Source organism: Equus asinus, chromosome 22, assembly GCF_041296235.1.
Source record: "Equus asinus isolate D_3611 breed Donkey chromosome 22, EquAss-T2T_v2, whole genome shotgun sequence".
In the NCBI taxonomy this organism is placed as follows: domain Eukaryota; kingdom Metazoa; phylum Chordata; class Mammalia; order Perissodactyla; family Equidae; genus Equus; species Equus asinus.
The window spans coordinates 68,708,680-68,852,858 of record NC_091811.1 but is presented as its reverse complement, the minus strand read 5'-3'; the positions used below and the strand labels follow the sequence as shown (position 1 = coordinate 68,852,858).

General features: G+C 45.3%; 2 protein-coding genes and 1 long non-coding RNA gene across 30 annotated transcripts; 1 reads left to right on the top strand and 2 right to left on the bottom strand.

The window, feature by feature from the left end:
- Positions 1-11,590: 11,590 nt before the first annotated feature.
- On the bottom strand, positions 11,591-53,890 carry RAB3IP (RAB3A interacting protein). Of its 17 annotated transcripts, none has more exons than XR_011497155.1 (12): positions 53,723-53,868; positions 39,508-39,782; positions 38,580-38,838; positions 28,000-28,095; positions 22,264-22,341; positions 20,841-21,044; positions 17,853-17,981; positions 16,514-16,626; positions 15,696-15,962; positions 14,479-14,578; positions 14,323-14,392; positions 11,591-11,949 (listed from the first exon to the last, which is right to left on the bottom strand). XR_011497155.1 is itself a non-coding variant. In XM_070495079.1 (12 exons), exons 2-11 carry the CDS (start codon positions 39,756-39,758, stop codon positions 14,028-14,030), a joined length of 1,374 nt encoding a protein of 457 aa, XP_070351180.1. In that variant the 5' UTR covers positions 39,759-39,787; positions 53,723-53,863; the 3' UTR covers positions 11,591-11,949; positions 14,005-14,027. The 17 variants fall into 17 exon arrangements, 15 of the variants coding, with proteins under 15 accessions (XP_070351180.1, XP_070351182.1, XP_044611741.1 ...); XR_011497156.1 differs by having other exon boundaries at positions 39,508-39,787; positions 53,723-53,863; XM_070495079.1 differs by lacking the exon at positions 15,696-15,962 and adding an exon at positions 14,005-14,101 and having other exon boundaries at positions 39,508-39,787; positions 53,723-53,863.
- A 22,066-nt stretch (positions 53,891-75,956) lies between these two features.
- Positions 75,957-83,756, bottom strand: LOC123279902 (uncharacterized). Its single transcript, XR_011496857.1, has 3 exons — positions 83,619-83,756; positions 78,991-79,188; positions 75,957-76,277 (listed from the first exon to the last, which is right to left on the bottom strand). It is a non-coding gene; the product is annotated as an uncharacterized lncRNA (long non-coding RNA).
- On the top strand, positions 83,647-143,643 carry BEST3 (bestrophin 3). Of its 12 annotated transcripts, XR_011496856.1 has the most exons (12): positions 83,934-84,209; positions 85,708-85,874; positions 89,169-89,263; positions 89,720-89,953; positions 100,985-101,139; positions 102,323-102,400; positions 102,505-102,657; positions 104,954-105,034; positions 107,139-107,290; positions 128,029-131,791; positions 133,160-133,549; positions 135,832-143,643. XR_011496856.1 is itself a non-coding variant. In XM_014858576.3 (10 exons), exons 4-10 carry the CDS (start codon positions 89,791-89,793, stop codon positions 121,820-121,822), a joined length of 1,695 nt encoding a protein of 564 aa, XP_014714062.3. In that variant the 5' UTR covers positions 83,647-84,209; positions 85,779-85,874; positions 89,169-89,263; positions 89,720-89,790; the 3' UTR covers positions 121,823-122,170. The 12 variants fall into 12 exon arrangements, 11 of the variants coding, with proteins under 11 accessions (XP_014714062.3, XP_070350266.1, XP_070350265.1 ...); XM_014858576.3 differs by lacking the exons at positions 128,029-131,791; positions 133,160-133,549; positions 135,832-143,643 and adding an exon at positions 120,910-122,170 and having other exon boundaries at positions 83,647-84,209; positions 85,779-85,874; XM_070494164.1 differs by lacking the exons at positions 128,029-131,791; positions 133,160-133,549; positions 135,832-143,643 and adding an exon at positions 120,910-122,170 and having other exon boundaries at positions 83,930-84,209; positions 102,559-102,657.
- Positions 143,644-144,179: the final 536 nt, after the last annotated feature.

The following is a 144,179-nucleotide window of genomic DNA, read 5'->3' as shown; positions in this document are numbered from 1 at the left end:
ATGGTCTGCAGGATTCTCCTACTCGTTCCTTCACTCCCTCACAGATTTACTCTTGATGATAAAGGAACCCCTCATCCTCCCAGGGACCAGGATGCTAACAATGACTTACTCACGTGTCTGCCCCTCCCCATTCTCTCCCTGACCTCCCCACACCCAGAGGCAACCCTACCCTGAACTTTGGGTTTATCACCTCCTCAGGTTTTTAAAATAGTTCTGTCTTATAATATGCCTAAACAACTGTTCCATTTTCATTTTTGAACTCTGTGAGAAAAGTGTTATGTCATATGCAGTCTTCTGAGAGTTTCGCTTTTTCATGCGATCCACGTTACAAGTTGCTGTGCTGCATGTAGCTGATGTTCATTCACTTTTCCTGCCACGTAATAGTCCATCATGTGAGCATGCAACACTTTATCTTCCTGTAAATAGACATGTGGATTTTCTTCTGGAACATTCTTATGTAAGTATTCTGGGGCACTCTGTGCAAGTACTTTTCAAATTTAAGCCTACAACTGGAATTGCTGGGCCATGAGTATATCAATGTTCAACTTATCACATGAACGGTGTTTCACAGTAGATACCAGTTGGCACTCCCATCAGCGATCTATGAGTAACGCTCTTGAAATTCTCTCCAAAACTTCACTGTGTTGGGCTTCTTAATTTGTGCTTGTTGACTGAATTTAAACACATCAGTGTGGTCTGATTTGCTTTCCTAACCATTAACAGAATGAAAACCACTCAACATGTTTATTGGTCCACGTGTACGTCTGGTTCTGTGGAGGACCTATTTCAGTCTCTTGTTTATTTTTTTGTTAGGGTGTCTATTTTTTATGTTGATCTGTAGAATTTCTGCATATACTCTTGATACTAATCTACTATTGGTTATGAGTTTTCAAATATCTTCTCACAGTTTGTAGTTTGGCTTTAGTATGTCTTTTGATGGAAGTTTTAAAATTTACAATTTATAATATAGCACAACTCACTTCCTTTTAACAGTTAGTTATCTTTCACAGTTTCTTTTGCTTCCAGGTTAAGAAGTCCTTTTTTTTTCAATTATTTTATTGAGGTCATACTGATTTATAGCTCTGTGTAATTTCAGGTATACAGTATTATGTCAGTTTCTGTATAGATTGCTCCGTGCTCACCACCAATAGTCTAATTTTTATCCGTCACCAGACATATGTGCCCCTTTACCCTTTTTCCCACCCACATCCCTCTCCCCTCGGTCACCGCTAATCTGCTCTCTTTGTCCATGTGTTTGTCTGTCTCGCACATATGAGTGAAACCATGCAGTGTTTGTCTTTCTCGGTCTGGCTTATTTTGCTTAACATAATGCCCTCACGTGTCCATCCATGTTGTTGCAAATGGGATGATTTTGTCTTTTCTATGGCTGAGTAGTATTCCATTGAATATAAATATCTCTTCTTCTTTATCCAATCATCAGTCGATGGAAACTTGGGTTGCTTCCACATCTTAGCTATTGCTAATATGCTGCAATGAACATAGGGGTGCATAACCTCTTTGAATTGTTGATTTCATGTTCTTTGGATAAATATCCAGTAGTGGGATGGCTGGATCGTATGGTAGTTCTATTTTTAATTTTTTGAGAAATCTCCATGCTGTTTTCCATAGTGGCTGCACCAGTTTGCATTCCCACCAACAGTGTATGAGGATTCCCTTTTCTCCACAACATCTCCAACATTTGCTATATTTTGTCTTGATGATTACAGCCATTCTAACAATGTAAGGTGATATTTTAGTGTAGTCTTGATTTGCATGTCCTTGATGATTAGTGATGTTGAACATCTTTTCATGTGCCTATTGGCCATCTGTGTATCTTCTTTGGAAAAACATCTGTTCATATCCTCTGCCCATTTTTTTTATCAGGTTGTTTTTTGTTGTTGTTATTGAGTTGTATCAGTTCTTTATATATTTTGGAAATTAATCCCTTGTCAGATACATGACTTGCAAATATTTTCTCCCAGTTGGTGAGTTGTCTTTTCATTTTGTTCATAGTTTCCCTTGCCGTGCAGAAGCTTCTTAGTCTAATGTAGTCCCATTTGCTTATTTTTTGTTTCCCTTGTCTGAGTAGACATGGTATTTGAAAAGGTGCTGCTAAGACCGATGTCAAAGAGTGTATGGTCTATATTTTCGTCTAGGAGTTTTATGGTTTCAGGTCTTACATTCAAGTCTTTAATCCATTTTGAGTTAATTTTTGTGTATTGCGAAAAATAATGGTCTACTTTCATTCTTTTGCACGTGGCTGTCCAGTTTTCCCAACACCATTTATTGAAGAGACTCCATTGTATGTTCTTGGCTCCTCTGTCAAAGATTAGCTGTCCATGGATGTGTGGTTTTATTTCTGGGCCTTCAGTTCTGTTCCACTGATCTGTGTGTCTGTTTTTCTCCCAGTATCATGCTGTTTCGATTACTATAGCTTTGTAGTGTATTTTTAAGTCAGGGATTGTGACGCCTCCGGCTTTGTTCTTTTTTCTCACAATTTCTTTGGCTATTTGGGGTCTTTTGTTGTTCCGTATAAATTTTAGGATCTTTGTTCTACTTCTATGAAGAACATCATTGGGATTCTGATTGGGATTGCAGTGAATCCATAGATTACTTTATGGATTTCAACTATGTTTCTTCTTCCAATCCATGAGCATGGAGTATCCTTCCAATTCTTTATGTCTTCTTCAATTTCTTTCAATAACGTCTTATAGTTTTCATTGTATAGGTCTTTCATCTCCTTGGTTAAATTTATTCCTAGATATTTTATTCTTTTGTTGCAGTTGTAAGTGGGATTGTATTCTTGACTTCTCTGCTAGTTCATTATTAGTGTATAGAAATGCAATTGATTTTTGTAAGTTGATTTTGTACTCTGCAACTTTGCTGTAGTTGTTGATTATTTCTAATAGTTTTTTGGTGGATTCCTTAGGGTTTCCTATATATAGCATCATGTTGTATGCAAACAGCATGAGTTTCACTTCTTCCTTTCCAATTTGGATACCTTTTATTTATTTTATTTCTTTTAAAGATTGGCACCTGAGCTAACTGTTGCCAATCTTTTTTTTGCCCCTGCTTTTTCTCCCCAAATCCCCCCAGTACATAGTTGTATATTTTAGTTGTGGGTCCTTCTAGTTGTGGCATGTGGGACACCGCCTCAGTGTGGCCTGACGAGTGGTGCCATGTCCGCGCCCAGGATCCAAACTGGCAAAACGCTGGGCCACCAAAGCAGAGCAGGCAAACTTAACCACTTGGCCACGGAGCTGGCCCACTAGATACCTTTTATTTCTTTTTCTTGCCTAATTGCACTGGCCAAAACCTCCAGTACTATGTTGAATATGAGTGGCCAGAGTGGGCATCCTTGTCTTGTTCCTGTTCTCAGAGAGATGGCTTTCAGTTTTTCACCAGTAAGTATGATGTTGGCTCTGAGTTAGTCATATATGGCCTTTATTATGCTGAGGCACTTTCCTTCTATACCTATTTTATTCAGAGTTATCATAAATGGATGCTGGATCTTGTCAAATGCTTTCTCTGCATATATGGAGATGATCATGTGGTTTTTGTTACTCATTTTGTTAATGTGCTGTATCACATTGATTTGCAAATGTTGAACCATACCTGCATCCCTGGTATAAACCCCACTTGATCATGGTGTGTGATCCTTTCAATGTATTGCTGTATTCGGTTTGCCAGGATTTTGTTGAGGATTTTTGCATCTATGTTCATCAACGATATCAGCCTGTAATTTTCCTTCTTTGTGTTGTCCTTGACTGGTTGTGGTATCAGGCTGATGTTGACCTCATAGACTGAGTTAGGAAGCATTCTGTCTTCTTCAATTTTTCAGAATAGTTTGAGAAGGACAGGTATTAACTCTTCTTTGAATGTTTGGTAGAATTCTCCAGAGAAGCCATCTGGCATGGATCTTTGTTTTTTCGAAGGTTTTTGATTACTGTTTCTATGCCTTTACTTGTGATCAGTCAGTTCGGATTCTCTATTTCTGATTCAGTTTGGGAGGTTGTATGAGTCCACGAATTTATCCATTTCTTCCAGGTTATCCAATTTGTTGGCATGTAGTCTTTCATAGTATTCTCTTATAATCCTTTGTATTTCTGTAATTTCTCCTCTTTCATTTCTAACTTTGAGACTTTTCTTTTTTTCTTAGTGATTCTTGCTAAGAGTTTGTCAATTTTGTTTATCTTCTCAAAGAACCAGCTCTTAGTTTCTATTCTTTTTTTTTTTTTTTAGTCTCTGTTTCATTTATTTCTGCTCTAGTTTTTACTATTTCCCTCCTTCTGCTGATTTTGGGCTTTGTTTGTCCTCTTTCTAGTTCGGTTAGGTTTAGTTTAAGATTACTTATTTGAGCTCTTTCTTGTTTGTTGAGGTAGGCCTATACTGCTATAAATTTCCCTCTTAGAACCACTTTTGCTGCATCTCATAATAGTTGGCATGTTGTATTTTCATTTTCACTTATCTCCAGGTATTTTTTTAATTTCTCCTTTGATTTCTTCATTGACCCAATAGTTATTCAGTAGCACGTTGTTTAGTCTCCACATATTTGTGACTTTTGCAACTTTTATCTTGTAGTTGATTTCTAGTTTCATAGCATTGTGATCAGAAAAGATGCTTGATATGATCTCAATCTTCTTAAACTTATTGAGACTTGCCTTGTTTCCCAACATACGATCTATCCTTGAGGATGTTCCATGTGCACTTGAGAAGAATATGTATTCTGTTACTTATCTATTAAGTCCATTTGGTCTAGCGTTTAAGTCCACCATTTCCTTGTTGACTTTCTGTCTGGATGATCTATCCATTGGTGTAAGTGGGGCGTGGAGGTCCCCTAGTATTATTGTGTTGCTGTCAATTTCTCCCTTTAGGTCTGTTAATAGTTGCTTTATATTCTTTGCTGCTACTGTGTCAGGTACATACATATTCATACATGTTACATCCTCTGGGTAGAATGTCCTTTTTATCATTATATACTGCCCCTCTTTGTCTCTCATTGTTTTTTATCTTGAAGTCTGTTTTTTCTCATATAAGAATGGCAACATCTGCTTTCTTTTGCTTGCCATTTGCTTGGAGTTATCGTCTTCCATCCCTTTACTCTGAGCTTCTGTTTGTCTTTAGAGCTGTGTTTCCTGGAGGCAGCATACTGTTCCATCTTATTTTTCAATCCATCCAGCCATGCTGTGGTTTGATTGGAGAATTGAATCCATTTATGTTTAGAGTGATTATTGATACATGAGGGCTTAATATTGCCATTTTATCTCATTTTCTGGTTGTTCTATATTTCCATTGTTTCTCTTCCCTTGTATTTCTGACTGCCATTTCAGTTTGACAGTTTTCTATGATGGTTTTCTCAGTTTTCTATTTATGATTTGTGGCTTTGCTCTGATTTTTTTAGTAGTTGCCTTGAGGTTTGTATAAAGGATCTCATAGATGATACACTCTGCTTTCTGATAGGCTCTTATCTCCACTAGTCTAAGCAGATCCCATCACTTTTCTCTTCCCCTTCTGCGTTATTGTTACCACAAATTATTTTTTGGTGTTGAGTTGGAGACTAAACTGCAGTTTTTATAGTTATTTTTTATGCTTTCCTTCCCTTTATCATTTGTTATAATTGTTTGCTAACCTATTCTGATAGCTCCAATTTTCTGATTTTATTGGTTTACTTATCTCCTTGCTCAAAGCTTCGTAAACCTTTGCCTTTTTGTTTCAAGTAGGAGGGCTTCCTGTATCATTTCTTGTAAGGGAGGTCTACTGGTGATGAACTCCCTCAGCTTTTGTTTATCTGGGAAAACTTTTATTTCTCTGTCATATCTGAAGGACAGTTTTTCTGGATAAAGTATTCTTGGCTGAAAGTTTTTTGTCATTCGGGATTTTGAATATATCATTCCATTCTCTCCTAGCCTGTAAGGTTTCTGCTGAGAAATCCACTGAAGGCCTGATAGGAGTTCCTTTGTAGGTTGTTTTCTTCTGCCTTGCTGCCCTTAATATTTTTTCTTTGTCATTGACTTTTGCAGTTTTGCTATTACACGCCTTGGAGAGGGTCTTTTTGCACTGATGTAATTAGGAGTTCTATCGACTTTGTGTACACGTAAGTCCAGTTCCTTCCCCAAGTTTGGGAAATAATCAGCTATTATTTCTTTGAACAAGCTCTCTGCTCTTTTCTGCCTCTGGAGTACCCATAATCCTTATGCTACTTTCCCTATTTGAGTTGGATATTTCTCAAAGAATTCCTTCATTTTTAAAAAATCTTAGTTCTCTCTCCTCCTCCACCTGAAGCATTTCTAGATTCCTGTCCTAATTCACTAATTCTGTCCTCCATAATGTCAGCTCTATTTTTCATGGTTTCTAGATATCTTTTATCTCATTAACTGTGTTCTTCATACCCAGAATTTCTGTACAGTTTTTTTAAGGGCTTCAATCTCTTTTGTGAAGTATTGCATCTGCTCGTTAATTTTATTCCAGAGCTCACTGAACTGTCTGAGTTTTCTTGCAACTCACTGAGTTTCTTTGTGACAGCTATTTTAGGTTCTCTGTCAATTGTTTTCTAAGTTTCTGTGACTTCAGGATTGGTTTCTGGACACCTGTCATTTTCCTTTGCTCTGAAGTGTCACTGTAGTTTTTTGTGGTGTTTGATAAACTGATCCTTTGTTGGCACACATGTGGTAGTATCAGGTCACAGATTCCACCTGCCACTGCTGGTGGGGAGCAGGAGCTTTGTTTCTGATCCTGCCCCCTCTGCTGGAAGGTGTGCAGGTACAGCTGTGTTTGCAGTCTGGCCACAGCTGCTCAGCGGGTCACTCTTGCAGGGGTGGGGTCTCAGTGCTCAGCAGACGAGTTTCGCCAAGGCAGGCCAGCACCGCGCTCACAGGTGGTTTGGCTGAGCCACTGGCTTGGTGGGCAGGGCGCCTTCGCAAGGGCTGAGCTGCCACCACTCACCACTCATTGGGGAGCATTCCAGCAGGCAGGGCTGCCGTGGCATGGTGGGAGCTCTCACAGGCCAGGCTACCACTCCAAACGCGTTCATGTGTGCAGACCGAGCTGCCCCCACCACCTCTTAATCACACCAGCCGCTGTGTGAGGCACCAGGACCCGGCTCACTGCTGCTGGGAGGGGCAGGGGTGTGCTCACCTAGTCCCACTGCCTCCCGGGGATCCAGTCCACCCACCTCCAGGCGCATGGCTGTGTGGATCTCTCAGGCATCCTGTTGTGCTGTGTGAATCTGCTGTCGGTTAGTGAATGTCCGTTTAGTTGTAACTTAGAGGGGAGAGACAAAGGGAACAGCTCACTCCTCCATGATGCTGACGTCACCTCCTCCAAGAACTTTTTTTGTTGCTTTCCAAGAAGACTCGTCCTGAGCTGACATCCACAGCAATCTTCATCTGTCTTTTTTTTGTATGTGGGTCACCACCACAGTATGGCGGGATCTGAACCTGTGAACCTGGGCCACTGAAGCAGAGAGCACTGGACTCAACCACTATGTCAAGGGGCCAGCTCCCCAAGAAGTTCTTAAAGCAGGATCAGAGAAGATACTCACCTATGTTTTTGAAATATATTTCACTTATAACTTCAACCATATTTTCTACAGCAAAAGTTCAAAAGTTTCAGGACATGTAAAACAGTTGTTTTTTTGTGTATGATATGAGGAAGAGATCCAACTTTATATCTTCTTTTCTCTTTTTTTTGTTGGCTCCATTTAATTCCGAGTCCTTTCTATCACTGATCTGCCACACCTTCCCTGTCAGTATGAAATTTGTACATTGTGTGCAGGCCTCTTTGGGGCTCTCGGTTCTATTCCAATGGCCAGTTTGTCTATTTCTGCACTAATGTCACACTCTTAAATACTTTAGCATCATAAAAAGTCCTTCTGGTAGGATAAATTCTCCCTCCTTTCTTCTTCTTAAGTGCCTTGGTCATTCTTCATCCTTTATTCTGCCACATAAACTTCAATCAGTTTGTCAGTTCCACAAGAAACGCTGAGATTTAGTTTGGAGATGCACTAAATCTATGTGGAGAGAAGTGGCATTTTTTTAAATTGTCTTTTTACTCATGAACATGGGATCACTCTAGTCCTCTTCAATGTCTTTCAGTAAAGTTTTACAACCTTCTGCATACAAGTCTGGCACATCTTTGGTTAGATTTATTACTAGGCATTCTAGAACTGTTTTTGCAATTGTTTGGCCTCTTTTTAAAATTCTATTTTCTAATAGTTTGTGGCTGTATGTAAGTATAATTCACAATTATATACTGATCCTATATTTAGCCACCTTACTAAACTCTCCAATTGGGTCTAATACTTTGCTGGAAGGCTTTTTTGGATTTCCTACGTAGATAATCACATCATCTGCAAATAACAACAGTTTTACTTTCTCCTTTCCCATCATCATACCTGTAATTTTCTCATCTGGCTACACTGGCTAACATTTATAGGACAGTTTTGAAAAAAAGGACAGTGATCATCTTCGTCCCATTGTTGATTTTAAAAAGAATGCTTCTGATGTTTCCCTGCTTCAGGGGGTATTTATTACAGGATTTTTAAAGATACTCTTTACCAAGTTGAAAAGTACCCTTCCACTTATAGATTACTAAAAGCTATCATTAATGGCTATCTTTATCAAATGTTTTTCTGCATCTATTGATCAGATGGCTTTTTGCTTTTATTCTGTAAACATGGTGAATGAGACGTACAAATTTGCAACACCACCACTTTTGCATTCCTAGGATGAGCACCACTTGGTCAGCGTGTGAGCGTCAGGTGGTTTTTGCGTATGTGTTCATGACAAAACGGACCTATGGTCTTGCTTTCTTGGACTGTCCCTATCTGGCTTTAGTATCCATGTCATCCAGGGTTTTAAGGTAGGAGACATACCTTATTCTATTCCCTGCAAGAATTTATGCAAGATTAGAATAACCCACTCTTGGGGCTGACCCTGTGGCTGAAAGGTCAAGTTCACGCACTCCACTTCGGCAGGCTGGGGTTCACTGGTTCAGATCCTGGGCATGGACCTAGCACTGCTCATCATGCCATGCTGTGGTGGTGTCCCACGTAGAAGAACTAGAATGACCTACAGCTAGGATACACAATTATGTACCGGCACTTTGGGGAGAAAAAAACAAAAAAGAAAGAGGAAGATTGGCAACAGATGTTACCTCAGGGCCAATCTTCCTCACCAACAGCATACTTAAAAAAAGGGGGGGGACCAACCTGGTGGCGCAGGGGTTAAGCGCCCACGTTCTGCTTCTCGGCAGCCCAGGGTTCACTGGTTTGGATCCCGGCTGCGGACACAGCACTGCCTGGCATGCCATGCTGTGGTAGGCGTCCCACATATAAAGTAGAGGAAGATGGGCATGGATGTTGTCTCAGAGCCAGGCTTCCTCAGCAAAAAAGAGGAGAACTGGCAGTAGTTAGCTCAGGGCTAATCTTCCTCAAAAAGAAAAAAAAGTGCTAAAAAAAGAAAAAAGAATAACCCATTCTTTAAACTTTGGTGAAAACATCTACTTATGCCTGGAGCTTTCTTTGTGGGAGAATTTTTAATTGCTTCCTTTCTTTTAATATTAACAGTACTGTTCAGGCTTCTGATTTCTTCTTAGTCAAAATGTAACATTTTTCTAGGAATTTTTCCCTTTTGTCTGAATTTTCAAATGTACTGGTGTATTATTCATAATACTCATGTATTTACTATCTGCAGAATCTGTAACGACAGACCCTTTTCATTCCCAATACGGCTTACTTGTGTATTTTTTCTCCATGATAAACTTGCCAGAAAATTTTTGTCTGTTTGTTCATCTTTTCAGTCAACCAACAGCTTTGCTGATCCCCTACTGCATCCTTGATTTCTACTTCTATTTCTGCTCTACCTCCTGCCTTTACCTTTATCTTGTTCTTCTGTAACTTCTTTAATTGGGCACTGGGCTCATTTAAGAAATATAAATAAGGATTTAAAGCTATAAAATTTCCCTTGAAGCACTACTTTCTCTGCATCCTTGTAAGTTTTGATATTCATTAGTCAGTCCCTAGCATTTTAAAACTTCTTCAATTTTGTCTTCTTCTTAAGTTTTCTTGAACTCAGTTTTTCACATTACGTAGCACCCATCTCTATCCCTGACAATGGTTTGTCCCAATGTCTGTTTCGTCTGATACTAGCAGAACCACACTGGCTTTCTTCTGGTATTTTTCTGTTATCTTTATTCCTGTCTTCTACTTCAACCTTCCCATGCCCTTATACTTTGTGTATAAATATACATTTTAATCCAACTTGACTATCTTTCCCTGGGGAGCTTCTCTCACCATCTCACTGTTTTATTTCCATATCACACTTCTTATTTCCCTATTTTTTTCCTGTTTCACTTTTAGTCGGTCTCTCTCCATGCCCTCTAACAAGACAAGAACTTCAACGTATCCCGTGCACTCTGGTCTCTTCCCACCCTCCCTGCGTTGATACTGGAAAGAACTTTAGCTCCAGATTGCTGTGGATATACTTTCTGTTCCTTATTTTCTTTAGCCTTCCTTTTCATTTATTCCTTTAAAGTCATCAGCAAATTTTCCCTGAGTATGTAGTCACTCTCCCCAAGTCTCTCGTAACATCTCCTGGATTTCTCTTTTTATTTAAGTAATTCTCCAAAAGCGTTTTTAATTTGCATCTTTGAGTGGGAAATCTTCTGAAGCTTTGAAAGTCGGGGCACATTTTTATTAAGCCCTCAGACTAGACTGACTAACTATCAGGACATAAACTCTAGTTTCAAAGTTCTTTTCATGTTCAATTTCAGATTCTCGGGCTGAGCAAGGTAATGATGGTTTCCACCACAACAAGCCATTCTCAAATACCCGTTTCCTGTGGACTCTCATCCATCCTGGTGACTGAGTCTTCTACCCCTAAGGTTGACCAACCTTTGAGACAGGATTGAAAACCAACCATCTTCAGAAAACCAGCCCTCTCAAACACTGCTGCTGTGAAAATAAATTGGTTCAACTTTCACAGAGGGCAATCTGGCAAAGCAGATCAAATAGTTTAAAACACATACACCTCGCTTGACCCAACGACTCTACTTCCAGGCGTCTACATGAAGGAAACACTTTAACAACGTGCAGAGAAGTATGCATAAAGATACTCACCACAGCATTAGGATATGAAAAAAAAAAATCGTAAAACCACCTAATCTCCAAACACAATTAGCTAAATTATGTTAACATCCCATAGTCAAAACCTTGAGGTGACTAAGATGTGTAAAAAATATTTAAGGGGAAAAAAAAAGTAAAAAAGTCTACTTTTTGTTTCAGAAATATGCATATGTAGGTAGAAAACACCTGAGAGCTGAAAGGCTATTATTCTTCACAAGTGTCAACAGTAGCTTTCTCTAGACAGAGAGACTGAAGTGGTTTTTCATTTCTCCTTTTTGCTTTCTGTAAATAATCTTTTTGGAAGCCTAATATATAAAACACATGAAAACACAGCCACTCTAGTGGGGGCCAGGAGCTGACCCTGTCCACTCAGCCTCCTTCCTTGCACTCTTGGGAAGCTATGCAGGTTGGAAACCACAATTCAGTACCCTATTTGCATGTCAGAGCTAGAAGAGAAAGCAAAACACATTCAAACATTCATTTATTTATTTAGTGCTTTTTTTTGCAACTATAAATTACAATCTCTAGCAATTACCTGTAGTTCTTTATAGTGTGTTCAACTAAAGAATAAGCAAACACAGCATAGGTCAATTTAAAAGAAATCACAGTACTTCTTAGTGTAATTTGCGAAAGAGGGAACAAGTCTTGGGCCCACTCCTTGGAAATAAATATCAAGTAACCATAAAAATATCCAGCCATTTTCCAGATATTCAGGGAGGTTCATGCATGGTCCCAGGCAGAGCATCAGAGTTCCTCTTTGAAATATCCCAGCTTTGCCAATGACATCTCTTTTCTCAACTGCATAACTTCCCAAAACATCTGATCAACTATACAAACAAAAAAGAGAGACACATAAATCATAAAATACCATCTTAATCATTTTTAATGTGTTTCACTGAAACTTTAGCTAAAATGCCAAGAGGACATTTCCTGATGACAGACCTACTGCCTCCATCTTCTATCGCTGTTTCACACAAACTTTTTCAAGTATTTGTGAGCAGCCCAGTTTTATGAATAAAGAAGTAATATTCACCAGTTTTGCCAAAACTACAGTCACGCATCACTTAACAACAAGGAAACATTCTGAGAAATGTGTCCTTAAGTGACTTTGTCATTGTGTGAACATCACAGAGTGCACTTACACAGACCTAGACGGTACAGCCCACTACACACCTAGGCTCTATGGTACTCATCTTATGGGACCACCATCGTACATGCGGTCCACTATTGACAGAAACGTCATTAGGAGGTGCATGACTGTATTTGTTAGACACTAGCCCAACAGAAGGTGGATATTTCAGTGTCCTGAGTAAATGGCAACGCTGTTGCCTTCCTAAGTAATCACACTCAATGTTCTGTTATTCAAGAGTTACTATCTAACGTATAGATCTTCTTGCCCTAGTTTGCTACATCTTCACCATTTCACTCTTAATTAACACTAACAGAGAGTAAACAGGAAAAAAAGAAAAAGAAGAGACGATCCAGGAACTCTGTAACATTCTTTGTGAATAATAACAGGGAAAGGTTTTGCATATGGCACAAATTAGAAATGAAAATAAATGTAGACGTCTTCCTCCTCTGACATATGATCAGATTAGACTGATTCAGATCAGTGGTTCTCAACTGGGGGGGATTCTGTCCCCAGGGGTGCATCTGGCAGTGTCTGGATATACTTTTCACTACTGGCATCTACTGAGTAAAGCCCAGGACGCTGCAGAGCACCCCACGAGGCACGAGACAGCCCCCCCAGTGAAGAACTATCCAGCCCAAATGTCAGTAGTACCAAGGCTGACAAACTCTGCTTTAGACTCAGTTGCCCTAAATCCTTTTTGGTACAAGGCACAAATAACACACAGACTTTAAAATTAATAATATTTATTTACCACAAACCCACACAATATGACGTGTTCCAAGTACCATGAAGTGGAAAAGGGACAGAAACCACTTTATCATCATCTCTACACTCACGACAATTTCTTCTTATTTTCATGAAGTAAATTATCTCTTAGTCTTTCCTAGAAAACTTCTTATTTGAACAAGGAGAAAAACGTGCTGGACAATGTAACCTAACATAAATCACCTGTTCTCCACCTAAAATCCTATTACCCACTGACAGGTACACAAAGACTTCAGTTTTACTGAAGTCACAGGTCGAACTGTACAGTTTAAAGACTCCTTTTAGCTACACAGCCTTTTGAAATTCAACATTAATTAGAGTCAAGATTCACCCCATTCTTTAATAGGCATTAAAATCTAATCATACTGGATTCTAAGTAAATATGACCATTCACAACATACCAGAGCTTGAGAAATACTAAATTTTCACCAGCATAACTCATTTTTCTACAGATTTAAGATGCACTGGTTTACATGATTGAAAGATAGTCGGCTTCTACTAGTTTTTAAGTATAAGAATATTTTCAGTGCCTGAAAACACAATCAACAGGAAATTTCCCACAACTTCAAATGGAAAGCGGGCATGGACTTGCCCCAGCCCAGGACTTGCTGTTTCTGGTTTACAACAGTCACGCATCCTTGAGAAACACTGCTCTGGGGTCGTCAGGCCACGTTCACTTCGTGCCTGGTATTTACGACAGTCACTATGAAGCTATCAGTAATCATGAAAGACCACATGAACAATACCAAAACACCTGCGCGAGGCTGGCTCTCCTGTGTCTATCATCTGCACGTTTCTGCTGACTTAGAATACAGTAATCTGAATTTAGATTCAGAATACAGCAATCTTTATTCCTCTCAGAATTATCCTCTTGACTGCTTTATTAATGCACACGTGAAAGTAGAAAATACAGAAAAAAACTGTGTTAGCTCCCCGTGGTTTCTACCAATTAAAATAAATCTGGCCACACCTAGAACTCACTCACTTTTATTTCTTAAGGAGCGAACTTCATGAGCTTTGCTCTCCCCTCACATTTGCCGTCTGGTTTATCACATACCCCTCAACAGTTACACGTGATCCTACTTGAAAATCAAAATTAGAGTAAATGAGGCAAATATAAGGACGAAATAGTGTGTTTTAAGAGACATTTTGTTCCCAAATTCTACACACATTTTATCAGAACTATAAAAAAGATTCAATATAAATGTACCAATAATAAAGTTTATTTGAGCATTACTACCATGCTCTAAATTTTTTACTGAACTTTCACGTAAATATTTTAAATCAAATTAAGAACACTCACCATCCTGCTGTTTCACAAGTCCCTGCTGAATATACCGAATGTACGTAAAAAAGTTACACACAGAAGTGATCTAGGCCAAAAGGAGAAAAGGTCATCAATAGCCCACCATCTCACCTCAGAGCGAGCTTTATCAGAACCCATGGTTAAGGTACTTACCCTGTATCTGCAAAAAGGAGAAATATAATAATAGTTGCTTGAGTCCCCTAACTTAATTCTGTGTTTACAGGACTTACTCAGGCCAGTGAGAGCACATTTTCTGTAAAATAATGATAAAGTTTAGTTGTTTAAAATGAGAAGCATTTTGCCCCCACCTTCTGTACAAACCATATACTCCTTCAGTAAGAAAACAGGTGTTTGAGAACCAGCCACGTCCCGGGTCTGTTCCAGAGGCTGGGCCAGGGGCAACAAGGACAAAGCCCCGCCCTTTGGGCCTGAGTGTCTAGGACAAGCTTAACCACGGCTCCAGGAAGAGCAGCCGCTGTTCTGCGTACACGCCCCTCCTGGAACTAATTTATACCATTTCCCCACTGAACCTGATCATCTCCTAACTTTTCCTTCTTAAGATTTGTCCCATCTCTCCTTTCCTCACCTCCTCTGAACACACTGTTGTTTCCAGCCTTCGGTCACATGCACGCTCTTCATCTATCCAATCTCTACCCACGCTCCAAAAACGCAGACACACCTCCCTCCGCCCGAGAACAGTCCCTGGTCACCACCACTGGACAGAGCTTGTCCGCCAAATTCCCGCAGCACGGTGTCCTTCATTTAGTGCTGACTTCACACCAAGCCCAGGAGAGCTGGGCCAGGGCCAAGCTCCACTGCTCATGACAGGGACCATATCTCCCTTGAATTTTCGCACACAATACGCACCACAAACACCTTGGCTCCTGGTCCCACTCCACACGCACAATATCCTTAAACCTAATCTGCATAATTATTTGACTAAATACTAAATCTATTTTAACTGATATCCTCATTTGTCATCATTTAATGATATGTGCACATGTATAATATGTGTGATATGTAAATGCAGGCACAAATTTAAAATCCTACAATAGAAACTGCCATATGCTATATTTAAAATAAAACATAACATACACAAAGTACGAAAACTGCTAATTTAATGATCAGGATAAAAATACTCAGGCGTTTGTTGAGGAGTAGAATTTAGGAATGTCAATCCCTTCTCCAAATTTAAGGCCACCTGCTACAGGGGTGGCACTGGGGGAGGGTAAAACAGGACCCGAGGCGCGTGGGCATGTGGCTCACAGACACAGGACTAAGTCACCTCCACAAACAGTCACCAAATGCCAGCGCTGTGTTGGCCTGCTGAGAGCGCGATGTGCACAACAGGAAACAGAAGGACCACACACCTCCTGGCAGGCTTTCACACAGACCCGCTGGTTCATCTCCACCAGCCCCTCCTCTTCCGTCTTCAACACGACCCTCACTGTCACTCACTGCCTCCTGGGCTCTCCTGGGCTTTCCAGTCCCCTGCACTGATTTGGTTCTTAACAGCCAACTGAGCAGCTTCCTCAAAATCTTTCCAAGTCACTCTCCAAACAGCCACGCCAAAGGTTTTAGGTACTGTTGGTTTCAGTCTTGACTCCTCCACGGGCTGGATGGAAAGGCGTGTCCTGCTGTGAAACATGGAGTGTACCTCTGCAGGTGTGTAGCTGCCAAACCTCCCTCACTGACGGAAGACAGGACTGCTCACTCACCACAGTGAGAACCCTTCACAACGTCAGGACGAGAGGAGAGGACCAATCGTGCTGGACAGAACTGTGTCTCATTCACTGTCTCCCCACACCGTTTCTGGTGGTAACCCTCAGGGAGAAACCCAGGACACACAGCTGTACAGATGCATGTTACACACAAAAGTTCTGCTTATGACCCACTAAAGCGATTCACGATCAACTGGTGCATCATGACGTCAGGTTAAAAAAAAACACACTTCTACCCCTGGTCCACCTGGATCCCTAACATACATACATGTATATTTTGGTAATTTAAAAGGGGACGCCTTTGGTGCTAATTTGAAATGCTATATCCTACCCTGTCTGAGCTGCACAGATGCTAAATAGAAAACTAGAAATTTAACCACATTTAAAACTAGAAAAACTAAATAATTACAATACACACAATTTTTAAAACTCAGTTTCTTTCACAAGACTTGGTTTTGAAAACTTACTTTGGTCCTCCACATTCGACTGCAGAAGCCTTCACAAACCGGATGGGCTGTAATCCCACTGGCTCAATGCTCAGAGTGTTGTTTTCCACAGCCTCCAGCACAGCCGAAGCCAACTTCAGAAAAATGAAAAGTATTAGACACTATGCTGCAGAAAAATATCAAAATGTATTCTATAGTAAACTGATTTTTAAAATTATTCTTTCCCCAAGTTCCACTAGCTTGGCCTTAGCCAACAAAGAAGACAGAAACCATGTAACCTCAACTAGAGTGCTTTTATAACTCGAAAATCGTCATGAAAGGTGACTCAGTTACAGCTGAGTAACTTTTCTCCTCATCTGGAAGAAGGTGAAAGCACTGATTCCAGTCTCTGTAACCCGCAATTAACATGCACTGTTAACGCCACTAAGAAATAAATATCCTAATGCTTTATTTTGCGAAATGCATGCAATGTTTTCAACACTGGTCATTCACAATACAACAATATATACTAATTATAGCTATATATTTTCTGAACTTACATTTATGTGCACAAGAGTGAGTCTATAAAAGAAGTAACTGAATTATCCAATATTAAATACCCAGACGGAGCTGGAAGCAACTGACAAAGAACAGACGCAAAGGCAAACCCTCAGTCCGGCAGGATGACTGACTCCGAACGCCGGACCGGGCAGAACCGTGGTGAACACACAGGTGCACACCAGGGCTCAGCAACGCCCTAACCCCTCACGAGCAAGCTTATGAGCAAATCCTCCGAAGAGTCAACCAAGACTCCCAGCGTCCAATATCCTAAACGGTGACTGAAGGATATTTGTAGACAAGCCTTCACATGTAAGAACAAATTAAAATTATGACCTTACAAAAACTTTTAGAAAATTTAAGGCACTATGCAAATGCATCTACTTAATTCACTTCATTTTATCCTCTTAACTCTGTGACACAGGCAAGGATGGCATTTTTTCCGGTTTTAAAGATAAAGAAACTCAATATGACTTTTATCAGGTACAGATAAACCCAGCCAACAGCTCAGAGCACAGAGAACTTCCTGGACACTGAACCCTGAGCTGAGAGTCGAGAAACAGGCCCCACCCCAACACACATTTCACACTTCACTCCAACCCCACACACGTGGCTGTGCGAAGGACCCTCCGCTCAAACAAGGAAGGTGCTCAGCAACCAATGCCAAGAACTCACGACGCTCCTGATGCGGAGCGGAGAAAGTGTGAAACGTGACACTTGACAAGGACTTATTCATGTAGGAGATATTAAAATACACAACAGGATTCAGTAAAGTTATACAAACAACTCTGATGCATTCCTACTAAAATTTTTTAAAAATTACCTCACTTTTTGAGAATGTTAAACACGGAAAGATATCCTCCTGATAGATTTTGTCTAAGAAAGGACACGTTCTGTCCATTGTGGGCTCGTCCTTCCAAGATCTGAACTCATTATACAGAGACAAGTCAGCCTGATAAACAAACCAAAAAGACACAAATCACTTTTTAAAAAGCACAAATACTTTATAAAAAATCACTTTATAAGACCAAAATTTAATTTAAACATGACTGAAAAAAAATACTCTGTATTTAAAACAGCAAATTGAACAGTTCTCGATTAGTTTTAATACATGGGAGCAATTTTCTTTTTAAAATCCAAACTCCCGCATGGCTAGCGGGCCCTTTCCAAGCTATCCACTACGTGAGCGATGAGGCTGCCATCACCTCACCCCAAAAACGGAATGTCGGGGCTCCACGCACAGCAATGTGCAACTGCTGTGAACACACAGAGTGACGACAGGTCTACACTGAAAATAATCAAAAAGCAATCTGGATCCAAGTTGATCAAATAAAGGGTTCAAATAAACTGAGCCTGACTAAACTGTGAAACCAAGTTTGGGGTGAAAAATGACACTAATTGTTCTGCTATTACCTGAAGCCCTTTCCAAAAGAATTTCCAAAGTGGTCACTGTACAAGCAGCAAGACTAAAAGCAGCACCCAGACAGCCTCCTAAACTGACCAGCCTAAAAGACGACATTTACTTAGATGTGTGTGGGCACGTGGACATCCAACAACTGCCAGCTGAGCCATCAGCCACAGGCCGGCTCTGCCTTCCTCTTCACTCTTCGAGGGTCCCTCTCCCCATTCCCCTTATAATAGATTTTCCCCAAGTACTCTTCCCTATGAATTCCCTCAGCCCCGCTGAACACCCACCTCAGAACACAAAGCTGCCCCTACACTGGCCGCCCACCCGAGCACTGTCCCTCATTGTCTGCAGCGCTGTGCACTCTCGTCCAGAAGCAGGGGGCGCTGAGCACAGCTGTGGCCTCTGGCTCAGCCCCATCAGACGTCAGGGACCCCAGTTGGAGTGACAAAGGCCGAGTGTACCCAACCTTCCCCACTGACTTTCCTTTAAGGGGTACCACGGCAGTCTCAGTGAGCATCCATACGTCCCCTGGATCAAAGCTGAAGGCAAAAGGATAAAAACAATAGCAGATATGCCATACTTACCTTTTCAAATTCAATTTCTTTGTAAAATTTACCCTTGAATGGTCATTAACCCCAGAGCAGATAAGTGGTGTTCTGAGGCAAGATTCTAGTTCACAGGCAGTAACTTAAACTATTTATTAAGATGTGACTCTGTGCCAGGAACTATGGTCAGCACTTATCACAAACATTTAATCCTCACAGCTGCGCAAGACAGACATTTTTATAGACAAGGAACCCAGGGCGTAGAGAGAGAAAGGAACTTGCCCAAGGCTACAGAGCAAGGAACCAGTAAAAGCTCAACTTCACATCCTGGGGACTGATGGCAGCCTGCACACGCACGGGCGCTTTAAATGCTGCCGATGTCGTGGCCTTGCCCCCATCACATCTTCTATAGAAACACGGACACATTTCATTTCCTCTCAGATCGTTACATCTTTTTCTAAGACTTACACAGGCCAAATTTATGTGTTTCTTTTGTCTAATAAAACTTTTTGACAAGTTTTTCACAAAACATTAGATACAGAATATGTCTGGAAAGCAAAAAGTTATTCTTTTGAAGTTATATGCGCCGCCTACTCATACTTTAAGAAATTTCATAAACTAAAAACAAAACTTTAAAATGTTCCATATGAAAAAGCATTTAAATTTTGTTAGTGTAAACAATAGGAAAAAAGGTACATAATTATACACACAGAGAAACCACAGAAAAATTACAAGTTGTGCCAAGCAATTAAAAATGTTATTTAAATTCAAAAGAAATTAGAATTAAAGTAATGACTAAAAAAAGTTTCTTAAATACTTAACAGGAACTAGTGTGAATTTCAGATTTTGTCACATTCAGATTTGATGAAGTATTGACCTTCTCTCTCACTAGCATGTTTTTATAATAATTAAACAAAATGTAATTCAATTAAAATAGGTAAGAACCTTGGTTATTCAGTTTAATAAACTCCTGGGTTCCATGCAGAAGTTTAACTAAATGAGCACACACAGCTTCTTAAAGGTCAATGATGGACTTGCATTCAACCATGTAAAATACAGCTTTTAGGACAAAACAGGAGGGCCACTCCACCAATTACCGATCAATCTCCTTGGGAATGGGTTCACACCACACGCAATGATTAAACAAAACAATATTTCACAATTATATAATTCTTACTCAAAACAGCTCAAAACAGGTCTACATTATCTCAAGTATCTTTATAACATATCTTTTAAAATGATAAAGCTACCTACCGTTATTCGATTTTTGTTGCTTAAATATCTGAATTAACTCTAAGACTCCCTCAGTGAGACACGATTCCACTTCTCCCAGAATTGAAGTATAAAAGCAAAACACTATTCTTCAGAAAACACCTTATTTTCACAAGTTCTTATATCAACATTTTGTCAGAGCACCCAGCCAGATCACTAAAGCACTAAAGCCACCCACTCTCCTTTACACAACTCACGGCAGCTCGCTCCCTGAACTAGAAACAGCGAGCTTCAGACACTTCCAGGTTCCAGCAGGTCCTCCAAGGCCGGCCGGACAGAGGACGGAACTGAGGGATCCTGACAGCACCAGCCCCGCATAAAACCCCTGTCCTAACACTGCATGATTGGACAGAGGACGGAACTGAGGGATCCTGACAGCACCAGCCCCGCATAAAACCCCTGTCCTAACACTGCATGATTGGACAGAGGACGGAACTGAGGGATCCTGACAGCACCAGCCCCGCATAAAACCCCTGTCCTAACACTGCATGAGTGGTACTGGCAATGCTGCTGGCAAACCCGAGGGGCCTGGGCAAGGAGGACAGAAGGACGGGTGGGCGTGGACAGCGCTGGGCGGGCCCGTTACCTCTCTGCAGTCCTTCACGATGGGCTGCACCACGCTGAGGTCCTGGTGGCCGGAGCTCATGGCACTGCTGGTGCTTTTGTTTCTCACGTGCCCCTTCTTAAACGCTGTCTTTCCTCCGGGCAGAGGCTCCTGCGTCGGGGATGTTGGAGAACTAGACAACACAAGTGTCTTCAACGCAGCTACTTCGGCTTGAAGTACATCAATCTTGAAAAGAAATCAACACTGTTGCACACACCAAACAGGTTTTATGACAGATGCAGCTAAATGTTAGCAACTTGGTCAAAGCACTTTCCTTTCAAAAGTGAAATACAAGTTTAATTTGTACTTCCTGTGGAGTAATAAAAGGAAAGTAAAATCGAGTTTTTTGATGTTTCCCTATGGTTTGGATTCAGCTACTATTCACAAGGTCAATGAACTTTTTTAAATTATCATGTCTAACATTTAATTTATGTGAAGTTTCAAAATCTTCAAAATATAATAGCTTATGAGTAGTTGTAGTTCATCCCTGAACAGTAAAATCTAGTAACATTTCGGCAATTTTTCCCGGGAATTAGGATAAGAAACATTACCAGCTCTAAAATGTGAGTATACAATCCCTGACACACACGTGATCCACTCTGACTCATCCGGCTCCAACACAGACGGACCAAGCGTTCACCGCCCGCTAGGTCTGCGCAGTAGCCTTCCTCGTCTTTAGGTGCGCAGACCTCCCGAGGCAAGCGCGGGCTCACAGCCGGAGCGCACGGTGCTGACCGCGTCCCACAGCAGCTGCGTCTCCGCGGGCTCACAGCCGGAGCGCGCGGTGCTGACCGCGTCCCACAGCAGCTGCGTCTCCGCGGGCTCACAGCCGGAGCGCGCGGTGCTGACCGCGTCCCACAGCAGCTGCGTCTCCGCGGGCTCACAGCCGGAGCGCGCGGTGCTGACCGCGTCCCACAGCAGCTGCGTCTCCGCGGGCTCACAGCCGGAGCGCGCGGTGCTGACCGCGTCCCACAGCAGCTGCGTCTCCGCGGGCTCACAGCCGGAGCGCGCGGTGCTGACCGCGTCCCACAGCAGCTGCGTCTCCGCGGGCTCACAGCCGGAGCGCGCGGTGCTGACCGCGTCCCACAGCAGCTGCGTCTCCGCGGGCTCACAGCCGGAGCGCGCGGTGCTGACCGCGTCCCACAGCAGCTGCGTCTCCGCGGGCTCACAGCCGGAGCGCGCGGTGCTGACCGCGTCCCACAGCAGCTGCGTCTCCGCGGGCTCACAGCCGGAGCGCGCGGTGCTGACCGCGTCCCACAGCAGCTGCGTCTCCGCGGGCTCACAGCCGGAGCGCGCGGTGCTGACCGCGTCCCACAGCAGCTGCGTCTCCGCGGGCTCACAGCCGGAGCGCGCGGTGCTGACCGCGTCCCACAGCAGCAGCCCCGGCCGCCCGCCCACCGCTCACCTTCCCCTGCGCCTCCTGCAGCTGCTTCTCCGCGGCCGCCTGCTTGACGTTCGCTTCTCGCACCATCTTGTGAGCCTCCTGAAAAGCGACAATCACAGATTCTGGAAACAAACCATCAGTATGTGTTTCCAAACCCTTCCAGCAGGCGTCTACACCACCAAGATGCAGCCTGAAAATGAGCGTTCCCCACCAACCCGCGACCGCAGCTGTCATCAGACAGAAACTCCCTTGGGCCCCAGCACCAGGGGCACCGCACTGACCGCCAGTTGGACCCTGCTGCGCCAAGACTGAAGGTGATGAAGGAGGACGTGTGACCCACACGTCACACCCAGCTCCTCTGCAGTCAGGCGTCTGTCATGTGGTCTCACTATATACATTCACCCCATTTGTCACAGCAAAGACACACAGAAGGGACAAGTAAAAACATTATCACATCAATAACGTCGCCATTTACAGGAACGAGAGCCGAGAAGCTTGGAGCTTCCAACAAAACGTCCACAAAATGACACTGTGACACTTTCATGCAGAGCAATCTAAGAAGGCAAATCAGAAGTCACCCTTTAAATAAGGCCCTAATTCTTAGTACTAAAAACATGAAACTCAAGGTATTTAATTCCCTTTTTTCCATACAGTATTTCTTAACGAGCTGACATTGTTTCCATTCTAATAATCAAAAAAAATTTGAATAAGAATTCTGGAAAAAAAAAAAGGTGGGGGATGGCACCATGGCTGAGTGGTTAAGTTCTCACGTTCTGCTTTGGCAGCCCAGGGTTTCGCCGGTTCAGATCCTGGGCGCGGACATGGCACCGCTCATCAGGCCACCTTGAGGCGGCGTCCCACATGCCACAACTAGAAGGACCCACAACTAAAATATACCACTACATACTGGGGGGACTCGGGGAGGAAAAAAAAAGGAAAAAACAAAAGATTGGCAAGGGTTGCTAGCTCAGGTGCCAATCTTCAGGGAAAAAAAAAAAAGAATTCTGGATTTATTCTAAATATAATACCAAGCCTTAGGGTCTTTTAAGGAAGAGAGTGACAGGCTCTTACATTTTAAAAAGATTACTCTGCTGTGTAGAATAACCCTATAAAGGATTAAGGACGGACTGGCACAGGACACACAGAGCTCGAGATAACACCCTGCGATGTAAGAACACATATTTAGAACTCGTGCTTATGGTTTTTGAGATGAAAGGGAAGGACCGAGGGAGGAAACCAGTTCAAAGGCGTGTAACAAAAGGTCTGCCGACCGTGCAGTGGGCGAGTGGAGCGCTTCACGTCGGGTTCACATGGCGCTCCCACGTGTTCATCCGCTTTTTCGGCCCTGTGATCCACCGCAGTTTATGTGTGCCCGTGAACGTGAATTTACAGACCGTGTTAGTCTATATAAGAGCAGCTTTACTATCAACGCTCTCTAATGAGATGAGATTAACCATGAAAATCCTACATGCACAATTATGCTGGTTATCTTGTATCAAAGTCCTTAAGAGCTGCTAAATTTAAAGAGGTAAGCACTTTTCTTTTAAAAATGTTTCAGATTTGCTGAATTTTTCTATGATGATGAGTGGCTGTCAACAGGCCATGACTTGGCAGATATTTTCAAACTAATAAACATATCTAATCTGATCCTTCAGGATAAGTGACACCTTAACTATAAATTCAAAAGTAACTCATGCTGTGAAGAGATTATTTGTTTAAATGTTTGGAAATGGACTCTGCTTTCTTTAATAGTGAACTATGCAACTCGGACCAAACCTCATGGAGAACAATTAGAAAACATTTTTTAAAGTGAAGGTAATTAGAGAGCAAGCGAAATAGTGAAGAATTGGGGGTCCAAGATCAGGAGAAGAAGTAAACCCAGAAAAATTAGCTGGAATTTGGGGTGACTCTTCCCCTGGAGAAGGAAAGGACACAGTGAAAAGGTGTAACATACACGTAATTGGAGCCCTAAGCGGAAAGAAAAGCTGGAATGAGGCAGACACAGTATCTCAGAAGGTCACGAACAGGATTTTGCAAACTGACAAAAGACATCAAGAGATAAGCTGTCATCCCGACGCTGGAAACGGCAGAAGCATCATCTGCACGTGGAGTTGGTGAACTTCCCATAAAGGGCCAGAGAGCAGTGGCCGGCACGTGGCGGCCCAGCTGCTGAGAGCAGACACACACACACAAAGTGTGGGCGCTGAAATCTGAATTTCATGTAGTTTTCCTATGTCACAAAACATTCTTATTTTTTTCCCCCAACTATTTAAAATGCAAAAACCGATCTTAGCTCATAAGGTCATAGAAAAGTGGACACACGCTGGTTTTGCCCTGCAGGCTGCAGTCTGCAGACCTCTGATTGATACAAATATTCATGACCACACTCTTACAAACTTTGAAAACAGAATTTTTTCCTATCTGGTTAGCGGTGATTCAAATGAAGAAGGAATTTTTTTCTCTTTGGTTAAGATAACATTTAAATTTAACATCTTCTGATTAATTTGGAAATACAATTTATTGGTATTAAAGAAGACATAAATTCACCAGAGAATTTTCTGGAAAAATCTTCACATAAATACCAATGGAACTGAGAATTTAGTATAATGATTTAATACAAGGAAAGATATACTTCTTCCATTTGGATCAATATATCTGCATTATGAACATCTAATTTAAAAAATGAAACTTAGATGAGACCTTCATCTGAATCATCAATTGTTAAAATGAGATTTTCAAAAACAAGGTAACATTCCATCACATTCCTCCACTAAGTAAATAAATACACACATACATGATGTTTCAGTAAGAACGAAGTATTTTTGTACTATTACAAAAAATTTTAAGCATTTTTACTATTGTCTCACTTTTTAAAACTTTTGTTCTATAACTTATGCAACGCATCATTAGGTATGTTAGTGTACATGTATAATTTGCAAGGAAGCATACATGCTCTTAGAACCGTGTCTAGCTCATCAAACACGAAGGGGAGAGAGGCCTCCACGATGACTCCTTCTCTGTGGCCTGAGACAAACGAAGCGCCGTTCACGATGGTCACAGTGCTTAAGCCAGGGTCAGGGCCCTGCGTCTGAGCCCCAGCACTGCTCCTTAGCCCTGTATGCCTCGTTCTCCTCACAGATAAAGTGATGATAATTTGCACTTATATGCCTCATAGCATTATGGAGAGAAAACTGGGCATATCAGAAATTTACCAAAACTGGCTGACAAAATGTAAAACACATCTTAAGACTATTCATCTTTTTTTTCCATGTTAAATGTAGCCTACTTATAAAGCGTTCTTTCAACTGATTTCATTTTATATATCTCAAAATCTTAGATACTTGAAGAAAATATGTAAAACTTCAGCATTCTTGTATTTGACTTCTAAGACAACTGTGCTACATACAAAGTATAATCATATTCAAGACTATTCATCATAGATAATAAACCGCTAAATCGAATTTACATGTTAAGTTTATCAAAACTGTGCAAACTAAATTTATTCAGAATAATCTTTAATTCTTAAACCTATACACACATACATATACATAAAACGCAAGCAAAAAAAATGTTTTCATAAGACAATGGTAATTGACATCATGAAGGCACAATCAAGACCACAGAAAAACTTTCAGACCTTTTTTTCAAAATTCACAAATAATTAGTTTAAGTACTACTTTCTTCATTGCTGAAATCATGTTTAATCAACGTAAGTTCTCTCCCAGAAAGCATACATAGTGTCGAGGCTACTGACCATTGTTAGCTCAGGGACCCCAAAACTATGTTTCTTAGATCCACTCTTCCATTATTTCTGGTCCTTCACCAGAAATGCTGTAGAGAGGGAAATGCCCCTTGCTGTTGGTTTCCCTTTCGCCTCACCTAACAGAGCACCCACGTAAGTACAGAGGACGGGGCGAAGCAGGGCTGAGATCCAGGCAGGAGGCAGGAAACAAAACCGACACACAGAGCGCAAACGTGTGCTTTCTCATCTAGCACACATACGTCATTACGAAGCCTTCTCCTAGCCCCACAATATCGGATGAAAAAGTCTTATGTTCCTGAATACCCCTTCTCTGTACAGAAATGTAGTACCACATAGCTCCTTTCCCAGATCTTCATCTTCCCACTCTTCCATCCTTAAATTTATCTTCCTCTCATCTCTGATGACTACCTAACTAAACAAAAAAAAAATCAGTTTTAAAGGAAAATGACCCCCCCAAAACAGGAGAGGATGAAGGGATATGAGCAGAGGGCACAGAGGGCCCAGATGTCTGAAGACACCCACTATGATGTTACTGGTAAGGATAAAACTTGTGGAATATGCACTGAGAGAGTCTGACTACCATTACACTGACTAGGGAGTAATACAAAAAGATGCTATTCAAAGAAAAAGTACAAAGAATATGAGGATTACCACAATGTAAGCAACTACACATACCTAAAGCCAAAATAGATGCTGCATAAATATAAATAATAAAAGATGAAGGAATTTTTCCCCTAAAATCTTATTACATTACAAGTTTTAAGAACAAATTTTTAGGGGAAAAAAGAAAACACTGGTAAGTCACAATGACATTAGTCATTCTAGTAACGCATCAACACTTCTGATAAGGGACGCTGACGGTCACGGTCTTCCCTGGGGGAGGCGCCAAACCAAAGCAGCGCCACCTCTCCCTGATACTTAGGCGTTGTCAGAATGTCACGGAGCATTACTAGCATATTTTGGGCAAAGCAAGTGTGATGGTTAATTTTGTGTCAACTTGACTGAGCCACGGGTGCCCAGACATTTGGTCAAACGTTATTCTGGGTGATTCTGTGAGGGTGTTTCTGAAAGAGACTAACACTTGAATTGGTAAACTGAGTCAAGCAGACTGCCCTCTATAACATGGGAGGGGCCACACCCCATCAGTTAAAGGCCTGAACAGAACACAACGTCGATCCCCATAAGTGAGAATTTTTCCCGCCTTCAGACTTGAAGTGAACACCAGCTCTTCCTGGTGTAGAGCCTGGCAGCCTCAGGACCAGACTGTACCCTCAGCTCTCCTGGTCATCAGGCCTTTGGACGTGGTCTGGAACTACACCATTGACTCTTCTGGGCTTCCAGCTGGCCGACTCACCCTGAAAACTTGGGACTTGCCAGCCTCCATATTCACATGAGCCAACTCTTTATATAACTTTCTCTCCGTATACACGTATCTGTGTGTGTATATACGTATACACACACACTATTGGTTCTGCTTCTTGGAGGACCCTCACTAAAACACCAGGATGCCAAGTGTCCTGCAACGTCAATGGCGCCCTATTGAGAAACACTGCTGGAGTCGGGTGGAAACTGGGGCCTGGTGGCAGGCGGGAGATAAAGAGGTGTGACTTCTAACAAGGAGATGCTCCTACGAACATGCCTCAAACCATCCCTGATCAGATAACTCCATTTTTGTAGTTTGCCATCTTTGCTGTGGGGTCATATAAAGTTACTCTAAAGCAGCCCCTAAACACTTGGTAAAATCAGAATTAAAATTTACCTCCCTTCTTTCCACACATGCATATTTAAACAACCTGGTAGCCCATAGTATTTTTTCCCTTTCACATTATTTTAAGTTGTAGACTCTACATTTCTTAAAGATTTTATTTTTTCTTACAGGACTTATAAATAAGTCTGAAGTTAAACATATTTTTTCCAAGATTCCCTCAAAAAGCAGTTCTATCAATATATAAAAATCAAGACGTTGCTCTTGGCCAAGACATAAAGGGACCCACCTCAAACAGACTAGCTGTGAGCTCCTCCAACTCCTGCCCCAGCTGGTCCCGCACCTTAGAAAGCCTCTCGCACTCTTCATCTTTTAACTTCAGCTCCTAGGAGAAATCGACCATTTTATTTTGGGTTTGAAGTTAGATTCAACAGACTATATAATCCTCACTAGTAAAATTACTACATGTTAATACTGTCCCCTCCAACAATGTTCACGTTGCAAAGCTTTATTTAGCACTTGCTATGTGGAAGACCATCAGGCAAATCTAAAATTACAAATAATTCTAACTCACATATTAAATTTTCACGTTCGTTTCATAAAATATCCCAAGATTAAATATGATTATAGACTACATGTGAAAATAAACAATTAAATGACTTCATTCCTTTTTCCCTTAGCTTTCTCTGAACATATTTATTCCATCAAGCAAGGAATTTCTTCAATTACACTTATTCATTTCAATAAAAGTTCAGTGGGTTTTTTCCACATTTACTTTGAAACTGTTTACTTCTAGAGAACTTTACGTACCAAACTTCAATTAGTGTAAAATTTCCATTAGGGGACCACACCTATTTAACACTGCAGCCAGAGGCAAATGATACATATTTGCATTTAAAATCAAGGAGAATGCTAACAACAAAAACCACATCCTACATTTATACATGACTCCTCAACAGGCCACAAACAGATGTTAAAAAAAATCCTTTTCGGGGCCGGCCCCATGGCTGAGTGGTTAAGTTTCCGCGCTCCGCTTCAGTGGCCCAGGGTTTCACTGGTTCAGATCCTGGGTGCGGACGTGGCACTGCTCATCAGGCCATGCTGAGGCAGCGTCCCACATAGCACAACCAGAGGCACTCACAACTGGAATATACAACTATGTACTGGGGGGCTTTGGGGAGAAGAAGAAGAAGAAAAAAAAAAAGATTGGCAAAAGATGTGAGCTCAGGTGCCAATCACTAAAAGAGAAAAAAAAAAAGTCCTTACTAAGATGTTAAAAATAGGTAATTTTATATGTTGCACTAAATTAATCTTTTAATCTTTTAAACTTAGAGATAAAAAAATCCAAGCTCCCTATGTACTGGTCATAATTACACTAATAAAATAATGGGTTAGTTGTGTTCTAATTCTGGTGGCAGCATAGTTTGTGAACATGCCAACCGTGATGTCAGAAGAACCAACGACTACGTCTTCCACATGACCAGGTCAAAGAACCCCCTACACCTCAGACTACGGGGTCCGTGTCTACATTGCCACCTCCACAGGAAGGGGGCAGCAGAAGGGGAAGGGACTGCAGAGGTACCCTACAAAGCCACAGAACCCCAAAATCATGGCAAACACCCCAAAAAGAGAGGACTCTACCCTTGGAGGAAAGCGGGAGAACGAATCTGAGAACCAGCGAGACGAAGGGAAAGGTCTCTGCGGGCTCCGAGCTGCAGGGAGTGCGGTCCTGAGGGGCCCAGAGTGCTGGGGGCACCGACTCCCAGGAGGCGCAGAGCATCCAGCAAGAGCCCCCTCCAGGACAAGCCCCCAGGGAAAAGCTCTTGGGATCTGGAAAAAGTGCAGGATGGAACAAGAGAGACAGGGAGAGAAGGTTCAGCTATCAGAGGAGGCAGGCGTGGTGAGGTCCCAGAGGAAACATCACAGAAAGTACCGTCAGAAAAAGTAAGTACCTTCTGGCCTAGTGCTGAGCCTGGGAAACTCACAGAGACGCCAGGCTGAAGGAGAAAACCTTCCTGCGCGAGGCTCACCTCTGAGACAGAGGTGGCCACACAGACACACCAGGACAACGGGAGGGAAGCCAGGAGCGTACACCTGAGAAAGCGATGCTGGTCCATCCCACTCCTTCACAGGAGCCTCTTCCTAACAGCCCAGGGAAACCAATTCATTTAAACACAGAAAACAAACAAAAAATATGTGAAGTTCTTGTAACGAAAAACCTAAACAAAGCCAAGCCACCAGAAGGGAAAGAAAACCAGACCGGTATCAAACATCAACAGCATTTTATGCAAAAACGGAGGCACGCTTTCAAGATACTCAAGGGAAAAAAATGTGAGCTGAGGGTTCTCCATCCAGCGAGAGTATCCTACAGTGTGAGACCAGAGACAGTTACAAACTGGAAAACTCTCTAGGAGCACCTCACCACGAGCATGCCTGAGTGAGCGAGGAGAGGAGTTTCAGACAATCAGGGAAAAGCCTGAGAAGCTTTAAGATTAAGGACTAGAGTTTATAATTTAACTGTAGAATTACAGCCAAAAGACGGGAATATCAGAACAATGAGAGGACAGGCCGCAGATGAGAAAAAATATTTGCAAAAGACACACCTGATACGGGACTGTTACCCAAAATGTATAAAGAACTCTTAAAATTCAACAATAAGAAAATGAACCACCTGATTAAAAAACGGGCAAAGGCCTGAACAGACACCTCACCAAAGATGTACGGATGGCAAAGAAGCATATGAAAAGATGCTCCACATCATATGTCATCAGGGATACGCAAAGTAAAACCACAATGAGATACCACCACACACCTGTTAGAATGGCCAAAATCCACAACACTGACAACAGCAAACGCTGATGAGGACGGTGAGCAACAGGAACTCTCACTCACTGCCAGTGGAATGCAAAATGGAACAGCCGCTTTGCAAAACAGTTTGGCAGTTTTTTACAAAACTAAACGTACTCTTACTATGTGATCAGCAATCACACTCCTTGGTACTTGCCCAAAGGAGTTGAAAGCTTACATCTACACAAAAACTCACACACAGATGTTTATATAGTCATAATTGCCAAAATTTGGAAGAAACCAAAATGTTCTTCACTAAGTGAGTGGGTAAATAAACTCTGGTACACCCAGACAATGGAATACACTCAGCGCCAAAAGGAAATGAGCTCTCGTGTCCTGAAAAGATGTGGAGGAAAATAAATGTATATGACTACGTGAAAGCAGGCAACCTGAAAAGGCTTCACACTGTATGAGTCCATCCATGTGACATTCTCAAAAAGGCAAAACTATGCCAGGGGTTAGGGTGGAGGGAGGGATGGACACGCGGAGCACAGAGGGTGTTTAGGCTAGTGAAACGGCTGTGTGGTTCTATAATGGGAGATACATGTCTTTATACATTTGTCTAAACCCAAGGAATACATACCGCCAAGAGTGAACCCTAATGTCAACTCAGGACTTGGAGGATAATGACGTGTCAGTGTGGTTCACTGACTGTAACAAACGTCCCCCTCTGGTGTGGGATGTTGACAGGAGGGGAGACTGTGCGTACAGGAGGACAGAATACATGGGAATTTTCTGTACTTTACTCTCAATTTTGCCATGAACTTAAAACTGCTCTAAAAAATAAAGACCATTTTTTAAAATGAGGATAAAGCTGACAAAACAGTTATGTAAATGTTATAAGCTTTAGGAACATAAACATAACATCCAAAAAAACAAAAACAGAAGATGAAACTAAAATCACAAACTTCTTAAATATTAACTGGGAGCAAAGGGATACACCTGAGGACCACACTCAATTAGTATAAACCTAAACATATTTGACACCACAGACATTGACGTTAAGACAATACTCGTAACTAACATCAAATGATAGGGGAGAAGGAAAGAGTTTTAGCATTGCTTACAGTAAGAACAAAGGCAGTGTCTGAAGAAGGGCTGAGAGAAATATCTTGATCACAGGTAACAACTAGGATGGAAACCAGACCTTCCAAAATACCAAAAGGAAAGAAGGGAGGAGGGGCAAAAGCAAACGGAGCCTGAGTGACAAGGTGTGGATCTTCACAGCACACACCTGAAAGCCATGCAACAGAAACAAGCCCAGATACAGCACATTTATCAATAAACATAAGTGGGCACAACTCACCTATTAAAGGAAAACAACTCCCAGATTGGCTAACAAAACCCACCTCTGTGCTCTATACAACAGACATACCTAAAACAGAGTGAGTCAGACAGGCTGAAAACAGAAGGATGGGCCAAGGCATAAAACAAAATACAAATAAAAAAATAGGAGTCTTAATCTCCATATCATGCTAGGCAGAACACTGGGCAAAAATCACTAAAGACAGCAAAGGAAACTTTATGATGCTCAAGATTACGATGCAAATGAAAACTTTAAAATACTCCCAAATTCAAAACACACAAGTAGACTAAACAAAGGTCTAAACGTAGGCAGGCACTGCAGACTGCCTCAGGATACAAAAACAAGGAAGACATCGTCCTTGAGAAGCTTCGATCTGTCAGAGCAATACCAGTCTCTGAGGAAGGCAGAATTCTCCAACAGCTCCAACCAGCAACCCAGGTGGCATAAACCTCACCTGATCCTAAAGACTCCCCACAACATGCACTGTTTCCCTTTTCCGAGCGACCTCCCTTGATCCAGACTCTAAAGCCAGAGTTTAATTAGTCCGATTCATTCTCGTTTCATGCCCCAGTCTGATCCATGCTCTGAACAAACTGTTTCCCCATAAATGTCTGACTGCTTTCTCTTTACACTTCGAGGGCCAACTCACTTTACCTATTTGAAGTCAAATTTGTATTTCACGTGAATACTTTTTAGAGTTTGTACTTTTCATTATCAGAACCTTTTGTTACAATATAGTTATTCAAAATTCATCCCTTCAACAAACATTAATTTCGTGTTAACAATGCCTCAGGCGTTCATCTAAGTGTTGGAGGCACAGAAAAGGAGAGATGCAGTCTGTGACCCTCACAAGTCATGGCCTCCTGAGGACAGCGGATCTTCCAACAGGCACACAGGCAATCTGATCAGGACTACGGCAATGCTGGGCACAGACCAACAGAGCAGGAATCTGCCTAATGTAGAGCAGGAGGGAATAAATAATCAGGATGGGGAGGGGTGGAAGCCACAAGCACACAATGCCAGAAAGTTAGGCGTATGCCCCGTGCGGAGAAACCTTGGCTAAGAAGATAGGATTTACTTTAAAGGCAAGGGGAAATTATCTCAAAGGCAGTGGGAGGTCCCTGAAGGGTTTTACACAAGGTAGTGACAATCAGATTTACAATTGGAAACAATAACTTGGACAGTGTGGCTAGGTTAAAAAAAGACTGGAGACAGAGAAAATAGTCGATTACTGCAGTATTTTAGGCAAGAGACAGAGATCTGGAGCAGTAGCACTGGACAAAGGAAATCCGAGAGATACTTAACACAGAATCTGAGGACCTAACGATCAAGTGTGTTTCATTAAGATTTTTAAGAGAAACATTTTATACATCAAGAAAGAAAAAACGCTGTCAATGAAACTATGAGATGATGCTTTTTTTTTTCATTTGGAATTTTCATTTTATACTTATAGAAAGAACTGTTTTAAACTGATGGACATCATACATCATTCTGCTTTTTGTATCTTTCTTTTTGTTTCAATGTCATATCAAGTGAGATCCTTTTGAAGATATTTAACCCAGTAATTAAGACCAACAAATACAGCATCCAACTCACATAATTCAACTGAATTAACAACAACAGGAAAAGTTGTGACCAAGTTCACACACAGTAGGCAATGAGAACTGTCATGATCGTTGCCTGGCTAATGGAACTTCTAAAACTCATACTGATTTCAGAGACATTAAAATGGGAAAAAACATACAATTTGGAATCAATGAACCATTACCATGTGTACACATCTTCTCTCCCCAACTACTGAAAAGCTTAAGGGCAGGGTCAAACCTAATTTATTTTTGCCCCTACAGGGCCTAGTACAAAGCTGTGAGCACTTTGGTTACTCAAGAAATATTTGTTTATTAAAGAACACAGTAAATGTTTATAACATCCCTGGGCAGTCAGTGGGGCCGTGCTGAATACGGATTTGGTACAGGTATGTGTTTCTGAGTGATTTCAGTGGCTGCAAGCTATTCCACTGGATTTTATTTTCCAAGTCACTTCATTCTCTTTTAAGGAAGAATAATTAAAAGGTAAAAGTAACACCTTATACCAGTAGGTCTCACATATTAGTGAATACAAGAATTAACAGGAGAGTTTACTGAAAATGCATATTCTCAAACCTCAACACAGTAAGTTTGTTTCAGCAGAATCTGGGGCAGAGTCCAGGAAGCTATATTTTAATAAAGATGCACCAAAACCCAACTTATGCCTCAGAATTCCACCAAAAGCTGTTCTTCAGCAATGGCCCATGGAAGGCCAAGAGGTGAAGAACCACCATCCCGGGCACCCCTGCCCCCAAAACCCATGATCACGGCGACAAGTCCCCGCCCCTCACACAGCTAAGCATCAGCACAAAACTGGCTCACACCAAGGAAACGTGAACAAAGTTACAAGGATCACTTCTAAGTCAGAGCTTTTTAGAAGCAGGAATGCCTCCTCCAAGCTTTCTTCTCCTTTCATCTCACTGATTAGATACAGATAACAATAAAACTCTAAAAGATCACAGAGACCCAAGACCAAAGAAACAGATCCCTGAGTTATTTCATAAAGAACTGCCTTCCAACTATGACCCTCCGCTATAGAGCGTTAAATGAATAAAAAGGAACTCTATTAGGTATGTCACTAAAATTAGGAGTTGCTTACAAGCAGTTAGCATGTCCTTAACTAAGAGATTACTCATGTGTGTCATTCCTACAACAGGGTAACTGCATACTCACGTACATGTTCATTTAATCAGTGAAATGTACTGAGAGCCCATTACATGTTGACAACAGAATCACAAGCAAAAACACATGCAATCCTTATCCTCATGAAGCTCAAAACTACTCGAGCTCTAGGTTTCTGTGTTGGGTTACTGGGATGGGTCAGAAAAAAACAATCAAACAATATAAAGAAATAGAACTTTCACTCCCAATCAAGACAGAGTAATACGAATCATACTTACCACTCCGACTGATACAATTAAAAAACTGGAAAAAATATATGAACAATGATTTTTTAAGACATTGGACATCAGACAACAAGGACAGTGATCCTCCAGAAATGGGAAACAAACAAGGTGAGCCCTATAATTTCCCTAGCTCATCACCTGAAAAGATGAAAGTATTATTAGACAAGGGTTACAAGAGCTATCAAATTGTACTTCATATGTTCAAGAAGCCAGAGGAAAGACTGAACATGTTAGACAAAGCAAGGAAAATATTAAAAAGACCCAGATCAAACTTTCAGAAATGAAAAATATAATGTCTGAGATAAAAAAATAGACTGTATAGGATTAACAGATTAGATATTACAGAAGAAAAGAGTAATGATATTGAAGACATAGCAATAGAAACTATCCACCATAAAACAGAGAGAAAAAAGATTAAAAAACAGGTGACTAGAGCACCAGTGAGCTGTGGGACAACCTGAAGCTGTCTAATGTCCTGAAACAGAAGTCCCAAAGGAGAGGAGAATGAGGTACAAGTTTTTGAAGAACTAATGGCCAAAACCTCCCAAATTCTGTGAAAACTAACAAACTACAAATTCAAGCTCATCAAATCCCACGCACAGGAAACCTGAAAAGAACTACCCCAAGGCACACCGTGCTCAAAATGCTTGTAGGCAGTGATAAAGAAGAATATCACACCACACACAGAGCAACAAGGCAAGGATGACAGCTGACCTCTTGTGGGAAATAACACAAACTAGAAGACACAGGAGTAACATCTTTAAAGTACTAAAAGAAAAAAACTATCAATCTAAAAATCTTCAGCCAATGAAAATGTCTTTTAAAAATACGCATAGTGGTTAAGTTCGCACACTCCACTTTGGCAGCTTGGGGTTCAAGGGTTTGGATCCTGGACATAGACCTACACACTGCTCATCAAGCCATGCTGTTGGCATCCAGATACAAGATAGAGGAAGACTGGCACAGATGTTAGCTCAAGGCCAATCTTCCTCACCAAAAAAAAACCCCCCAAAAAAGAAGCAAAAAATAGACCTTTTCAGATATACAACTAAAAATAATTTATCACAAGTGAACACTCACAACAAAAATGTTAAAGGATAACCTTTGAGTAGAAAGAAAATGATATGAGATAGCAATCTGGATCCAGAAGAAGGAATCAAGAGCACTGGAAATGGTAGCTACATGGGTAAACATAAAGATTCTTTCTTATTATTTAAATTCCTTTAAAAGATAATCAACTGTTTAATGCAAAAATAGTAACAATGTACTGTGGAGTTTAAAACATGAAAGAGTAAAATGTACGACAACCACAGCACAAAGGTGGGAGGGGAAAGACAGAAGCATACTTTTGCAAGGTTCTTGCACTAGATGTGAAGTAGTACCACGTTGTTACAAGGCAGATGCTGATTATTAAAGACATATATGTTATAAACCCTGAAGCAATCACTAACTTAGCACAAGAAAGATATATAGTTAATGAGCCAAAGGAGATAAGATGAAATGAAAACAATACGGAATTAATCCAAAAGGCATAAAAGGAGGAAAAAGAAACAAAAGAGACAAAGAGAAAACAGTAAAATGGCAGATTTAAACCAAACCATATCAATATCACATTAAACGTAAATGGTCTAAACATACCATTTAGAAGGCAGAGATTATTAGAAAGAATAAAAAAGTAAGACCTAACTATATGCTGCCTACAAGAAACCCACTTTAAATAGAAAGACAAAAACAGATTAAAATTAAAAGTAAAAGGATGTTAAAATTTTAATGATCTGGCCTCTCTTAAAACAATAACCAGAATAAGGAAAATGGCTGCTGACAGAATTTTGATTCACAAGTTGCCATAACTCAGGAAACATTTTCATATTCAAGAGTTCTTTCCAAGCTTGCGCTCTAAGTAAGCATTAATGCTATCTTGTACTCTTCATAATAAAATTCACCATACATATGTGTTCGCACATCATTATCATTTCAATTACCTCAACAGTACCTCTAAATACAGCAAATTAAAGATTTCAAAAGAAATTCCCAACTTGAGCTAAGAAATTAGCAATCTGTACTGATCAATAAGTAACCACAATGTACTCTAAAAGGTGGATATATATGCTCAATAGTTTACCTCTATATAAACTGTGATTTCACTCACTACTGTGTATTAAGACAGAGTCTGAGCAGATGGTAGAAGCCAAATACAACCAAATCTCACCAGACCCTGCCCTTTAAAGGGAAAAAATTAAAAAGGCCATTGATTTTTATTTCTCATAAAATACATTTAACCAAAAATGACAACACATCTGCAAGACTGTTTAACCATTAGCCACTGATTAAAGTGTTTATAAAGAGACAGATGTGCCGGGCATTGCACTGCATGATGCCAGGCCCTGGGGATACAAAAGTCAATGTCATGCTCTTGAGAGACAAGACTGTTTAACCATTAGCCACTGATTAAAGTGTTTATAAAGAGACAGATGTGCCGGGCATTGCACTGCATGATGCCAGGCCCTGGGGATACAAAAGTCAATGTCATGCTCTTGAGAGACAAGACTGTTTAACCATTAGCCACTGATTAAAGTGTTTATAAAGAGACAGATGTGCCGGGCATTGCACTGCATGATGCCAGGCCCTGGGGATACAAAAGTCAATGTCATGCTCTTGAGAGACAAGTCTGGTGGGAGAGGGTGAGAATATCTGTTTGCAAAATGTCATAAGATGCTGGAATTACACCTATAGGATGTTTGCCCTCTCTTCTCAATTTTCTGAACATGAATCAGTCCATTTCACCTAAGTTGTGAATGTGCATATGCAGAGTTGTTCATATTAATCTTTCTACTTCTGATGTCTTCAGGCCCTGTAGCAACACCCCGTTTTATTCCTGATACTGATAATCCGTGTCTTCCATCTTTTTTTGTCACTCTTGCTAGAGGTTTGTCAATTTTATTATTTTTTTAAAGCACCAGCACTTTGTTTCATTCATCTTCTCTAGTTTTTCTGTCGTCGATTTCACTGATTTCTGCTCTTATCTTTATCATTTCCTTCCCTCTGTTTGTTCTGGTTTTACTTTGCTCTTCCTTTTCTAGGTTCTTAAAGTGGAAGCTTAGATTGTTGATTTGAGACTTTTCCTTTCTTCTAATGTATGAATATATAGTGTTATAAATTTCTCTCTGAACTTTAATTACGGTCTCAAAAAAAGAATAAGATACGGCCACAAATTTGGGAATAATAGCAGAACTTTTAAAGACAACCAAGTGGGAAATAGAACAAAATACCAAGAAAAGTCAGTTCTCCAAAGTAAGATAGAGAAAATATTCAAACCCAGCTAAGTGGCAAAGGTAACAGTACTAAAACAACTCCTCGAAACACAGTGACTGAGACTGTATGACTTCAAGTAAATAACCATAAAGTCAGCCACAAACAAGGAGGGAAAAACCCACACACAGAACACAACCCACCAAACCTGCATTAGAGAGAACTCAAGACAGGGAGCAGAATCCAGGGGCACGAGAAGAGTTTCAGAATCTCATTTCGGCAGCTGGCACTCCTGGATGAGCTTCTTCAGTCTCAGACACTTTCACAGATTCCTAATGCTGCCCAGCGGGAGGGGAGGCCGTGCACATGTGAAGTTTAAGTGGAGATCTGCAATGGTCTCATTTGAGTTGTCCCACTCCATGGGTAAATATTAATTTTGAATATAATATATGAAAGAATAAAATATCTTTTTGCTTACCCTCTGAGCTTTTGCAAGTTCTTCTTTTAATCTTTCATAGCCCTTTTCTCTGACTTCCAAAACAGACGGGCTTCGTAAACGAGACAGACTGTCAGTACTCAACCCAAATATATCATCACTGCCATCACAAGCCTCTGTTACAGTGGCACCCTGTAAGAACTCCCTCTCTGCATTACAGGTGTCTTTTCTTGAAGTTAATTTAGTTAACCCAGCTGTGACTCCAGAGGCAGGACAAGGCGCCGGGTCTGTCACATGGATGCTGCAAAGGAGAGTTCAGAAGACATCAGCAAATGCTCAAACGGAACTGGCACAAACGCACAGGTCCCAAACTGCACTAGCCAATCTGACAGCCACTATATTTAAACAACAGTGTGTCCTCAGTCAAAGCAATCACATTTCAAGTCCTTAAGAGCCCATGTGGCTAATGGCTATCACCTCAGCACAGAAACAGAACGTTTTAATCTAGAACAGGGGTCGGCAAACTAAACACAGGCTAAACCCAGCCTGCCGCCTGCTTTTACAAGGCCCCCAAGCCAACGAGGATGTTTACATTTTCAAATGGTTGGAAAAAAATAAAAATAATAATATTTTGTGGCACAAGAAAATTACATGAAACTGAAGATTCCGTGTCCACACGTAAAGTTTTACTGGAGCCTGTTCACCCACGTCCTGTCTGCGACTCTTGCGCACTTTAACAGCAGAGCTGAATGGCTGCCAGAGGCTGGACGGCCCTAAACCACTTACTCTCTGGCCCTTCACATAAAAGCTTTGTGAGCCTTGCTCCTGAACACTGACATGCACTGCTCTTCATGGGCAAGCTTACATTCTTCAAATTTTCTAAGATAATAAAATTTAAAATAAGGTAACCAAGCAAGCTGTCCATTGCTTAATACAATACTCCAAAATAAGCATTTTGATGATCTCTTACCTGACACTAGGTATTTCTGCACAATTTAAGTGTCTGGGGGATGAATACACAGGTTGTGTAGGAAGGTTGGAAACATCTAAGGCGTTAGCTGGAATGGGGGCAGAGCACAAAGCTGACGGGTGCGGCCGGTAGATGACGCCTGGTGAGGTAGTCTGCTCTTGAGTTCCCGGTTCACGCACACCAAGAAGGTCCGGAGAAGTAGGAGAAGCAAGGTTTACTTCATGGAAGCCTTCCAAGGGGTCACAAGCCATAGCAAAGCCTCATCATAAGATAACCTACGCTAAGACAAAAGGCAGGTGATTATTTTGAGACAGTGGCATTTACAATTAAATTAAGATGTGTAAATTATAAAACGCATCTAAGAGCCCATTATAAAGCATAGATGTACAACAAAGGAAATAGAAAAAAAAACTACACTCATTTAACATTTATTAAGTGACTTCAGAGTATACATAATACAAAAGGCAAACCATCAGATTTGGAATAAACTTGAAAGTGATAGCTACGCTGTTCAAGTGAGCACAACTAGGGGCCAGCCTAGTGGCGCAGTGGTTAAGTTCACACGCTCTGCTTCAGCGGCCCAGAGTTCACTGGTTTGGATCCTGGGCATGGACCTCCACACCGCTCATCAAGCCATGGTGAGGTGGTGTCCTACACAGAAGAACTAGAATGACCTACAACTAGGATATACAACTATGCACTGGGACTTTGGGGAGGGAAAAAAAAAAAGTACAATTAATAAGTAAGGAGGAATGAATAAAAATTTGCTAGATATTTTTAAGTTTGCTATTGTATGGGACGTTGGCTGGAACAGGCAGAAGAGACAGTAAAGCGATGCACACACTTGGAATGAGACAGATCTAAGTTCAATTAGCTGTTCTCTTCTGCCTCATCCTGACGACGTGACTTTGGATGAGTCAGTGTTTTGTCTTTTCTTTTTTATTTTGAAATAATTTCAAATTTACCTAAGAGTTGCAGAACTCTTGTATATCTTACACCCAGATTACAAATCGTTAACATTTTGGAACCATCTGAGAAGAGGTTTCAGACATGATGCCCACTGTCCCTTAATATCTCAAGATATATATATCCTCAGTATGAGGACAGTCTGCTATCTAACCACAAAGCCATCATCAAAATCAGGAAGTTAGCACTGATCAATATTACCGTCTAATCAACAGACACCAGTCAAACTTCACTGACTGTCCTAATACCTTCCTTTATAAGTCCAGGTTCCAATCCAGGGTAATGTATTACATCTCCCTAAGCCTTAAATTTCTCTTCTGATGGGATGCAAATGGGGACAACAATACTCCCTCCTTCTCCAGGGTGCTGTGAGGATTAGAGGGGATAATCCACGGAAAGCCCCTGGTACAAAGTTCGGCCTCAGTAAACACTTATCACAATCAGCCATTAACACTAACACGGATGCTTCCATTTCTCCCTAAGCAAAAAACAGTTCATAAAACTACTCAGTTACATCCCGAACTTACATGAAAACTAAAACGTGTACCACTCAAGTTTCTCACTTGAGGAATCTAAAAGAAATCCTATAAATCCTTTACTGATTTCCTAGTATCTACAGAATGAAGTCCAAACTTATTAGCCTGAAAATCAAGGTCTTCTGTGACCTTGATCTGAACCCAACCTCTCTTCCCAGTTTTTTCCTTCCTACAATAGTACTTTGACAATCTTGAGTGATACCTTCCCAGAACTTCCCAAAATTCCCAAACACAAGCACCAATAGAGCACATAATTACTTCATAAAATACATACTCTTAATAACAAGTGTTCAAAATAAGGCAAGTAGGGAACAACAAAGGCTGCAGTAAATTTGGGAAAGAAGAGAGCTGACCAAATATTCACATAGTTTCTCAAAATTACAGATTACTACATGTCACAGACTGGACAATCAAGATTGAAACCACTAAATCTACAAGTGCCAAATTTCAAATCCAAGAGATTTTTTTTTATTGTTTTTATTGTTGTTGTTACTGCTGTCAAGTCGATTCTGACTCCTGGCATCCCTGTGTCCAGCGGAGGGGACCCGCCTGTCTGTCTGCGCCATCCTCTCCCCTGCCCGTGCTTATCAGACAGTGCTCCACTGTGTTCACAGGGTTTTCATGGCCACTTTTTTCGCAAGTGGGTGGCCAGGTCCCTCTTCCTAGTCTGTCTCAGTCTAGCAGCTCCGCTGAAAGCTGTCCACCACAGGTGACCCTGCAGATATTTGAAATCCCAGTGACAGAGCTTTCAGCATCACAGCCACACGCAGCCGCCACAGGAAGACAACTGACAGATGGGAAGTGTCGTCCCTGACTGGGCCACGAGCCCAGGTCACAGGCGTGAGAGCACCAGATCTTAACCACCAGACACCAGGCTTTCTTCATTGTAGCAAAGGGTAACTTCAATCCTCAAAATGAAACCAATTCTTGTTTTTCATCTAAAATACTCACTGCGCCAAATGAAAGATCATATTAACAAGGAATTTAAAGTATTTACTACTCAATTATAATTTATTATTTTTTCATCCAAAAGAATGCTGCTCACTCCTTATTCATAATACACACACATGAACACACACCAAGCAAACATATGACCTGAATATTTCATTTTCACGTGAATACAGTTTACTAATTAATTCACTTCAGGGTAGAAAACAGGTTTCCACTGAACTCTGGCATTTTATCAGTGACTATGTATGATAGCTCCCTTCTCCTACACACGCACTTCTCATTCACCTCTCTATGCCTCAGAGGTTCACCAATCATAAAGCATGCAGAATCTGCGTGTCTGGAAATGCAAAACGGTACCAATCCTATGGGGGAAAATTCGACAATATCTAGCAAAATGAGAGATTTATTAAACCTATGACCCAGCATGCCCACTTTGAGAGCTTTATCCCAAAGACGAACTGGCAAAATAAAAAAAGAAAAGACACATGCATAAGGTTAGCAGCATTAGCAAAAGACTGATAGAATGAACCAACACACACCCTCATAATGAAGCACCAGACAGCTGTAAAAGGAAAGGAATGACATCTACATACTGCTACGCAGTCATCTTGGGGAGCTACTGACAAGTTAAAAAACAGAATAACTGTATATAGTAAGCTCCCTTTAAGAAAAAAATACAAGTTTATTTATATGTTTACATAACATACATACATATATGTATGTATTACCTGTATTTTAGAAGTGGAAGGATAAACCAAAAACTAATAAAAATAGTTACCTATAGCAAAAGGGGACAGGCACAAAACTAGTCTTTTCTGAATGGACCATGCCTTGTAGGTTTGAATTTGAGCTTGGAACCATGTAAATGATAAAACAAAATTAAATGTTAGAAAAGAATCCCTAAAAATGAAACAAATGAACCTAGGTGTATATTGAAATGGTAGCTTAACCACATAGAAAAGAGCTATTGCAAATGATTTTAAAACATAGCAATAAAACTGTGCATCCTAGTGGAACATATTGTAAGGACAAAAGAAACGAAAGAAATCATAACCGACTCTCAGTAATCACAGCAGTAACAATCCTGATGTTGCTATTCTGAAACTATTACATACAATAAGATTAAGCAAATAAGTTATGTTAATGTAATCTGGAACTAAGATTTTCAGCATATAAGAAATTTAAATACAAAATCAAAGAAGCTAAAACTCTGGAGAAGTCCTAAATTTGAATCAGAAATATCAGAAAAAAATTTCTATTAAAAAACAATTCCTAACTTTATCCACTGTGAAGGGATAACAGCAGCAACTAATTCAGGAGCGGCGAGTGCCTCTCGTGCCCAAGACAGCATTTCCTGCAAAAGAGAACAGGAGCTCCTCGGAAAATGGCCCAGCCCGGGGCAGGGACAAACAGACCCTGGGAACATCTTTCCACCAGGAAGCAAGAAAGCCATTCAAGACCACTGGACAGCATCACTGACCAGAGGGACAACCTGAACACCAAAAAGGACGGTATCTGTGAAGACTTGAAACAGAAACATTTTTAAATCCATGACTTCCTGAGAGTAAAAATAAGACGAAAACAAAATCTCACTGGTCCCCTTTGACTGGTGCTATGGAACCAGTTCATTATTTTGAAAACTGGTAAATAAAGGATTTATCCTGACTTCCCTGAACAACAGGAAACTAAAGAGTTTATGAGAAAAAGTCCTTCCTTTTAAAAGAATTCCATTTACTAAATACAACTTTGCCATCCTAATGAAATCATGGGTCTGGGCAGTAATTATCAACAGCTATTGAAACCCTAAGGTAAAAATCTATCTGGGGAACTCTACAGTTCCTGGATCGGAGTGATAGTACCTGAACTTACTGATGACATCTATCACAAAGAGGGAGACAGTCAGACTTGAGGATCGTGTGGTGAAAGAGGAAATGAACACCCATCCATGAAGCATCCCGCCCCCTAAGAAAAAGAAACGACCCCAATCCAATTAAGCCTCTAGGTCTTCACCAGCTCGCAGGAAATATCGAGGAGAGAGGAACATATTAAACACCACAGGGACGAAAACAGTAAAGTCTAGACTTCGGGAAGCTCGACTGAACAAACCACATGGTTTTTTCAGTAAATAAGCCGGAAAAAAAGAGGTAGAAGAGATTTCTAGATTTAAAAAGATACTTAAGAGATATAACTAAATACAACATGTGGACCTTGTTTGGATTCTTATGTGAATAAACCAAGTGTAAAAACAAATATTATGAGACAATCAAGGGAATGTAAACACAGGATATTACTGATAGTATTATGAAGTATCGTCAATTTTTAGGGATAGTAATGGCACTGTGGTTATGTAAAAAAAAAACCTGTATCTTTTAGAGACACACACTAAAGTACTTATAAGATGAAATAAAATTACTTTGATTTGCTTCAAAATAACCCGGGGAGAGAGAGGGAATGGGGGGCTGAGCCATCCAATTACCAGTCCCCAGCACGCAGAATTACAGGGCAGCGTCTCCATCATGGGAGCTAATGTCACTGAGCATTTAGTAACATCAGGTTCCAGCTGCAGCTGCGGGTGGCTGGGATGAAAACCCATGGCCATCAGACTCCAGGGGCCCGTCTGCGCACCACCACAACGCGCGACACCACTGGCACCGCCCTGCCATTCCACTGTTACATGGTTCTAACAAAAACGCTTCCCCTTAAGTTGAAGTCAAATGCACGGTCCCTGCAACATTCACCCTACTTTTCCTATATATACACACAGTGTTTCAGCTATTCTTTCAACAAGCACTTACTGAGGGCCTACTATGTGCCAGGCTCTGGGGAAAGAAGATGAAAGACTTTCTCTACTCCCAAATACTATCAATACAGCAGAAGAGATAGACAAGTAGAGGCGATGATACAGTGTGATAAACACCACAGGAGATGCAAACGCATGGAGAGAGCACACAGGAGGGCTGGCAAGTCAGAGGAAAGGACTTCCTGAGAAACTAAAGCTGAAGACCAGAAGAACAAGCAGTAATTAATGAGACAGACAAAGCCCTTGGAAGGGCTTTCCAGGCTCATCTGAGGTGTGAAAGCAAAGCATTTACGGAAAATACAAATATCGCGTAAACTGGAACAAACGCTACAGACATGAGAAACAAGCCTCAGAGAGGGGCAGGTCTGAATCTGCCTTCTGCAGGCGACTGGGCCAGTCTGCACCTCGGGTCTGGCCCCACATGGAGAGAACTGACAGAGAGAAAGCGTGCAGCACTTCACACAGCACCACCGAGCAGAGCCTCGACCTGCGGCGGCTTCATTCGGGGGTACATTTAAATATTACTTCAATTCAAGCCCCTTCTGAAAAGGTATTTTAAGATTAAATTTAACCCCTTTTTCAAGCACGTGAAATTTCTATAAAATGTAACTTAGCTGGTAATGAGCTGCCAACCACACTGGTCCAAAAGTCTCTGGCTCTTTAAAACACACAGAGGCTTTAAGGTTTCATATTCAAAGTTCTTACATGAGTAAAGTAAACTGCTATTTTTAAGCGGCAGTACTCTTCGCATTTAGTAATGAGTGATTTCGAGAACTAATTCCCACTGGAGATGATCCCAATTCATACACTAAACTTGTCAAGGATCACTGTCAGTACGGGAGAAGGATGACGGCATGAAATTCTTATGGGTGAATTACCAACACAGCTGGGCTGGCTTTATTATTACTCAGTTCTGAGTGATAAAGCTGATTTCCAATCAAAAGGAAAAGTGGATCAATTTGCTTCTGATCCCTGATAAGTATTTGTTATTTCTTCTTTCGAGAAGTCAGTATTATTGCAGCAAAAACAGCAGCCAATATTTACTAAAAGTTAACTATGTGTCAGTTAACTGAGTTCCTAAGAATTTCATGTGTACTACTCACTTAAGGAATGTCCAGAAAAATCCTAGTTATAAAAATTATTTTTTCTAATTAAAATGAATTTTCTAATTGAAAAAAAAAGGCACCCCTAAGACAACTCAGGAAATTAAGACAAATTACTGGTAAAATATTAATTTTCAATTAAACATCTGAAGGACATGGATAAAATGGATATGTATCATTTAAATGAAACTCAGGACCTCCATTTATGTCAGCAGTCCAAACGAACAAATAAAATCCATTTTCCCACAGAGAGCACATTCCCCTCATCTGACTTACCTTGGAAAACACAGGCTTTACTTGTAGGAAGAAACCATTTTAAAGCTGTGATTTTTATCTTTTTCCATACCAATTTAACACTGAAAATTAAATAATCTTAATTCTGTATTTACTACAATTCCTCAAAGCATGACACTCTGGCAAGTCCGTCATCTCCAGCCCAGGAGGGCATGTGGCATCGGGGCAGAGACACACCAGCACCTGCAGTGGAAGCTACGGCTCCGTCCCGACCAGGCTGAAGCTACACCTGCAGGCTCTGGCGGGTGATTAAACTCCTCTGAGCGCAAATGTTTTCACCTATTTAGTGACAGAACTGGACCCAGGGGTCCTGGGTGTGAAGTGGTGAGTGTACCTGTTAGAAGGAAGGCCAGGGTTTGCCCTCCCAAGAGGAAAAATTAACCAGCATTTGCTACTTCACCTAAAAGCCAGGACTCGCGATCAGGCTCAAATCCTAGCCGACCAGTCACAAATAAAGTGACCTCAGAGCTCTAAGTCTAAATTTCTCATCTGAAAATAGGGGTAATGACTGAACCTATCTCATAAGGTTGCCATGAGAATTAAGTCAGACAACACACAAAAAGCACTTAGCACCTACCCGCCACTTACCAATTAAAATTAGCTATTACTATGCCACAACTAGAAGGACCCACAACTAAAATATACAACTATGTACTGGGGGTATTCGGGGAGAAAAAGCAGAAATACATAAATAAATAAAATTAGTTATTACTAATTACAACATCTCTAAGGTGTTTTCTGACTAATACTTGCCAAATATCAGTACACTGTATCAGAACAAACATCATCATCAAGGAGGACAAAAAACAACGGCTGTTTTGTTGGTTTAAATATATTTTTTAAATTAAAAGCTTACTGCTGTGAATGTTCTTCCTCAACAAAGCAAGCATCTGTATATTGTATCATACATATGAAATCTATTTCACTTTTATCACGATAGAAATTAAGTAACTCAAGGTCAAAAGAAAAAGTTTAACAATTACGTAACATATTATTTTTCTCTTTTAATTTATTGACAGACTGCTGGGCGCTGGAGGGCAGGGAGAAAGGTCCAGATGCTTTCTTTAATTCCCAAATGACTTCTTAATTTAGCACGAACTATGGAAGAAACAGCTTCTGTCATTAAAAATCAGATTGTTGCTTCAACAGTGTATAATGAATTAAAGTGTTACAAATTCCATCAATTAATTCATTTCCTTGAAAGTCTTCATCAACAGTTAAAAATATATATTTATTAAATACATTTTATACATATAATTCTGGTATAAAATAAGCGTGTTTAATAAATTTTTATCGACTGTATTTGTTGGAATGGAAGGATGACTGCCAGCTGCGATTCCTCAGGGCAAATCCTGGCACTAAGTCCTAAGAACACAGGTATGAAAACGGACTAAAGAGATGGCACACAGCCTATTATGAGCCACTATATGATTACCCTGAGGATGTGGAGAGGGAAGGAGACAGAGGAGAACGTTTCAAGGAGAAGCAAAACATAAGTTAAGACTTTAAAAGCTGAATAGGAGTCCAACAGACGGGCTGGGAAACAGGACAGGACAGTCGGGGGATAAGTGTTTGGCACTAATGATACTAACAAAGGAAAAACCGACAGGAAACCAGGCTGGAGAGGCAAACGTGACAGATCATTAAAAGCTTCATTTAACACAGAAAATATTGCTTGGAGTTTATCCTGAAGAGATGGTCAGCTGTACATTTTAGAAAGTGCAGGTGTACTGTGATGTCATTAGAAAAAGGACTCCCAAAGCAATGAGGACTTAAACTAGAGAGAAGAGACTAGAGACAATTGGTTAAGAGATGACTGCACCAGCTAGGCAAGAGATTATGAAGGTCTGATGGAACGCCAAGGTCATGCATTGGGAAGTGAGGGGTGGAGGCATATATGTATATGAAAAGTATTCCGAACAACAGCTTCACTTTTATTGATACATACACATATACACACATATACATCGCTTCTTGGCCTTTTGGCTAAGATCAAGTGTACACACATATATACTACACGGTTACATTGTGTGTGTGTGACATACACACATATACACTGTATACATCATTCTAGTTACTCCTCACAGTATGCCTTTGAAATGCTTCTTATCTCTTCGTCAAGGTCAGACAGTCAATAAATAACAGCTGGGATTCAAATCCTGATGTACCTGACTCCACTCCATCTAAGAATCATTTAAAAGGTAAAACTGATTAGGGAGGGAGGGGTGGACTCAGAGAGAGGTTAGATCAAGCCAGAGGATCCCCAGGGCAGGTCTAACCAACCAGAAGCAGTGAACAATTCCAGCAGAAGAACGCAGGTTAACCCCTGAACCCTTGTCTCACTTTCCAAAAGAGAAACTGAAGTTTCCTCGAACGCACTGTTATGAATGAGCTTCTGTTACTGCTTCGTGTTGCTTCTACCCTTTCCCCCAAATTCTCTTGGCATCATCACTTCCTCCTCTATTTTGCTGCCATGCTGGGATTTTAAACACTTTTTCACCCCCCTATAGCACTTGGGGGAAAAAAGCATATAAATAAACATAAACAGAAGCTTGATTTTACCACAGTGGCTTATCCTGTGTATTTAGAAAAGCTGTGAATATTTGACTCTAAGGAATTAGTGTTAATTATTTTAAGGGTGTAACAGTATTGTAACTGATTGCCCTTCTCTTTTAGAAATTCATACTGAAAAATTTACAGATGAAATAATACAATGCTTAGAATTTGCTCAAAATAATACAGGAGGGGACAAGCAGACGGGGCAGGACTAACCACTGTTGATGGTTATTTGCACTAGATGATGGGAACTTTGAGGTTCATTACACTTTGGAGTCTACTCATTTTATTTGAAAGTCTCTGTAATTAGAAAGCTTTGAGATTTATTCAACACAATATAAATAAAAGAGAAAAAGTAAAACAAAAAAGTACATATATAAAAAATCATTTTCTAACTTTTATTATCTTAAAGTTGGTTTTCCAACCTAACATTTGGGTTGTAACCAAAAAAATTCACATTTACATTTTAAGAAGCATTTTATGCTTATAAGTGTGAATTTAATTAATAAGTCAAGGGAAAAATTAGTCAGATGATCAATGAAGCTACACAATCTTCCCACTTTTATTAAAATAGACCACAGCTAATTCCATTTACTAAGTCCACAGGACTTAAACGTGCAACTAGACATATTGAGAGATTTTAGTTATTGCAAATTCTTAAGTGAAGGGTTTCAGAAAATGCTCAGAACTTACTGGGTTACTAATATTGTCTTTAATTACAAATCCTTGGAACAGAAATATTTCAAAAAACTGTTTTGTGAGTTTCTTTTTCCTAACAGTGGAAGCCTCCTTATTTTGTATATGTAAGAATGTATGTCACCTAAACATTCAATAGGCAATGAAGCATACACTGATGGGATAAAAACAACACTAAGAGTCTTTAGAGAGGAAATGAACAGCAAAGCAGTGAAGAGCGGAGACAGTGATTCCAGCTCCCTCTGTTAAAAAAAAGAGATAAAACAGTACGTACCCTGAGAGCATCAAGACTGGAGAAACTGAGTTTTTAAAAGTTTGGGGAAACCTGAGCATTTTATCAAACTAGCTTCAGAAAACCTTCCTTCCAGTTCAGATTCTGTCACTGACCAGCTGTGTGACCTTGGGCAAGTCACTAACTTCTCTGAGTTCAAATATCATTTTCTTCTCAACAGGAAATTACTTCAAAGATTTACTTACTGTTTTCAAACTTACTTTGGTTGTTTCTTCGTATTTTATCCCTGTCAACAGGTGCCCCAGAACAAATACTCAATACGATCACTCTTCTTTAGACGCATCAAATTGCAATTCACTTTTTTAATTTGTTCTAAGCCATCATCTGCATGCTCCTGAATACTTCTAGAGCACTCTCACATTCTTGAACAAAGTTTCTTTATAGTACTAAACTGTCATTTCATATTCTTTGTGTAGAGCTTCACCAACTTCCATTATGCTCACATTTACAACCCTGTTGTTAACGACAAGCACAAATCTCTCATAAATTTGAACTATTTCAATAATTTTCATTCTTTTTCCTCTGATCTAAGAAATCTTAGCTTATGGCTACAGCTATTTAATTTTGTGTTGCTGATATCCTAAGATAAATCAAGATTACTTTCTCATTTTTTCCTAACAATGACTACATACCACTTAAGCTTATGAAACGATTTCACGTAGTTGTAAGGTGAAAGGAAAAGCAGAAGGGAAAACAGAGCTAGCAACTAACGCCACCTGCTCTACGTATCCCTCTCTCCCTCAGTGCCCACAATCCTCACTCTGAACACTCATTTCATTTCTATATCAATGCTAGATCAATTCCAACACACCCAAACATTCTTCCGCTGACCCTCCACCAGCAAACACAGCACAGTACCTAGCAGGTTGCAAGCCCAATGCTAAAGCTCTAACACAGGCGAGAGGACCCGAGCCCTGCCCTGCCCTCAAAGCGTGGGTACACTGGAGGAAGACTCCTCGTCAATAAACAGTACAACGTAAATATCAGAACTAATGGGTGCCAAAATGGAGACACATACTCGGTGCTTTGGAAGCATTAAAGGGGAAAAAAAAAAAGTAACTGGCAAAGCTAAGGACGGCAGTACAGAAAAGGAGACACGAGCTAGGAAAGAGTTTTCAAAAGCTCAGATATTTTACTTTTAGGAAATGAAGCATATTTAAATAATTAACTTAGTAACCAATTTACTACCCTTTGTTGAACTACATCTTAACCAGAACTATACTGGACAAAGATTTAGTTTGAAAAAGTGTACTCACTCAGAATATCCTCAAAGCTTTCCCTCAACACCTCAACACACAATGTCCCTACCACGCCTCAGCCTTCCTCTGCACCGTCCTCGTGGGCACTCTGCTCTCCCCAACCATCCCAGCACCGTCCTCGTGGGCACTCTGCACTCCCCAACCATCCCCCACCGTTCTCGTGGGCACTCTGCACTCCCCAACCATCCCGCACCGTCCTCGTGGGCACTCTGCACTCCCCAACCATCCCGCACCGTCTTCGTGGGCACTCTGCACTCCCCAACCATCCCCCACCGTTCTCGTGGGCACTCTGCACTCCCCAACCATCCCGCACCGTCCTCGTGGGCACTCTGCACTCCCCAACCATCCCGCACCGTCTTCGTGGGCACTCACTATAAGTACAACTACATATACGTGCACATGTGAAAAGCACCTTCTAAATCTCGAGGAACTTACAAAAGATATGGGAATGATTAAATGGCCTACCTTCCAGGCCCCTTATGAATACTTTAACCCTGGCTGCAACTTGCAGAAGAGATGCTCAATGAATACCTGATTTAAAAATCTCTGGTGACACACTAAGAATTACTTACTAGACTAATATTAACTATCTCATAAAAGCTACATTAAAAACAATTCTTCAGCGTTACAACCTACACATGAACAAGCAGTGGAGTGCAGTGGCTAAGAGCATGGACATCAAAGACAAACTGCCTGACTTCTAATCTAGTGCAGTCACCTAATTAGCTGTGTGACGCTGAGCAAGCTACACAAAGTCTCAGTTCTTCAATCTCCTCAACTATACACTGGATGCAGTACTGCCTAACGCCTGGGTCGCTGAGATAAGCTGGCACAAGGCCTGGACCAGAACCTGAAACACGGCAAGCTCTAGACTCAACAGCAGCAGCAGTGGTATCACCATCATCAAAAAACTTGGATACTTTTTAACCAGAAATACAAATGAAAACACCTTTCATCTGCCGGCCTCCTTACACACAGAGCTCCTTTACAGAAGGGCAGGTGTGGGAACGGAAGGAGCAAGCGCGGGAGGAGCTCCATCCGGGGCAGTCACACTCGTTTTTAATCCTGGCTCTGCCACTGCTCAGCTATATGACCCCCGACAACTAAGTAAACACCTGAGTAACCATAGAAACTAAGCAAACAACTGAGTAACTGTAGTCGGGGTCTCTCTGAGCCTCTCTTTATCTGTGAAATGCGATACCACCACCTACACCCCAGGAAAGTTCTGAGGACTAAAGGAGTCAAGGCACACCGTCAAGCTTGTTTGTTCCTTCTCCCTACCCCACACATCTCACATGGAGCATCTCATCTAATTCTCGTCCCACTATGAAGTTCAGATTAGGCCAAACCATAGGGAAAACAGGTGAACATGGCAAATTCATACGGTTCAGTCTAATACTATACCCATTTGCAAATGGAGAAAATAAGCTCAGAGAGATTAAATGATTTACTCAAGGTCATATGCACAGTAAATAATGGAGCTAAAACTTAAAAAAAAAAAAGATTTAATAATTTTCATTTGACCAGGTCACTAATTGGTTCAATGAGTCCTGCTCAGGAAGGGGGAAAAAGGTATAGTAACCACCATAATACATGTAAAACTAGTGTGCCTGCAAGCTTTTGTTCTACCATATTAAAAAATGTCGGGGACCCAGATTTCTAAGACCCCTTGAATTTTAAGAATTATTTGTGGTCTACGTGTGTGTTGGGGAGGGAGGGGTTGAGAGTTAAGGAAAAATTAGAGGAAAAAATATTAAAGGAAGTATATGCATAACTACAGTAATTCAAAAAGCACAACTGGGTCTAATTAGAAACTCCACTAATTAGAAACTCCACAGGCAGCCGAACACCAAATATCCATCCTGGTGAAAGGTTAGAGGTATTAACGCGACAGACGAATTATTTGCCAAACACACGAGGAAGAGTTCTACTAAATGTATCCACTTTGGTTCACAAAGGTATGCACTAACATAGTAACTTTACTGTAGCGGAAAAAGGAAACAATTCAAAGGCTTTTCTTCTATTAGCAAGAAACATACCGTTGCGGTAAAACTATGTAACTGGTGTTTACTTCCATAAATTCCACAAGGGCTGTAGGATTAGCTCACATAACCCCTATCTGGGATACAATGTCCGAACATACAAAGTCCTACCAAAACGCACAGCACTGGCAAACAAACAACAAATGTTACCAGAACGAGGTCCCAGGGACACTGGTGGCATATTTAACAGCACCAAGCATTCGCCACGACCGGCCCACAGATCCAGCCTGCCTGTTCTCCTGGACTCGCCATTCCCCTCTCCTTTTCTAAAAAGCTGCACGAACAGGAGACTCAGAGTGAGCACAAGGGCCGAGGGGGTCTCAGCAGCCACGGGCGGTCAGGGGGTCTGCGCGCACCGCCGGCGGCCGCCCCGCAATCATGCAATCGCCAGGAGGGCTCGGGGCGCCCCCCACGCGGAAGGAGCGCCGGGGGGGAACCGGCTCCCGGGGCCCCGCCGCACCTGCCGCCGCACCTGTGGCGTCCGCGCGGGCCGGGCGGGGCCCGGGTGACCCGACACGCCGCGCAGCGCGGCCCGCCCCCGGCGCCCAGCGGCCGGACGCGCCCCAGCCCGCGGGTCCCGGCCGGGGGAGCTCGGCCCGCCGCACCCGCGCCGCGCGGGGACCGGGCCTCGGGCCGAGCCGCGCCGAGGAGCCGCCGCCCGCCGCCGGCCTCCCGCCTGCCTCCCGCCCGCCTGCCTCCGCCCCACGTCCGCCGCCTCACCTGACCCACTCGGCGGCCGCCGCCCGCGCTCAGGGCAGCCGCACGCCGCACCCTGGCCGCGAGAGGCCGGCAGGACGCGGGCCCACGCCGCTCGACCCGCCCGCCGAGCGCACTGCGCGGGAGCCGGGCGGGACTGCGCCTGCGCCGGGGCGGGCCGGGGGCGGGGCCGGCTGGGGCGGGGCGGGGCCTGGGCGGGGAGCGCCCGTCCAGGCAGGGGAAGGCGGGGCCGGGGCTGGAGCCTGCGTGGGGCTGGGGCGGGGTCTGCGTGAGGCCGGGGGCGGAGCCTGCGTGCTGTGGGGCGGGGCCTGCGTGAGGCCGGGGCGGGGCCTGCGTGAGGCCGGGGGCGGAGCCTGCGTGCTGTGGGGCGGGGCCTGCGTGAGGCCGGGGGCGGGGCCTGCGTGCTGTGGGGCGGGGCCTGCGTGAGGCCGGGGCGGGGCAGCGTGGGGCCGGGGCGGGGCCTGCGTGAGGCCGGGGCGGGGCAGCGTGGGGCCGGGGCGGGGCCTGCGTGCGGCTGGAGGCGGGGCCTGCGTGAGGCGAGGCGGGGCTGGAGGCGGCGCCCGAGGTGCCGGTGCCGCCGCGGCCCTGGTGCAGGTGGGCTCCTCGCAGGCGCGGCGCGAGCCCAGGTGCCCCGGGCAGTGTCCCCGGTGCAGGCGTGGAGTTGTGTCGCCGGCCGCAAGGCCTCGGTTCGCCCCGGGGGTGTTGGGCTCTTCGGGAGTCGGGAGAGGGATCTTCGATGTGAGTTGAGGACTGGTAGAACCAGCCGCGTCCATGTGTAGGACCTTACTGCGCCGGGGGACAGGTGGGGAGGAGGAGGAGTCGATAGAACCCAGATCCCGTCATTCCAGCAACTGCAGAACATTCGGGAACGTTGTTTCTGCACCTGCCTTCTCTCACCTTGTGTGTCAACTCTTGTCAAACTTCCACCCCGTTCTAGGTCCTCCAGGGAGGGAAAGTGAAAATACAGAACCAGGCTCCCAAAATCTGATCAAACAGAGGCGATCGCTGTGCGTGTCTGCTTAGTAAAGGAGAGACTTGCCATTTGTGTGATACACACTGAAGAGAACCGTCAGTGTGATGTCGATCACGTCTCCTAGAGGCGGTGAAGCAGGGAAGGTCATGAGGACGGCTCTAGGAATCAGAATTCCGGGATTGAATTCGCCACCTGCTAGACATGTGACTTTAGGCAACTGATCTCTAATCACCCAATTTTCCCATCATAAACAGGGATCATAAGAGTACCCACCTCACTGAGTTGGCGAGAGATTAAATGGTTTAATGCATGTGAAATACTTAGTGTCCTGCATGACACAGAGTGCCTAATCAATATTAGCTGTTATTAATAACATTGTTACTGTTATCATGTACCTATAATTCAAACAGAGACCAGAAATTTGTTGTTTACTTTTATACTCCACTTCCAATATCGCAAGTCCTATCCATTTCTGATTCCCAAATAATTCTTGAATCTATCTCATCTCGTATTCACTCCCTCTGGATATGACCTTCCTTAATGGACTCCCAGCTACTCTCCCTGACACCATGTCAGTGATGTCATGTCACAAATGATGCCATTCGATCATCAGACATTCACTGTGCTCCGTTGACGTGCCTATTGCTGGGTCTGGGGACAGAGAAACCATTACACACAGTCTGCACCACAAGAACTCAAACATAGGGAGACAAGTGTGTCAGTAACAAGTGGAGTGAATAAACTCAACGTGCAGCAAACTACTTGAGTCCTCCGGTCTTGCCATCCTCGCTCATCACCCTGTCTCCACGTAGGCTGCTGGTTTTCTTCCCATCAGCTGACCCTCCACCTTTCATTCCTGGCTGATTCTCGCCTATGCTTCATTATCAACCCAGGCACCACCGCCACTGTGAATCCTTCCCTGTTGCTGCCACCAGCCCTATCTGGGTTAGGTGCCCGTAACTGCTCGCATCACGCCTTATCTCCTTCTAGCACTTATCACATAGAATGGTAATTGTCATTTTTCTATATTCCTAATTACTATGAGCTTCTTGAGAATAGGCTCAAGGCCTGAATGTAGGTAGGGCTGACTCAGTACATGCAGATGAGGGGATGACATACATGCAGATGCACTGTCTTGGTCTATAAATGTTGAGAGGACAGACCCTATGACATGTTCCACATAGGACTGAAGACATCCCACATCTGTAGGAAAGAGTAGGCACGAGCCATATGCCTGAGTCCCATGTTGGTCTGTTTGAAAATCACCTGCCACCCACCAGGCTCTTTAGAATGTATTTATTGGTGTTTCCTCTCACATACTCAACCAGCTGGCACAGTTTGAGGATGAAAAGAGCGATATGAGTAGTTACCTGTGATAACACTCCAGTGTCCTTGCAGCACAGAGACCAACATACATCTAGAATGTTAGAATCTGAGCCTGCAAGATATATAAAGTGTTGTGAGCATCCTAGGTCAGATTGCTCACCCAGATGTTAAAGGGATGGACACTTCATAAACTTTGAAAACATGATGACAGATTTTGTAGTGTGCTCAAGTTTGCCTTCTTTCTCTTTCTTTGAAAAATAAATTATACAATTAATGTCAAATACAACATATAGAATAATATTGTATTTTTTTAATCTTAAAACTTTCCTCTCCATACCCGGGGCAGTGCAGATATCTAGAATTTAAAGTTGAACAAGTCATTCTAAGGTTGTTACCCTTAGTTATAACTTTTATTGCTTGTTTTCCTCTGTTTCATTTTCAAAGTTTGGAAAATGTACGTTTATATGGTACTTTCCAGTTTCAAACTGACTTCACATTAATTAGCTCATGAGTCCTTTACAAAACACCATCGGACACAGGTGGAAAGGTGGTTATTCTTCACCATTACAGATGGGGATCTGGGACCACAGAGTTAGGGCCCTGGTCTTCAGAATGCAGTACAATAGCTTACAAATAAATGGAGTTAAAACTCTTTAAAAAGCACACTGGACTTGCAAGCCCAGCTTATGGCCAACTAGAGACTGGCTGATTCTCCCAGCAAAAGCTCAAAGTGCTAAATAAAACATATCAAACATCTTATCAAACATATTAATAAGCTGACAGGAACATAAGAACCCCTGAAAGGCAAAAACTAGATAAAAGCAGGAAGCTGGACAGTAAATAATAACAATGCAAAATGGAAAAAAAAATCTTGTTATAGGGAAAAATGTACCAAAAGTAATCTATTTCCTTGTCTAGCAAAACAGTAATTTGTGGGCCAGTGCTTGCATTCCCATAAAAATTGGCTTCTGCAACTCCTTTGCAAAAGCAGAGCTGTCTCTAACGTGACTTTCATTAGATCAATTATAGGCAACTTGCATTTCAGGCCCTTTTCCTGATATTGAAATAAGCAACTGAAAAAATCGGAGGGCTGAGAGAAAGGGCTAACATAAGAGCTTGGACTCCAAAAAGTATGGTTCCCTTCAAAACAGTCCTCTGAACAGCCCCGGGACATATAAGGAAATGTTTTCGTAATTGGCTGCTGACCCAGAGTCTCCCATAAATGCTGTCCATTAAACAGATATGATTTATTGCTTCTCTCTGCCAGGTTCCTGAATAATCTGCAGTCAAAGGAAGAGAAGGAGGGAGGAGATGCAGGGAGCAGGCTCCTGGCCTCCTCAGTGTTCCAGTCCCAGTTTCCAGACTGTTCCTCAGCTTCCTTCATCCCTGCCCGTAGGCTCTGTGAGAAATCTTTGTATCCCTAAAATAATTCCTCTGTTTTGCTTAGATTTTACGTGCATTTCTGTTACTGGCCACCAGAAAATTATCCTAAACAATATATTTTCATGGGGGGATAGTTTTTATAGCAGTTAAAAACTCAAAGTAACAGTAGCTTAAATACAATAAAATTAATTCCTCTCTCGTAAGTGTAGGCAGTGCAGGGCTGGTGTCGTGGCGCTCTCATCAGTACAGACTCAGGCTCCTTCTGTCACATGGCTTTACCATCCTAAACATGCAGCTTCTCTCTTATGGTCCATGGCTGCTCAAGCTCCAGCCATCACATCCTTTTTCCAACCAGCAGAAAGGAGGTAGGAGAAGAAAAGAACATACCACTCTGTGTGTGTGACACTTGCAGAAGTTGTATGCAACACTGCGCTTTCACCTTATTAGTCAGAACTTAACTATAAGTGATGTTGAAACATGTATTCTCTATTGTGTTGCCATATGCCCAGCTAAGAAGCAGTGGTTCTAATACCAAGGAAGAAGGAAAGAACAGGTATTGGAGATGACCAGCAGTCTCTGGCTCATCTGAGACCAGACACAGGATAAGGGAAATGGCAGTGGGCTGGAACCTAGAAACAGAGCAAAGGCTTGTAAGGAAACATGCGAGGGGCTCAGTGGAGGAGAGCAATGCAGAGCAGTGAGCACATGGAACGAGTGCAGGTGGACAGAGAAGCCTGGACAGAGATGTGGGAGCAACCGGAAGCTCATAGCCCCCCTGAAGCATGTGGGATTTAGGAGTCAGAAGGGGATCCCTGGAGGATTTGGGTCTGGAGTGAAATGATTGTAACAGTGCTTCAGGATGAGGGATGTGGCGGCCGTGCCTGGGATGCACTTGAGGGGGTGACCAGAGGCAAGGGGTCAGTTGGGAGGCTCCCACGAGACAGGAGTGCCTTTACTGCAGCAAAACAGGGAAGGGGAAGCGCGTCAAAGGATGACTTTGTCTAAGGCGACAGCTGGTCAGATGTCTCCCTCTCTCTTTTTTTCTTGCTTGTTCAGCATCCCTCATACCTTCCTGAGATCAGCACAGTGGTTTTATTTGGGGCAGTGCCCTTCTACCATGTGCTATCCAAGGGCTTCAAGTGAGCTGAATTCCTCCCACCTCAGGGACAAGCCTGTGACCCAAGCTTAACCAACCAGGGAACCCTCCTGGTCTCCGTGGTTGGCTCACGATCAGCAAAAGACTCCAGCAGAGCCAGTAAGAATTAGTTCTGGGCCTTTTGGGAAAAGTGAATCTTTATAAGGATTCCTGAGAAATTCGAATGTGACCCTGAAGCTGCTGGCAGCCATCTTGCCGCCTAACAGGGAGAAGGCAGATCTGAGAGATAGGAAAACCAAGTGTGAGTCATGTTGGCAATGCTGGACTTCCTGGATCAAGCTGTGACTGAAGCTGGACACCATGAACTTTTTCATCATATGAGCCAGAATTTTCCTTTTGCTTAAGCCAGTTTGTGTTGGGTTTTCTGCCTGAATATACAGAAATAAAGGCAAGAAAGACATCAATGATAATTCCAGGCTTTAAAAACAGTATCATCTACCTTTGTCATATGTAGTATTAACAGACTTGTCTCTGAATAATTTTACCTGTTTGAAAAAACCAAATCTACCTTCAAAGAGAGGATATTTGGTATAATTGGGACTGTTCATAATTATGCTATGAAAGCTCTGAAAGTAATCACAGAGTCATAAACTATTGGAGCTGGAGGAGACCTTGAAGTCACCTCACCTCACTTCACCACCTGTCTTCAGTGATGAAGACTGAGACCCAGAAAGGTGACGTGATTCATCCAGTCACAGAGCTCACGTGTGTGGTCTTGACGAGGCCTTGGAATACTAGTCTATATATTTCCATGGTATGATTCTATGCTTCAAAACAGGACACCTAAAAATGTTTTCAAATACAGTTGAAATACCTATAAGACAAAGAGACAACTCCCCATGAAGTGGCTGTTTCGAGAGGACGATGTTCATTTTGAAAGCGGGGAGTGCCGGCAATGTTCACCACCCGCTCTGGAGGATAGATGGTCTTTCTGTACAGCGTTGCTGCACTCATGCCAGTGTATAGTAAGTGAACTAACCATGCTATGTTGATCCCTCACAGCTGGACCTGGATAGAAACCTGAGCCAGAAGCAAGCCTGTGTGGTTAGATCGGCTGTGAGGAAGGTCGGCCTTCTGCAGGGGCGGGAAGCTCTCCTCAACGGGATCCTCCATTCTGCTGATGAAATCAACCCAGTCAGTTCCCCTCTCTGAGAATATGAGTGCACAGCGTGCACTGAGAGGGTGGTCCTTCAAGCTCAACTGGCAACCCCACCAGGATAAACTACCCTTCATGAGGTCTGTTATTCATCCTCACTGTCGAAATACTGGGACCCACATCTAATAGTCCCTGTATCTTTCAACAATTCTTCCTGCTTCCAATCCCTTATTTACTGAGTGTCCCTTAGGTGCCAAATGCTGACTTAGATGCCGGGAATATGCGAGAATAAGACAGCGCCTGCCTTTGTGCTCTTATTCTAGTGGAGGAGATGTTAACATGGGAATAGATGTGCATAGATATTTGTTAAGTAGTCACGCTGGCTATGAAGAACAATAAAGCAGAACTCATCACTTTGTGAGAACTTGGTCACACGGCCAAACGTGGCTATATGAAAGCCTGGGAAATGCAGTCTCTAGATGGAAAGTCATCGCGCAGGAAGAAGGGAGAACCAGCAGTGGCCACAAAGGACGCTGGGGTAGAGCCAGGGGAGAAGTTATGTCAGCCGTGCTGCATCTAACACATTCACACATTCACAAACAGTCCACCTGGTGGTTAAGTTGACCCGAAGGGAGTACTTGCCTGGTTATTCACATAAAAATACAGATAACTTGTATTCCTTGGGTCACTTTTGGGGAGTCTGAGACTTTTTGTCTATTAAACTTTGCCCCACTCTGTAGTTGTCATTCATCAGTATTTACTGTGTATCATTATTGTGCTAAATGCTGCTCAATCGAATAGATCACAGAATATTTCTGAGATAGAAACAAAAGCATTTCTCCATTCTCCAAGGAAAACATCCTGCCTCAGTGCCTTCTCTATTGCTACATATGTTATCTCAGCCAGTTTTTTCTATTAAAAACATTATCCATTCCAGTGCATATACCAGGAGTTCTCATGCAAATACCCACACCCTTGTAGGTCAGCCCATTAACATTATGAAGGTACAGTGGGTGAAACACCAGCGTCTGAGACGCTTGGCCCCGGCCTTGTGATCAGAAGCTTCGAGGACTGGGCCTGACTGCTGAAATTTCTAGCAGACATTGGGAGCAATTCTTACAATACCAGACTTTAAGAATCAACAGTAAAGGATATAAGGAAAGTAAAAGTCCCCAAACTACAATCTAGTGGAGGTAACATAATATAGACATACAACAGTGATTTCTAAAATGTACTCTGGAGAAACTTCCAGAATTAAAATGCTAGAGTAGCTATAGCATCCTCTATCCGCCTCCTCTCAGAATTTACCCAGTATCAGGAATAATGACACACAAAAATGCAAAATCCATGTTAGCTGAAAACGGGAGACACCTGGAACCCTGGACTACAGGTATAGGCGGAAGTACCGTGAAGGGCAGGAAGACTATAACCATCTCGCTGGCGGCAGTTCTCAGAAAATGTCAACAAAGCACACTGCACACCTTTAAGTGACTTACCTTAGGGGCAAAACCAACCACCCTTCAGTTGAAACGCAGGAATCAAGTACAAGGTTGGCAGCAGCACCTCCTTCACCGTGATTTATTATAGAAAGGAGGTAAGACACGGGGGAAAAGGAATGTTCAGATGTGCCGTATCTGCAGGAAGCCTTCTGTCGGTGAGGCACAATGGAAAAAGTAGACTGCAAGGCGAGCAGCTCTGCCACTGCCAGTATCTCTCAGTTAGAAGTGGAAGCTAGGGGAATGCATCCTCACGAGCTCACATGACGAGGAGGATTCCCGTTAGGCTGGAACATGGTCCAGACCCCTCAGCACAAACCTTCTGCAAGTAGCATATCTGGGAAAACCTCTCCTCCTTCAAAGATGTGTAAGCAGTCGAAAATGAGCCAGCATAAAAAGACACCATAAGAAAAGAGGAAAGAGAGAATAAGGAAAAATGGCAAATCAAAATTCTTATCAGAAAAATGTTTCACCATTTAGCAAAAGAAATTTTTAATCAAACTTATAGCCATAAAGTTTAACAGTTAATGATGCAACTGTTGCTTTTAAAATAGGACCACAGAAAAATAATAATAAAATAAAATGAAATAAAATAGGAGCACAGAGCAGATACTAGAGCCTAAGGAAGAAAAGCCAAAGTTGAAAGAAGATAATTACTGTGTCAAAAACTCACCACAGATTAATTTCTAGCACATAAAAGTAACTTTTCAAATGAAGAAGAAAAAGAAAGGAACCCCAAGAGAAAAACTGGCAAAGGAACAGAAAATTTAGGGTAGAGAAAACCCAGAATATTAGCAAGCAAATGAAGAAATGCTCACACTCATTAGCGATGTCAAGTGTTTGGGGCTATAAGACTCCAGGAGCTCACTCCAGCATTACCAGGGAGCGCGTGATCTAAGTAAAGTAAGTTTTTGCCTATCCCATGACCCAGAATTTCTGCTCCTGGGTGTACATCTCAAAGAAATTATACTGGTTCATTGCAGGTGCTGTGGTCTGAATGTGTCCCCCCAGAATTCATGTTGAAACCTAACCCCCAAAGTGATGGTATTAGATAGAAAATGGGCCTTGGAGATAAGTAGGTCACGAGGGCTCCACCCTCATGAATGGGATTCGTGGCCTCCTAAAAGAAGCCCTGGAGAGCTCCCTCTGCCTCCCACCACGCAAGGACACAACTGGGAGTCTGCAGTCGGCGGCCTAGCCTAGAAGAGGCTTCACCAGAACCCAACCACGCTGGTACCGTAATCTCCCACTTCCAGCCTCCAGAAGTGTGAGAAAGCAATATCTGTGGTTTATAAGCCCCCCGGTCTATGGTATTCTGTTATAGCAGCCAGAACGGACTAAGCAGCAGGTTGTTTGTGGAAGCGGAGCGGGAAGCACTCCGGGTGTCCATCACCAGGAGAGGAATAGGTAAGAAGTGGCAGGTGCACGTCATGCAGCACTGTGCATTTAGGAGTACCTGATCGGGGGCCCCAAAGCCATGTGGATGGATCTTAAAAACATGGTGCTAAGTGAAAAAATTAGATAATGATCATAAATACCATGTATGTACGTTAAATGTGATATATAGAAACAATGCCCATTTTACAAAAACACATAAAAAGATACACATTTAACAGATTTGATTGGTTGCCTATTGCGGCTAGGAAGAGAAAGGAAGAAATAAACACGTAAAGCTGGCTACACACGAGTTAATTGTGATAATGTGGCATGAACTGATAAGTATGATTAACTCAACTTTTTCAACTCTCTTCACTTGAAATTTTAACAAATGAAGTAAGACCACAAAAGGAGCTTAAACATGAATTGAAAGAAGTGAGAGAAAAAAATTAAACTGTCTCAAAAATGAAGGCAGCCTTGGAAATAGCACAAAAGAAAATAAATAGTTGTTAAGGAAAAAATGAAAACCAAAATAAGATAGTTTTAAAGAGTCATGGAATACCAGATTGAGAAAAGCAAGTAAAATGAAATATAAAAGAGTAAACTAGTTAAAAGAACTAGAGAGCAAATTATGTAAGTGGAGAGAGTCAAAAGAAATCCAGTATAGCCATAGTCAAGAAAGACAACCAAGAAAATAATCTAAAAAAAGTAAGCTTAGATAAATATTTTGAAAGACTCTGGAAATAAAAGACCTAAATTTATAGATAGAAAGGGCATGTAGTTTTCCCAAAAATATAAAAAATGTCAAACTAAGACGTATTCTGGTAAAACTACTGGATTTCAAAGCTAATGAAAATCTTTTGGATATCTAGATAAAAATGATCAAGACATCTATAAGGGGAAAAAATAAAAATGTAACCCAAAGGATTTTATTCCCAAGAATTTTATACTGGAGAAACTTGATCAAGCACAAATGTAATAGACAATATTTTTGAACACACCAGCAGTCTGGTTTCCATGAGCCCTTTTAGAGGATATTAGCAGAGGATGAACCTCAGCCAACCAAGAAATGAATTTAGAAAAAATGAACTGGCAGTGATCACTGAATCCATTTATTTGTAGAATTAAGTCTGAAACAAATGTGAGAATTATGGTCATAGTACAGAGAGTAAATATTATAAATCCTGACAATATAGCAATGAAACAACCAACAGAAGTTAAGAGAGAAAAGAAATAAGGTAAACATTACAAAAAGTAATTAAGGAACGGGGAAAGAGGAACAGGAAATACACTGCTCACTGATTTGAGTAATATCTAAAACATAGTGATAGTTTATTAAGCTATCCACTGGAACAAATATACGTGCCTTTCAAGTTCAAAAACACATGTACACAAAGAATATACAGGCCATATAGTGACAAAAAAGTAAATGGGCAATATAAACTAAAGCATAACAAAAAAATGATAGGTGGACTAAAATAAAACATGAAATTAGAAATGAATTTTCATTCCAATAAATGTAAAAAGATTAAACTTACCAATTAATTGAAAATTTTCCTCAGATGGAATATCAGATCAAACCCCAATGACATACTATATACGTAAGGTGATGAAAACAAAGTGATTTAGAACGAAAATAAAAGGATGGACAGAGCATTCCAAGCAAATGAGGCCAAGATCAAAATTTTATCTCATAGTTCAATTCAGGGAAAAACCATAAATGAGACAAAGACAGGTACTTTATCACAATAAAGATCTCACACTTACAAACATCCATATATCAAATAACACAGCATTTAATTCATAAAGCAAAAACTACAGTAAATTCAGGGGGAAATCAACAGAAGACATTAACTAATTTACTTCTCACGCAGAACAGATGAAGTGATCATAAATAGTAAGGCTAGGAAGACCCAAACGGCATGATTAATAATGTAGATTATATACATGTTTGTATATTTATAAATTTATATAAATAGATATGAAAGTCGGAATGAGAATACATCTTCTCTTCACATACCCATGGACTGTTCACAAACATGGACTATGCCTCAAAATGTGCTTCCCCCAGGCCTGGGGATTTTTCCTCATTGGCAGGGCGATGCTCATTTATCCTCAGCCCCCTTTTAGCACAGCTGTCTTCTCTTTTATTTCCTTTACATATTGAACTTCCAGATGTAAAAAAAAGAAAAAAGTTTGAAAACCACTGTGACACACACACACTTAAACGAGAATGTAAAAATATTTATTTTAAGAGGAACAGTCCGTGTGCCTAGTGTCCGGAATGGAATGCTGTAAAGCGGCAGTACCCAGTAGGTGACCCCCAGCGGGTGACCTAATGACCCTGATTAGCTGCAACTCGGAAACTTTTCAAGGGCTGTCTCTGCCGACAGGGAATCTGAGAAGTCTGGGGTAAACTGGATGTTTACTGTGGGTGGGGCACCTGCAGCGAAGCGGGCAGGGGTGGGGAAGGTGCTTCAATATTAACTCAAGATGAAACAGAAGTCTGGTGCTCCTTGCATCATTCACCAGGCAAGTTTCCGATTCAAGCTGTGTCAGAAAGATTCTTTTCCTGGTGTAAGAATGGAAGTTATCCTGGTGGTCAGTTTTTCCTGCCTGTGCCCTTAACCATCACCAGACTGGACACAGACAAATCTGTGTGTGCTGTTTGGGTTTATTTTAATGCAGTCAGAAGCCTAGGTTGTGGTACTTGTTGAAGAGACGTTTGAGGTCAAGGGCTTTGGGGAACGAAAGGCTTCTCAGAGGCCCAACTTACTCAACGCGCAGGGGCCCAAGAGATTGCGCTTTCTGGCTGGTCTGACGAAACACCTCACTGCACTGAGCTGAAACCACAGGGGAGGGAAGGGCATTTGCCTCAGGAAGTGTAGATCTCAAACCTGGCAGGTACACGGCGCTCAGGCAACCGCCCTGAGCCTAAGGGAAGCACAGATTTTGAGGAGTTGCTGTACTATTTTGGTAGAAATAAAGTCCAAATTTCAAAAGACACACACTTTTATGAGTATAAACCATACTTTAGGTTTCTGTAGCTGCTTTTGGTGTGCAAACCTCAGGATGTGTTTGAATTACAAAGCGTCTCGCCTATCTGTGCAGCTTGGTTGAAGAGGAGTTAAATTTCACTGACCTGAAAGGAAACTATGCTATCAAAAAAGACAATTTATTTAGAATTTCACAAGCGGCATATCAATAGCAAAATTGTCCTACATTTCTGTCTATGTGACTCTCTTTCATGAAATGCTGAACTCCAGGCTGATCGCAACTATCAGTAACAAAGATTTGGAGTAGAAATTCAAATACACGCTGCTTGAATACCATCCAGACAGCTCCAAAATTGTTCAGTTGCACACATAACTGTATTGTCATTGACATAATCAAAATTAATCGAGTTTTTGCTTTAGGTAAATATCTTTCAGGACTAAAAATACTCTGACATCATCCCCATGTGAAATAAATCTTGCCAGACAGGCAGATTTCTTTTGGCTGCAAGGAATGGGCATTTGTCCCCATTTCAGTGCCAGCCATGTCAGCTCAAGGCTCAGATGATTCAGATAATTGCAGCATCTGACCTTGAGGCGAGGAACTGGACGCCGTGTGGAAAAGTATCTGAATATCGCCCAGCAGGGGATTCTGTAAGGAGTAAACGAACAATGCAAACTCTTAATTAGCCTGTCTCCAGGGTCTTGAAATTTCCAGCATATTGTAATTATGAGGCTTCAGGTGAGGCCTAGCCAAGAGATACGTCATCCCTCATTTTGGTAGGCTATGTGAGCATTTTTATTAATAGTTGACTAAATAATTTTAAAGGACCCTTTTTGTATTATCCTAAAAGTCCATAATTTTGAATATCATTAGGAGAGGATTGAGGACACACACATATGAGTATATGAATTTCTGATTTCCATAAAATGTGGATATCACTCCTAAAGAATTAGCAAGGACTTCTGATGTGGACATGACCAGCTATACTTGTATTTTCTCCTTCTATCTTTGGAAATCGTTTAAGAGCTACAAGCATAAAAACACAACCTATACCCCCCAAAATCCCCAAACTCTTTTTTTTGGGGGGCGGGGGGTAAACAAGGGCACAAGTGTACTGCCCAGTTCCTAAACATGGACAAAAGTTGCCAAAAGCAGATGAGATTGAGCAGAAATCATGTGGGAGGAAGTAGAGCGAAAAATTCGAGTCAATCTCAACAGCAGGAAGAGCCAGCTGGAAAAGCGTGAGTCCTGAGGGTAAGGAACACACCTGAGTTAAGGAAACTTCATCCTCTGTCTGCAGAAGAGGGTGTGGGAACAGGGCTAGCCAGGTTGCCAGCAAAGGACCCTTAGCCAGTTTGACTCCCAAAGAGTGTGCGAGTGAGGCGGCACAAAAAGTCACAGGCCTGCCGCATTTGCAGGACGCGATCTGTTCGTGGGGCCGCAGAGGAGAGAGCCCGCACTGTGAACACCAGCTCCTTCCCACCCAAACTGGAAACTCTTACAAATAGCGGGTCCGGGAAAACACACTTCATTCAACGACGAGGAAGAAAGGATGCAGCAGAGTGCCAACATGAAGAAACTATGACACAAAATTGAGGGAAAGGAGCAAAACTTAACATATGAACCAAACGCTACCAGTAAAACGATGCTACGGCAGACAAATTTCCTAAAACATATCTTTCCCTGAATTAGAAAAAAAAGGAGGCAATCACTCCTATAAAAACAAAAAGCAAACTCATAAAGCAGAAATGCAGGAATTCAAGGGAGAGATAATGAGATAATAGAATATGGTGAAATGGGAGAGAATTCAGAAAAGAAGCAGTAAAACAAATAAAACCCTCACAGAAATGAGGACAAAATTAGAAGGAAAGGAAGAAAGAAAAGAAACTTAGTAATGTAGAGAAAAGAAATGAGAAAAACAAGCAAAATGAAACGAAAAATAGTCAAAAAGATTAGAAACAAAATAATAGATACAGAAAACAGGTAGAGGAGATTCTTAGAAAACTTATAACTGGCACCCCCAAGGAAAAGACCCAAAATAATGGGCAGAACAAACACTTAAAGATATAACTGAAGAAAACTTTGCTCAATTCCAAGAAAACTTACTTCTCTTTATTGGGAGAATGTATTACATGCCAGGGACATTTTACCTGGTATAGCTACTGACTACAGAGAAAAAGAAAGAATCCTTTTGGGGAGGTTGCACATAATCAGGTTGCTTATAAAGGGGAAATATCAGGCTGGCCTCAGATTTCTGTGCAGCAATGTTCCTTACAAGACATTGGAGCAACATATACAAGATTCTCAAATATAGAAAGTAGACGCAAAGACTTTATGTCTAGCCAAACTGTCTTTCTTTCACGTATAAAGACTACAGAGTGTTCAATATGGAAAATTGTTCCTAATAGCCCTTCTTAATTAAACTACGAATATGGGTCACTTAACAAGGGCGATAGTTTTGAGAAATGCGATTTCGTCATTGTGTGCACATCATAGACTGTACTAAAGGAGAATAACATACGCCACCCCAAAATGTGTCTCTTTAACATGAGGATTATTTCAGGTTGATTATTTCTAAGAAACAAAAGACTCGGAAAGTTTTCTTATTACCTTCCCCTTAACTGCCTAAAAAAATTCAGATTAAAAAACCTGTCTCAGGAAGAGAGCGATCACCTGAGCACGACATGAACTGGGTGGTGGGCAGGGAGGAACCTAGAGAAGCCTGTTTGTTGGGCTCCCTTCTGTGTCTTCTGTTTCTGTGGCCAAACACTGTTTCCAAATGTTTGCTCCTTTTCAGCTTCCTGTGAATTGCCCCCTTCCCCTAGGAAGTCCCTTACTCTCCCCACCCGACCCCCATCTCAGAAAATATTCCTGAGAAGTTACATGTTACATAAATGAAATTTCAAATGCATAGGAAAGCTAGCTAGTTAAGGAGACTTGTGAATTCTTCGGAAGTGTAAAAAACTGCTTTCATAACACACTTTCCCATCGCTTGTGTAAGGTTGTCACATTTAAATTTTCTATAGCAGTTTCTTACTAGATAGTAATCTGTCGTGGCCATTGTTCCCTGCAGGATATTTACTCCTCACAGAAACCCTGTGGGGTGGCGTGATGTGGAGACAACCAGATGGACTCTGCCTTGTTACAGCATCGTGCTGGGGCAGGGCTGCTGCCCCGCAAGCAACAAGATCTTCACTCATGTGGCCTTTGCTGTGTGCTTTCGTATTGTAAAAACAACATGCTCATTGTGAAAAAAAATGGAAAAATATAAACAGGTAACAAGCAGGAAAACACACCACCTGTAATACCTCTCAAGTAACATTCTGGTCAGTTTATTTCCAAGTATTTGTATTTATACAACTTTTTCTTACTTATCATCATACTCTATATTCAATATATTTTGCTTTTCACTTAAATTATATTACATGTATTTTCCCACGTCATTATAAATTTTTACAAGTGTAATTTAAAATCACCGCACAGTAATCTTTTACGTGGGAACATCTTGTTTACTTAGCTATTCCCAACTTGTAGGGCATTTAGGTTGTTTCCAACTTCTTATAAATAATGCCACAACAAACACTTCATATTAAAAGCTTTTTCTGTAGTTTATCTTATTTCTTAAAGCTAGATCCCAGGAACTTAAATTATCTTAAAATATATTTATATATTTTAAGATTCTTGTTACATATTTTAAAATACCTTCCAACAGGTTTTGTCCAGCTTATATGCCCATCAACAGAGAACATGACCTTCATTGGCAGGAATATCTTCATATGTGAAACATGATATGTTTTTTGTTTTGCATTTCTTTGATTTCTAGACAGGCTGAGCTCTTTCTTGTATACTGGCTAACTAATTGTACTTTCTTTTTTTTTTTTCTGCTTTATCTCCCCAAACGCCCCCTGTACACAGTTGTATATCTTAGTTGCAGGTCCTTCTAGTTGTGGGATGTGGGACGCCGCCTCAGCGTGGCCTGACGAGCGGTGCCATGTCCGTGCCCAGGATCCGAACCCTGGGCCGCCGCAGCAGAGCGCGCAAACTTAACCACTCAGCCACGGAGCCCGCCCCTAATTGTACTTTCAATTCCACCAATTGTTTGTTCATATTATATGTACATCAGAATTTGTACTAAAATCACAAATTAGAAATATATAGAGCATACCTAAGTTCTTTATATTCAGACTTGATAAAAATAACAAAAATATCCACTGTGAATTATTACATGGATTATGGAGTGAGAACAATCTACAACTTTCTATAGAGAGAATTTAAAGCCTAAGCATATTGCAACAAAATAGTGATATTTGGTGAGATCCTGATACTGATTTCCATCCTCATCGAGAACTGGCAGGATGCTGAGCCAGGAGGCAGCTGAGGTGGTGCTCAGTCCTGGTGGTGTGTGTCACATTCTCTGTTCGTGTTCTGGTGTCCTGGCTGTCTTCCTCTGTAGTGTTTGAATGTTTGATCATTTCACGCCCCCTCCCACGAAAGCTGAAGCAGGTATTATTGCTGTCTTTACAGACAAGCAGACAAGGGTTCAGAGAGACGTGTAACTTTCTCAAGGTCACACAGCTGGGACGGAAGGAGTCCAGCCCTTTCTGACTCAAAACCTCATGTTCTTTCCATGAATGTGCTTTTACCTGAAGTCCGATGTTTAAAAGTGTTCAGGAAAAGGAGGAAGCGAGGGAGCTGAAAAATTTACTAAGACAGCAAAAAGCAGCCATTAAGGATTAGAGATGCCTTAGCTGGACTACAGTGAGCATCAGTAACATAAAAAAGTTCATCTCATATGCTCAAGATTATACTTTTCTACTTTTAAAAAAATTCCTACTTATTCACAGCTGGGTTCTTTTAGGTCCCGTCTTACCTGAAAGGCAGGTTAGCACAGTGGAGAGCGCAGCCTCTGACATCCATCCTGCTGCACCACCTCCACCTGGGAACCTGGGAGCATCACTCATATGCTCAGAGCCCTCACTTTCCTCGTTTGTAAAATGGGGGCAGGTGAGGGGGGTGTAATAACAGTAGTGACCACGTAGCATCGTGGGGAAGGGTGAACGAGTGCATGGAGTAAAGCACTTCACGAGGTGCCCGGCACCCAGAGACCACTCAAGCCATGCAAGTCACTGCGTCACTGTGTGTTAATTCATTTAAACTCATGACAGCCCTACTGTGATCCCCTGCTATTGATGAGAAAACAGAGAAGTTATACTAATTATAAAAATGTAACACAGGACACTGTTCAAACCTGAAAAAGGATCCCTGACTGCAGGTGTGGACCAGATTTGAAAAGCTCAATACAATGTGTTTTCGCATCAGTGAAATATAAAATGTTAAGGGAATTAAGTTACATTTTGCATTGAAAACAAAAGCAAGTAACATTAGACCCTAATGTAAAGATTTTTTGTCAACATTCAATGTGCAGGAAATATTGTGGAGATTTTTAAATGGTTTTCTTTGTGTCATGAAGTCTTAGAAAAAAAGACAGGCTAGCCTCGAGGAGTGGCTGGGATGCTGACAGACGCTGCAGCCACCTTCTCTGTGCTGTTTAAATTCCACATACCTCTCTTCTCAACAGGCTTGAACGCTTGGTTTCAGATGCCTGTGACTCATATTTGTAAATAATAAATACATTAAAAACATATTTTGTGCATCAACATATACTTTCATTTTGAATGAAAAGTGCACACACCCAAACACTTTTCTGAAAAGTCAGCTTTTATCCTGAGAACCCCCAGGGGAAGTCAAGCTGACTACGCTATCCTCGTGAGTGCCGTCCTTAAGAAATCTGACTCTGGGACACACTTACACTCACCGTCTTCTTCCTCTTTCCCTAACAGAGGGGAAACCTCAGCTGAGGGTGGGCTCTGCCCTGGCCGGGGAACGCCCGGCCTGGTGCGAGGAGACAAGTAAGCAAGGGCTGAAGATTATTGCAAATGTGGAAACCTAGAAACATTGACCAAGAAATGGCAGCCTAACCGTGGGAAGCCTAGAGAAAGATGGTAGATAGTGAGGAAAGAGGAAAAATACACACCTGCAGGGAAAGTGAGAGGAATGGGTATAGACAGAGGACCAAACGGCACAAAAGACACAGCACTTAGGTAAGAGTCATCTATTTCAAAAGGAAACCCAGCTGCTGAAGAGATCCCTGGGCTGCGGTGGAGACGAATGAGATGGTTTATTGCAAAGGGCCAACGAAGGGTTCCTGGACCCAACTCCAACGTGTGTGTGTGTGGCTCCCCCACACCAACAAGCGGTTCTCGGATGCCCACAGGGTGTCTGAGAATTCAGCTCACTCTGACAGTCTGCCTGGAGATAGGCTCCACAGGTGAAGGGCTCAGTCCCACCAGACCTCCCTCCATTTCAGACGCCGGCCACACGCCGAGGTGATGACCTGGGCTTCTGACCAACTGGCTGTAAATCAGAGGTTCCCAGGAGGCCCTCCTCGGGTCTGGTTAATTTGCTAGAATGGCTCATAAAACCCAAGAAAACTCATTTACTCACTAGATTACCAGTTTATTACAAGGGACACTAAAGAATACAAATCAACAGCCAGGATGAAGAGCTACAGAGGGCGAGTCCTGAACTCTGTCCTCGTGGGGCTTGGGGCCCAGCACGGTGGCACATGGAAGTGTTCTGGTTCCCCAACGTGGAAGCTGTCCACAAAAGGGCCCATGAGCTGTCCTCTCGGGTTTCTATGGAGGCTTCATTACACAGCTGTGATTGACTCAGTCATTGACCATTGGCTATTGGTTCAACCTCAAGCCCCCTCCCTTCCCTGGAAACCCGGGGGCAGGACTGAAAGTTCCCATCCTCTGATCACAGGGCTGATCCTCCTGGCAACCAGCCCCATTCCTCAGGTAGGGTCCAAAAGTCACTTTCATTAACATAAACAAGACATCCATTTCCCCTTTATGGCCCTGAAGTCTGTTCAGGAACTAAGGACAAGAGACCAAATACTACAACAAAAGATGCTCCCATTACTCTTGTCACTCAGGAAATTCCAAGGATTGAGAGCTGTGAGCTAGGAACTGTGGGTAAAGAACAAATATGTCTAAGAAGTATATTTCAGTCATCTGAATGACCAAACATATATATTTGTTATAAATCACAGTATCACAGGCCCTGACCCTTTAAGTCTGAGCCAAGAGGTACAGAGCGTGGCAACAAAGACAAAGAGGAGCTTCTTAGATGGCCTTTGTTTTCGTGTTCGCAGTAATTACACACTGCCCTGGCAGCACGCACCACACCTACCTGTCTGTGTGAACTCGACCTGTGGTTTCTCCTGCATCTCGTCTGCTGCAGTGATGTAACAGCTAGGACATGCGTGTTTGCAAATCTGCAGACAGTGAATGTTATCATCAAACAGCCCAGCACTTTGCTGGATGCGACCTCAGCATTTCTTGTATCGTTCGGCTTCCTAGATTCTCTTCAGCCCTCCTACAGATCATTGAATTTCAAGTTAAGATCGAGTCTCCCCAAGACGCAAAATAAATATTGCATAGAGAAAGGAAGCAGATTCAGATGCGCGGGGATGAAGAACAGGCCAGGTGAAGAGAGTAGGTTTGCTAATACCCCCCAGAGAGGATGGCTCTTTCCTCCTGACTCAGACCCTGACACTGACCCCGAAGACCCCTGAGCACCTTTGCGTTAATGCCGCTCCATCACAGCGCACTGTCCTCCCTCCCTGTCCGACAATGATTTGTTTGCACGTCTGTTTCCCCTTCTGGAGAGTGAATTCCTTGAAGGAAGGGATGGAGTCTTACCCATCTTTGCATCCCTTGTTCCTAGCGCCAAGCCTGGCACAGCTGTTATTCAGTATCTATTTGTTGAATGAAGGAATCAAATACTCAGATACATTTTTTATCTATGAGATTTTTTTGCTTATGAAAGTTTCTTAAAGCCTGTAAAGCAAGGTGTAATGCATTGTTTTGTGCTCAAAATCACTTTAGCCCCTGTGGCAGTCAATGGGAATTTGTGTAATCCGATGATTTATTATGTCACCAAACCTCCAGAGTTGAACACAGACTGGAGGGTTGACCCAATTAAAAGAGGCAGAGGAACATATGAGTCCTTTCACAACAAGTGATAAATTAATGTGAATAAATTTAGAGGCTATTAAAAATTCACATCCTGGAATTAACCTTCAAGGAGGTATTCTTAATTCAGGGTCCAGGGATCCTTAGCAAGTCCAAGGATGAAGTTCAGGGAGTGTCTCTATGAACCATACACAAAAAAACCAAAGTCAAAATGAGAGATATGAATATGTGCATTTTGCAAGGGAGGTGACCCATAGCTCGCATTAGATTCTCAAAGGTTTATGAGCCAAAATAACACAATCCATTAATGCAAAGAGACAGTTGCAGAAACATGAAAAGAAACATGCACAAGGATGCTCATCACAGCATTATTTGAAAGTGGAAAATTAGGAACAATGTAAATGGACTTCAATAAGGGATGTTGAGCACACACATAAAACATGCATGGTGTGCAGCATACACACCACAGCATATTGTTCAGCAAAAGAGCAGATCACCACACAGTGGGTACAATGTGGTCTCATTTGTGGAAAATAGTATGCGTGTGTGTCTAGCCCTAGACTACGTCTGGGAAGACAGTCACCAAATGGTAACAGTTATTGTTGATTGGCGGAATTTGGGGTGCTTTTGTCCTTCCATTTTACAGATTCTGAATTGTTTGAAATTTAGCAGTGAGTATGTTGTCATTGTAACAAAATAATAATACTATTTTCAAAAATTGGAGGGGTCATTCAGAGAAATGTGAGGAAGGCAGAACCATAATTGGCAGCTAATAGAAACTTAGAAATTATTAACCTTAAGGTTGGCATCAGAGAAGTCCATGTTGCTCTCCAAGTAGGCGGCAGAGCGGGATGAATCAGGAGGCTGACCTGGCGGGGCAATTCCTATGACCGAGTTTAAGGGTATTCAGAGGGAAGTGACAACTTGTCTTGGAAGCTCCTGGCTCCATCTAGCTCATCGTGAACTAGTTTTTCTGGGAAGACTCAAGAGCTCCGTACAAGGTTGAAACCAGGTGGGTAAGAGGTAGAGATGATTGCGTCTTATCACATGTGGTTGCGCCAGTCAGCCCGTATGTGGCAGGACACGTTCCTGGAAGAGCTCAAGCTGCCCATCGCCTGAATCAGATTAGAATCTTCTTTCCTTCTCAGTGGACAAAGACCCACTTTCAACCTCATATTTGAAATGGGAAAAGTTTGTTTGTGAGATTCAAATCCTTCTCAGAAACATGCAGATGCACGATTGCTGTGAGCAAGCACTGCCTCTTCCGATATTTCTCCCCTGAAGCTCTCTGGTTCACGGTCACAGGAATCCGCCTCAACAGCCGTGCATTTTCAAAACGTCCCTTTGCTCGATGCCCCCAAATGCTCACATCCTGGAGTAGTGACTATAGTAATATTTGAGATGGATGAGAGGAACGCTTTCTTTTGTCGAGTGGGAGGACAATTATAAAAGGGAGAGCAGATTAATCTTACGAGAGAATATTCATCAGGAAGTTGTGAGTCTGGAAAATGGTTCGCTTAAAACTATCCAAGCCCGTATACCCCCTGGAAACTCTTAGGTATATCCAGGGGGCTGTGTACCCCAGTTTGAAGACCATTGCTTTAGTCCACCTCGTTTATTCATAGATGTGGACACTGAAGCCCAGTGCAGTGGCCAAGGCTAGAACTAGGTCTTCTAACTTGCAGACCAACGGTCTCAGCTCTACCACACTGCCTTTTACTGTGACCATGGATAAATCCTTTCCCTCTTTGACGTTCATTTTTCCCGTCTGCAAAATGAGAGAGTTAGACCAGCTGATCTCCATGCTAGGTACATTTCTTTCGTTCCTCCCGACCCCCTCTTCAAACCTCTCCGCTCTACTCCAGCCCCTGGAGGTGGACATGTTTACATGGCATCACTGGACCCCCTTGACCTCTAGCTTCCGGTTGGGTGCAGCCAATGGGCAGCCCTGGCAGGAGCTGGGGAGGCAGAAGTGGGTAGAGTTGGACCATTTATTCACCTGGCTCCCCCGCTTGGTTACTGTGGGTTGGTTTTGTCCTGTTCCAAAGGCCACCAATCCTATCCAGTGTTCTCTCATTCAGCTACCCTCTCTGGGTTCCACTAACTTCTCCCTCCCCTCTCTCATTCAGTCTTAGGCATGGCAACAACTTCCCCAGATCATTCCAACCCACTGGCTCCCCTCCGCTTCCTGCCCTCCATTTTCCTGTTAAGATAGAATCTTTTCTCTAGGAAGAAAGAGGGACCAGAGGCAACTCAATTTAATATCCTCAATTTCCTTCCTTAATCCTTTAAAACTTCTTTTGAAAGGGAAAGTGAATGGTGTTCCTCGAAACGTATGTTCGAAAGCTTGACCAAGCTAAATGTGAAAGCAAGCAAAATAAACAAAAAAAAAACTTTAAATGAAAAAGACTTTTTTTTATTTTTAACTTATTTTGAAAAAGTTTAGCCTTAGAGGAAAGTCGCAGCAACAGTGCAGAGTTCCCCGGGCCCTTCTCCAGCTTCCCCCGATGTTGACGTCTTAGCTGAGCGTAGCACAGTGGTCGACGCCGGGAAGTACGCTGATATGGTCCTGTCAGCCACCGCCCGGCTGACCTGATTTCACCAGTAGTCCCACTGAAGTCCTTTTTCTGGTCCAAGATCCAGCTGTCACGTCTCCTCAGTCTCCTCCAGTCTCTGACAGCTCCTCAATCTTCTTCGTCTTTCACGACCTTGACACTTTTAAAGAGCACTGGTCAGTTATTTTGTAGAATGTCCCTCAGTTTTTCTCTGATGCTATCTCATGGTTAGATTGTGGCTGGGTGTTTTGGGCAAGAATATCACAGAATTGAGGTTGTGCCCTCCTCAGGGCATTGTCCTAAGGGTCCTGATATGACCTATTACCGGTGAATTTGACTCTGATCACTGGGTCATACAGAGGCAGCAGGTTTCATCTCTATAAAGTTACCATTTTTCTCTTTGTAACTAAAGCTCTCTTGTGGGGAGATACTTGAGGACTGTGCAAATGTCCTCTTTCTCAGCATCCTTACCTTCTCTACTTCTAATGTCTGTTAGTGATTCTTTTCTTTGCCTTACAATGACTTTCTATTTCTCTCATTCCTTCTATCTTTACTAAAGAAGAGCTGTTCCTTCTCTCCATCTATTTATTTATTCAATGATTTATTTGTATCAGTATGGACTCAGGGATATTTTATTTTATTTTCTGGGTCATAATCCATTACTGTCATTATTTACTTTTTAGTTCAGTCTATCCCAACTTTCGTTGGGAGCTCCCTCAAGTTGGTTCCCGTATCGTTTTATACTCCCCATCACTTTTGAGTACTTCCTTACTTTCTGGCACCACAAAATGTTCCAGGCTCATCTATATTCTCCCTGGAGTCAATCGTTTATCCAAGAAGCCCTTTACTTACTTGCTTAATCCTGGTACACGGATAAAGGGGTTCAGGATTGCTAACCCACACCCCGAGGAAAACAACTGGCTAACTAGAGTGCGACGTTGGTGGACAGCTCTGTCTTTAGTTTTGCACTGTACAGTCAAACTCTCTTTCCAGAGTTGGCCGGTTCTGCCCCGCCTCCTCCGGTGTGGTGATGATGTTCCTGAGCGGTGCAGTGACAGCCGTGGGTTACTCTGTATTCTAACTTGGGCTCTCCCCACGTCCTGGCTCATTCTCATTCTTTATTTTGGGGTAGGTGAAACATGATCATGGTTCTAAGAGTCAGAGCCATATAAAGACACAAAAAGGAATATCAGGTACGTGTCACCCCCCTCCCTACCATCCCATTCCCACTTCCTCATTCTTCCCACCCACCCCTGAGCAGCCAGTCTCATTAGGTTTAATCCTTCTTGTGTTCCTTTTGCTCAAACAGATACATGTATATTGCAGTATCTCCCCATTTTTCTTTCATGAAAAGAAGCACACTGTAGGTACTCTGGTGTTTTGTTTTGTTTTGTTTTTCAGTGAGGAAGACTGGCCCTGAGCTAACATCAGTGACAATCTTCCTCTATTTTGCACGTGGGACACTGCCACAGTGTGGCTTGATGAACGGTGTGTAGGTCCACATCCAGGATCCAAACCCACGAACCCCAGGCCACCAAAGCAGAGTGCGCAAAATTAACCACTACACCACCGGGTTGGCCCCTGTTTTCACTATTGAGGTACAATTCACATAACATAAAAGTGACCATTTCAAAGTGCACAGCTCGCTGGCACGCAGCACATTCACTTGTGATACAACCACCATCTCTAGTGAGTTCCACAAGATTTTCATCACCCCGAAAAGGAATCCCCACAGCCGTTGACAAGTTACTCCCCATTTCCCCTCCCCATAGCCCCTGGAGGGACTAATCTGTTTTCTGTCTCTATGGATTTACCTATTCTGGATATTTAATATGAATGGAATCATACAATGTACGTGACCTTTTGTATCTGGCTTCTTTCACTTAGCATAATGCTTTTGAGGCTCATCCATATTGTAGCATGTGTCAGCACTTCATTCCTTTTTATGGCTGAATAATATTCCATTGTATGAATAGACCACATTTGTTTATCCATCCATCAGTTGATAGACATTTGGGTTGTTTCCACCTCTTGGCTATTATGAATAGTGCTGCTATGAACATTCATGTACAAATATTTGTTTGAATATCTGTTTTCAATATTTTGGAGTATATTCCTAGGAGTAGAATTGTTGGGTCATATGGTAATTTTAAGGTTAACTTTCTGAGGAACCAAGAAGCCGTTTTCCACAGCAGCTGCACCATTTTACATTCCCACCTGCGTTGTACAAGAATTCCAAGTTCTCTACATCCTTGCCAACACTCTTTATTTTCCCTGTTTGTTTTTTTCAATTATAGTGGGTATGAAGTGGTATTTCACTGTGGTTTCGATTTGCGTTTTCCTAATCACTGATGATGTTGAGCATCTTTTCGTGCTTATTTGCTATAGATACTCATTTGTATTTTGTTTTTTGACCTGATACATCCTGGAAATCACCCCCTATCAATTCATAAAGATTGTTCTCAGTCCTTTTTGCACCTGCAAACTACTCCATTTTGTGGATTACGGTAATCCACAAAATGGAGTACTTATATATGGGTTTATATGCGGGAATTTAGGTTCTTTCCAGCATTTCATAATTACAAATAATGCTGCAACTGATCACTTGATACACATGTATTTTTGTGTTATTAGAAGCATACTTCAGGGCGGGTTCTTGGAAACGTGATTGCTGGGTCAAAAGGTAAGTTCCTATGTAATTTTGTTAGATATCATTGAAATTAGCAAGGAACAATCCTGGTTCTCTTAAATAGTCTAATGTTAAATACAAAAAATTAAGCTTTTCCTAAAAGGGTTTGCAGAAAGGAAGCTCAAGAGGAGGAAACAACCGCCTGGTTTCACCATGCAGGAAAGGACACTTGTACATTACACACCTTTCTCTGTTCTCTTCTTACAACAAGATAATTCTACAGTCAGAGATAGTAGCCTTGTCAGCACACAAATGCACCTCATGCTCCTAAAGGCAGGATTTGTATTTTCACTGGCTGGCATGACGTCTAGCAGAAGCTGGTCCTGTGAGAGTGCTTATATGCGACTCATTTTTGTGTTTTTAATTTAATCCAATTATGAACCTGTGTGAAAAATGGGATGAGAGAAAACATGAGTCAGCCCCAATCTATCAGGGTATGTAGGGGGTGGTAAGAGCAAAGAGAGAAGGTGTACTTACGCCTCAATATACTTCAATTTTCATGTCACAGAAATATTAAAATATATCAGACTGTGCTCTGAGATGCCACTTTAACAGTGGAGCTGTGTGTCCACATCTCTCACGTACCATTCCTCTGTTATTGGGATTTAGTCTAAAATTCTACTAAAGGACTTCCATAATTTCATCTTCACCGAGAATCACATCCCCATCCCAGAAGGGCATTCAAGGTCAAGAACCTGGAGGCACCTTACAAGACGCAGGAATGATATTGCCACCAGCGAGACCATCATCAAGAACATTTACTGTACTCATCCTTTATCACACTATCCTCTTAAGGGGCATCCAATGTGCTTGTCAGCAGCTGAGTGCTCAGTCCCACGCCTGGAACAGAATGATGCTACAGGGGAGTCAACAGGAAGTGGAAGGCATCCATGTGTTTCTGCCTCTGTCCTCATTGCCATTTAAGGTGCAGTGGTATCCTAGTCTGAATCTCCTTGAAGCAGTAAGAGAAAAAAAGCGAGAGGTGGTGTTGCAGACGGGTGGCCTGGAGGCGGCCATTCACACCTCTGCTCTCCAAGTTCCTGAGTTAGTTAGCTAAGGACGCAGAAACGCACAGGAGAGCTTGCACACAGGATACAGATGCAGCATGCCACAGTCCAGAGAGAACGCAGCCAGGACTCGGGGGTCCCTGCATGGTCTGTGTCTTGAGCATTCTGGAGTGCTGTGAGACACATACCTCCACGGGAAAAGTACTGAGTCTTTTTTTTTTAACTCCATAAAAACAATTTATATGAAAAAGATGGGCTAAACGTCTGAATAAAAATATATGTTCACTTGTCCATTTCACAAATATTTACTAGGTGCCTGCCAGATGCCAGACACTTTTCTGGGCATTGATATAAAGCAATTTAACGAAATGGTCATGGAACGCATCCTCTTGAAATTTACAATCATGAGAAAGGGTGGAAGTCTCTCCAGGCTCTTTCTATTTGTTCATCCAATAAGTATTTATTGAACTGGGTATTGTTGGTGGCACTTTGTTTTCACCAGTGAACAAAACAGACAGCTCCCTGCCCTCAGGAAACGTCCAGTGTAGGAGAGATAGACACACAATAAACACAATAAATGTGGGAATCATACGGTCCATTCAAGGAGATAAGTGGTGTGGATAAAAAGCAGGAGTGGAGGGGCCAGCCCCGTGGCCGAGTGGTTGGGTTCGCGTGCTCTGCTTCGGCCGCCTGGGGTTTCACTGGTTCGGATCCTGGGGGCAGACATGGCACCACTCATCAGGCCATGCTGAGGCAGCGTCGCACACAGCACAGCCAGAAGGACCTACAACTAGAATATACAACTATGTCGTGTGGGGCTTTGGGGAGAAGAAGAAGGAAAAAAACAGAGAGACAGAGAGAGAAGATTGGTAACAGATGTTAGCTCAGGTGCTAATCTTTAAAAAACAAAAGCAGAAGTGGAGCAGGGAGGGGATCAGGAGTGCCGTGGAGGGAGGTGTGCAATTTTGAGTAGGGTGACCAGCTCGTTGAGAGGATATTTGAGTAAAGACTTGAAAGAGGTGAGGGAGACAGCCCCTCACATACCTGGAGGAAGAGCACTCCAGGCAGGAAGACGAGCTGTTCCTCAGGCTTCAAGATGGGACCACGCCTGACGTGTTCGGGGAAGGGAAGGAGACAAATGCGGCTAGAGAAGGGTCCATACGCCAGGTAAGAGTAACAGGACAGGAGCCCAGAGAGGAAATGGGAGCAAGTTGTGAAAGACCTTGCTGACCACTGAAGCACTTGGCTCTTACTCAGGGAGACAGAGAGCTCCTGAGGGGTTTTGAGCAGAGGAGTGGCAGGACTCTCCTGACTTAGCTTTTAAGGAGCTCATTCTGCCTGCTCATCAGAACAGGCTGAGGAAGCAAGTGGAGAAACAGGGAGACCCGCTGGAGGATGACGTGGTGGCTCCGCGAGGTGGGAGTAGCAGAGACAGGGATGCAGGGTGACAGATTCTGAGTATATTTTGAAGGTGGAGCCAACAGGATTTGCTGAAAGATTGGACTGTGGTGTGAGAGAAACAGAGGAGCCGAGGATGACTCCACGGTTTTTAGACGTTTGGAAGGAAGGAATTTTCATCGACTGAGATGAAAGGTTGCAGGTGGAGCATGTTTTAGAGGAAAGATCAGGAGCTCAGCTTTGGGCTTGTTGGGCTTGAGACGTCCGTGAGAATGTCAAGGATAAGTCTGGAGTCGGTTAAAGATCTGGGCTGAGGGATAAGTTTGGAAGGGGCATCAAGTGAGATTTTTTATTGCATGTGACTAAATATGAAAACATGGATGTTATTTCAAAAATACAAAATTCTGTGGAGCAAAAACTGAAGTTTCTCTCACTCTCTTACTCACCACCTTCCCCAGCAGTAACCACAACTAACGAGCTATTATGTGTTAAGAAATTAAAAAGATGTCTTCCGAATGCTCAATGCACCATATTAAAGAAGCAGAACCAAGAATCGTTTTTCATTTTCCCATGCACTTTACCACATAAGAGGTTTTAGAGTTCTCCAAACATTTATGCATCGAATTTTTCCTATTTACCTATATCTTCCCTTCACCCACCCAGTAACATAATTTCCACAATGGCCGCCTTTGACCTTTATGGTGGCGAAGTAACAGAATTTCACAGCTGTTTGGAATAAACAATATACTTGGATTTGCATGACTTTTCTAGTGAAATTAAACTGATTTTTAATGGGTTCTATATTGCAATTTCTTTTCTTTAGCGACCTGGAATGTACCTGAGCTAAGTGGTATCATCCATTTAAGAAACATCATTGATTATAAAGTACAGGATACACTTTAAGCACCATAGCAATAATTCTCTAGACTCCAAGCTTTCATCCCTAAAATAGAACACAGTTTCTGTACCTTCCATTAGGAAAAGATGCCCTTCCGAATTTGGACCAATGCCTTTCTGTTCTGTTGAGTCGGCAGCTGCTTTAGGTAAGGAAAGTAATGATGACTCTTCCAGTATCCGGTTCTGGATAATCTACTCGGTTAGACTCTGTTCTTTGTGTGTTGTTTTACTTTTTATATTTTAATAAGCATATGTTACTTTTAGAATCTGGAGAAAATATGTCTATTTTAAACAATGAACTTTAAAATTGTCTTCAAAAAGTCACATGAAGGGTTAACTTTGCAGTTTGGGGTTTCTTGGCTATTTTGGAGTGAGCTGTAATGGGTAGCGGTCGTCCTCTCTAACGAGCTCATTTCTGAAGGCCATCTTTCCCTACCGATAGACAGAGCCACCAGACTCGGGGCTCGGCAGTGGGAGTTTGTTCACTCAATCTAATCATTATCGACTAATTACATTTAGAATATTATCTCAACCATTAATTAGTCATCCCTCAAAACAGCCCGATGGGAGAGATGAACATAATCACTGTGTAATAATGAGACCAGCCCACAGAGTCCAGTGGAGGTGGGAGATCCCTGGTCATGCGGTCATGACTGCTGGGAATCGTGCCACCCTTTAGGGCACTGCACATCCAATAGGACGCATGAGAGTGAAAATTTAAAAAAAAAACAAAAACCTCCAACGTTTCTATTTCATAAGCACTTGAGTTAGGATTTTCTCAAATTCTATGACGTTCATCAATCTTGCAAACCTTTATAAAGGCAGCATCAAATCTATCCAACCGCTTTTCATGCCACTCCAAATATAAAATATGCAGCATTGTGTACATGTTTTTAAAATGCTCACAGATTCCCCCAAGTGTACTAACAAGCATCACAGTGACGATGAGTTGATAATCGAACAACAAATGCACATTGAACATCCATCACGCACAGGCTCCGTGCCGGAAGGATGAACAGGGATGGGGGCAGGAAGTCAGACACCTGCAACTCTGTCTTTGCTCTAAGGGACTCGGAGTTTGACAAAGAAACCAGTCTTATGCATACGAAACTTAAGAATACTGTAGAAAACTTGTATATATATTTCCGGAATAAGCTTATTTCCTATATCTTTCTCCTTAAAAAATATATGTTTTTTGTACTCATTTTACTCAAGCTTAAGGTGCAATGCTTGGCGCACACATTACTTTAGAAGGTTAGAAAGGTCCTAGGAATTGGCCCTGAAATTATGTCGTTATTTAAAGAATACTGTTGAACTGTCTCTTTCAAGAAGGAACATATGGAGGCATAATCAACCTAAGAGAAGACATTTTGAATAATGTCTAGCTGACCACGGAAGGAAAATAAACGAGCAAACCATGTGTTAGCATTCCCCGCTACGCTGAGCCATCACACGTGATTACTGTCTGCGCTCTCCTGAAACACACACACGTGTGCACTCACAGACATACCTGCTCATGGATTTAATGGAAGCGCCTTCTCAATGCCTCTCAAATGAATGAGAATCCTGTTTATATTCTTGTCTGCCCCAGTTTTTGGCTTCACAAGAATTTACTCTTCGTTTTAGGCACACACAGAGTGTCCTAATCCCCTTTTTTGGCTGGTGGAGCCTTGTCAGAACTCTTTAGGAGGGAAATGCGTCTTTCTTCCTTGATCCCAGGGCAGAGTCAAAATGAAAATCAGACTTAAACGGCCCAACCTCCTTCACGTCGCCTCCGACTCCTCATTCAAAGGGGTACTTTGGCGGCAGGTGGAGTTATAATTATAGACTAGAAATAAGCAACATCAGCAGCTGTTGCTTCTGTTTGTTGCTGGCTGTCACTGTCATCAGGGGGCAAATTGGCATAAACAGACCTCCACCGGGGGGAAAAACATTTACCCCTGTGCTCCTCACACTCTGGGTCCCCTCGGTGGCCAGAGAACAGGAAGAAAATCCCTGCAAGAGCAAAGGGTGAACCCGAGACTGCCACCCGATCTGCCGGCACCTCTGTGGGGAGCCTCAAGACTCTCCTTCCTGCGGGGACTCCAGACCAGACAAACAGGTCAGTGCACAGAGTGTGCCTATGCGCTGAATTCTGACCTCCGCTCCATCTGATCGGGGGTTTTTTAACAGATGAAAAAGAAGGGTGAACTGTTAAAGGAAGTTATCTGAGGGCTGCTACTTAGAACAGTGCCCATGTGAACAGATTATGAAATGGGCTCAATTCATGCTGCTCCTCTCCCAATTTTGGCTGTATTCACACTAGATAAACAGACAAGGTTAAGATGCAAAAGTGAAACTGCTTTTGTGGCGTGAGTCCCATGCCTTCATAATGCCACTTACTCGTGCCAAAAAGCCCTGGTTTCTTTATTAAAATCAGTAACGTTGAAGGCTTAAGTTTGTGATTACAAAAGAATACTGTGAATGTAGCCCCAGAATTTCATTTCCCTGGTGAAATTAGGCAAATTAGAGTTGAGTTGTTTTCCCAGCTCTGAATAAAGACAGAAGAATTTCTTGTTTATAGTGAAATGTGTGCTGTAGGCTACTGTATGTAAGGAATCGGCTGTAGGATTTATTTCTTCCGTCTAGTTCAGTTCTACTTAAAAGCTCTGTTATTTCAGTCTAAATGTCTCTGTAAGACTCTCCTCATAGATTCTTTTGAGAAAACCACAAGGTTTCAAAAAAGCCTCATTTTATCTGTGCATGCTTCACGTTGGAGAGCAGCTGAGCAGGATTTTCACAGGTTAGCTTTGGGCCATCTTCCCAAAACCTGAATGTTTAATGTCTTGGTGAAAAGCAGTGGAATTCCAGAGAACTCACTGAAAACTAGGCGTTGGGGCCCAGTTCTCATCTTCCACACATTCGTGGAACAGATCCGAGTGGAAAGAGTCCTAAAGAATGGCCTGGTTTTGTTCAGCTTAAACAGAAAGTGAACCATCCTTAGGCAAGCCCTCCTCAAGGGTCAGGGCAGCCAACCTTGTCTCCCTTTGAAGTGTTGATGATGCACTCAGAGCTCCTCCAGAAAGAACCCATGTCCGCTGAAACCACCAAGAGAAACCCATCCGTCCAATTCCCACGGGGGCTTGCTTCGTCCCCACAATGTCCCAGGATCTCTAAGAGGAGAGCCGGACGTCTCCTTAGGAAATTTGAGGAGGAAATAAATACCTCTTTACGTGCTTCAGTGAATAAAGTTCCAAACAATAAGTTTGGCCACCCCTTTTGAAAATGTCAATTAATATATCAATATCCTAAGGAAGTAGTTCATTTATTCATTCAAATATTTATTGAGCAATGGCTATATAATATGAAAATAATATTTAGAAATTAAGGCAAGCTAAAGATTTCTAACACGACTCTTTTCAGAGACGCTCTCCTCCTCTTTTCCATCAGGATTTATCAGTCAGATGGAGGGCATCTCCAAATTCCAAAATGCACAATCAGGGAAAGGCAGAAAGGGGAGAGAGCTGACTGGTGCTGGCTTGGGTTTCCTTTGAGATACAGATTTGTGCTCAGTTTTAAACACTGCTTTTTACTTGTGTTTTGTCTTCTTGCTCTTCTAGAAAAAACTACCCACGATGACTGTCACTTACTCCAGTAAAGTAGCAAATGCGACTTTTTTTGGATTTCATAGGTTGCTCTGCAAGTGGAGAGGCAGCATCTACAAACTGCTGTACAGGGAATTCCTTGTTTTTGCTGGTTTTTACACAGCAATAAGTCTGGTGTACAGGTACTTTCCTTTGCACGTCTCCCTAAACGGCCATCAAATACCATGTGGGAATACAGTCTCAGAAACCTGAGCCCTCGGTGGCCATGACTCCTGAATTGTGTCCTTTCATGATCCTCTCTGGTACCTTCTTCCCTTGGGACGGGGCGTTTCATCCACACCTAACCTTTTTCGGAACGTTACATAGACTCTCATCGTGTCAGGCGGTCCTCTTTCCAGCCCCACATTGATTGATCGCAGTGAAGTGTTAGTCGTCCTTCAAGAACATTGGTGTAGGCATACAACGGGAGATTTATATGTTGATCCTCACTAATGTGATGATTCAGAACGGCCGAGTCCACGGACAAATAGTTACTCGGTCTCTCTCAGCTGTGTCGTTCACAGCTTCAATCTGTGACTCAACAGCTTGTAGCAACTACCCACATAATTAACACGTTTGTGAAGGTGTAGATCAGGCGAGTACACCTGGTATCCAAGCATTCCTTCTTTTTGCCTAGAATGACGAGACCTTGTCCAGGATGTGCCCACTAACCTTACAAACACCTCAGCTGAAGAAAAGACCTGAGAGCTAATTTGTTTTCTTTATATCTTCTGAGTTTGAGGCATGTTATATTCACAAAAGGAGATTATTCTTTATAACATCACAAGCTATGCCAATCAGATTGACAGGAAATTTGAGCACTGTCATGTCCAAGAAATACTTTCATAACTAAAAATGATCACCTTAATGAAATTTTATCAGTATTATTAAAGGGAAACCTTGTGAGTTTTGTTTAATTAAAATTGATTGCATACATTTCTTCTCTGGGGGAAGCTAAAACAGCATAGAAAAGCTAAAGGTTTTTGAGGCTGTATTTCCACCTTTTCTATGTAAAGCAGTTTGTTAGTTTTCTTCTCTCTACAGATGAACAATTTTGTGTATCATTACTGTCAACTACATTCTTCTTTTCAGCAATGGGACCCATCTGAAGAAGAGGGGTGTTCAGCTCGCTGGCTGATAATTACCTAAAGTAAACTAGGAAGAGCTATTGTGCCACACATCAAAACTACCGTTCCAAACAAACGTATCTATCGGTATACATTCTGGAAAAATACCTAAAGGGAAAGTTTTATTTGAAAACTCTAATAATTTTTCAGATGTGTCTTATATAATATGATATTATCTTGACTCTTCATGTGTCACCTAATCCTTCAGCATATGCAACAGTGGAAGACACACGACGTTTCAGGATAATTGTCTCATTAGTTTATTTTTACTAATGTGAATTTGTCGCTGCTACTGCTGCTCAGAATAGAATGGCCCTGAGAACAGTTGTAGTGTAGCCAGAAATGCTCCATGGGGCCTTAAGTTTTGCTCCAATATCTTATTTATACCCCACAAAATTGTATGCGTATATTTTTTCTAAAGACGAAACAGTGCTTACATTTATAGCAATAATTATTCAAGTCATCCTTCATTTTTTAAGTGTTCAATTGTAAAAGTGTCTTAAAATAGATCCTCATATCTGGATCGAAGGTATACCGAGAACTATAGGCTGAATTTGTCAAGAAATTCAAACACACCTGTAGGAAAGTGTAGACATAATTTCATTCTCATTTCTACTAATGACCCTAAGTTTTTTCAATCCTTTTATAAGCAAATAATTCTACTTGGCAAAAGTCATACGACAAAACCAGAATTCATTAATTATACCTCTTTCTACTTTTGGGGGGACTTGACAAAATTATCACTATAGCACTTTCCAGCTAGTAAAAGTCCTATGTGTCTATTAACTAAATACTTTTCCTTCGGCCAGTTCTGAGCAGTAACCACTCTATTACTAATGACGCCGTATGTTAAGCGGTTTATAGATATTACATTCTTTAATTCTCATAGCATCCCAACACACAGGTATTATTATCCTCATGTACAGATAAGAATCAGAGAGATTTAAAGTATCTGTAAGAGGCAGATCCAGGATGCAAACCTGGTTCGTCTGCACCTGTGCTCCATGCTGTCCACATTTAACCCTTCTTTGACGACTTCTGTTGGAGTGTCAGGAAGCGTCTGGCTGTCAGTTGTCACCAGCGTGACCTTGACAGGCCTGTGCAGCCATAGTTGCCTCTCCTGTCAGCTCTTCCTGACTCTGGAATTCCTGACACTTCCTGCAAAGCCACGCCTCCCGCACACCTTCTCTGTCCACAGCAGCTCCCAGCAGCTCTTCCCTGCCCTGATTGCTGGCTCGCTGTTACCCCACTAGCTCTCTGCTTCCTTTATCAAGCTCCACTGACCCAGAGACGCCTTCGACTCGTGTTATAACGTGTTATCGTGGGTCTTTCCTAGGAATTCTTCCTCCCTTGAAACAGCTGCACACACTCATCCGTGTGAGTTCGTCCGTGTTGCTTCTCTGTCCGGATTTTGATCACTATTATCACCTGCCTTGAGACGTTTCTTCTGACTCTGAGTCCCCCTCACCACAACACAAACATCAAGAATAGTTCCATTATCCTGGGCGCAGACATGGTGCCTCTCGTCAGGCCACGCTGAGGCGGCGTCCCACACAGCACAACCAGAGGCACTCACGACCAGAATACACAGCTATGCACTGGGGGGCTCTGGGGAGAAGAAGAAAAAAAAAACCAACAGAATTTATGTTTACCGACACCAGAAAATGAGTTTGGGTTAGATTTATAATATACATTTAAATTTATACATTGATAAATATAAATATAAACCCACCAAATATAATAATAAAAATTTTCACTTCTGTTAAGTCTTATTTTATATTTTGAATAATTGTAGGCTTTAAAAGAAACAGTTGTAATCTCCCTTGAAGAACATGTATAATTAAGAATGTGCTAAGCAGCATATTCAAGAGAAAGTGAGATTAAGATATCAAATTCAGGGTTATTATTAAATAATTACTTAATAACTCTAATCCTCCTAAACCAGACTGTTTTTTTAAAGTGTACCTGATGAATAATTGAAAAATGAACTCTCAACAAGGTATCCTGCTCCAAATCCAATGCAATAGTCATATAAATGTTTAAAAATAAAGGTATTTTAACATAAAATGGTTAATAAATTCCACTACTTAATGGCCAATAACATTTATGTACTAAAAACTTTAGTACTTGAAACATTTAGCAATTTAAATCTTTGAGATACGTCAACTTAGACGGAAAGAAAACGGTATTGCTCCTTTAAAAAAAATTAAGATATTTGTGCTTAACTGTTTGCACTGAATGTCACTTTCAAAGCAGGTGCAGAAGTATCAATACAATCATAAAGGGCTGTGCATTTTATTTTTGCTCCAGATTGTTACTTACAGGAGCCCAAAAACGTTACTTTGAAAAATTATCAATTTACTGTGACAGATATGCTGAGCAAATTCCAGTAACCTTTGTGCTTGGTAAGTACAGCTCACACGCAGAATGCAGCCACACAGCTGTCTCCCCTGGGGTGACGCCGATGACTCTGCATGGGAGTGTTTCCAGGCTGAGAGGCATGTCTGACATGCCACCGCTTGCAAAGAACCAGAATTTTCCGTAAGGCTTGCCTTCAGGCCTGCTTTTGCCTAATTAACCCCAAACCAGTTTGAGCTAATAATCTGCTCTTGGACAATTAAGCTTTCTTTTCACTAACTCCATTTTTGCCGTCAATATTTGAGTTCTAATACCCACTTACTGGATGCTACGGCCTTGCCAGGCACAAGTTACATTTTTTCTGGAGGGCAAAATCATAAGGTATGGATAACAACATATTTTTACACCCCAAACTCTAAAAAGGCTAAAATTCTGCTAAAAGCATCAGTGCCAGCAACGTGTCTGCTGTAAGAAATTGCTTTACAGTGTCTGTTATCCCACAGGCTTTTATGTCACTCTGGTAGTAAACCGGTGGTGGAACCAGTTTGTGAACCTGCCCTGGCCCGACAGGCTGATGCTCCTCATCTCCAGCAGCGTCCACGGGAGGGACGAGCACGGGCGTCTGCTCAGGAGGACGCTGATGCGCTATGTCAACCTCACATCCCTGCTCATCTTCCGCTCCGTGAGCACGGCTGTGTACAAACGGTTCCCGACGATGGACCACGTGGTTGAAGCAGGTACGGTGAGTGGCTTTTCCTTCCAAGCATCCTCTGAACCTAGAGGAGAACCTCCAAAATTCCTTTATTCATTCATTCCGTGAAGAAGACATTGATTACCTACTGTGTGCCAGAAACAGTCTTAAGAGGCAAAGATGAATAAGATGGGGTTCCTGCCCTCAAGACGTTTCCTTGGGGGGGGCAAAGGAGGAGAAGTGGCAGAGTGACCCTCAAGTTAAGTTGCAGGCAGTCACAAGGCCTTTATCTAATATAATAATAATTATCACATTTATTAAAACCATCTGGAATATTACCTTACGTTTTTCAAGCACTTTACTGTCTATCCACTTTCACAGATAGTATTTCATTTGCACCTCAATGAAACATGAGGAAGGCAGGAAACAGATAGAGAGGTTAGGACCTGCCTGAGTTAGAATTCAGGCTTGGAACTCCTAGGTTAATACTTGTCCTAAAGCGTAAGTAGATTCTAGTAGGTACCAGCAGTGGGCGTCTTCATCCGGACAGACCTGAGAGGTGGTAGCAAAGGTAACTTCAGTGCGGTCTCCCATCTCTCCTGTTCCTCCAAGTGGATGCACTTATCTGCCTGGGCTTTTGGACTCAGGATGTCTGAAGGATGGTTCTCTTTGGTGTATTAATGTTTAGCAAAGAAGCTATTAAACCACCGTTCAGTGACGGGGAGTGCTGGTGGGGGTGGGGGTGAAGATCAAATGAGATAATTCCCGGCACTTGCTGAATAAATGCTGGCCATCGTGCCGGGTTGTTGTTCGTAGCTCTGGTACCATGTTGGAAAGTATTAATGAATGTATAGATGATGTAAGAACCATGAGATGAATCTGCCTTTATGTTGATTACACTCTCAAATTAGGTTGCTGTGTCCAGGCTCCTTTTGTGAAATGTCCTTGAAAATAGATTGTTTTTTAGGAATAGTATTTTTTGTTTTTGGAGTTTTTTGGCTTTTCTTTGGGTTGGTCTTGCCTTCTTAGACGGGCAGTAGAGACAGTCGGAGCAGGAGTTCGAAGCCTTACTCCACCACGGACTAACCACACAACCTTGTGCGGGTTACACCTTCCTGACTGTCAGTTTCCCTATCCACAGAATGAGCTTATGAGAATTCACGATACCACCGTCGCACGTGCCACGTAGGCTTATGTGAGGATTAAATTAGTAAATGTCTGCGGTGATTGGAGTCGCACCCAGCACATGCTGAGTGTTATGTGAGGTCTCGCTATTAATGATGAACCTACTCCATGGCACGCCATGTTGTGGCAGGCGTCCCGCATGTAAAGTGGAGGAAGATGGGCACAGATGTTAGCTCTGGGCCAGGCTTCCTCAGCAAAAAAGAGGAGGATTGGCAGTAGTTAGCTCAGAGTTAATCTTCCTCAAAAAAAAAAAAAAAAAATGAACCTACTCCAGCAGCATCACACAGTGCCCTGGTCCCTTTAGCAGACTCATTTGATGTGACATCCCAGGTCTTCTTGATCTACCACGACCAGGAGGTTGTGAAAGTCAAGGTGGACATAAGGAGCGAGGAGTGGAGAGGATGTTGTTAGGGGAGCAGAGAGAGATGTGGGAAGCAATGGAGCGAGGAGTGGGTGGGGGGTTCAGGTGAAGGGTGCACGCGCCCCGTGGATTACGATGTAAAACCAGCAGGGACTCAGAATGAAAGTTAACCGCCACCTCCTCCACATTTAAAAGTGGAATACTGCTTCCGAGTGACCAGGTTGAAAATGCCACTTGATAACTGACTTTTCTTATCCTGACGTCCAAAGGATCAAGTGCAGTAAGAATACCCCCCCCGAAGAAAGTCCTAAAACAAATGGGAAGGGTGGGATCCATTCCATTTGAGGAGTGAGAGCTGACGTTGACTTGGGTGAGCAAAGGTGACATTTGTCCAGTCCTGACGCCTCCTTGGAAAGAAGGGAGTACATTCTGACACGAACCAGACGCTGGGCCCAATTCTCAAAGCAAATCTCACCCCCTTAGTGCCACCTTCATGTTAAAGGCACCCGGGCAGGAAGCCAGGATGGAGAGGCCTGTGGGGCCCGCTGTCAGGCCTGAGCTGTTCTCGGGTCTGAGGGCAAGTAGAGATGGTGAGATGGACAGGAGAATGACCACTTCATCTCCTTCCAGTGTAGTTTTCATCATACTAATACTCCCTGTCAGGTCTGTGCCTGTGCCTGTCATGTGCTAGCATCCGCCCTTTTCCCCTTTCCAAGGCGTTTGGGCTATTGGAATACTTCTCTCTCTCCAGTCGCCGAAACCTCAGCCTCCCCGAGGGAATCTGGAAATCACTCACTCCTTGACGTGCATTTTAACGAGCATGTCTCAAGGTGTGACCCACAGACTCCTGGGCCCTTTACCTCCTCAATAACTTGAGTTGTTCACTTAAAGTGCATATTCCTGGACCCCGCCTCAGACCTACGGAGTCAGGGAAACTGCATTTCACCTGCCCCCATCTGCTTTTTCTATGCTGAAGTTTGAGAAACACAGAGTCTTTTCTGGAATGCTCATTTCTTAAACCCTTTGGGTCTCCCCAGGGGATTGCCTTGGCCACCAGCGGGTGACCCGTGACTATTAACAAACCAGCAAGGATTAGGGAGACGGTGGACTCGGGGTTTCCGCCATGCTGGACGCTCCGCGTGGGGACGGGCTTCGGGCCGCAGTCTGTGCAGAGGCTGCTGTCCCGGGGGTTGAACTAGACTTGGTTGGACATAACGAGCACCGTTCTGACTTCAGTTGTCTTGTTGGTTTGTGTGGAGCGGCTGACGGAGGAAGAGAACCGAGGGAGATGGAAGGGGCTCAAACCTCTGCAAGTGCCCTCTGGGGCCACCGCCGATTACCGCAGTAAAGGTCCCTACTGCTCTCTTTCACTCCTAAGTGTTTTCTGGAAAGGCAGACAAAGGGTGGTGGAGCAGCCTGTGCCTGCAGGAACAGAAAGTCCGTGTGTTAGGCAGCCGGGCAAAAGTTCCAAGCCGCTGCCCTCCAAGCGGGAGGGGACGCTTCAGAGGCGGGGTCCTTCCCTGTCACCCCACGGCCAGCCACATGGGTGGGCACCCACATGGGTGGGTAGCCTGTCTGTCGCCGGGTGGCACTGGCTCACAGACTTCCTGCTCCTGTCCCCAGCAGACAGGGCTGACTCAGTCGGCACGTGGGGTCAGTTTCCGAGCTCCAACTGGGCAGATGTCCCCACTGCTCTGACTGTCCTTGGCCTGAGCCAACGTTGCTGGGAAGAACAGAAAGTTCAGGGATGGCGGAAAATGTTTGGCAGATGCTCTGAGCCCAGAGCCAGGGCACCTGCTCCGCCCGAGGGCAGAGACAGCTGGTAAGTGAAGCACAGGCATCCCAGAGGGGTAGGGCAGGCAATACTCAGGGGTCAGAAACCTCTTGTCAGGTGACTCCCCTGCATAAAGTCACCTGTCAGGAGAAGCACTTGCTCTCAAACCTCAGTGCGTGCTAGCTATTGTTAAAAATCAACATTGCTAAAAACGCAGCTCCCGAGAGACCACCCCAGAGATTCTGATTCAGGAGGAACGCATGTATTTAACAAGCTCCTGCAGATTTGAGGCAGGGGCTCCCGGGATCGCTCTCTGAGAGACCACGGGCTTTTCCCCCAACCTCTTGGCCTTCTTCAGGGAGGGCCCCTGCATGCAGATTTCAGGGCTGGCCAGCAGGAAATGAGTGGGAGGGCAGAGAAGTTGGGGCCAGCATCTCCTTCTGAAGCGTCTGGTGATGGCTTGACTGGTCCCTCATCTGCCAGTCCCTGAACTTACCTTGCTTTTAAGTCGAATGATCCAGCTATGTTATTCTGGAAAATGAACAGGATCTAATGCATGCTACTTGGGAAACACACATGCTTTGATGTTAGGGGTTAAATTTTTTAATTTAAAAATAAAAAGTTTTTTATTCCTACTCACATGAAAATAGAAATACAACAATTGAATGCAAAATAATGTCTGTTATGGGGCCAGCCCGGTGGCATAGTGGTTAAGTTCACGTGCTCTGCTTCGATGGCCTGGAGTTTGCAGGGTCAGATCCCAGGTGTGGACCTACGCACTGCTCATCAGCTATGTTGTGACAGCATCCCACATACAAAATAGAGGAAGATTGGCAACAGATCTTAGTTCAGGGCGAATCTTCCTCACCAAAAATAAGTAAATAAATAAACAATGTCTGTTATGCTGAAAATTCCCTGAACTGGCTGTTGTCCAATAATTACTTGCCAGAGGAGCTGCAAAGAGGAGCCTCTGTTATTTTCCTGTTGGCTGAAAACCTGCCCTGGGAAATTCCAGTCATTCCCGTCACCTGCCCTGGATGACATCACTCAGTCTAAGTGAAGTCAGGTGCACAGTTCCAGATTGATTCAAGTGATGGCCTTAACTCGATGTTTACGTTACGGTATGACACTGAATCAAAGCATGTTATCTGTTCCACAGCGACGGGGAGAAGAAAATACTTCGCTTCAAAATTAGTCACCAGGAACACAAAAATAGCTCATGGAAAATGATGTATATTCCTCTAAAGCTGTTGCTAGATGTCGTGCATCTGCTCATTTGACAAAGGTTTACTGAGTGTGGAGTACACGCTACGCACTGTGCTGGGCCCCGGCACAGGTGTGAGCGAGACAGACACCACCGCTGTCCTCCAGGATCAGCAGAAATCACCGCACATCTTTCTTTCCATGCATCACTTTGAGAGACAAGCACAAATGTATTCACAGCTGAACATCACATCTCTACGTTGCATTTCTCCTTCTCTAGAAGTTTCCTTCTGTGCTTGGTAACCTGTAAAAGTGGTTGGAAGACAGTAAAATCTGAGGAAGGGCACCATGTGGTTTTCTTAAAGGCCTGGAATCTTGACGTGAGGTCCTTCAGCCGCTCCTGTGACAAGAGAGCCTGCAGAGACCTCATCAGAACTTTTAGTGACACTTACGGTTAACAGACATTGACACAATGAAGCTAGCTCCCAACCGTCAAGTGTCTGTTGAGATAAAAGTTGTAACTTTAGATGCACCGGCTGGAAGCCTAGCCTCATACTTAGGTCATTTAATCTGTGACCTTCTCTCGCTAAGTAAAATCAAATGGGTTGTGTGTAATATCGACTTTCTGCCCTGTGGTTTGCTGTTCAAGCTTCTCCTGACGTTCTGTGGTGTGGGGGCTCCCTGGTCTCTGAAGCCCAGAGCTGCTCTGTGGTACAGGAGAGAAGGTACAGGGGGCCGTGGTACGCATAGCTCTGCTGGGCTTCCTTGTCGGCGGAACCTTTACAAGCTGGTCAGCGAGCCCTACAGTCCCACCTGAGGAGGCCAGCACAGCCGGCACGTCCTCCTGCCCGTGGAGCTGACTGACCTGTGCGCAGCTGCTCTCCACAGGGGAGAAGGTGCAGGTAGAATGAGTCCTTCCTGGATTAAGCCCTCAAGTGGGCGGTCAGCTGGTCGCTGTTTGAGCTTTCCCCACAGTTCTGTTTTACGAGTTAAATCGAGGTGATCCACTCAACGTTTCTCAAAGCGTGATCGAGGACCACATTCACTGAATTATCATGGGAACTTACTTAAATTGCAGGTTGCCAGGCAATTAGGGATCAGAGTCTCTGGGGCTGAGGACCTGGGAGTCCCCCTTTTGAACGAGCTCCTCAGAAGCCCTGCAGGATGTCTGACCAGACCCAGAATTCCCAAACGGCCGGCTTGCCATAAGATTCCATGCACTTGGGCATTTGTCCCAAATTTTGTTGCAAGTTGAAATCACTAGGGGTCTTAAAAATCCTGATGTCTGGCTCCTGCCCCCAGACATTAGGATTCAATAGGGATCCAGTGCACCCTGGGCACCAGGAGTTGTTAAGGCCCCCAGGCCATTCTAAATGCAGCCAAGTTTAGAGGCCACTGCAGTGGGCGCCTCTATCAGCTCCTCCAACTTTGCTTGCAAATCGCCTCGGATCTATTGCACCCAGGCAGATGAAATTCTGGGCCCCCGGCACAGGGGAGGCGTTAAAAGCATGGATTTCGTGTATGTTGTCTCCTGTGTGTCCTGTGCAGAAGGCGGGGAACCACCACACGGGATGCTAATTTAAGGACAGGGATGCGGTGGCTGGAGGTGTCTGCCCACACCAGGAAAATCGAGGGCTCTGTCTCTGTTCAGCATTGCTCCCCCAGAAACTGGTTTTACTCAATTGTATCCTATTTCAAGCTTTCCAAACCGTAGGGTCTAACTCATTATTAGGGTCTTAAATCATTTTAATGGCTTGCAACCAGCATTTTTAATGGAATGGAATAGAGTGGGACAGAAAATACCAGAGAGTACTTCACGTGAAGAGCGGATAATTGTTCTGGGAACCACCTATGTGTTACTGTGGTTCATGGTAAAAAATGTCTGATATGCTGCCCGACACAATGTCTTCCAATGTGACTCCATCTCTCTCTCAGTCTCATTTTGTCCCCTTGATTTTCCCGGTTGACAGGGATTTCTAAACCTCTTCCACTGAGTTTAGCCAGCCCTGGTGGTCTGGTGGTTAAGATCCGGTGTTCTCCCCACTGTGGCCTGGGTTTGTTTCTCCATCAGAGAACCACACCACCGGTCTGTCAGTTGTCATACTCTGGCGGCTGCATGTGGCTGTGATGCTGAAAGCTGTGCCACCAGGATTTCAAACACCAGTAGTGTCACCCGTGGTGGACAGGTTTCAGGGAGCTTCTAGACTGAGAGAGTAGGAAGAGGGACCCGGCCACCAGCTTCAGAGAAATTTGGCCACGAAAACGCAGTACATAGCAGCAGAGCATCATCTGACATGGCGCCACAAGGTGAGAGGGTGGTGGAAAAAGACCAGGCAGGATTCTGCTCTGCTGGACACAGGTCGCTAGGAGGTGGGATCCACTTGACGGCACCAACATCAACAACCATTAAAATAAAGGACAGCTGTAGTTGAATCTGGTGGCTTGGTTCCATTCATTTGGAAAAAACAGATGAAAATGAGCCAGGCACTTTGCAATCTTCCTGAAAAAGTCATCTCTGAGAAGGGCTTAGATGCTGAGTGCACAACTTTCTCTTCCAGAAAGAACTGGCAACAACCCCATCCCGCCTTCCAGATGCAGAGCTTTTAGCTCTTTTGCTAACAGCCTCCTTGGCACACTCTGCTTTAAAGGAAACGCTGTCTGCCTCAGCTTCAACCGAGGAAAGGAGAGCAGCTGCAGGCTGACAAAACCTGTGATAACCGGAACATTGTTTATCAATGGACTTGACTCATCTTTGGCTTGAGGGCAATAAAATTTTGCCTTGAAGTACCAGATCCTATTCTGTCCAACCACAATTCTGGCCTGCCCAAAGGTGCAGTGGTTAAGTTCACATGTTCCACTTCGGCGGCCCGGGGTTTGCACGTTCAGATCCCAGGTGCGAACCCACACACTGTGCATCAAGCCATGCTGTGGCAGCATCCCACATACAAAATAGAGGAAGACTGGCACAGATGTTAGCTCAGGGTCAATCTTCCTCACCAAAACCAAAACAAAAAACCCATGACTCAAGTCACAAGTAAATACAAATATATATACGTATGTGTATGCATACATATGTAATTTTTTTACTCTGATCTGAAATAGTAAGGAGGGTTCTTTGTGACAAGCACTATGAAAATTGCTGAGCAGAGCTGAACTAGCCAGAAAGCCCAAAGGAAAAGAGAGCAAGAGAAACTCTAGGCAGACTCAAGGGCAAGAGGAAGCAGCAAGGTCAAGGTTGTGGAGAGGACCGAGGAGCCTGGCACCAGGACAGACATGTGAGGAGAGAGGGAGTGAGAGGACCGGCCAGCTGACAGTGCTGCCAAACCGGCAAACCAGCCCCTGCGGTTGACATCGCCTTAGAGACGAGGGTAATGACCACACTCTGGAAAAGGTCGCGGGTGTCTGGTTAAAATGGCCTGAAGCGCAGATGAGGATAACTCCCCATTTCATCACAAATGTTCTTTGAGCTGATTTGACCAACAATCTAGAGATTTTCCAATCGACCGATAACTCAGTTTCCGAAGGTGAGGTGACCGTGGGTGAGATATTCATCCTGCAGGGAGTAACGAAAACTATTCTGCCCGTACGAACTTGGAGGACACATTATGTCTGGTTCATCGTTCCTCTTTCACAGCACCTAGCAAAGGACTTGGTAAATTTGGGCTGAAAATTTAAGATCAGCAGCTTTCCTCACGCCCCAGGCCCCCTTCCGGTCAGTGCGTCTGCTACATGGGGAGTCTCCTGCTTTGGGGTCTGCACTCAACACGCCCTCACTCTGCACACTCGCTTTCCACTAAGAAGCCAAGAAACGACTTGGCAGCACAATTTGATCCATACTCCTGAATAAAAAATAACCAGAGGTAAAGTGGTTCTTTGGCCAAATGAGAGAGATTGCAGCCAGTACATAAATGGGGTCACTTTTGAAAACTGCGCAAGAATATAGCTGTCAGACAATTGATAGGAAATGTCTGCAAATGGGCTTCCAGGTAAAGAGTGAACGGCTGCAGGCCGAGTATAAGCATAAAGCAGAGACGGGTCAAGTTTATCTATTAACTTCTTGTAATAAGACTTAATCATGGTCTGAAAGTCTTAAAAAAAAAAAAAGATTATCTGGATCATCAACAACTTTGAGATGCACGGAGAAATAAGAGAATTATCAGGCTTATCTTTATTTTTGACTCCAGAGAGTCCAATTCTCCCGGCATGGGCAGAACCCTTCTAAGCTAATAAAAATAACCTGAGTATTATCTAAAACTAGTCTGTTGGTAGACATTGGCTCTGTGGTTGTTACGCTGTTTATTTCAAATACTGAATAAACAGAATTTTCGTCCAGCAGGGCAGTGATTTTCAAACATTGCTGAATGTCAGAATTTCCTGCAGAGTTTGGTAAACATGCAACTGCCTGGACCCAATTCCATCAAGTCACCCAGGAAGATTTAAAAGAACGATGCCCAGACCTCCCTCTAGACCAAGTGAATCAGATTCCCTGGGATGAGGCCCAGGTGTTAGCATTTTCTAACAGTACCTACGTGAGACTAACGTGCAGACCCATATGGAGATCTCCCGCCCTACTGAGTCCGACCGGTAGGTGAGGGTGGGGCCCAGCTCTCTCAGTGTTTCATGGGTGTCACAGAGGATTCCGATGCCCGTGATCTGTGGACCCTGTTCTCAAAAGCACTGGCCTGGGTCGTGTCAAGATCTACGTGACTCTGGAGCTCTGTGAATTGGTGACTCTCAGAGCGAGCATGTCCCACCTCTCCTCTGGCTTCTTTTCTGTTCCGGCAACGCTTCCTAACCAGGACCCAGTCCACACGGTGAGGAGGAAGGCGCTTTAAAGGACAACCAGATTCCTAAACTGAGTACAGGTGGTTAAGGATGTAAACTGGGTTACGTTAGGGCAAGAGTTGATTCTCATCTGAATGTGTTATCAGAATTTCATAAGCAAAGGATTGCATTTCTGAGACAAAAGTAACTCAAAAGTAATAGCTAACAAAAATCGGTCTTAGGAGGAGGCTTTTGTTCAGAAAACATGGATACTAAGTCGTAATTAGCATTTAAAAGTCCATTTAAGATAAAAAGTCAAGGGGTAAGTACCAGGATAGTCATTACAGCATAATTCTTAATAGCAAGAAATTAAAAACACTTAAATATCTATTCAGAAGAGGACTAGTGAAATAAAATATTGTGTACAATTAACTAATATGCAGCCATTAAAAAATGATGCTGTTCTCTTTCTAATTATATATTGTAAAATATATAACAGAAAAATGGCAGATACGTATGGAGTACAAAACCATTTGTGTCTTTAAAAATTAGGCCTGTATGAAAATACGTGATATTTCTCTGGAAAGATACACGATAAATGGTTGTGGTGATTTCCTTCAGGAGGGACACTATGTGGCTGAGAAAATGAGACTTAGTTTCCCCATTAATATTCCTTTGGCCCTTTTGGCTTTTTGTACCATTTGAATGACTCAATGAAATTTTTAAAAAAACAAAAGGTCGAGTGTAAACTGGAAGCTTTTTATGTGCATCTTTCTGTGAACAAACCCTGGACACAGTAGACATTCAATAAATGTTTATTAAACAAGCCCGCTACCTAATTCCTCCTCTCCTATTGCTCAGATCTCTTCCTCCCTTGGCGTGGGGGCTGGAAGGCAGGGTGTGGGCTGAGGTTCCACGTGGTACATTGTGTCCTGACGCTCTTGGAGGGCTGCGCCTCTGCGGAGCGTCGTGTTAACCTCCCCAGACACACTCCTTACCTCAGGTCCTCCCACCACAGCTCTGTGCAGGAGATGTTGTCATCTCTCTTCCCAGGAGAAACTGAGGCTCGGAGAGGTGGCTGCGAGCTCAGGCAAACGGTATCACACACACACAGAGACTCGACTGAAGCAGCAATTTTAGAGCATGCAAGATGCTGTGAGGACCATGAAGATGAGACACTCATTGCCCTTCCAAAGGGTCTTAGCAGGGGAGACCTGTGGATGACATCACTACACTAAGAGCCGGGACAGCCCCTGGCGGGGGCTTGAAGGGGAAAAGTCCTGGGGAGGAGAGGGGCGGGATCCAGGAAGGCGTCACAGAGGAGGTGCTGGTGGATTGGGGCTTGCAGGAAGCATCAGGAGAAGCCACGTGACTCACGTGTTCCAGAAGATGCTAAGTGCTTTGTGAGCGTTATCACCTCTTATTCTTTCCATCCTAATAATTCTAAGTATTCTTGTTCCCGATTTCAGATGAATCAACCCAAAGCTAAAGAAGAAACCTTCCCCAGACGTTCCAGTCCACATTTAATGTTGTCTTACTTCCTCCTGGCCGTCTCTCTTAGGGATCGCCAACATGCATCGCCTCATATATTGATGTAAAACTTGTGTGCCCAGCTGTACACATTCCTTATCTCTAACACGAGTATAAACTGCCTGAGACAGGAACCTCTATTTTGTGTTTCTTTAATATCTCCCCTCTGTACGCTCACATGGTAGACACTGAATATTTACGGTACCATATTCATGCTAAACTAAGTCTGTATAACCTGGATACTTTTATTTTGTGGGAAGGTTTTATGACAGCAGACGAAAGAAAATTATTCGACCACCTCAAATCTCCTCATCTGAAATACTGGGTTCCGTTCATCTGGTTTGGAAATCTTGCAGCTAAAGCCCGGAAGGAAGGCAGAATCAGAGACAGTGTTGATCTGCAGTCACTGATGACGGTAAGTAGTTCGTAAACCGCCAGTAAAGGATGCTCATCAGAGACCAGGAGGGACCTGGACGTAACAGATCGGACCAGGACAAGTCTGCCTTGTTCTATTCTGGTTCCAAAGGAGCTGGAAAGACTGGGCTAGTGTCAGAACCTTCAAACGCAGGACAGAGATGGTACAGGGGTCTAACTAGATTGATTGAGAGTGGCTGCTTGGAAGCTCTGGTTTAAACACAATTAGACTCTGCACAAACTACCCCTTGATCGATTAGTGATGTCTGCCGAGGGCTCTGAAGAATTGGTGCCCATGCGGCATATTTGCCATCCTGGCTCCAGGACCCTAGAATAAAATCTGGAGTAGAAATAAACCCCTGCAGTCAATTTCCAAAATTGTAATATCCTGAGGTTAAGCCTTTTCAGAAGTTCCAGGAAACAAAATTGTATTTTTATTCAATGAAATAACCCTGAATTCATCTGAGAAACAAATTTCTGTCAGGGCTAGACAGATCTGTGCTACGACAGTCTCCTGCCTGGATTAGGCTAAAAGGAGTGAATGATTTAAAGATAGCTCCCAAATTAGTGTGAACCCATCTCCCTGGTCTTAGATAATAACTTATGTGCAGCAGAGAAAAAAAATCAATGGATCCCGGTCCTTCCTGCTCCAAACAGAGATGGATTTTCTGTCGATATAAGCATCCTCATTTGTGTATGGGGGGGGGGGGGCGGGTTAGGATGTATTTACTTATTTTTTTCTAAGATCTATTGTAAGTATGTTTTCAAGAGATGGAGAAACAAAAAAATAATTTGCTCTCCACGTGTTTTACCAAAATGGTTAGACATGACATTTCAAATATTAACCACTGCCTTCCCATCACCACTTTGGGCCAATATACATGTTGGAAATTATAGATTCAATAGAGTAGGGGACATTTCTATAAAGCCCTGATTTACCATATTTTTTTAAATGTCCAACTGTACTCATCCTTTCTGTACATTCTTGAGTGACACTCACTGCTTGTCGTTTTCAGAATTTTCCTTTTGGAGCGGCCTCAGAACCAATTCACTGGCCTTGTGAAGTCGGTACCATTGCTTTGCAGACATAGTCGTAAAGCCATGGCCACATTCTGAATCCTGGTAAATATTTATTCCCACACCCATCATTTTAGTAAATCGTATTCTGTCTGTTTCTGGCTCAGGAAATGAACCGCTATCGCTCCTGGTGCAGCCTCTTATTCGGCTATGACTGGGTCGGGATCCCGCTGGTCTACACCCAGGTAAGGGATCCTATGCACGTGATTTCTGTTTTGGTTGGCCCACCTTGGCTTCCGCTTGCTTGGGCAGCCTGCTGTGCTCTCCCTCGGGTTTCTCTCTCGGCCAGGTTGTCACTCTGGCCGTCTACACCTTCTTCTTTGCGTGCCTGATTGGACGCCAGTTTCTGGACCCCACCAAAGGCTACGCGGGGCATGACTTAGATCTGTACGTTCCGGTCTTCACGCTCCTCCAGTTCTTCTTCTACGCAGGGTGGCTCAAGGTAGGCGACAGTCTCGGTGCCTGAGACTCGCTCGGCAGTCCCTGTCCTGTTCCACACTCTGCACACTGATCCTTCACTGAGTCACTCACTCGTGAGTCAGTCAAAGGTAGACTTAACAATTAATACCTCAGAGTTGTTATTGCTTGTCAGCAGGGGTTAGAGTGACAGGGACGTGGTGAGTACTGTCCTGCAGGAGGTCTGAAGAGGCTCGTGTGTGCAAAGACGTTACAAGGCTACTCTTTTATGGCTATTGACTGTTTTGAGCCTGGGTGTGCTCCCCTTAGGATTACAATAATATAATTAAAGTAACAACTGTACCTGCATTGATATTTTATACCACGGGGAGCAACTCGGCAGAGCAAGAGGGTCAATAAGAAGCCTGGCGTAGTGGCCTTGAGCATTAACGCTGTATTATTATCTTGGCTCTGCTCAGCTCTGTAAATGGTCAGCTGTGCTTTCCTGAAATCCCCTAGCTGTCCCACCAAGTTAAATGCATCCCATTTTCAAAACCAGAACCAAGACTCAGAGAAGAGTTCATGAGAATCAAAACCAGAAACATGGGGATTAATGACGACATTTGGTTTGCCAGGAAGTTAAAGACAGGTCAGAACAGTGAGATGGACTTGTCCAGTCACCACCAACCCTTCCCCTCCTCTCCCACCCGCCCAGAAGCACGTGTAAATAACAGAGCGCTGATTCGTCCATCTCTGTGGTGAACTTCCCAAGGAGAAGTGTGTCATGGGGAAAAAACTCGATGGCTACATTAACTTAATTGAAATCTAATGACATTTTGAAGATGACTTGAATAAAACAGGATTTTCAAATGTTTGACCTTCCGAACGGCCATGTGCTGACGTGCACCGTGGAGGGCATCCAGTTTGTGGCAGCATTTTCCCTGCAGATGCCTTCAGTTTCATTGGTTTGAGTCTTAACTAGGAAAAATAAATGTGTTGTCATTTCAAATTATGCTCCAAAGAGTAAAGGCATGTCCTTTACCAATGGCAAAAACGTTTTCACCCAATAGCAGTGGTTCTTAATTCCTTTTACTGTTTAAGACAGAGAAAGAGCAAGAGAGAATAATAGACTCTCATCTCCCATTAGAGAAAAAGCAGACTCTACTTTTATGAACACAAAGTCACCACAATTGGCCCAAATGTCAACCATCCTGGCCTTTCATTCCTTCCTTTGAGATGCGCTGAGCTTTTATTCTTCGCTTTGTGACCATGCAAGGAGTTCCGCCAGCCAGTAGGGAACAGTGAGCAGTTCCTGCCTCTGACACCCTCTCTGAAATGTTAACATCCTTTTCCTTTACAAAATATTTTAAAGGCAAAATATAAAAAGACAACCTTAGCTCCATTAAGAGATAGGGAGTCCTAAAGAAGTGAGTTCTCCCGCCCAGTGGACTGTGTCTGCATTTCTGACAGCTGTTCTGTCCAGACCATTCTTATGTGTAGAAATCTTTGCAAAGTGTAGAAAAACGGTCTTGACCTTATGAACAGTATATTACTCGGTTATTTTCTGGAAATGGGGCCTCCAAGAGAGTAAAGGAAATTCTGGTGAAATAGTCAATTCAGAAACACAGGTGTCGTTTTGATGTCTGAACGTGGACTCTAAAACAATACGCAGGACTGATCCCGTGAAAGGAAATTCTGGATGTAACAAAAATATTTTCAGGGCCCATCCAGTGGCCCGTTTAATTTAAGGAAAACTCCAGGCAAAAACGTGTAGACAGCCCTTGAAGCGTGCAGCAGAGGATGTGACCGGGCGTTGCTGGTGCCGACTGATGGAGGCCCGGCTCTGCGCAGCGCTGGCCCTGAGATGACGGAGATTCACTTCTCCAAGTCACGGTCCTCCGCCCGGGCCACGCACCAGGAGCTCCTGGAGCCTTACCCGATTCTGAGGCCTGGGCTCAACCTCACATCCACCAAATCAGAACCCCGGGGGGAGGGACCCAGCCATCAGGGTTTTTTAAAACTCCCCAGGTGATTCTGATGTTCAGCCAAAGTTGAGAACCATTGCTCTAAGTGGTTAGACTTAAATCCTAAAAAATAAGTAGGTAGGTCTTCTACCAAATGGTCTCAGAATCTAGAAACTTAACGAATCAATGGTGCCTTTACTTTATATACTTGTAAGTTTTTCTCATCAGAGCCCGATGAAAAATCACACACACCCACCCCCTCCCGCGTCACGCTATGAAAGTGACAGAAGGAAGCAGAGCGTGAAACAGGCGTCGTCTCCACCTCCATTCTAGTCTTCACGAGCATCGTGACGATCTGTTCCATGTTCTCCTCCGCAGGTGGCTGAGCAGCTCATCAACCCTTTTGGAGAAGATGACGATGATTTTGAAACTAACTGGTGCATTGACAGAAATCTGCAGGTTAGAGGAGCTTTTCTTTCCTTCGCAAACATTAACAGTAAATCACTTGTGATGTTTCAAGTCTAAACGGACTCTGAACGCTGCCCCTGAAACTCAGAGCTTTAGCCACAAAGAGCTTTGGCTGTTCAGTATGTTGTCTCAGGTCCTTTGGGAAACTCATGGCTCCTAGATCTCAGTTCCACTGAAATTTAGTCCCTTTTAAATAGAATTTCAAGCCAGTTTTCTGTGTAAGTTTCTTTATTAGCTTTACACAGCCTCTTGCATCTCAGTTTTTGTTTCTGTTAGTACCGTGGAGTGGATTCTGACTCCTAGCGACCCTGTGGACAGCAGAGGGACCCCTGCCCGGTCTGTCTGTGCCATCCTCTCCCCTTCCAGTGCCATATCAGACAATGCTCCATTATTCACAGGGTTTTCATGCCAGTTTTTTCGGAAGTGGGTGGTCAGTTCCTTCTTCCTGGTCTGTCTTAGTCTGGAAGCTCCACTGAAACCTGTGCACCATGGGTGACCCTGCTGGTATTTGAAATACCCCTGGCAGAGCTGTCAGCATCACAGCCACACCCAGCTGCCAATGTGACAGCCAACAGATGGGTGGTGTGGTTCCCTGACAAGGGCGTGAACCAGGGCTGTGGCAGTGAGAGTGCCAGATCTTAACCACTGACCCCCAGGGCTGGTCTCCATCTCAATTCGGAATAATATTTCAACTCACTCTTTAATCTGCTTTCTATTACCACCCAGAGAGGTTGACAGTGACATAAAATGGCAGCCAGACACAATCCAACGTGAGTCCCAAACTCATGTCACGCAGGTCCCTGCAGTCAAATGTCTGGCAGCTGGACATGGTGAGCGTAGCCAACCACTGGTCTGCGTCTCAAATCTGCCTGAATCGCCCCCTGGGCCCCTGGGCCCTTACATGAAGCGTTATTGCAGAGAGCTTTTTCTCAAAGAACCGGCATGAGAGAATTTCCATTTGGGGCAGGACTCTCCCCAGACCACTCCCTTCCCCAAGAACCACAGACTGAGCAAAAGGCTTTCAACTCGTCTTTACTCAGCTCTTAAACGGGTTCAGACCTTTCACTCTAGACCACTACTGGTTAGCAAACGGGTCTCCACACACAGAGGCAGGGAGAGACCCAAGAAAGAGGCAGACCCCTCCAGATGGGCAGATGACCGGGGTAGTATGCTGAGGAACTTGCTCATGAGGCTCATCTTGAGTGACCACAAGACAAGTAGATGTCCATGCCTACCTGCCAGAATCTTAAAAGTTTATTTCGAGACCTTCATGGGACTCAGTCACACGTGCCATCCAGATGGTCTCTGTAGTGTCTTACTCTCGCGGGGCTGTGTCCTTGAACCTGGTTTCCACTGTGGGGACAGTGGGCCGACGTATATTCCAAGGACAGGGGAGGGGTGGGGAGTCTCCCATTGCCAGGGTCCAGCTGGGGGCGGTCAACCAGCGGTCACGTCCTCTGGACGACCTCCTCCGACAATCATGCTGTCAGTCTGCTAGAGAAAGCATAACACTTAGGCCCCTCACTCTCTGTGGAAACTGGATTCCCAGAGGATAATAATTTATTCCTGTGTCCGTTTCTCAGAGTCAAGAGGACAGACCTCTGTAGTCCCGAGCAGGACAGGTTTGTTACTAGACTTCCCAAAACGAACACACAAAAACTCAGGGCACATGAGCAATGATGTCAAGTGTACATGTGTCTATGGGATCAGCAGAACGGGCAGTGAGAATCTGCACCTTCCTGTGACGTCTGGGATCGTGAGGTTGCTGTCAGCAACACAATCATTTTGAGTAAAGAGCAAGGTGCTCTCCTGCCTCCAGGTGAGAGGCAGCTCCCCTCTGGAGTGTGTGGCCTGACGAACCAAGTGGGGACAGTTTGACTGCCGCGCACGCCCATTGCCACGTCTTCCTGTGCGGTAGACGGCCCGTACCGCGGTCTGCCACGGCCCCAGTGCAGCAGACACAAACCACAGACGTTTGTGCAGTCACTCATTCGGACCCTTCCCGCCCCCTGCAGACCCTCCCAACCACCAGGACAGGTTCTCTTTCTCCCGCAGTCACGCCTCAGTCCTTCTAACCGTGTGACGCTGACTGCAGGTCTCTCTTCTGGCTGTGGACGAAATGCACATGAGCTTACCCAAGATGAAGAGGGACATTTACTGGGACGACTCTGCCGCTCGCCCACCTTACACACTGGCGGCTGCCGACTACTGCATACCCTCGTTTCTGGGGTCCACAGTCCAAATGGGGTGAGTGCTTTTTTTTAAATCACCAACATTCAGAAAATAACTAGGTTACTGTTCTGATCTTTGTATGCCCTCGTCTTGAAGTCACTTTCATGATAACTCTCAATTATTAATATCTTATAATGGTAGCCTTTTCAAAATTTCAGATGTAATTAATATGCCCAATAGGGTTAGTAAATAGACTGTAGTTTCTAGTTTAAATATGGTGCGTGTGTGCATGTGTGTGTTTTGGGGTAATTTGCACTTTGCTTCGCTTTTATACCATGACAAACTTTCCAACAGTCATGAAACTATACTCTTTTTTTACTTCCAATTTGAAGAGTAGTTTAATTATGTGGTTGCTTATTATTTAATTATGACTATCATAATTAAATGTCCTTTTTTTTTTGGTGAGGAAGATTGGCCCTGAGCTAACCTCTGTTGCCAATATTCCCCTTTTTTTTGTTTTTCTCCCCAAAACCCCAGTACAGAGTTATATATTCTAGTTGTATGTCCTTCTAGTTCTTCTATGTGGGACGCCGCCACAGCATGGCTCGATGATCGGTGTGTAGGTCCCCGCCCAGGATCCAAACCAGTGAACCACAGGCCACCAAAGTGGAGCATGAGAACTTAACCACTCAGCCGCAGGGCCAGCCCCCTAAATGTACCTTGAACAAGTATTTATTGAGCATCCACCATGCGCAGCACTGTGTTAGACTACTTTGAGATAAGCGAGTCTTGAGGAATGAGATAAATTTTATCCAAAGTTTTCTCTGATATTATAATTCAGTCTAACGATGTTTAGGATACAAGTCAGTCAGTGGTTTTGACATAACGATCTGTCCCTCTGTGCTGTGAGTCTTAAATAAACGGGCTGAGGCCTGAAGTGACTCGTGCGCAGTTCTCAAATAGTTCATTAAATCTGATCATGTACTGGGTTTTGCAGAAATGTGTGACTGTGGGGGAACGTGCTGAAGGCAGACGCCTCCGTTTCCAAGCAACTTAAAGAGAAGAGTGTGGACGAATTTAGAAAAGTAAGAACTCCTCCGAAAAACTGTAGAAAAAGGGAAAACTTTTGCAGAATTTTTTCTGTAACTTTTGGCAAAACTACAGCTTGCGTCCCTGAGGCCAGCTCTGAGCAGGTGTGTGAAGCACGGTGTCTTGTAGCAACCCCACCATGACCGCCCCTCCCCTCCTCCCATGGTATCCTGCCTCCTCCTTCCCTGTTAAAAACCAGCATTCGACTGAGCTAATTTTAAATCTCTTACTGGCTTTATTGGACAACTTGCGAATCGGGAGGTGTCTCGTCTGGCTGTAGGAAGGATCTCCGAGGAGCTGTGCAGAAAGAAGGATGCCTACAGGCAGAGGGGAGTGGGGACAAGGAAGTCCTTCTAGCAAAAGGCAGTTGGTTATTTCAAGGTCCCTCTCCTTTAGGGGACGGTGGGGTCTGTCAGGCTGGTCCCCTCACTAGTCTGACCGGCAGTTCCTGATGGGCTGGTTCAAGACTCCACGTCTGGCAGAGCTGAACTGTCATTAACTCTCTGTCTGGTGACGGGGGGCTCAGCATAAGCGACTCCATTTGGGGCGTGTGGTCTCTAACACGCCGTCAGGATACCTAGCTTCAATCCTATTCTTATAAGGCTTTACTCTTAGCCGAGCGTCCCCTGATGCTCATAAATAATGGTTTGGGGCACTCCTCCTCCGAGGGGCCCTCTGAGGCTGAAAGACCTTCAAGACCCAAGGAGAAGGATGCCTGGACATGGAAGTTCAGGGTTTAGGAGCCAGGAGACGGTCATGTGGCCCTCAGGTGGGCCTTGGAGAAGGTGGCCTTGCTCCTTCCAGAGCCCACGCGGCCTGGGCCTCCCGCGGCTCTTCCAGGCTCCTCCCTCCCCCGCCGGCCGCTCAGTCTCCACCAATGGGGAGTCCCTGCCGTCTGCTCCTCTCGGCCTCTCACGGATGGTTTCATGGATGTCGGCAACCTGCTCAATTTTGAAGATTAAGAGGAGATGTTTTTCTGTGAGTTTGTTTTTAGATAATTAAAGATGCTTTAACTTCCCCTCCACTCCCGTCGTTGCTTAAGGCAAAGCATTTGAAGATCTGACTTGTAAAAGGAGACCAGCTCCCCTGACAGGGTCCGGGGTCACTGTGGTGGTCCACTGAGCCCGCGTGTGCTACTCGCTCTCCATTTCGTGTCCGTTGAGCTGGTTTTGCATCATGGTTAAGATGATGTTTTTTTGTCTCAAGAGTTTTATCTTGATCTACGTATTCAACCTAATTGTCCTAATTTTACATTCTTTTGTAAGTGTCCATGTTCTTTAGAAGGTATTATATATTTCTCCTATTTGTAAATATAGAAACGCAGAATTAGGGATTTACAAGACATGGGAGAAAATACCTACCTCAAATACTTATTGGGAAGATTAAAGGAGATGTAAATATAAGAACACTCTGGTTGTAGCTATAGAGGATTATTATCATCCACTGGTTCAGGTCTCTTACTGGTGGATGTCAAACTGAGGCAAAGAAAGATGAAACGAATCTAAGCTATTTTTCCTATTGAATTAACCTGGGAAATTTGGGACAGAAAATACAATGCTTGGGAGAAAACCAGAAGATATGGTATTTAAGAATGCAGCAAAAAGTCATCGGCTGTTGGAGACACTCCTCTGTTAGGATGGCCTGTTTACCAGCATGATGAGGACAGGGACTGGCGAGGCCAGAGTCTGTTAGGGGAAGTTGTGGGGTGGTAACTGGACTCTGCTAGGACCAACTGACCAAAGAAACCAGCAGGCAGAAGCCCAGTCGATCTTGGTTTTCTGCAAGAATGAAGACATTGCAGGGGAGCCTCCCAGTTCAGGACACCAGGCTCTGGAAGCCAGTGTCTCCAGGAATGCCCTCCTGGATCCATTAGTGTCTCTTCGTTCCATGACTGGGCTATATGGTTGCCTGTGAAAGAAAACCAAACTCAAACAAACTTAAGCAAAAAAGGGTTCCTTGGGTCACGTCTGGAGACCAGCCAGCTCTGGGTGCGGCTGGATCCAGAGGCTCAGAGGTAAGCAGGCCTCAGCATTGCCTGCTCCACCTCTCAGTTCTGCTCTTCCCTCCACGGGAGGTGACCTCAGTTCAAGCTCTCCCTGCCTGATGGCAAAATGGCAAGATGGCAGCCAGCAGCTCCTGGAGTACAACCTATCTCCCCAGCAAATCCTGTGGAAAGAGCGCATCTCTTTTCCAACTCTTAATCCTAAAGTACTGGATTGGCTATGATTGGCTGGACTTGGCTAACACGCCCATTCCTGAGCCAATCACTGTCGACAGGGAGACAATATTTTGATTAGCCAAGGGTGGTTCACGTGTCCATCTTTGGACCAAAGGGTGTGGTCAGCCCCAAACAACCTTATGGAATAGGTGATGTCTCAGGAACAACCAGGGTATTATTACCAGGAGAAGGGAGAATGGTTTACTGTCAAAACGATAGAAGTCCTCTAAAATCGTGAAAGATAATGCTCTAAGCATTGAATTGTTTACTCACCAAATACGAGTCAATAGCATGTGAGGTATCTGACTGAGGCCCAGGGAAAAGGGGACGGGGAAGAAAGGACTAGCACAGCACAGGTGGTTTGTCGCCGATGACTGAGCCACTGAGCTCGTCGCATTGAGGTGAAGACCGGGCATCAACGTAGCGTGGGTGCAAACATTTCAGGAAAGTGTTTACTACTTGATGAGCAAATAAAATCCCTTCCTGGAGGAGTGAGGTTTTTATTTTCTTGTTCTGTGGAAGGTGTATGTTCCCAGCATTCAGAAATCAAATCTCCTTTCTTTTCATATCAACGTTTCGGGTTTGTAATCACAATTCCCATGACCCAGAAATTCTACAATCAAAGTAATGCCCTTCGATAACTGGGCAGAAGTCCCGTCCAAGGGCAAGACGGAAAATTACTCAGCTTCATATTCCCTTTCACATTCAGCACATTACTCATTTCCACAAACAGGGAACTCCTTGGAGACAATTCCTTTGTTCTCTATATTCAGAAACATGTTCAAAATATTGCCCTATTTTCTATGCATTTACCAAATACACATTACTGAAATAAAGTAAGTGTTTCCCCTTTTTAATCTCAAGCACAAATTTAAAATACCATGTTTTCCCTCGTATCTTCGTACATGGGATGCACTCATTCATTTATTCAGGTAAAGTTCGTTCAGGGCCCCTGTATGGAAGGTTCTATGCCAGACGCTAGGGAGAGGCAAAAACCAACCAACAAGACCACCTCTTCAACTCAGACACAATGAGGAGACACGTTGTAATTCAGGTGGTAAATGCAGCGATAGAGAAATGCTCGGTCTTCTGGGAACGCAGTGAAGATGCGCTTCCCCCAGCCTGGTGAGTCAGAGAGGCTTCTTGCAGTTGGGACGTCTAATACGCATCTCTCAGAATGAATTCAGAGCTAACACACACACGGGAGCAGAGGCATTCAGCAGAGGGTAACTGCTAGGCCAGTGTGAGCAAAGACAGAACGGAGTGCTCATGTACTTCGGGCAACAATTGGATATGCAAAGCAGAAGAGCCAAGAAATGGATCTGGGAGGGAGGTAAGGGCACACGACGGAGGCTTTGACAGTCTGGGTAAACAGCCTCAGCCTTCTTCCAAGGCTCTTAAGTGACGTGGTCACCTCCGTGTTTTAGACAGGTCTGCCCAGCAGCTGCTGAAAGATGGATGGCTGGGGTGAGCCCTGAGCTGGAGAGACCAGCTGGCAGCTCTTGGTGGAGTTTAGACAGGAGAGGATAAGGGCCTGAACTAGGGTGCCTTACAAGAGATGGAGACAGTGGAGATGGCCGAAGGGACAGTTCAAGGAAGGAGGAGTTGAGGGTGACTGGGTGAAGGTGACGAGCCAAGGGTGAAGGAGGAGGTAGGAGCTGCTCCAAGGAAACCGTGTGAGCCCCCTTTTGCGTGCGTCGAATTTGAGGCATTTGTGGGCAAGCACATGGAGATGGCCAGCAGGCAGACAGCGCAGAGACAGCTTCCAGGAAGGGGGTGCATTTGACTCTTGTCAGTACAGGGTGTTTCAAGCCACAGGAGTGGGTGGAGCACCTGGGAACAGGGTCAAGTGCATGGGGTAGAGTACAACCACCTAAAGGCCGGCAGAGGAACAGGAGTCCCTGGAAGCATCAGAGAAGGAGTGGGCAGTGCAAAGGCAGGAGGACCCAGACGACGGCCTGTCCTAGAGGCCAAGGGGCAAGTTTCAACATAAAGTCTGGAAAACACCATACGGGTTTGCAACTACGGTCACTGGAGACTCAGGTGAGAGTGTTGGGGCAGTAAGTTGAGGAGTGCTTGGGGCATGAAGGAGATCCAGACTGCCCGTGGAAACAATGTTTGAAAATAGTTTCATTATGGAAAAGTTCAAGCAGATACAAAAGTAGAGAACAAACTCAGACAAACCTCACCTACCATCACCCGCTTCAGTTATCATCACGGCCAGTCTCGTTCACGAATTCTCCCACCCGCACTTCCCCTCCCGCCACGGGATCGGTGTGAAGCAAATATAACCACAGCACCCCTTTCATGCCTGAAAAAACGAAAAACTCGCAATTCCTCAATTCATTGACTCTCCATGGAGTACTTTTTTGAGAAGTCTGGACTCAGGGGAGGAGACAGCAGACAGTATCCAGTAGGAGACCTGGAATTGAGGGGAATGGCATAGTTTTTACCTATTTTACAACGTTTTAGGATGGGCACGCCTCGAGCATGTTTAACGGGAAAGGGTCACCTGCTGTCCTCCGCCCTGTACCCGCCTCGGAGTTGCTTTAACTGTCTCTACTGGATGTGTTATCACATCCTGGTCTTGTCTGGACAGATCCATTACGACTCCCTCTGGTACTTAGTCACTCTATGATATAGCATCCCTTTATCAGAGGACTCATGGTAAAAAATCCGTCTCAGACATAGGTGGGAAAAAACAAAGCTTTGCCTCTTCTGGGCAGCTGTTACTCTGTTTATCTTACAGACTGTGAATTTTACAGTTGATGATGATCTCCTTTTCATTTTGTCTGCTGAGAGCTGAAAACCAAATTTGCAGCCCACCTTTATAAGTCTGTGGGATTTGGGGGCATATATGTCTAGGTACTGTGTCTGTTGGTCTCATCTTGTTATCGTTCCTTGTTCTAGCTCTATATATTAGCCTAATTTTACATATTATTGCATTGTATATATTTTTGTAAGCCACCTCACTTTTATAAAATGAAGCAAAATGTAATAAACAAATTGATAACTCTGCTTGCTCTGGAAAAGGAAGGAAAAAAAGCTGAGTGAAAGGAGCCATCTGGGGAGAGGGAAGACCCAGGAGCCAGGGGGCGGGGGGCAGGGGTATGAGAGCAAGGTCCTGGAAAGGCACTAGAGAAGGCGTGGGGAGGCGGGGGTTGGCGCTGTCAGCGGAGGGAGCCTCCGAGCCTGAGCTGGAGGGCAGAGCTGAGGGGCCATGTGCTAAGGGGCGAGGGGAGCCCGAGAGTGTGCAGCCAGTGAAGCAGGACCAGCGTCCTCACCCCATCCAATGGTCATCACGTCTGCACCCCAGCGATGTAGGAACCCCATCCAATCAGCATCACTTCTTCATCCAAAGGACATTTTAATGAACAAGGCCCATCTTCCTCTGTCCAATCTGAGACCAAGAAGCTTCTATTTTAAAACTGTATTTCATATTTTCTAACACCAAATGAGAGCTGAAGTTCCGTCTCCCACTCTTTGTGTGGGGCATGTTAAAAATTGACCTCAGACTGACCCCTTTGAATGAAAAAAGGCCAGTTGAAAATCTGAACTGAACACTTGAAATAGAAAAGCTTTCATAGGTACCTCTGTCTTTAGCAGTTAATAGATACCGTTAACGATTGTGTGGCCAGTAACTTCCACTTACAAAAGCACCCTAAGAAGTACCTGAGCGATGAAAACATCTTCCCGTTATCACTCCTAAGATGGTTCAGTTGGACCCGATCAGGTCATTTTTTTGTCGTGATGTGGAACACTTCTGAGCTGCCGTTTTTAATTAAAGCATCTTTTCATTAACTTCACCACGGAGACACTATTAACCAAGATTAAGAAAATGCCTGCAAGCAGCCAAAAGAAGATTTCTCCGTAAGACCCACAACAGGAAAACAGGCCGAGGCCCTGAGATGAGACCAGGCTAACCCTCGTGCTCCATGAGCCTCCGTTCACCAGACGAACCTAAAGGGCTAACCTCAGCCAGCATCGCTGAAAGGAAATTTCCTTTCAAAACAAATAAACAAAAAATAAGGTTCAGGCCCAGCCGACCACAGCCAGCTTGAGAGAGAATGCTTGTCTTCACATTATTCCATCAGGAGGTACTCCAAAAGTCTTAATTCTTAAATACTTGGTGTAATCCACTAGCACAAATTTTTAAGTCTCTCAGGAATGGTACACATGGAAATTAAAGACTGAAGTCTCATAATTGCCTTTAATCCTCTCTTGGAAATCAAAACAGCCACAGTAAAGAGGGAATAATCTTTTAAAGGCTTTGGGAAAACCCTAACACGGTACCCATCGCAACAGCTGAGGGGCTCCACGTTCTGGAGGAGAGAGGCGGTCGCTGCTGGTGAAGCGGACGGCTCCAGTTCTCACGGAGGGTGTGGACTGGGCTCGCTCGACTGTCCTGCTCATCTGAGAGCAGGCTTCAGGCCTGTGGACCTGAAACTGCTGACTGGAGTGAGGAATTTATTTAAGATCTGTTTTCACTGTGAAACTACAACCACTTAGCCAGAAATACTGACTTGACTCATCTATCTTCAGTCCAAAAGTTCTAAGAATATATAGCAATAATGCTATTGCTTTTTCTGCATTTATACGTATGTGTATTCAATGTGCACAGAGCTTTTAGGATTATATGGTAGGTCAGAAGTATTCTCAGTGATATTGCTTCAAAGACACCAAAATTGGTATTTTTAGCAAGCAAACTCTTTATTAAGGTGTGGTTTAATATACTCCTAGATTGATGTTTTCTTCAGTAAGGCTTTTTAGCCAACGATATTCAAATATTTTAGCTTGACAGGAAAATACGTAGTCTGATATACACTGTTTCGTGCTCATGCTGTAAATTACCAAAAATATCTCAAATTCGGAATCACTAACTTCAACAAAAATGTATTCTTGGAACATTGATTTTCAGTTAATGGACCAGAAAGGACGGACAGAGGGAGCCCCCGGGAGACAAACGCGCATTAATTTAGACTTTCAGAACTTGCTCAGGGGTCTTTCATGTGCCAAGTGCGTCACCACGGGCCCTGATTTTCACCTTCTAAACCACGTGGTGTGAGAGGTTGAGAAGGCTTAACTTCCTTTTCCAGCAAAACTCCCATAGAATACAGCAGCCTTGAAAGGCGGGGCTTACGTGGACCCCGCTGTGGGCCACAGTTTCTTTGCGCGTCAGCCAGCAGAGGCCGGGAGGGAACAACCAGAGTGGGCATGAGGCTAGACTGCCTGTCCCTTAACAGATTTGCCGTAATCCTTGGTCCAAAGCAGCAGAGAGGCCACCGAGGCAGCAGGAGAGTGGCCAGCTCTGCGCACAGCTCTCTGGGCTGCACACCCCCACGGGGCTCCCTACCAGCAACTGTCTCCAGAAAAGGAGCAGAGGGCCCGCACCCCAAGCTCAGCAGGAGGCCACGGAGCCCGTCTTGTAAATCCTGGCTGCAGCTTTGACGGCAATTCTGCAGTTCAGGAGGTTAAAAATAACAGCATCCACCTCTAATGGGTTTGAAGAGCACATTTTTCTTTGCCCGGGAATAAATGCTCCTCCCCACGTGCCTCTGCCCCATAGATTTTCAGGCAAATGATCGCCCCTTGCAGGCAGCTGCCTGAGTTTGAGCGCACCAGCGATTAGAAAACAACAAATCTGACGTGAGAAATAGAACTCGTCATATTAAATATTGTTTCCCTAAATTCCTCATTTCAGATCTGTTAAGATGACCTCTTATTATTTTAATTTAAATTGTCAAAATACCACATTAGACATGGACCAGAGGAAGGCAGGTGAACGTCATCCAGTTTTATCCTTCAGCCTTTCGAAACTCTGTGTTTACCTGATCGCCCCAGGGAGGAGGGCATTGCTTTGCAAAAAAAAAAAAAATGCATTAAATCTTCCACATCCTCAGGGCTGTTTTGGTCTTTCCGACCCCAGGAAAGTCGGCCTGTCCTGTCTCCTGCCTCTGTTATGGCCCAGGAGGCGAGCAGGGCCCTCCTGCACCCCGGGCCGCCCGAGCATCTATCTCTTGCAGAGTCCTTACCTGAACCTCCACTGCGTGTGCCCTCGGACACATCATCGGCAAGGGAGATTGCGGGGCTGGTGGTTTGTAGGTGCTCAATAGATATTTTGAAAATTTGGGGTGTTGGGTTTTTTTAAACACTCAGGATTAAAAAAGAACACATCCCAATCCTGACAGCAGTCTGACCTGTAGAAATGACGCAAGGTCTCCTTCCTTCTAGACTCAACTAGAACCAAGCAGCCTGATGGCTTCACAGAGCGTGTTCTCTGCCCACAACCTGCCCTCCTCCTCCCTCTCGAAAGTGGCCCGGTACATGGCATGGCTTTCTCATTCTCGCTTTTTCTATATTTCTGTATTGACAGTTTATACTGTGTAATAAACGTACACTACAGGATTGGCCAGTGTCTGCAAATGGCACGAAGCACAGTACTGAGACACAAGGTCAGGGCAGGTACCCCGGACCGGCCTGGTCTTCCCTCCCTCAGAGTAATCCAGCTTACTCTCATCCTTACGCTCCTCTCCGTTTGCGTGCTGCCCGAGGCTCACCATCAAACAGCCGTCACGGTCATCCCTTCTGACGTGCTCATTGTTAGGTGGCAGCTCCGAGGTGTGGCAACATTGTTTAAAGGACACCTGAAGGAGAAACAGCAGTGACCTCCAGGCTGACACAATCATTTCCGCCAACCATGTGCAAGAAGCCGACGATGATTTGGAAACCATCTCTGAACGTTTGCCGGTCATCCACAGAGTCCTTTTCATATCTTCTGCTCTTCAAAGCTGGTCCACGCATAGTGCTCTTTTGAACTCCCAACCTGCAAGGCAGGCAGAGGAAGAGAGACTTGTCACCAGTTTGCCAAGTATGATGCTAAGTCACAGAGAGGTTAAGTGGGTCTCCTTAGGTCACACAGTTAGTTAACGTCAGCCTGGGCCACAGCAATCCTGGCTCTGCGAGCTCCCAAAAGAAATCACTTTCCTTACCACAGAGGCAATTCTCAAATTCCCTCTCTGGACACTAATGGCTGCATGGCACTTTCCATGAATGTCCTCCCGTCTCTAATTACCCGCCTCTCTCAGTCCAAGGGAATTCCAGAAAATAAGACCGAGGCTTTTCAGCTGACCTTCCCTAATATATAGCAGGATAATGAGAGCACTTACATTTCAGCATATAATGTTTCTGCTGTAAGTGTGTGGGGGCTCGTGAAGAGGTATCGTATTTGGGCCTTGGGGTTGTACTGACCCTATACCAAGGGTACACTTTAAAAATCAAATGAGGAGGAGCAGAGAGCCTAAAAGGACCTAACGGGCACACGCACGCCTCCTAACTGGGAAACAAAGAATCTTCTGAAGTGTTCTGTTCTGCACGGTCTGCACTTTAAACCATTTCGTTCTTAAACCACAGTTTCTGCAGTCATATTGAGAACATGACCATCAGAGGAGGCAGGTGGCTTTGCGCTTTGGCAATGAAACTTCCATCACGGAAACATCCGGAAGAAAGCTCATTAGGTTCGTCCCGCGGAGGGTTCGCACTGCCCTTTTATAAAGACCTGGGGGCTTCCTTCATCGCTTCACTGTGAGGTTCATGGAAGCGCCCCCAGACCACACACCACCCAGGGTTCTTCCAAAGACCCACTTCCTGACTCGCGGTGCAGAAAGTCTCAAGTCACGTTTCTATCCAAAGCATTTCTGGAGGACGGCACCATCAATGTTGCTTTCCATGGAGCTTTTCCAGCTGGGACAGGGCTCCAAGCAGACACTGCATCTCACTCTCCATCCGCAAAGACCATCCCAGCCGCCCTCTGCCTCTGGGAGGAGCCCCGAATCCCTCTGCCCGGGACGCGAGACGCTTCCTAACAGCCAGGGCCACCTCCCAGCTTCACGCCCAGCGCCAGTCCGCGTGTTTCACACAGACTCGAGTATTTCCCGTTTCTCACAAACACGCTCAACACCCTGCTGCCTTCTTTGCTCAGGTCACTTCTCCACCTGGAATTCTCTGTGCCTCCTGCCTATCCGAGTCCTACTCAGTGTCAAAGACCAGCTCAAAACTTTGCCCCAAATGTATCTATTTATGTACCTGTCTTCTCCCTCCTTTTAAATTACGTCATACAGTACTTCATGCACCAAATGTGTTCACGGCAGGTGCTCAATAAATTTAGTTGGGCACGTGGGTAAATCTCACTCATCCACACGGCAGTCTCCCGAGGCAGGAAGGTGCAAGAGGGTCTCTTGGGCAGCCCTGCCCCGTGTCACATGGTGGATCAGGAGAACATTAGCAGGAACACTGGCCTTGTTGCAGTTTGCTCTTTACAATTGGTCTGTTTTTCTCCAGCTGGTGGCCCCAGGCCTTAAACCTCTCGTTCCCCCCGAATGTCCATCTCCACTGTGTCAGGGTGCACAGTTTTTCCTTAGGGTTTGTGAAGTTTTGAAGTAATAATAATACCGACATGTTTTCCTGGAAGATTTTGTCATTCTTACAAGGTTGTGTGGTTTAGAAGCAACTTAGGAAAACAAATCCCAAATAACAAGTCAGGATCCCAAATGGAGAACAGAGGCCTGTCCTCCAGAGAGATGGCCAGTTCCACCTTGGACTCAAGGACACACAGGTGCTCCCCTAAGGGTCCTCCAGTGTCCTCCAGCGCTCCTCCAGTGTCCTCCAGCCCTAAATGGATTCCTGAAGTGTGATGGAGACCCAACCTGAGGGATCCACCACCAGGGTCACTGAAGCCGCCGGGGCCGGAGTCTGCATTCCTCACATCGGTGTGATGGAACCCAAGCCGGGCCCCGTGGAGGTGGTCAGGAGGCTGTGTGGCGGCCAAGGGCACTGCTGGGGCTTTAGGGTACAAGCACTAGGTTATAACTGGAAGCTGTCCCAGACATTTAGCCAGTTAGTCATCTCAGTCATCTATCTTTTATTCATAAACACGAGGAACAACATTTTCTTTGGCTGCTCACTCTGCCATTTCCAGTCCCAGCTTTTATGCTGTCCCGGCTTTTCCCTCATGTCACATGCAATGCACCTGCTTGGTTAAAGCGTCCTGTCGCCGTGGTCATCAGTGCGAACACTGGACCAGGACGGCCGCTCCCGCCTGCTCCCGGAGCCAGCGCGAGCGCTCGTGGTTGGAGGCCAGGCTCTGGATAGTTCCTCGTTCAGACCATGACCCCGCAGAGCGAGAGAGTGGAGACCGTGCCGTCTGAGGCAGGAGGAGGCCTCACACTCAGTAGCTCCTACCGTCAGCCCAGTGATCCCTTTTATTTCAGCCTTGAAGGGAAAGATTAAAAATGGTAGGATTATTTGTTTTGTGTCTTAAAAGTTGAAAATTCAACAAGAAATTCCTAGCAATAGCAAATCCAACAAACGTAATCACAAGGGGAGTCCAGCACACGCAAGTGCACGCCACCCCCACGGGGGTGACTCTCCACAGGGCCCCGTTTCCCCCTCCTTAACCCTAAGTGAGCAGATAGGTGTGCAGAGCGCGGACCAGGGCCGACTGTGGTACCTCGGGCAGGGCCATCCTTTACCCGCCGTGCGTCCCGACTCCAGCACGTCACTGATGCCACCGTAGCCCTTTACGTGGAAGGGACTGAGAACAAACGCTCTGGAGTCTGAGCTCTGGGTGTGGTCTCTCTGGATGCACAGCCTTGTTGAATCTCTCCAGGCCTCAGTTTCCTCATCCGTAAACTGTGGACAATAATAACACCAGCTCACACGATTACTGTGATAACGAGAGGAAATGATGTGTTGGAGGGGCCTCGGCAGGAAACGTCAGCTGTTATTCCCGCTGTCTTGAATTTAGCGATGATCCATCGTTTTGGGGAGTTTTGTGTGTCCTGGGAAACCACAACCTTAGTTCACCTGTAATAAGAGAGAAAGAAGACATACTATACTTTTTTTTCGAATGTCCAAGCCTCTAGATCACTGATTCTCAAGTGTGTTCTGGGAGCCCTTGTAGATCCCCCAAATCTAAGACCCCAAGACCCAAGTCCTTAAGGTCAAACTATTTTTGTAAGCGCACTAGAACGCCATTCGGTGTTCGTGCAGAGGCTCCGGGCTACGTGGTGATGTCATCACTTAGCAGTTAATGGAATGCGGCCTGCACGTCCTTGTGTTTTCATATTCCTCAGTCATCACTTCTAATAGGGTGGAGAGCAATAGCTATAACCCACATGAACACATCGCTTTGGGAACTCAGTAATTTTTAAGAGTTTAAAAGGTCCTGTGACCAAAAAGTTTGAGAAATTCTGCTCAACTCTCTCAAGTCACATGCCCCTCACACCCCGTTTCCAAGTCTGGAATACGGAAACAGCAAACAGGTCCTTAACTCTGATCCACCCCAGAGCCGGCCAGAGCCGCTCGCCTTCATGAGGTCCTTGTGTTTCAGGCTGTCGGGGTCTGCCATTCCCAGTGAGGAGTGGCTCTGGGACTACGAGAAGCCGGGCCACCGCCGCTCAGTCATCAGGAGAGTCAAGAGGTTCCTGAGTACCCACGAGCACCCCTCCAGTCCCCGGAGGACGCGCTACGGGAGGCAGGCCAGCGACAGCTCCATGTTCCTCCCCCCCAGCGACCTCAGCCCAACCCGGGACCTGCTGGACATGCCCTCCAGAAGCCGCCACCGCAGCCCAGCCACCCGGAAGCAATCCTGCTCCCCAGAGGGGAGCCCCAAGCTGCGCTGCAGCCTGGGGGAACTGCCCACCATCGGGGAGACCAGCGGGACTAGCACCGCACAGAGCCTGACCCCGCAGCCCACGGTGAGGCCCTCCCCCACCAAGATGCCCCTGGTCCCTGAGGTCCTGGTCGCCGTGCCAGGGCCCATGGCCGAGGGCCACCACCACGACTCCACCACCTCCATCCGGAGCTCTGACTTCACGGGGGTTCAGCCAAGCGGGCCAGGGCAGCAGGAGGACCCTGTGGGACAGTCCCTGTCCTCCTCAGAGAAGGGGACGCCTCCTGGAGACCCCAGTCCCCAGGCTGTTTCACCCAGAGCTGAGAGAAACATCCCCGAGTTTGCCTCTGAGGAAGCTGCTGGCGAGAAGGAGCAGCTCCTGAAGAGGTGGAGCCTGCCAGAGAGCCTGCAGCCGGAGCCCATGGGCCCTGAGCTGGCTCTTTTAATAGACACAGAGACGTCCTCAGAGACCAGTGGCGTCAACGTGGTGGCTGGCCCCCAGGTGTCCCCTGATGTGCTGTATTTAGTGGAAAACCTGGACACCAAGGAAACAGATATCATAGAATTTAACGATGAGCCGACAGAGGGATCACCCAAAGGAATGCCAGAAAGTTCCAGGACCTGGTTCTAGCCTGGCTCCTTACTTCCCAAAGTTTAGCATTAGTTCCGGACGTACCTGGGGGCTGGCCAATTTCTAAGAGACTGTCACACTGTATAAGCTACCGAAGACTCTGAAGGGCATTATGATCCTGACTTTTTGAGAACTGGGAAAACCAAGCGCATTCATGCCATCCCTCACCATGTGGCTTTCAGGGAAATTACGCGGACCACATGGGCGCATCCTAACCAAATAAGGGGTCTGAACAATACGCGTAAATGACTTATAAGTTCACAGGCTGTCGGCCTTGGAGAGGGCCAGTAGATCACGGTCCAACCCCCCGGTTTTGCCTCTAGGGAGACAAAGGATTCCCTACTTCGAGCACTTGTTTTGTTCCTTTCTTCACTTATAAAGACAGGGCAACGGATTGCATAACACCTCAAACGCCGCTCCTTCATTACGCTTCTTCTTTGGAGGCTTTCTGACCATTTCACTCCCACTTTCTAAACGATCATCACTTCCTAATTCCTGAGCCTGCTCGGCGTCTGAAAGCTTCATCCCTCTCAGTCTCCTTTCCGACTTCCAGGACTTCTCGTCCCTCTGCCCCTTATTCCCTCACCCTCTGTTCGCCCTGGTCTCTGGTGACGCTGACCTGTCCCACCTCTGAGTGATAATATTCTCTCTTGGCAGATCTACTGCTCACTTCTGGCCGTGGTTTTCATGGTAGGAGGCATGGGAAAGCCTCCAACAGAACAATCAAGGATGTTGACAGACCCGCCTGACACCTTCCAGCCACTCTGTGGGAGAATGCGGGAGGATGCAGCAGGGTTGAGGAGGGTTTGGGAGGATGCAGGAGGGTGTGGGAGGATGCTGGAGGGTTGAGGAGGATGTGGGAGGGTTGAGGAGGGCAGAGGAGGATGCAGGAGCATGGAGGAGGGTGTGGGAGTCAATGGTACCCCACTCACCCTAGCAGCCACAGGCAGTGATTTCTGCATCCTTTCTTTGGTCGTGAATGTGGGGGGAAACTGAAGCCAAGAGACATGGACCTGAACAACCAAACACTACAGAACCAAAGGATAGCAAGGCTCAAACCTGTAAGTAAACACCTAAAGCAAAATCCCAACCGTGTCACCACGTGGGACCAGTTCTGTGTCTGCGGGGTGTTTGGGCCAGGATAGGAAATCAGAGCTGGGTTGAGGGGCCCAGGACTGCACGGTGGGGATGGGACGCTGACTGGCTCCCTCCAAGGAGCTCCTGGGGGGCTGTTCCTGGGGCTCCCAGCTTGTCTGAAAGGCCATGTCCCATGAGTGTTGCTCTCACTGTTTTTGTCAAATGATGAAGCTTGAGTCTGCATGGCTCCAGGAATAAAATAACCCTGAGAGCATCCACTCGCTGGGTGCTCCATGCGTGACCTCGCCAATCCTCACGGGAATCCTGTGAGCTCACACACTAGCCGCTCCATCTTAAAGATGGAGGAGACAGGCTTTGGAGAAGCAGGGTAATGTGACTAAAACCACATGACCAGGAAGGGGCAGGGCTGGATCCAAACCCAGGCTTGTCTGATGCGGGAGCCCACCCTCTCCAGCGCTCCCTCTCTGTGCAGCACATCTGTAAGGCCCTGAGTCTGCCAGCAATGTGCGCAGAACTCTGGGGATGTCCCAAGGGAGCTGTGCCTCAGTCTGTCCAGCCTCAAGGCCCCTCCAGTCCTCCCTGCGTGAGTCCACCTGCGCCTTTGTGCATTCGCACGGGAGGGCAGGCTCCACCTCGGAGCCCTGCCTGGCTCCTCCTCACCTTTGTGACAGAAGACAGGTGGCAGGACCCCCCTTCCCTCCCTAGCTCCTCCCAATGTGCAGAGTTACCATTAGCAAGATGTCACATCCCGCCAGGCCACCCAGCTGCATGGCAGCAGCTACATTTACTTTAACTGGCTTCCCTCAAAGGACTCAAAGGAAATCATATTAAGAGAAATGTACACACCAATAGTCGTCCTCTTGCTCCATAGTGCTAGCCCCTGGGAAGGCCCCGATGTTCCTGGAGCCCTGGGCAGAGACTGCAGGATCAGTGAACACGGCTGAGAGGCGGGACCCCCACCGCCCCCGTCACAGCCTCCTAATGTCCCTGTTTGCTCCTTGGCTCTATCCACGGCTCAAATTCAAATAAGTTTCTACTTAGCTACTTTTGAAATATAAACAATTTTTTTCCCAAATCCAAGGAGACAGATTATGCACAAATGGAATCATATATTTTGTGGAGGACTGAGAGCATGTCCATTTCTCTCTGCTTCTATCCATCCCTTACGCACCTTTGTGCAGAGAATTATTTAGTTTCCTCAATATTTCATCACAATCTTAGGCGGCCTCCATTTCCTCCTTGAATGAAAACTGAATAATGACTCGTTCGCTGAGCCCAGGTGGTTGAATTCAGCTGCAAGCTCCAGCCAGCAAACGCCTGGATAAGATGAAGAAATTCTCTGTTCGTTCTAAAATGAGTTTTTACCCAACACAGGCCAAAGTTGCAAAAACAAAATGACTTCTTCTCAGGGGCCTGATTTCATCACCTACCAGCCCATTTTCTCCTGAGCTCTGGAAAGTTCCACCCCACGCCCCTACCCCATGAATGGTCACATGGCCTGGGGGCCTCGTCTTTCTGGCCCATCCATTCCAAGAACAGGACTCAGACCTGCATTGAATGTCACAGAGTGCAGTGAGGCCAGGCCCTGCTGCCCTCTCCCTGCCCTCCAGGGAGAACCTTCCAGATGCCCGTGTCCTCTGCCATGTGGTGTCACGGAATGAGGACAACAAAACTGGCCTACAAGTTACTCCCTCCAGGTGGCTTTATGAACTTGAATGGCCCGTCCTCTGAATCTCATATTCTCATCTGTGAAATGGGCCCTTCTCTGCACTGTCCCATGGCCGTTGTGAGGGAGTTTGTATGCAAAGGCTGGAGCCCCAGCAGCCCTGGGGGATGGAGGATGTGAGGGGACTGAAGCCCCTGTGGATTCACCTCCAACTGCAGAGATAAAGACTTCTCCCCCTGCCCTAGTCAGGACGCCGTGCCCTCCAGGCTTCCATCCTCTTTCCTTCAGGAAGCTTCCGTTTCTCTTTTGGCTTCTTCTTGTTCTCTCTCACATGCTCCCCAACGTCGCCCATGTCTTCCCTCTCTCCAGCGTTTTTCGTCCTCCCTTCACTCCCTACAGGGTCCCAGGCTTTGTCACTGGTGGCGAATTCCTCTCTGACCCACCACGTGTTTCACCCCCTCAGTCAAAATGTGGAGCTGACAAAAATCGATTGCTGTGTTCTTTCCACTGTAACTGTGGAGGACTCGCGGCCCTGGTTCTGGAGCACCCCCCAGGACACCTCATCTCCCCACAGCTGGTCCTGGGTGAGGTCGTTAGGAACAGTAACTACAGCTATAAAAACTCCTCAGCAAGAGCCGCATCAGGATCCGATCCCCTGCACGGGCCTCACCACGGTTGCCATCCACGTGAGCAGCGGCGTCTTCTGGGGCATGTGGTATAATAGTCATGCCCAAGGACTCGCCGCGCTTTACCTCGTCCAACCATCTCAGAAGGATCCCCCATCGTTTCGCATTCTTTCTGTTTCTCTTAGTTCGAAGAACCCTGATTTTGAGGACAGTCTTTTCTGCTGAAATGGCCACTGAGTCGAAAGACGCAATTCAAGAATACCAGGATTGTCCTCCGAGTGCAATCTCGAAAACCCCGAAGGAGGACCCCAACCCACTGGCAAAGCTTCGGAGACACGACCCCAGTGGCAGGCACCTCCCCCAGACCCTCCCTTGGCTGATGGCACAGGACACTGAAGCCACCGCCCCGGAAAACGGCACAGAAACCATGTTTGCCCTGATGACTCGGTGCCCTCAGACCGGAGGCTCAGTTTCTGTTTCATTTTGTTTCTGAATTAATTCAGAAAATGGGCCCAAGTCCCCCTTTCTCCTCGGGTAGATGTGGCCAGACGGTCGCCCGGCATGATCTCCTCTGAGCCCCTAGTTTGGGACACTTCTCTCACGGAGCAGCAGGTGGGATTTTGGGTCTCGTATCCTGGAAACAAGCAAGGCCATTTCTACGATAGGTTTGTACAGAAATTCAGATGTGTCCCAAGTTCCTTGTCTAGGCCAGCGGCTCCAACCAGGGCGATTCTGCACCCAGGAGACAGCGGGCAGTGTCTGGAGACTGGGGGGCACTGGCAGCTGTGGGTCGAGGCCGGGGAAGCTGCTCGACACCCGACAGTGCAGGCGACGGCCCCACACAAACATCGGGCCCAAACTACCGAGGCTGGGAAACCTGATTTAGGCCAATAGGAAGGTAAAACTGGGACAAACGTCAAGAAGATTAACGAAGAGAGAGGAGAAAGACATGGAAGCAGAAGAGAACAGATGAAGCAGCAACAGGTAAATTCCTGTGCTGCGTATGGGCTGTGTGCTCATCACCACATCTCCCCTGATGCTGAAGGAGTTGACCCATCAAATGCAGAAAACTGGGCATGAATCTGAGGTTCGGCTGCAGAGAACTCCTTGGCTGGCCCTTACTGAGAGGAGTCAAGTGCCGTTGTGAGCAAGACTGACTTTCCGAGAGTGAATAAAAGGTGGCGACAATACATTATACCAAATGTTATATAAGAATTTGTGCCAATAAACTGCCAGACGGTGGGGAGACACCTGGTCCAGCGTCAGCCTTTATATATGTCTCCCTTAGGACCAAACAAATTAACCGTGTCTTCTAGGCAGGCAATTTGGCATTTTATTTTTTAGTAGAAAAGTCGTAGTTAGAATGGGTAGGATGCGTCCACCTCCTCCCCAGGGCCGAGGCAGCTGTGGATCCCCAGGAGAGTGACATCGCGGGACTGGGGAAATCCTGGATGACGCCATCAGTCAGACTTTTATTCAGTCATTCATGAAACATTAAGCAACTGCAGAGTGTCAGGCATCCAGCTCAAGCTGGGTGGGGGGTGTGCGTCGCCCGCTCCCCCCCGCCCCGCCCTCTGTCACGACCTGTCACCCTCTGTGGGCCCAGGTGAGGACGGTGCACCCTCAGAGGTTCGGCCTGGCTGTCCGTTTCCTTTCATCCCCAGTCCTGGCCCCTCCCAACTATCTTAATTTGTTTCATCTGTCTGTTTTCCACTCAGGCAGCATTTTGAAGTCCCTCCCAGGCTCCGTGGGCGAGTCCGTCCACTGCCCTACCTGCGCATGTCCAAGGGTCCTGTGGCTCTTACCTCCTCCCCCACCGCCTCTGCCCTCCACAGCGGCGCCCTCCAGCCTCCTCCAGGGCCCGCGGGAGAGTTCCTGTGGGTGCTCACCTGCGGGCGGTCTCTGCGTCACAGGGCCTGCGTATTTAACCCACCTGCATAGCGCCAGGTGGCGCCCCCACAGGAGGACCGTGCAGCTCTACCTGCCCCCCGACACTGGGTGTCACCTAGATTTCTGATTTTCATCTAACGTGTAAAGTGACACCCAAGTGTTGTTTGATTGGCATCTACCCGCCAATTAAACATTACTGATCACTGATTTATTAGTGACATACGTATGTTTTCATATGTGTGTTAATCCTTCTGGGACTCCTCTTCTGAAAACTGTCTTTCAAATTCTCTGCCCTTTTATTTAACAGAGTTTCTATATTTCTTTGTTGATTTTCGTGAGTTCCTTCTATATTCTAGAATGAGAGTCGACCCTTGTTGGCTTGGGACATTGCAACAGAATTTTCCAATCCTTTGTGTATCTGTTAAAATTGTCTATCATGGGGCCGGCCTGGTGGCGCAGTGGTTAAGTTCTCATGTTCCACTTCAGTGGCCCGGGGTTCACCTGTTCAGATCCTGGGTGTGGACATGGCACCGCTTGGCAAGCCATGCTGTGGTAGACATCCCACGTATAAACTAGAGGAAGATGGGCACAGATGGTAGCTCAGGGCCAGTCTTCCTCAGCAAAAAGAGGAGGATTGGCAGCAGATGTTAGCTCAGGGCTGATCTTCCTCAAAAAAAAATTGTCTATCATGTTGTTCGTTGAATAGAAATCCTTAATTTTGATATAATTAAGTTTATCAATTTTTTGTTTTGTGCTTTTGAAGTTTTGGACAAGAGATCCTTCTTTGCCCCTCAGGACGTGCTCCACAGTTTTCTGTTTCTTTACAATGTTGGGTAGGGATCTCCTTAGAATGAGCCCGTTTCTCCCCGACAACACCTCCTGCTAAATGACCAGCTTATATAATTCCATGTCTTTCTGCAAATCAGACGCACCCGTGTGAAACAAAAGAGCATCCGCGAGAGTGAAGACAGGGTGGTGTGAAGGGAAGCAAGCAGGCTGAGCCGGGACCGTAAACCCCAGCTCCCCCACGGAGCACAGCTTCCTCCAGGGGCCGCCTCCCTGCCACCCTCCCCTGCAGTCGCCCCTGCGGAGCCCGAGTGTGCACTCTTGTCACTCGTCTGCCCACGAGCCCAACCCACAGGAGGGAAGCCTGGTGCGCACAGAGCGCTGGCTAAGAACGAACAGCACCGGTGTTGGTTACGGGGTCGTTCGGGATCCTCGGCGCTCGCGGGAAGGCAGGGTCGAGTCCAGAGAGGTGGGGCCCACCGTCAAACTGTGCTCAGGCCCAGGATCCGCAGAGGTGGAGGCGTCACCCCAGGAGGCCAGCATCGCTTTTCCCGCCGGGGCCTCCGGGCTGTCCCTCGGGGTCTTTATCCTCATGTAACTGCTGTGCTGAAGGATGGGTGGGTGGTGGGTGTTGACTGCCACGCTGGGACAGTTGCCGGTGGTCTCAGATGAGAACTAATCTCGTATTCTCTTTATTTCTCAAGAAACAGAGCTTTCTGACATGGGCAGTCCTTGATACAAATGATAAACGGGTTATTCATCCAACACAGCTGTTGGACCCTACAAACTCCAGAGGGAAAAGCACTTTTCAAAATTAGAAAGCACTTTCAAACAAGGGATCAGTCATATTTTTTGCAGTAAAAGTGGATTTTGACTACTTTGATTACTAAAGAAGGTGAAAACACAGGCAGGTCCCCGAATGGCACATTCACCTCCTTCGACCCAGGTTTGCTCCTCCCAGGCTGGCCCAGAGGCTGCGTGCCCCCGGCTGCTTTCCCAAGGAGGCAGGGCTAGGCTTAGATGCAAGCACAGGTGGGCAGGGCGCCCTTGTGGGCACCGTGGAGCGGGGCACATGCCCTCCTATCCCCAGAGGCAGCCATGCCCTTCCCGCTGGGATGGGCTCATTCACTGTAGTGTTCATCCAGCATTCCCCTGTGCTCAGGACAGTGCCTGACATGTCTCAACAGAGTATTAGATGAATGAATGCTTGAAAGAATGTAAGAATAAACCAAATTAGATCTAGATCCAGTGTTAGGAGACCTGGAAATCTCGATCGACTGTGACTACCACCTTAGCTGTGTGGTCTCAGCCAACTTACTGGAACTCTCTGGGCTTCATCTTGCTCAGCTCTAAAATGAGAGGTTAGACTAAGTGAGTTAAGGTCCCTCTCAAATGGTGGCTCTAATAACATTTCTGGAGATTCTGCACATGGGAGAGGAAAGAAGAGATGCTTATGATGAATATTGGAAAAATGGACCCACACGGCAGCAAAAAACAAAATGGCATGGGGTGGGGGAGAGGAGAACACGCCTGTTGGGCTCTAGGGGGTGCCAGGAGTTCCACTGGCACTTAGTCACCCTCACAGGGCACTGTCACCCGGAGTACAGGAGGAGAAGAGAAGTTGACCGACTTGCCAATGGTTTCACCACCGCTAGGATTTCAGTCTGGGATTTGAACCCAGGTCTCTCAGGTCGTTGCCCGTTCCCCTCCTCCATGCTGCACCCGGAAAACCAGGAACCAGGACGGGGCAGAAATTTCCGTATGCGGAACACGACTGCTCAGCAGCGGTCACTGTAGCAGTCGGCCAGCTCCACGGCACCGGGCAGAGCAGTACCTCACACAGGAGCGCGGACAGACTCCCTGCCCTGCCCTCCCCGGGCGCGGCCCTCGGAGCGCGGGGGGCGGCAGCGCAGACCCCACCCCACAGCCTCATCCCAGGGTGCCAAGAGGGAGTCTGGTGCTTGAAGGGACAACCCTGGAATTTCTCAGACTACTTGGCTCTGAAACACGAGCCGACTGTTTCAGCGGCTGCTCAACCGGAAAAGCTCCGCAGTTCTTGGCATCCATAAGAACGAATTTCCACGAAGGGAAAGGGCAACAGTAGACACATGCAAAGCAATTTTACTGAATCTAGTTTTTTGTCTTTGTTTTTCACATTAAGCAGAATAAGGTTTAATAATAAGTTCCTCTACTTAGCAGTCTGAGACAAGGTTAGATGCACCACTTTGGTCTGCCGTGGGAAACTGGTGGCTGGTAGTCTGAATCTGATTTTGTGATAGTTCTTGCGTGGACAGGGTTCTCCAATTTACCGCAGTCTCCACCACTCCCTGTCGTCCCACACTGGGTCTGCTTCACTCCGTTGTGGCCTCCTTGGCCCTGGTGGGTATCGTGAGTTTGCAATTCTTTTACTAAAGCATCACCAGCTCCATGGAGACCTCAGCCTCTGTGAGTTCCCTAAACTGTTCAAAGGGGGAAAGAATAAGGAGATGCAAAGCTAAGGTCTGGGATCATCCTACTTATTGCTGTAACCCCCTAGCAGTCCTACGACCACTCACACCTGACCGGCCTCATTGTTTCCTCTTGCCGAGCTGCCTCTCTGCGTGTACTGTACGGTCTTAGCATTCTCCCTGGCTCCACGACAGTGCAAATCATTTGAGACACACAGACTCCGGGCACCCACCGACCTCGCTTGACCAGGCCCCACTGGCGGCAGGCCTCACGGGACATCAGATCCCAGACAACCCAGGAACCGTGTGTCATTTCTGTGTCGTTCCCCCGGGACACCTTGAGCCTCTGCTCTCAGGTTTGTGCAGCCACAGCTGCTGTTCAGAGTTCCCGGCAGGCTGGCTGTTCCTGCCACGGTGGGGGCAGCCCCGGGCCCTCCTGCTATTTCCAGCCATCAACCTCAGGACCCATCGGTTACTCTGAGGTCAGGTCCAGAGCAAATGGTACAGAGCACTGAGTGACAGGGGCACACCACGGAGCGGGGAGTGAAACTGTAATTTTTAAAAGCCAGCTTCACTCTCCTAAGGAACAGGGTGGATTGGTAAGGGGAAGAAAAAACAACAGCTAAGCATTGGGGATCCCCGTTGGTGTTGGGGAGAGATGGCCGGGAATAAGACCAAACCCGCTCACCTTGGGAAATAAAACCTCTAGAAGCCCCGAGGGACCGGACGTTGGTGAAAGACCGGATGCCGGGCGGACACCAAATACAAGACGCTACAGCGCTCCTGTGTCTGTGAGTTCTCTCCCTGACGGGCACCGGCCTCATGTTCAGCCAACACCAAGTCCGGAGTCTCTTAGAACACACTTCAGGGGACACTCGGAGAGCCTGTGGGAGGGTCCCCGAGGAGTCTGAGACGCAAGAGTAGGAAGCCCACCATCATACTGGAAATGACCCTCGAATCCCGCGCCATCCGCTGGCATCAGTGCAGACTGGCCTTCAGCTGCCACTTCATGCCCGGCTTCCGCACACCCAACTCTGTCGTTGTCCCATCAAACACTGCAAGGTTTGGAAATAAACACAGCTCCTAAGATCCAGGGCTGTCCAGAGTTGCTGGCGCTTTCTAGAACTGAAAGCTGCCGACACACACAATCCTGCCCCTCCTGGCATCGAAAGAGCAGATGGGGCCCGTGCAGCCGTCACAAGACCCTGCACCCACGACTCCACGCTGGCTGGGGGCCAGAAGGGCACCTCTCCGAGGCCTTTTCAGCTAACGGCCTGTACTTGTGTCGGTCTCCGGTGAAGGTTCCTGAGACAAATCGAGAGTCTTCCAGGCCCACAGTGTGCCGGGGCTGGAGGCAGGGCGGGCTCTTGTTTCCATTTTATGTTCACTCATAGAACCAAACTTCAAGGGTGGCCCGATCGAGCTTTGTCAAGAGGAGAAGCCCCTGCACATAAAGGTGAGAATGTGAGTTTGGACTCGACTGCGTGGGTTCCAATCCCGGCTCCACCCTGCTGGTGAGGGGCTGCCTGACCTCCCGAAACTTAGTTTCCTCTCAGGTAAACGGGTACCATAGTGACACCTATGATTGTGGTGTTAGCTCAGCCAATGCACACAGTGCTCAGGCGGCCGCCACGATCGCGTCACGGCACCATTCAATGGCCGCTGGAGGAGGATGCGCCCAGCTCTGTCACCAGGACGCCTGCTGCCCCGCCCGGAGCGCGAGTCCCCTGGAGGCCGTGGCCTCAACTCCATCAGCTGTGATATGGCATTAATTCCAGCACCGTCCACATTGGGCCGCTTTACAAATCAACTGAAATGGTGGGTGAACGCACTGACGCGGTCTGACGGAAGCAGCGGCTCAGTAACCGTCTCTGTTAGGACTTAGCGGGCTGGGCCTCACTCACAGCAGGAGTCCCGTTTGAGGGTTTCCTGTTTCTTCCCTAAAGGGTTGAAAAGCACTCTTGCTGAGTCAGAATCTAGGTACGCGATTTCTGAAATTGCCTGCCATGCACGGATTTGATGAAACCCTCCTTGCAGGGCCTGCCGGTGGCAGCATTTTAGGATCAGGAGCTCGAAAGGCCCAGCTCAGACCTCAGACCCGCCCCACCCGCCCCTCAGGTGGCGTCCACCTAAAACAGGGGGTGGAAGCTTTCTGGCCCAGGCCTGCAGAAGGTCTCAGGGGCACTAGAAACTGCCGCCGGGGGAGGAGGATTGGGACGCAGACAGGGCGGGGGTATCGGGGCCACCCCCAGGGTGCGCGGGGCCCCTGTCTGTGTAAACAATCCGACTCACCCCAAATCAGCGTGTCCTTTCTGGAGGCCCAGTCTCACAAAACAAAACAGAAGGAAAAAACCACGTGGGCCCCCAGAGTGATCCGCTCGCCAGGCAGGTCCCCCTGGAACCAGGGCCTGGCCACGGCCACAGGACAAGCCCAGGAGCCTCAGGACGCTCTGCCCCATGGCATCGCCAGCCCCACCAGTCCCGGCACCAGGGAGGGACTTGAACATGAGAACTTAGAGGAAGGCGTCCCAAAGCACAGAGGGGCCTGGGTGGCAGTGAGACTTGCCCAGGGCAGGGGTCCCACGTCCCTGGGCCTAAGGTGCTAAGGGGGAAGAAAGGAAGGAAGCGTTGAGCAGAGGGGGAGGCGTGCCCTCCACAGCCTTCAGGCCACTCAGTGACCCCGGGCCTGGCTGGTCCTTGCACTCTGAACAGCAGCCTGAGTCCTATAATCCAAGGCCTTACTGGATTGGGACTGAGGACAGCCGAGTCACACACACTTTCTTTCTTAAAACTTTTGTTAACATTTAAAATCTCTTCCAAATAGGTTGTTTATCGAAGAGAGAATCTAAGAAATTGGCAGCTAAGTCTTATCAAGAGGGGAAAAACGCAGTAGAATGTGTGTGTCATCTGAGCTCGAGGTGACATGGCAGCCCCTCCCAGTGTGCTCCGGCCTGGGGACATGAGTCTGGTAGAGGAGGGAAACCGGGATGGGGACGAGGAGGCAAGGCTGCGCCAACAAACGTGTAACACGCCCGGGTGAGCAGAGCTCCAGTTCAGCTCACCACCGTGGCCTCAGATCCAGCTGCTCCACTCTTTCTGAATCAACACGACATCAAGGAATTGAGAGCCCTGCATCTGCTGGATACCGAGGAAGAGCCCTCGGAGGCGCTGGGAGCCCCCTGGCACCAGGCTGGTTACAGCAAAGGCGTTCACGGTGGGTCCCCATGTCAGCTGTCTGCCAGTTCCTAGAACCTTGGGTGGGGAGGAAAGTTCGGTGTCGCCTGGTTCCGTGGCCCATTGTGTGACGGGATCCTCTCTACAATACCCCTGCCAGGGTCAGCTGCCGGAATCCCTCCAGTGAAAGACAATTCACCTCTCCAGGCGTCCCACTGCACGCTGGGACGTCACACCTGTAAATGGCCTTCCCCACGGGAGCCAAAATCTGCCTCCTGGCGCCCGGGTCCCACCCTGGGTCCAAACCCAACTAGTGCATCCTTCTCCACACTCAGGGTCCGCCTCAGATGATAGAATGCTGTCACGCTGCATCTGTCAGGCCCCAACACACACACGTGTGCACACATATGCTTGTGCACACCCACACATGTGCATGCACACACAGGCACACACACGTGCACACACACGCGGGTCTTGAGTCCCTCCACCAACCTGCTCTTTTTCCTTCTTCTTTTAAAGATTGGCACCTGACCTAACAACCGTTGCGATCTTTCTTCTTTCTTTCTTTCTGCTTTTTCTTCCCAAATCCCCCCAGTATATAGTTGTATATATTTTAGTTGTGGGTCCTTCTAGTTGTGGCATGTGGGATGCCGCCTCAACGTGGATCCGAACCAGTGAAACCCAGGGCCGCGGCAGCAGAGCGCAAGAACCGCTCGGCCACGGCAGAGTCATGATTTCACAGTAGCCCTACTCAAACCTGTACCCAGAGGCAGCGCGACACTCCCGGTATTTTCTTGTTTCTGTTTTCTCACAGAGAGCAGCACGACCAGCTTCCTGTTGTGAATGTTCAGCTTCTGTCCCCATCGCCCCACGAGGAGGGGGTTGTCACCATCACTTCACTGCTGTGCCCCAGACATTAGTCCACCCTCCGGCCCTGGGCGGGCCCTCAGGAGCATTTGTTTAGCAAATGAATGACCTTTGAGAGTGCAGACTCAGTTTTTGTTCTGTTGCTGTTGTAGTCGTAGTTTGTGGCCGTTGTTAGTAGTCGGGAGGAAGTTTTTTGGGGGGATATTAAATGCTCCAAGTAGACATGCCAGATAGACGAGCGAATTACAGGCAAGCCTGGAGCTGAGAGCAGAGGACAGGGCTGGAGACACGGTGGCGTCGTGAGGTCACAGAGGATGAAGCCATGTCACTGCGTGAACGTGCCAGGAATTTCACCAGCCCAGGACCCCACCCTCTTTCCCTGCGGCCTGCAGGAGCCAGGGCCTCAGCCCCTCGTCTGCCCCACTCACCCACCCCCTGCCGTCTCTACCGCATCCTGGAGGGGCTCCAGAGGAAAGCTGGACGCACAGCTGCGTCCCAGGAGCAGAGGTCAGCCGCTTCCAGCTGGAGCGCAGGCGTCCTCAGCTGGGGGCTGGAAACGTGAGCTCAGCCAGCGGGGCGCACATATGCCTTCGCCACACGTCCGTCCACCGGGACAGGGCGCAGTGGTGGGACCCTGGTCCCCTGGAACGGCGGACCCAGGCCAGGCGTGCCCTCTGGTGGTCATTATGACAGTGATGCTCTTGAGAACCACTAAGCCATGAGCAGGTCGGCCTGCGATCACAATAACTAACCCTTACCATGAGCCAGACTTGTAGAAACGTTACCCGGATTATCCCATTGGTGCGCATCCTGACCCTGGGAAGCCCGACGGTTCTACTGTTTTACAAACGAGGAAACTGACCAGCGCAGCTAGGAGACTGACTCGAAATCCCAGAGAGTGCAGGAGACGGCTGCCCCCCTCTGGGCCACCCATCCTCTTCTAACTCCTCAAGATGACGTAAACCATCCCGGTGGGAAAGGGGAATTCAAATATATGTGCTTCTCATTATAAAAGTAACTATAGGGGCCAGCCCCATGGCCGAGTGGTCAAGTTCACCGGCTCAGCTTCGGTGGCCCAGGGTTTCGCAGGTTCGAATCCTGGGTGCAGACATGGCACCGCTCATCAGGCCATGCTGAGGCGGCATCCCACATGCCACAATAGAATGACCCACAACTAAAAATACACAAATACGTACTGGGGGGCTTTGGGAGAAAAAGGAGAAATAAAATCTTAAAAAAAAAAAAAGTAAATATATTACATATTTGGAAAAATTGGAAAGAAAAATAAATTGCCCGTTATCAAAACCACTGTTAGCATTTCAAAATGCTTCTTTCCGATTTTTTTCTCCTTTCCATCTTTTTTTCACAATTATAATCAAGGTACTGTATAATACAAATTCTTTGTTGAAGAATATTGCTAACGATTTCTTTCCTTCAAAACTTTTCTCTTCTTAGATATGATTTCCACGTGTTCTAGCCACAGCAATGGGTGTTTGTGAGACATCCAGGAGGAGTCTGGCCCAGAGTTCCTGCCAGGAGCCCTGCAGAGCCCCAGCCTGCCCAGAGAGCCGGGCTGCTTCGGAGACCGAGCGTGGCTGGAAACCTCAGGACGGGTCACAGGGCCAGTGGGGCAAGCGCACGGCCCTCAGGGCAGGTGTCCCAGGGGAACATTTGGGGGCATGTGGTGTCCAGCAGAGGCTGGGAGGATGGAGAGCGCCAGGGCTGCCGTCCAGAGGACCCAGGATTCTTGGCAAGTGTCCCTCTGGCCGCCAGAGGGACGAGGCCATGTGGCAGCCCTCTCCGTGAATGTTTCACTTTTCCACACTGTTTTCTGGAAAAGGGTCTCCCCCTTGCCAGAAGCCTCTGTCCCTCCACTTCGTGCTAAGGGGCTCCCACCAATGCTGCGGCCCCAGAGAAAGATCGCCAGCTCTGCCACCTGCCGCTCTGGGACCTTGCATGACGCAGCCTCCCGGGCTTGTTCTTTCATCTGAAAAATGAAGATGATGATGGTTCCGCTCACAGAGTTGTTAGGAGAGGCAAACGGACATCCAGCTGAGGATCGAACGCGTGGTGGGAGCTCAGGAAATGGTGACTCTTGTTCTAGAAGCCTCTTGTAGAAGGGTCGTGAGGGAAGGTATAGGGCAGCTGTCCACGGACCACATGTAAACAACCTGTGACTCGTCTAGAACATCCACGTTCCTGCATCCTCTCAGTTCTGTGCAAACGCCAGGGAGACCCGAGTCCTCTCCTGCTCCTCCTGGCCTCTCTCCCACCTTGTGCCGCGTCCCAAGAACACAGGAAGGACCACACTGGGGATAAGACTCAAGTTATGTAGGCGGACAGTCCCAGGTCAAACACCACTTGCGCTCCTGAGGGGGGTGCCACTGCTCACACCCCACAGTGCTGGGCCTGGAGGAAGCATGCGCCCAACCCAACGCTGCCGCCCAGCCCCAGCCCCACAGGCCCGGTCACTCAGTCGTTCATCCCACGAATACTCAGAAAGCCCACGTGAGGTGCCAGGGGTGTCTTGTGGGCTGCACACGACAGCGAGCAAGAGCAAGACCCATAGCGTCTCTGCACTCGCGGGCTCAGCCTCACAAGGAGCAAGACAGAACCACCATCCAGGGGATAAGAGCTGCAGAGGGAAAGACGGGGTGCTAAGAGAGAGGGGGCACCTAGCCCAGGAGTCTCGATGCAGGAAGTGATGTCTGAGCCACGCCCCACGGGCCGAGCGGGAACCAGCCAGACGCAGAGGAGGGGGAGGCAGGGAGCAGAGACCAGCTGAGCTGCCAGAGGAACAAAACAGGTGACCTGAACGTCAACGCAACAGTTCTGATATGTCGAGTTTGGGGTGCAATTAGTACTAACACGTAGGCCTGGCTTCTCGCTTGAACAGTGAAGGGTTTGGGAAGACTGGAACCTGTGAGTCTAAATTTCCAGGACAAAGGGGACATCGGCAGGGAGACCAGGTTAGGGGGCGGTGTCACAGGGGCTAAGTGCTGGACTTGGGTATCACAAAACTCTCCTTCTTCTGAGCTGGGTGGCCTTGGGTAAGTCAACTCAGCCCCCCTGGGCTGTCATTTCCCAGTCTGAAAATGGAGGACAGTACTGGCGTCTACAGTGTAGTGCAGCATGGTGTTCAAACGAGACAGCGTGTGAAGTCCTCAGCACGGTGAACAGCATGGGGTCAACTCTCAGTATTAACAACAGCTTTGGGGCATCCACCCTCCACCTAAAGTCATTTCGCGCCCAAGAATCTCAAGTGTTTTTAGAACAGAAAGCCAACCCAATCAGCAGTCAGAGCTGATGTTTACTGAGCGTTTCCATCCACTGGCCTGTCCTGCACGCCCCACCAGGTTGCTTTATTTAATCCTCGCAGTAAGAGAGGAGCTCCTGTTTTCTGGGTTTCACAAACTAAGAAACAAAGGCAGAAAGGTTTAGTGACTCAGCCCGGGTCGTCAAAAGCTAAGAGGAGGCCAAAACAGGCTTCAAAAGTCCAGAAGACGGACAACACCAAATGCCGGTGAGGGAGGGGAGCGACAGAACTCTGGTTCGTTGCTGGGGGGTTGTAAAATGGTGCAGCCGCCTAGGAAGACAGTTTGGCAATTTTACAAGCAGCATCCTCTTCTCACGTGACCCAGCAATTGTGCTCCTTGGTATTTACCCAAAAGAGTTGGAAACTATGTCCACACAAAAACCTGCACCCAGATATTTATAGCAGCTTTGTTCATCACTGTCAAAGCCTGGGAGCTGCCAAGATGTCCTTCAGCAGGTGAACAATACACAAACTGGTCCATCCAGACAGTGGAATACTCTTCAGTCCTGAAAAGAAATGAGCTACCAAGTCATGAAAAGACACAGAGGAAACGTAAATGCATCTCACTAAGTGAGAGAAGCCGATCTGAAAGGCTGCATCCTGTGTGGTCCCAACTATATGACATTCTGGAAAAGGCAAAACTATGGAGACAGTAAAAAAAAAATCAGTGGTTGCCTGTTATCGTGGAGAGGAAAAAAGAGGAGGAAACAGAGGATTTTCAGGGCAGTGAAACTTCTCTGCGACACTATAATGATGGACACGTGTCATTGTACATTTGTCCAGACCCGTAGAATGTACAACGCCAGAAGTGACCCCAAAGGAAACTACGGACGGCAGGAGACAGTGACGTGTCGTGTGGGTTCACCGACTGTGACACGTGCACCGTCTGCTAACAGACCGCAGTGAGGGCGGCCGTGCATGGTGGGGCGGGGGTACTGGGAACTCTCTGTACTTTCGGCTCGATTTTTCTATGAATGTAAAACTGCTCTAAAACATAACATTTATTAGTTTAAAAAAAAAAAAACAGGCTTCAAACCCAGGAAGTTTGGTCCCAGAATGCACCCCTTTAACCACTATGCTATCCTGCTCCCCAGCTTCTAATGAAAAGAAAAACCCAACTTTTGATAGGAGTAAAAAAGAAAAAACTACATACATCTAAAGTGAGCGAGGAGATTGTGGGTTTGGGAACATGCTTACGGCTGAGGCTGCCAACCGCCCCAGTCCTTCCCGGAGGCCCCTCGAGGCTTTGGGGCTGATTAATCTGATGGCCGCCTCACGTGTGGCCCTTGAGGGACAGCACCTGACGAGCGGCCTGAGGCCCACATCCCCAGAGCCCTTGGTCTGGAAAACAGCTCTGAGTAACCTGGGGCGCCGGAGTAGAAAGCTTTGTCAGCTGGCCTGTCCCAGAGCCCCTGGAAGCCTGTCTGCTGGTGCAGCTTCGCCCCAACTGTCCTATTTTTAGAGAACCCATTCTTTCCGGGCTGTGCTTCCTAGAGAGGAGCAGGCCGGCTCCGCCCCGAGCTGCAGCCGAGAGCAGCCAGCCGCCTCCACTCTGCCTGGCAACAGAGCTCGTTTTCTGCAGGTTTGTGGATCACCATCCAAAGCTTTGAGACAAGAGATTTGTAAAGCGCAGGCTCACTCCCCAGCTGGGGGAACCCCATGTGATGTTACTTTCTGGCCCTGGAAGGAGAAGTCGACGTTGTCCTCCTCAGACAATAGCATCTTGCCGACATGTCAATGAATACCATTCAAGGTCAATAAAAAGTTGTTTTTTGCTGAAAGGAAGCAAATATCTGCAGGGGAGACCAGCAGATTAAGCTATGTTTGAATGCATCATGGTGGGAGGAGGGGCGGGGATGGTGAACCAAGAGGAGACGGAGTTGGCCCAGTCAGCCTCTGTCTTCCCAACACTAAACCAGGAAGCCTTAGGATTCCCTGGAACGATCACAGCCCAACAGCTGATAACAACACCAGGGCACTTTAAACGCATGACTCATTGGCCTCGGGAAGATCCCGCACGGTGGGTGTTGCTGTGCTGGTTTTGCAGGTGGGTGAACTGGGCTCAGAGAAGGTGTTCATCTCACCCTAGTGAACGGCAGAGCCGACGGGAAACGTGAATTTTTCTGACCCCCAAGCCCATGCATTCTCTTTCCAATTGTCATGTGTCTTGGGGGTTACACAAAAGAAGGCTGGGTCTAAGTCACTGCCATTTTAACTTAGCGCTCCAGAATTTAAACTAAGAAAAAACAGCAATGGTTTTCTCAAGCCCATTTACCCCACCCCTGACCCATGTTTGCAGCTGAGTGATACAACGTGTTTGGTGACACCAGCCTCACGTGGTGGGAAGTCCCTGCTGCCAAGCTTGATGGGGACTTCAGAGACCACCTGGTACAACCCTCGTGTCTCCAGATCAGAGAAGGAGAGCCTGAGAAAGTAAACAACTTGCCCAAGGTCACACAGCAATCAGAGGAATTCAAACACAGTTCTTCAGAGTCCAAGTCGGAGACCCTTCCCGCCACACCGCCCCCGCCCTCCACCTGACCCTACCCGGACAGGACTAGGCGAAGCGCTCAGGCTGAGCCCCTCCTCCCTCCAAAAGGAAATGGGAGAAACTCTCCAAGCAGAGGAACACAACTTGCCCTGGGCCTCTGGGGACTCCGGCTTGTCTGTGGCCTTTCAGAGCCAGATGCCCAATCTACGCAAATAATCTGCCCCCGTGTCTCATAACCGGTCTTGTGTCATTCCCTGGAATGAACACGCTTCCTGAGGGAAGCACCACAGGTCTCCACGAGCAAAGGCTCCCAGCTGGTGGCCTCGCACAAACCCCTCCAGGGTCCCTGCTTCCCCAGCGTGATGACCGCTGGACTCAACTTGGGTCGAAGAATTCCTGAGAAGATAGAGAGGTGAGTGAGCTCATGGTGACAGTTCCATTCCAAGTCATCTCGTTCCGGGGTCAGCTCAGCAGTGTGTGGAGGAAGGTAGGCGACAGTCAAGGAGAGAGGATGTCACCATCTCCAGCTGTGCCAAGCCCTTACCTCTTCATGCCATGACGCTCCGAAGGCACACCAGAGCCACCAAGGTCGGCTTCGCTGTCCTTGCCCAATCAATGGCTGCGCACCGCTCACCAGGTGCTCTGACAGCTCCAAGGTTCCCGGAGTTCGGAGGTGGCTCCATCAGCTCCATGGGGCTCCAGGTTGGCAGCGGTGTTAGTGACGCGGCTGGAGTGAGCACAGACTCGGGCAAATACTGACATGCCATGTGAGGTGGTACCCAGCAGGTGCTGTCAAGAGAAATAGTAGGCAGTGGGAGGGGGAAAGCTAACATGTATTAAGCTTCTATTGTGTTCTGGGTATTTACGGTCATTTAATCCTCACTGTGACGTTGTTGTCATCTCCATTAGACAAATGCAGACAGACCTTCAAATCGGCTCAGCAACGTCTCCAAGCCGTGCATTCAGGAAACGGGAGAACGAAAACCCCACTCCAGATGCACCTGACGGCCAACCCCACAGGCCAAGAGTTCCCGCGGCCGGCACTGCTGCTCCTGCCTAAGCCCCCCGTCTTCCCGGCTGATAGAGCCGCGGCTGCACTGAGGCAGTGGTGTGCCCAGCACCAGGTGGCCCGGGGGTTTAGTAGCATCTACCATCCTCTGCAATCGCCTCCAGCTCCTGGGCCTGAGGCCTGAGCTGCAGCTCAGACTCCGCCTCCTCACAGAGACCGTCTTACAGGCGGTCAGTGAGCCGCAGACCCTCGTCTTGACAGCACCCCAGTCGTTCTGCCGATGACACCAAGTCTCGTAGAGTGAGCTGGGAGACCTCCATGTAGAGCCTGTTTCCACTGGAAATGCATGACAGATCTCCCCTCCTCCGAAAAACCAAAACACAAAAAACCAACGACCTTCAAGAGACTCCGTGAGTCTTTTATGAGGTTTGTAGTCGATTCAAATTTCACGGGTCCACACCCAAAGCTCTTTCATATTATCAACCTTTTACCTCTCAGGAAGTTCTAGCAATATCAAGACAGCCAAAGGAAATTTCTGAAAGTTTAGTTAAATATGGGGTATTTCTATACTAGCCCACCCCACTTAATTTGCAAGAAAATCTTCCCTACAACGGAAAAAAGAAGTGTATTCCAGTCAAGAAGATAAAATGCTGTTGCTGTGTTCGTTCTAGGAGGGCAGAGCTGCATCTCCCTGGGGGAGACCGGCTGGCACGAGGGTCGTCTAGGGTGTTTCAACTTCGGCCCTGTTCACAGCGGGGGCCAGACGACTCTTTGTGGAGGGCTGTCCTGTGCAACGTGGAATTGTGAGCAGCATGCCTGGCCCTGCCCGCTAGATGCCAGGAGCACTCTCTCTGTTTTGACAACCAAAAACGCCTTCAGATATTGCCACCTGCCTCTTGGAGGGCGCGACCGCCACTGGGGAAGAACCCCGGCAAAGGCTGATCAACGGGAGGGACCTATTCCTTACATGGCTACATTAAACCTGGCAGCACCTCGGAACACGCCAGTGAAGTAAGAAGGACTGGTCCATGTTCCGAGAGCAAATCCTCCCCAGTAAGTTAGGGAGATGGCCACTGAAACGGCCGGCGGTTTCTCACAGGCAGGCCCATCTCCAGGCCGTCAAGAAACCCACTTCACAGAGGATTTCCCTCCCGGCTGGTTCCAGGATTGTGCAGCAGAATCCCCTCAAGGCCCATGTCCCTGACCTCAGTTCCTCTCGCTGGCACGGGAGCTGCAAAGAGCCTGCCCTCGCACTCTTGCTCCTTCATGCCCCTCGCTGTCCAGCCCAGGGGGCAGGGAACTCCTTCAGGCTCCCAATTCATTTCACTGCTCACTTTTGAAGCCCCCTCTTCTCAGAATAATTGTCTTCGCATGGCAGTTGCTGTCGAACAGGTTCTAGCAATTCAGTAGAGAATCTCACGAACTTCACAGAGCATTTGGGGAGACTTGTCTGGAATCCAGCTCTGGACGTGTCCGGGGCGCGGGCTCAGCACGTTCCATAGTCGAAGGCTGCAATCACAGGGACCCTCAGCTTCCACCCAGGCTGAGCTCCGGAAACTGCAAAACTGGAGTGGATCCTACAGGTTACCAGGCAAACGTGAGTGCCTTTCTGGGCTCTTCCAACCCTGTATGAACGAATTCCAACGGCTCTGAGTAAATTCTGAGTCTCTCAGAACCACGCCCTTTCACCTCAATGATAACCAATGGTGGAAAACACTGATTTACTCATAAATACATATCAAGTCACCGGCTACCAGCAATTGGAGTTTCCATTATTAAACAGAGAGTAAAACAACATTCATTCATTCATTCATTCATTCAAATGCTCCAGAGGGCAGGGAATTTTGTCTGTTGCTCAGCACTTGTTTGTTGAATGACTTCTTGCCCGCTCTGTTTGGGGTGCTGGCATTAGTGCTAAGAACACGGTGGTGAGCAGCACGGGCACAGCCCCGGCCCAGGGAGGTTACAGTCCAGCCCAGGAGCAAGAGAACGAAGAAATAAACAAAACCACTCAGACTGTGGTCAGAGCTCAGACGCAGAGAAACGGGAGTGGAAGCAGCTCAGCTCCAGTGGGGTGGTCCTCCCTGAGGACACGCCCGCCCAGCTGAGACGTGAAGAGAGGAGCTGGCCTGGAAAGATTTTCAGGGGCCCACACACACACGTGCACCCACACCCCCCCACAAACATACACACATAAATACACATGTGCACAGGCAGATATGAACACATACACACACACACACCCTTTGCTTCAAGGGAGCATCTCAGGCCTGAGGGAAAAGACGTTCACACAGTTGTGTTCACCGTAACACAGGGGTAAATGTGAAAGACGACCTCGAATTATTGATGATTTTAGGCGTGACAGGAAAGCAAAGCCTTGATTCCTGGGCTTACCCCTGGACTTACTCCCAAATGTATTTAGGGCAAAAACCACTTTATGATTAAAATACCACCCGGAAAAGTAACTTTACTGTTGTCAACTATTCTGTATCTGAAGCGACACCGAGCAGTGGGCTCGCTCTGCTTGCCTGGATCTGAACCAATTAATCATGAGTTAGACGGAGAAAAGAAGTTTAATTAGATTAGCCGGCTAATCGGAAGACGGGTGACTAATGTCTCAAAAACGCATCTTCCAGGATTACAGAATCTTGAGCCAGTTATTTAGGGAAAATGGGCCGTGAGGAGGGGTCCAGGGATGTTGGTCTCCAGGCATGACAGGCTCCGGGCATCACGTTGTTCCATTCTTCCGTCAGCTGGCATGGACACCTTGTAGGTATGTTTCCCACCTGTGGTCAGCCTGCTCCTGGAGAGAAACTCATAGCACCAAGTTTAAATTTATCAAGCTATCGGGGAGTACACACATAAGTGGAGGCCACAAATCAGGAGAGCACGTGAATTTTCTAAAGTAGCTGCAGAGCAGCAAGAAGTCACACAGAGGAGGGGCCGGGGCGTGAAACAAGATGGCCTCACTTATGCTCACTTACAAA

Coding starts and splice junctions, on each gene's coding strand:
- BEST3 (XM_070494162.1), top strand. CDS start 85,723: ATGACTGTCACTTACTCCAGTAAAGTAGCAAATGCGACTTTTTTTGGA. Junction 85,875..89,168: donor GCAATAAGTCTGGTGTACAG/GTACTTTCCTTT, acceptor TTTTTGCTCCAG/ATTGTTACTTACAGGAGCCC. Junction 102,658..104,953: donor TCTACGCAGGGTGGCTCAAG/GTAGGCGACAGT, acceptor TCTCCTCCGCAG/GTGGCTGAGCAGCTCATCAA.
- RAB3IP (XM_044755804.2), bottom strand. CDS start 39,758: ATGGCTTGTGACCCCTTGGAAGGCTTCCATGAAGTAAACCTTGCTTCT. Junction 28,096..38,579: donor AACTTGCAAAAGCTCAGAGG/GTAAGCAAAAAG, acceptor GATTTCTCCTAG/GAGCTGAAGTTAAAAGATGA. Junction 14,579..16,513: donor GTCGAATGTGGAGGACCAAA/GTAAGTTTTCAA, acceptor ATTATTTTACAG/AAAATGTGCTCTCACTGGCC.